At 44.4% G+C, this 144,179-nt stretch overlaps 2 protein-coding genes across 2 annotated transcripts; both read left to right on the top strand.

Annotated features, from left to right (window-relative positions):
* The first annotated feature begins 11,370 nt into the window (after positions 1-11,370).
* LOC116898237 (RING finger protein 223-like) lies at positions 11,371-14,615 on the top strand. The gene is given in 3 exon segments (XM_032899589.1): positions 11,371-11,436; positions 11,884-12,519; positions 12,521-14,615. Coding segments are annotated over 2 exon segments (1,023 nt in total). The 5' UTR covers positions 11,371-11,436; positions 11,884-11,998; the 3' UTR covers positions 13,023-14,615.
* Positions 14,616-32,335: 17,720 nt separating this feature from the next.
* Positions 32,336-127,318, top strand: Pax3 (paired box 3). The gene is given in 10 exon segments (XM_032899588.1): positions 32,336-32,426; positions 33,596-33,831; positions 35,118-35,247; positions 36,404-36,538; positions 97,221-97,426; positions 107,338-107,503; positions 108,298-108,512; positions 126,548-126,725; positions 126,728-126,793; positions 127,284-127,318. Coding segments are annotated over 10 exon segments (1,452 nt in total). The 5' UTR covers positions 32,336-32,341.
* Positions 127,319-144,179: the final 16,861 nt, after the last annotated feature.

Genomic DNA, 144,179 nt, shown 5'->3' with positions numbered 1-144,179 from the left:
GTCAAGAACCACGGCTTTAGAAGCTGTAAGAGGCAAGGGATGGGTGCTGCCCTCAAACCTCCAGGAGGAGTAGAGCCACAGAGTTCAGCTTCAATCGCCCATGGTCCTGGATGAGTGATTGAGTCCTTCATGTTCTGTGTGAATTCCCTGCACAGAGAATGGGACTGTACAGGGATTGCCAAACACTGTTCTGAAGGGTGCTAAATTAGAGTGCAGAAAAGCCATTTCTTATCTGGTGCATAGTTTTTTTCCTTTTTTTTTTTTCCTTTTCTGTTTGTTTAGTTAAGGCAGGTTCTCTCTATGAAGCCCTAGCTGTCCTGGAACTTTCTATATAGAGCAGACTGGCTGTGAATTCAGAGATCCTCCTGCCTCTGCCTCCTGGGTGCTTGGATACAAGGGTGCACCAGCATGCCTGACTTAGAGCAATCTTAAACACAAGACTTTGAGGTGCTTCTCACCCAGTTTTTCATCTGATTCCATATGGTTCCATTTAACGTATGTGTGACACTTGATGACTCTTAGTAACTGCCACCTGACACAGAAACCAGCTACAGAACCAAACAACCTGTTGGTGGCATAAGCTCCAGGATCCAAACACCCCATAGATTTGCATAAGAAACGACAAGATACAGGAATACCAGTCACTGAAGCTCTTCTTTTATGGAGAGCCTTTCAATAATTACCCTGACCAATAACTGAAAGTGTGAAAATAGACCTTCTTATCATCTCTGGGGAGCACCGTAAACTTTTTTTTTTAATTTTCTTTGCCAAACATTACTTAAAAGCCCAGCTTCATAAACTGGAGGTTACATCCCTACCCCATAAATGGGGTTATAAAATTGAGTGTAGGGGTTGGAAAAAATTGGCAATGCTAATAAGGGTTCGGGACAGGCAGAAAGAAAATGCTCAAATCAAGTATGATGAAGCAGAAGAGTCTCATGTTACATCAGAGGCTTTGGCTCAGAACATACGACATGAGCACTTTGAATTGCATATGCTGCCACACGATGCAACACAATAACCAGGGCCGGAAAACTCCTCAACCGGTCCATGGCTGTCCAACATTATGAGTTTCTCTCTACTGTGCATGCTGGGTTTTCTGCTCAAGAGACACATAATGATTTAATTATGGAAAAGAAAGACTTAATATTTTCCTACCACCATTCCTTAATAGGTAAGCATTCAATTCATACATTTTTAGTTTGTTTTCTGTTGAAATTTTTTGTTTTGAAAATTTGCTGCTTGTGTTTCTGATGGGTTTCCTGGGTTTGAGGGGTTTAGTGGGACACACCATTAACCCCAGCACTGGAGAGGCAGAGGCAGGCGGATCTCTGAGCTTGAGGCTAATCTGGTCTACAAAATTAGTTCCAGGACAGCAAGGGATACACACAAAAACCCTGTCTTGAAACTCCTCCTCCCAAAAATCCATTAAATAGGGCCTAGAGAGGATGGCTTAATGTTTAAGAGCATGGGCTGCTCTTGCAGAGGACCCAGCACCCATATGACAACCATCTGTAACTCCACTTCCAGGAGATCCAGTGTTTTCTTTTGGACCTCAACAGGCAAAAGGCACACATATAAGTACACGGACATACACATAGGCAAAACATCCATACATAAATTTATTTTTTATTTAAGAATGTTTAATGTATGGTTTTTCTGGCAAATGTATATGTATATATACACGTGTGTGTGTGTGTATGTGTGTGTGTGTGATGTTTGTGTGTTGCTCTGGTACCCTCGAGAACCAGAAGATGGTGTTAGGGACTGGAGACAGAGATGTCTGTGAGCTACCATGTTGGTGCTGGGAATCGAACCTGGGTCTTTCAGCAAGAGCAAACAAGTGCTCTAAACTGCTGCTGAGCCATCTCTTCAGCCAAAAATATTATAAAAATTTTCAAAAAATTAAATGAGTTTGGGCATTGGATGACATTGGCATTTGGCAGACTTTCCAACAAGTTTTGAAATGGTCCTAAACACACTTTCTTCGATTTTGTATTACGTATTTATGAAAAATGGCATTCTCAGCATTGTGATGCAATCAAGCAGTAATCAATTCTGGAGGAAAAAAAAAAAGGTGGAAGATGCTCTATGCCCTGAAATAGCTAATATTTAACTAAACCTTAATTCTTTATCTAAAACTAAATAAACATCAATATCATTAATATGCAAATTTGCTTTTGACTCTAATAAATGGCAAACCAATACATAGTCCGGATAATTGTTTTAAAATGTAATTCTTTATAATTTATTATCTGTTAATGATTGGTTAGTAATTCTATTTCGTATACCTATATACCCAGCATTGTGTACATTTCTTGGGCAAAATGGTGGGGGAGGTTGTAAGTGGCCCTAGCATAAGAAGCTCCAGTCTGAACAGAGGGACACAAAGCAGTGACCGGTGCTGGGAGGTCCTTATTGAATAAGTGATAAAATTGACCTGTCCTGTCTTTACTAAGAACTTATTGAAACAAAAGGAAAACAATCAATAGGTGAAGAAATGCTCTCAACACTCACATGGACTTAAAGAAAAGGAAAAAACGTTCGCTTTACATAAAACAGTATTTCTTCACATACTTGAATGTGAACAGGTTGAAGGGTTTTTGATAAATTAATTTATTAAAATATAATTAAATGAAAATTAAATTAATAAAATAAGAATTTTTAAATAAATACATATATTCAATTATAATTGTTTTAATAAATAAAAACTCAAAGAGTCAAAGAAAGCCAGGAGAGGTACTGCACACCTTAAATCCCCTCAGGTATCCCTAGAGCCTGGGAGCGGTGAAGCAACTGGCACTCTAACCCCTAATCCCTCCTCTTCGAGACCCACTTCCTCCAGCTAGGCCACACCCACACGGCTATTTCTAAACAGCACTACGAACGGGAGACCAAGAATTGGGGCACACGAGTCCTCAAAGCCCAGCAGAGATTCTGTCCTTTGAAGCAAACACCCTCACCACATAAGGAAGCCTTGCCAGCCTCACCTCAGATGGCTTTCAGAATCCAAGCAACCTCATTCTTCCCCTGCTCCCTCGGCCCTAGGCACCAGCCTCACTGCTTCATCACCCATCATGGGACAGATGGACAGTGGCCCCTTGTCTTATTTTATGTAAAAGGGTAGTGTGGCCTGCCACATGCTAGCCTGATGCCGGGCAATTTCCCTATTCCTCTTTTTACATTGTATTTTGAAACAGAGTCTCAGTTTCAGGCTGGTCTTGAACTTATCCTTCTGCTTCCATCTTCCAAGTAGTTGAGTGTTCTAGTTTGCTTTTTTGTTGCTGGGATGAACCACTCTGACCAAAAACAACTTGGGGGATGAAAGGGTTTACTTGGTTTATACTTCCAGGTCACAATCAGTCATTGAGGGAGTCAGGGCAGGAACTCAAGCAGGAACTGAAGCAGAAACCAGGGAAGAATGCTTCACTAGCTTGCCCAGCCAGCTTTCTTAAAAGCTCCAGACTCCCCTGCCTAGCGGGCTGGGCCCTCACATATCATGTCAAAAATCGGAGTGACAGAAGTACATATGTTAGGGGGGTATGGGGAGGGTTTCAGTGAGAGGAGAGAGTTGGGAGTCAACCCAAGCCAATTTGATGGGGATGGTTATTCAAATGAGCGTCCCTTTTCCCAAGTCACTCTAGGTTGTGTCAAGTTGACAGCAAAAGTACCCAATAAGGCTTGCAACATCAGTACCAGGAGTTTTTAGCTCCTTGGGACAGCATCTCACGTTGTAGCCAAGGCTGATTTCAAACTCATGGAAATCCTCCTGGCTTGGTTTCCTGGGAGCTGAATTTACAGATGTGAGCCACCACACCCAGAGCAGTGGTCCCATGTTTCTATTTCATCATAATTTAGACTGAAAAACATTATTTAAAGGGTTTATTAATCCCCACACTATTGTTCCTGTCTCAACGCCTTGTGTGACTCTCCTAGATCACTCTGCTCTGATGTTGGCCCCTTTGCTGTGTCTAAAACAAGGGGAGAGCACTCCACCTCCGGACCTTTGCATGTGCTGTTCATCACGCTCAGGACCCTCTCCCCTCAGAGTCACACGGGTCTGTCCCTTACTCCTTAAGGACTCGCACACTTTATTAGACGGGATTTCCTGACCCATCGCCTCCTTAAGGCAGATAATTCTGTCACACCTTGCTATATTTTTTTTAAATTTATTTATTCTTTGAAAATTTCATATATATGAAATAGAAACCATGGAAGAATGCTTCTTACTAGCTTGCTCAGCTATCTTTCTTAAAAGGTCCAGACCCACTTTCCTAGGGTCTTAATTAGGTTTTTTTTTTTTTTTTTATTGCTAGGGGAAAACACCATGGCCAAAAAGAAAGTTGTCGAGAAAAGGATTTATTGGATTCATTTATTTGGCTTATACTTCCACATTACTGTTCATTATTGAAGGACTTCAGGACACGAACTCAGACAGTGCTGGAACCTGGAGAAAGGAGCCAACGCAGAAGGCATGGAGGGTGCTGCTTACTGGCTTGCTCAGCCTGCTTTCTTGTAGAACCCAGGACCACCAGCTCAGGGATGGCACCACCCACAATGGCCTGGGCCCTCCTGCGTTGATCACTAACTGAGAAAATGCCCTACAGCTGGAGGATGCCTCAGGGAGGACGGAGGCAGTCCCTCAACTGAGGTTCCTCCCTGTCTGATGGCTCTAGCTGTGTCAGTTGACGAGAACCAACCAACTACAATACACGTGTGTGTGTGTGTGTGTGTGTGTGTGTGTGTGTGTGATATGTGTGTGTGTGTGTGTGTGTGTGTGTGTGTGTGTGTGTGTGTGTGTGTGTGTGTGTGTGTGTGTGTGTGTGTGTGTGTGTGTGATGTGTGTTTTTGTGATTTTTTGTGTTGGTGTGTGTGTGTGATATGTGTGTGTGTGATATGTGTGGGTGTGATATGTGTGTGTGTGTATGTGTGTGTGTGTGTGTGATGTGTGTGTGTGTGATATGTGTGTGTGTGTGTGTATGTGTGTGTGTATGTGTGTGTGATATGTGTGGGTGTGTCTCATTTAGATTTTAAAGGGACCACTGCTCTGGGTGTGAATTCAGCTCCAGGAGACCAAGCCAGAAGGATTTCCATGAGTTCAAAAATCAGACTTGGCTACAAAGTGAGATGCTGTCTCAAGGAGCTAAAAATTCTTGGTTCTGATGCTGCAAGCCTTAATATATATATTAAGCCTTTATATATAATATATAATATATATATATATATATATATATATATATATACAATCTTGATCATATCCACTCCAAACTCTCCTCTCCCACTCCCTCAGACACCTCTGTCCTTCCCTCTCTCGCCTTCATGCTTGATCTGGGTCCCCATCCATTGAGTGTGATTAGCGTTGCCCATTGAATACTGGTGGTCTTACTGTCCTGATCCTGTGCAGATAAGCAGAGCTGCAGTTAGCTCCTGAGTGCCAAGTCCTGTCAAGAGGACAGTATTTCCCGTCCCAGCTCCCTGTCCTTGGGCTCCTGCTTTCTTTCTGCCCCTTCTTCTGTGATGTGTCCTGAGCTGAGCACACAGGGCTGTTGATACAGATGCCCCATTTAAGGCTGAGCACTTAACAGTCTCTTATTCTCCGTACTTGGACCAGCTATGTATGAGCCTCGGCATTAACCTCACCCACTGCACAGAGCGGCTTCTCTGGCCAAGGCTGAGGACAACCCATGGCGCTTCCACTCTCAGCTGTATCCCCAGTTCCCCGTTTGTTTAGTATCTGTCCATTATATGTGCTAGAAGCTCTGACAGGACAAACGTGGAGTCATTGTGGTTCACTGTATTCATGTGTCCCCAACCCTAGCATACTGTCTGGCAGACAACAGACACCATAAATAGTATTTTTATGAATAAACCTAATTATCCTGAAGGAAAGTACATCCGTTAGTATCATAACCATGTACAACAGACACCTGTGCAAATAAATTTCACTGTGGCAATCATTGTGCTCGCTGAGGTACATGGGAGGATTATTTTTTTCTTTCTGAAGACTCTGAACACTGCTCACTGGTAGACAAATTGACAAGCGTGTGCGAGGCCCCAGGCTCATCCCTCAGTACTGCGAAAAGAAGATGCTATTCTTTCCTGAACGTTCTTTAAGGTAGTTGTCTAACTTCTACACATATTTGGAAATTACTATTTTTTTACATCTTATAACAAACCTAGTGATGCCCAAATGTAATAAATTCTAAACAAAATCTGTTGGAAAGTTTTCAGATTTGCCTGCTGGGTTTTCTTTGAAGAAACCCATAAAAACACGAGAAGCTGTGTCTCCATATGATACGTACTCTCTCTCCCACTCTCCCTCTCTCATGTATATGGCTCTCTCTCTCTCTCTCTCTCTCTCTCTCTCTCTCTCTCTCTCTCTCTCTCCCTCTCTCATGTATATGGGTCTCTCTCTCTCTCTCTCTCTCTCTCTCTCTCTCTCTCTCTCTCTCTCTCGTGTTGTGTATGGGTGATTTGCCTGTGCACCGCGCATGCTTGGTACCTATGGAAGCGGGAAGGAGGTATGAGATCCCCTGCAACTGGACGTGTAGCTGCTTGCTAGCTGCCTGATGCGGAGGCTGGAAGCCAAGCCTAGGTCCTCGACAAGAGCAGCAAATGCTCTTAACCAATAAGCTACCTCTCCAGCTTCCATCGGACACTCTTAAGTTCAGTGGTTTGTGTTTGTACAAATTGTTCATATTCTAAAAATGAACTCTATCAAACACTCCATTGTACCCCTCCTATGACTAGACAAATGTCTCCCCAACAGCCCATGTGTAAAAATCCTTTTAGAAGGTGGTGTGACCTTTAGGAATTGGATCTAGTACTCTGGCTAAGTCACGGGAGCAGATCTGTGAGGATGAACACTGACTACCCTGAGATAAAGAGTTCATGAATCACAACATACTCAACACAGGTACAAAAGCAACAAGGCCAGCTGACCCAAACATTCCTATACTGAAACCAAGGCAAATCTTTCTCCTTTATAATTTGATTATCTCGGGGAACTTTGTTACAGTCACGCAAAGCTAACGAACACAATTCCAGCAATGTATATGATGAAAATTAAATTTGCATTTTAGAATAGTTTTAGATTTACAGAAACTCGCAAAGATCCCCGGTGTCCTCAAAATCACCACACCCAGTTTCCTGTGTTATTCATACCTTACTTAATATTACATTAATATTCTCCATTTGTTATAACCCAGGACCCAATACTGATACATCATTACTCACTAAAATCAACACTTTGTTCAAAGTTCCTTAGTTTGTCCACAGTGCCCTTCTTCTGTCTCAGTGTCTCTTCTCGAATATCCACAGCACACTTGGCTATCCTGTTTCCTTGGACTCCTCCATTGAATTCTTGGTTCCTGGAGGCCAAGCGTCCTCACCAGTTCCAATGTCTTCTGAAACAGGACCTCGGTAAATGTTGAATTTAATCGACCCGGTTTCTATTTTAAAATGTCAACTGTTTGATGGAATGATTTAATACTTGGGTCTGAGCAGCACTATCTGCCTGGACATCTATCCCACCAATCTGTGCAGTAAGATTTCACTTGGCCTGAGGTTTATGAAGGGCTTCCTTTATTACAGCCGACAGATCTGTGGTACAAGCTCTCTCCACAGGAAAAGCCTGTCCTGCAGCTGCAACGTCTACCACCTGTGTCTCAGCTTTGATTGTAGAGGAACTAGGTGAAAGCTACCCCATTGCTTTTGGCTGCTCCACCTTGGGCTGGGTCCTGTGGACACTCTGAAGCCTCTCGCACAGGCATCTGTGAGGATCCCTAGATGAGCTACAGGAACCCCCAACATAAACAGGAATGAATGCTGCCAGTGAGTTCTACCAGCGGCTGGGGCCTATTGTTTTATATTACATATCTGACATACTTGAATTCTTACAGTGTGCAATATTATGCAGTAAATAATTTTATCCCAACTTCAGTTTTGAAAACCAAGGCACAGAAGAGGTAGCCTGCACCTATGCAAAGGGTGGGGAACAGACTTAGAATCTGGACCGCCTAAGCTCGTGTTCTGTGACTGTGTATCCCCTAATTGTTGGAAGGAAAGCAAGCCGTCTGATGCTGCAGCTCTTTAGTATAGTTCCTCAAGTTGTAGTGACCCCGACTATAAAACTAGTTCCTTGCTACTTCATAACGGTAATTTTGCTACTAATGTAAATATCTGATATGCAAAACATCTGATATGTGACCTCCCCCCAAAAGGGTTTGGAACCACAGGTTGAGAAAAGCTTCCCTAAATCCTTTGTCAAGACAGAGGCTTATGAAACCAGAATATTTATGACAGGGTCAAGGAAGGGACCATAGACAAGAGATTTTTTTTCTGAGACCATGGCTATTTCCCATTTACTTGGTTCCTCAAGAACTAAATAATCCAGCAAATTACAGAATCTGATATGTTCAAGATACAAACAGGATTCTGGTAAACCCAATTCAAATCCTAGCACGCAGATTGAACTACTTGTTGACAACTTAAGATCCAGTTCAGCACATTTTCCTTCCCAGGAAAGCATGACCACACTTCTGTGTTTACTCTTGCAGACAATATGGCTGGCACTGGGCCTCACGGTTCCTTAGGTCAGGTGCCTGTGGCCTACCTGACACTCTCTAGATGTTACAGACCCTCCTCATTGATCCAAGGAAGTCCTTACACAGCACCTTTATGAATCCTAAGAATGAACATCTGTTCCAAAGATATAAAATAATTGGGGTGATGTGTTCCCATCAAAATGGTATCCAAAGTGGGAGTAGTAGTTTGTGCCTGTGATTCTAATATCCGGGAGGCTGAAACAGGAGGATTGCTGTGCTTGGCACTAGTAAGTTCCAGACCAGCCTGAGTTATAGTTTGGGATACCTGCCCAAAACAAATCAAAAAACAAACTAACAAAAGCACACAACCCTATCCAAACACAGTAAATTCTGTCATTGTTAACCAAAGCCCTGAAATTGTTTACAGAGAGTAAGAGCCAACGTTACACCAGTGTCTCTCAAAGACTGTTCCATACTTTGGGACCTAAATCACCATGAGCTACACAAGAAACATGGTGACAATCTGAAAAATACCTTGGCAATACTGTTTGCTCACACTGGATAGGAGCTGGAAGATCTAGTTCAGAGCTCACGTAGAGCAAATCTGTGGTCTTTGCATAAGTCCCAAGGTCCACAGCCAGGGATGATTTGGTCCTGGTGGTGGAGGGAGATAGTTTTGATTGTCACAACTGGAATGCTTCACTGTTGACTTCTGATGAGTAATGGCCAATGACTTCACACTGGCCACCTACAAAACAGTACCTGCAATTAAAAAAAATTGTATCCAGGGGCTGGAGAGATGGCTCAGTGGTTAAGAGCACTCTGGGTTATTGAACCCAGAGATCCTGAGTTCAATTCCCAGCAACCACATGGTGGCTCAAAACCATCTGTAATGAGGCCTAATGTCCTCTTCTGGTGTGTCTGAAGACAGCTACAGTGTACTTGTATATAATAAATAAATCTTTTAAAAAAAGTAACCAGTTCAAAATGTCAGCAGTGCTGGTGTGAGAAGCCTGATGTAAGGGGAAAATGCACCGCAGGCTCTAACTGCAAAAGCTTATGTGCTTTGCCCAAGCACAGACACAGGTCTTCAGGGATCTTACATGAGGGCTTGTGTAACTTCGGTGTGAAGCTGGCTTTACAGATGTACATTAGCCCGCTTGCTTCTGTACACCTCCCTAAGACAAGCTTTCAAGTTCTGGCCAGCACTGCAAGCATAGCACATACTAACCAGAGCTTGAAGATCCCGGTTTGAGACTCTGTGAGACACACACGCTACAAGGGGACACAGTGAGAAGCAGGAAGACATTTAAAGCTCCAGTTAGCTTTGAGTCAGTCTGCAACCTTTCAAGGCCAGGAAATAATCTTTTTGTCCCATCGACCTGGTCTGTCATTACTGTCCCCATCATAGATATTTAAAAACAATATTGCCCCCAAATAATAATAAGAAAGCTTGAAACTAGAAAGTTAACATTTTGAAACAAGTTTAACTCAAGGCCTTAAATTTTCAAGGCATACCACATAGAATAAAAATATACTTATTTTCAAATGCTCCAGAAATGTTATAGTCCTTTAGAATTCCCCTAGAAACCCAATTTTTGTTTTGTTTTGTTTTGTGTTTGGAAACAGTCTCATGTAGACCAGGTTGGCCCCAAACTCCATATGTAGTTGATGATGCTTTGAATCTCTAATCTCCTGCCTCCACCTCCCAAATGCTTGTTGGAGATGCCATTGGGGTTGTGCCAGCACTCCCCAATTGAGCTGTATTCCCAGCTCTCTCATCCAGCTCTTATTGGCTCTTTCCAGGGTTCTTTCTGTCTTCTACCTTTAATATGCTTCCCAGTCATAGGGGTTTCAGGTTGGTCCCCCGCTCTCCCCCCCCCCAGCTATTTCCCTTGTCACCTTGTGAACTTCGGAGACTCTAGGCAGAAGGTGCAGTGTTCCTACCCTCTGGAAGAAGAGGAGGAGGGGGAGAGGGAGGGGGAGAGAGAGGGAGGAAGTGGGAGGAAGAGGGAGGAAGGAGGAAGAAGGAGGAAAAAGGAGGAAGGAGGAGGAAGGAGGAAAAAGAAGGAAGAATGGAGGAGGAAGAAAATGAAGAAGTGGAGGAGGAGGAGGAAAAGAGAAGAGAAAAAAATCTTACAAAGTCCCGCTTCTTTACCGAGTGGGGAGGTGAGTGGCCATTTTCCTCTTCCTGAGGCCGGGGAGGGGGCACCTGAAGCGGGGTGGGGGGGGGAGGAGAGGTTAAGGATATCTGAATATCACCTCGCAGGCTGTACCCAAGCCCTCCTGTACCTTACTGTATGACCTAATCTTGCTGATTTGTCCCTTTGAACTTCTATTCCATAATTAGGCGAGAGTTGTGTGCTCTCTGCATCCGAATGATAAAAGTTAAAGTGGGGACGCGGAAAAGGGCGGTGGGCGAGGCTAGCAGCTGGGTTTAAACTGGGCTTTTCAGTGTGTGAACTTCCTTGCCAACTACTTTCTCTCCCTTCTGCCTCTGTAACCGCCTGGCTACAGAAACAGCTGCATCTACAGTGGTTGATCATCACCAGGAAAACAGCTGGACTCTGCTCCCAATCTGTCTTCTCTCCTTAAACTCAAGAAGCAACATTGCCAAGGAAGAAGGGAGAATTATCCAGTTCCCAAATTTCCTCCAAATGGTGAAGGGGGGGGGGGAATGCCCTTCTCTGCTTCCACTCTGGGATGAGCCCTGCACCGCCGCCTGGGCCCTGCTAATAAAAGCGCAAAGCGTAAATGGCTTAGGGATTATTGGCTTTCGCCCTTGGACTGAGACATGAGATCACGATTTTCAGTCGGGAAAGGAACCGCCTCTGCCAGGCTGCCGAGGCCGCCGCTTCCCCTCCCTGCGCGGGTCCTGCATTACATCACGGTGAGCTCTTGCTGGTAGGGGGAGAGGAGACTTCTCCTGGGACCTAGCCCCAGACAAGGAAGGATGAATCAGATAAAAAGGAGGGGTGGGAGGAGTGATGTTGAGGAAGTGGAAAAAGGAAAAGGCAGGTCCCAGTAGCACACCATCTTTAGAGGCTGTGTGTAGAAGCAAAACGGAACAGCCTAAAGCAGCTGCACCCCAAATGCGTTCCTGCAACACCTCCAAGCCCACCTGAACCCCAATTTTAAGTCCACATAAACGGATACAGAAAGCTGTGAGGATACTTAGGTAGAGGGGATTAAGGGTGCCTCAGTGAAGGCCCCCTGGACCTGAAAGGACTAAGAGTATCCGCACTGGGGTGGGGTGGGGTAGGGTGGGGTAGGGTGGGGTGGGTGGACCAGAAGGCCGGGCGGGGGCGCAGCAGCCAGCGGTTACCTCCCCTGCCAGGCGACAGCAGTCAGAGGGGGGAGGCAGAAGCGCCTCCTCCCCGCCCTGAGCCGGGGCTGCAGCTCAGGGGGAGGACGGTGCCTCACCTAGCCCCCGATGAGGGGCGTATCATGCCATGGCAGCGCCTGCGAACGACAGCGGTGGCAGCACCCAAAGCAGGAGCAGCAGCCCCGGGAGCCGAGACGGAGTTGGGGGTACTGCGGCTGGAGCTCGCGACGACGGAGACTCGGGAGTCCGGGACGCCACGGCGACCGCCCCCAGCCTCCCACCGCTCGAGGACTACGAGTGCAAAATCTGCTACAACTACTTCGACGCGGACCGGCGCGCCCCCAAGCTGCTGGCATGCCTGCACACCTTCTGCCAGGAGTGCTTGAGCCAGCTGCAGCTCCGCGCCGCCGCCGCTTCCAGCGCCGTCCCTGAGCGCGCGCCGCGCCCGCCACCCTGGCACGGCCCGCCCGGCGCCATCGCGTGCCCGGTATGCCGCCACCGCACGCCGCTGCCGGACAGCCGCGTCCACGGCCTGCCCAACAACACCAAGCTTGCCGAGGCCTTCCCGCTGGCTCTGCGAGCCGCCCACGATCCGCTGCCCCAAGACCGCCTCCCGCCGTTGGCCTCCCGCCGCCCCGCGCCCACCGCCGCCCGCCGCCAGTCCCCGCCCGCAGCCGGCGCAGCCGGCGCCACCACCCGCTGAGGACGCCGCCCCCGGACCTCGGGCCCGCCCGGGTCTCCGCGCCCCGGGCGCCTACGAGAGCTGTCAGAACTGCAAGCGGGCGGCGCTCACCGCCGGCTGCGTGTGCGTAGTCTTCTCGTTCCTCTCCATGGTGGTGCTGCTGTTCACCGGTCTCATCTTCGTCAACCACTACGGCGGCGGTGGCGGCGGCGGCGGGGGTGGGGGACCCCCGAGCAGCGGTTCGTCCCCCGGCCCCGCCCCAGCTACCGGATCGCCCTCGCCTGTGGGACCCATTTGCCTGTCGGTGGCTAGCATCCTGGCACTCTTCTCGGTGGTAGTTACCTGGATCATCTGCTGGCTCAAGTACCGGCCCGATGGGACGGCTGCGGGCTCCGCAGGAAGCGGTGGCAGTGGCTCCAGGGCGCGGGCGGCCGCAACTCTGGGCAGTGCCCGGAGGAGCGATACGTAGCGGGAAGGCACACCCGGGGCATCGTCTACCCTGAGCATCCTCAGGGGACCCGGCTTTGGACTCAGTGAGCTGGGGTTTCTCCCCGCTTCGTCTGTGACCACGAACCAACGAATCACTGCGGAGTCTCAGTTTCCCTCCTCTTCTCTTTTTGTTCCCTATTTCCCTTACCTTGAGCGAGAGGGGGAAACAGAAGAGAGTGGGATGCTGGTGTGTGTGGGATCTCCTTTATGCGACACTCCCACCTTGACCAAAGTATGTGGCTGTCCCTGCCCCATAGCCTGCAGATGTGCAGAAAGCGGATTCCTGGCGCCTAGGACCTGGGCGCTCGTTTAGGGTAGCGCGCGCGCACTTGTCCGCAACAGTTGTGAATGGACTTGAATCTCTTAAAGGAAAAATGAATAAGGTGTAAAAGCAAAGGATCTTCCTGCGTCTCAGAGATCCTGGGAGGACCGACTAATAAACAGTCCGGATCCACGCGCCTAGAGTTGAGCCGCAGGCTAGACCTGGCCCAAGCCCGCGTCTGCGCGGAACTGGGCAGGTGCTCAGCGCGCGTGCGCGTCCCGGGCTGTCTCTGGTCTCCCTGAAGCGCGCACTCGGTGGTGATCGGTTGCTTTCCGCCTGGTGCCTGGAGCCAAGCCCAGAAGTCCCATCTCTTGGAGGCTTGCGGTTGTTTTATTCACAGTGTTACTGGCAGGCAGTCATTTTCATCTTCTGTAACCGGACTCGACTCAGGGAGCTTAAAGAGCCTGACCTCCCTTCTCTCAAAACTGACTGACTGTTGCCCCCACCTGGAAGACACTGAAAGCTATTTATTCAAAGTATAAACTATAAGCTTCCCCCTTTCCCGTGGCACCCGGCTCCCCAAGTTCACTAAAACAATAATTTATTTTTGAATATATAAATCTGGAAGTTTTGCACATTACGATCTTCAGACGTTGTTTTGAGCGGTGTCATTTCTCTCTTACCTCTGATCCAAACACATTTCAAAACAATATGCAGAAAATCAAGGTGTGTTAGTAGTTCAAGATTTTATACTGTGAAACGATAACTTTCAACTATATGAAAACATATAATAGTGCCCAAAGAGAAACTGAAAAATGTCTCTGTCTCTGGTTATCAAGATAATGTACATTTAGCATATTTTGAGTTTAATTGTCCTATGTCATGGAATCACTGGAATGTCCACGCTAAATGGGGAAAAATACATATGGACTCGATTTTGAGACGAAAGGGGTGATTTGTGAGTGTGTACTACACATGGTAGACTTGCCTTTTTAAGAGGAAAACGTGGGTCTAAAATGTATTTTGTGTGAAAACAAATGTCTTATTCCACTTTTTGGAAGTTGGGGAGAGATCATTGGGAAAAATCGGAGATGCCACAGGGGGTGTGCTGTTTTCCCTCGTGTATTATGACACCTGCATGATGCCTCTGTATTAACTGATCTCGAGTGAAGCATTTATATCTATCATATGGGTGGAGTAATTTATTGGCCATTCATTAAGTAGCATGGCTGCAGTTTAGGAACCACAATATGGCGTGTTATATGTCTATGCCGTCTTAATAAAAACAGGAAGTGTTTATAGAAAATAAGACGCACTGGATTTCGGCACATTTTTATTTCATGGTGAAATCGCTCCCAGCTCTTTGCCTAGCCTTTCTTCTCCTGGGGTACATGCTTCAATCCAAGTCCCGACGGCAGATTTTGATTGAGGCTCAGAGGGGAAAAATTGCTCACATGTGACAGTGTAGTTGGTTAAGATGAGCATTTTGTGTATTTCTGAGCTTTTTTCTTTTTTTAAACAATTTTTCGTAGTTTGTATGCGTATGGCTGCGTGTATGTCTGTGTACTGCATGTGTTCCTGGTGCCTGTGAAGGCCAGAAGGAGGCCTTGGACCCCTGGAAGTGGAGTTACAGACCAAGTGTGAGAAAACATGGGGACCACCATGGGGTCACTGGAACTCTAACCTTGGTCCTCCAATGCTCTTAACCATTGACCCTCATTTCTAGCTTTTGAGACCCCCTGAAGACCTCTCCTGAAACACTCCCACCCCCCCACACACACAACTGTTGTAAGATTCTAGGGAGAGAAGAGTTTAGTCCCCTGTAACAGGCACAAAACCCAATCTTGATGTCACACTGCTGTTGGTTTCTGTGACCTGCGTCTTGTCCCCGTTAAGAGTCACATTTCAGAGGTGAGTCGTGACTTATATACCCCGAACATCTCATGCTGCTTTTATTTTTTTTCTATGTTTTATTCACTCTTTCCTCACCTCCTGTGCAGACATTCTGTTTATAATCACTGTGGCTGAAATGCATCCACACTTGTATGTATATGTGGATGTGTGTATATGTGCATGTGTGTATATGTGGATGTATACACATGACATATGCACACTAGTAACAGACCGTGGCTTTGCGGATGTGGCCATTCATACACAAACATGTGTTTGCTATTTCATTTCCTTCCACTGGCAGCCTAGAAGTCTGCGTAGAGTTACTTAGAGACCAGCTGGCTTCTTACTTATAGCTTATTTATGGTCCACAGAAATGAACCAATGATGTAGGCTTTTCATACAGGAGAAGTGCATCTTGGAGTTGCCTCGGTCACAATGAGAGCCACATTTTGCTTCTTTTGTGGGTTGCACACGTAACTCTCTTGTGGAAATTGAATTAGAATTGCTGAAAATCAAATAGATACCATTAGTGGCTCAGTACACAGGGAGATTTTTCACCTTGGCTGACCTTGCTTTGGTTGCTAATTTCTAACTCTCTTACCAGAACCAGAGGGTCAGCAAAATGAGGTGATCGTCTGCCCCTCTTGCATTGAGGTGAGCCCTCTTCCATTTTGCAGATTCAATTTAACCATTCACCCAGAAGCCTTTGCTACTTTTATATTTATACATATCTTTTATCCACCCTTTCCTTACCTCCACAACAGGAATTGGAATTCCTATAGCAAGAATGTATCTCCACTGCGTAAATGGATATGAATGCCGTGTGTGTGTGTGTGTGTGTGTGTGTGTGTGTGTGTGTGTGTGTGTGTGTGTGTGTTTTTCTTTTGTTTTTTGAGATGGGTTTCTTTTGTATAGAAACCATGGCTGTCCCAGGTCTTGCTCGGCATACCAGGCTTGCCTCTAACTCACAGACATGCACCTGCCTCTGTCTCCTGAATACTGAGGGCTGGGTTACCCTGCCCGTATTAGATATGCCTTAAATATCCACACTAGTAACAGAACTTGACTTCCATTATGGAAAGGCCTGGCATAGCAACACCTTAGACAAAGCAGGAGTTTGGAGAGCCATGATTGAAATAACATCATCCCTTTCATTCATTATTTCTTTCATTAATTCATTGTCTAGAGGGCTTCAGGGATGGCAGGAGGTACCTTTTCAAGACAATTCTCCCCTCTGCATCTTAGAGAGGAGACTGAGTCAATCTCGGGTTCAGCTCCATCTTCAGAGTAGGAAAAGTCCAACAAAATTAAATCTAGTCTGTCTTGCACAGCCCTTTGGAAGTTTGAAGAGCTCATGATTCCAGAGTTCGAGGGCTGCAGGTTAGTCTAAATTTCAAATGTAAATGTTTATCCTGCTGCTTGCTTGGCCCCTGAATGCTACCTGATATTAAAGCACATTAGCACCTGCAGCCCATTGATACATTCTAAGGATTGCTTTCTCCTTATTTGGAAAGACCTTGGGAAATCACCTGACTTCTTTCCACCTCAGGCTCTTCCACAGTAAAATTTGAGGAGAAGTTTAGCAGTAACCCACCTCTGCCTCAAGGGGTTGGCAGGAGGATTTGTCCTCCTAGGAGTTACCAGCTAAAGTGCCCTGAATACTGAAGCTTCGTGCAGCTGTGTTGTCTGCTTTCATTCAAGGTTTTAATTTCACCTTGGCAGAGAGTTCTGCTATATCTACTACCTGTCCCCAGATACTGGGCCACTATCTATCCTTCCTGGTGTTTGAAATTGCCCACAGAAGTCTTGTTTATTTGCGGTGTGTGTGAGGGAGGGTAGCATTATTTGTACCTAACTGTACCAGATGTAAAGTCGAGGACAGGAACCTTATTTTGCTGGTCCTCCCACAAAGCACTGGCGAGCTCTCAGCACAAAGTAAGTGGGTCATAAGTTACACAGGTAAGTTGTCAGAAGGAAAACTGGGTTAAATGTTGAACTTCCCGACTCATTCTGCCAATCAAAACTCCCGAGGTCTGAGGGCTATGGAGTAGGTGGGGAGATGGATGGTTTTCTTTACATCTGAAGAATATTTTTAAGGATGGAAAAACTAAGGGCGGAAGATATATCTCTCAGGCCCAGTATGCCTAAAACTCAGCATGGTGGTAGACTGACTTACACTCCTGGAATGCCAGCCCTGGGGAGGTAGAAGCAGGAGGATCCAGAGTTCAAGTCTTCTTCCACTATTTATGTAGCCTGGGCTTCTGTAGACCCTGTCTAAAAACAAAACAAATGCATGAGAAATATAGTTACAAAAAACACTCTGAGTCCTGGGTAAAACACTGAAACCCTTCAGGGAATTTCAAGCTGCGTATTCGTCCACAGAAACGCAGTAAAAAAGATATTTGGATTTTGTTTCTAAGCATATCTGCTTTGTGACATTTAGGGTGTGCTTGCGAGCATGTCCGTACTGTGCTTTCTACATGTAAGGAGTGGTAACTACACCTGACAGAAGGCTTTTCCGTTTCCCATTTCTCCTTGTTTCATTAACCCATCAAGCCTGTTCACTAACCTGCTAATTTTATGGGTCTCAGCAGCTCCGGCATCCAATTAATTCTGTGACCCAACTCTCTCTCTCTCTCTCTCTCTCTCTCTCTCTCTCTCTCTCTCTCTCTCTCTCTCTCCTCTGCAACTTAATTCCTACTTCTTAATATCTGTATTTTACATTTCTGCTTTCACACGAAGATGAGTAAATTCAAATCGTGGGCATACATCCTTTCTTCCTTGGAAGTCATCTTTCATTGTGGATGTCAGAGTGTGGCTTGAAAGACTAGATACTATTCGAGCAGTCACTGTCTCAAAGATGAGTGTTGAAAGCAACTGCAGTTGACCTTAGTTTGAAGTTCCGCGGTTGAATCAAGTGCAGGGGAGATTTTCTGCCCTTCCTTGGGTCTTTTGATTGTCTGTGTAAGATAAGCTCTGCAAGATTAACCCATCACGATCCCTTCCATCAGCTTTGATTCTGAGGTTTCTGTTCTCTTAAACAGATCTAAATTGTGCCAAAAGAGGAGCACTTTTGTTTCCATGATACATTTGCAACCATTCCTGATCATAAGACACTTGGGGAAGTGAGTGTCCATAATCCAATCACCAAGAATATTCCTAGGAGCCTCGGAAGAATGAGCGCATTTCCTTTACAAAAACAGTTGTCTTTGCATGTAAAATTGGATTATCTTTGGTTTAGAAATGCCAATTTCCAGGGGGTCCAGTGTGTGGGGGAGGGGCTGAGATGAGAAGGGGTGGAGAAGTCTTGCTAACCTATAATATTTCAAAACAGATCCCCGCATAGACATGAGAAAGCGTCTAATCTTTGCAGAAAGACAGTATTTCGACAGCTATTTCAGAAAACATGGGTGATGTGGTCCCCTTTGTCTCTGAGTGGTCTCCATCACATATAAATTAATATTTCTATTGTGTGTTCGTTGACCAAACGATTTTTCAATTGAACTTGAGGACTTGAGATGGTGTCGCCTCTGCCCTTACGGAATTAAAACTAGTGAGAATTAGAAACTTTTTTGTCTGAGGGGGGGAAAAACTGGGAGGAGCAACTTCATCAAGGAAAACGATTTGTCTTCAGAGGCCTCTTTCTTACCAAACACACAGAGCAGATTTATCCTGATGGGAGCATTCGCGCAGCTACGGCACCCAGGTCTAGAGATACCTGGCCCGCAAGGACAAGTCTGCGGAAGCTCTGGCCCTCAAAGGCCTCAATTGATTGGCCAGGGCGGGGAGGAGGCCGTGTGGTGGCTTTTCTAAAAGGCGCCCCAGGTGATTTTCTAAGCTGCTAAAATTGGGAGCCCTATATTTCACACCTTAATGAAACGCCACTGTCTCCCTAATCTCACTTTAATGAACTCGACCCTGTCAGGTTTTTTTTTCCCCCTTTAAAGTGGAAATTCCTTGAAGGAACGGGACAGTTCTTGGATTTTGGAAGTGGGCATACTTAACGTTGGAACTCAAAGAAACCTATTTTAACCACTGCTTTAGCTCCCTCACAACGCGCGTGCGCATGTCGGTGTGCCGTGATTATTGTAACTTATTTGCAGTGCCTTCTAAATTGAGGTTTTTCTGTGAACTTTCCCACCCCTGTTAAGGTGTCTGTGATCGCAGCTACTCGGGAAACCGAGACAAAAGTCGGGGACCAGACTGAACCACATAGCCAATATCTAGTCTATAAACAAACAAAGATTTGGGGCGATTTCTGAATAACCAGGAAAGATTTTGCGGCTGGGGACAGGTGCGAATATTGGCTCCAGTTTGGGTGTCAGAGCTAGCTAATGTCTTGAAATAATTACTGGGAGAGCTATTAGGTTTCCTTATAAAGTTCCTCGTGCATATTAATTCCATACCCTTGGAACCAGGTGTAAGTAGATTTGCCCAGACCCAGACCCAGACTCACCTTCAGTGCTATAAAGCGGGTTAGCCTTGATTCCCCCCAATCCCCAGAAAGTTTGAACGCAGTTGTCAGCGGTGACTCCCTCTGGACTTTTGGGAGAACAAATAGAGTTCATCTCGGGGATCCACAGGCTGCTTCTGCTACTATTTGAAAACCTGGGACAACAATGAGGTTGCCTGCAGGGTAGAGGTGGGGGCTTCCCTTTAGAGACAGTGGGGAAGAATTCGGCATCCTGGGAAGGGGTCGTCTCTATCATCCCACCAGCCTTCTAATCAGGACAGAATCCCCGACCTACTAGGAGCACAGCCTCGCATCTGCTGTGCCCTTATTCCTAGCCCAGGTAAATATGTACTCGAAAAGAGGGCACCAAGACAATTCCAAGACTCAAAGGCATTGCCCAGAAACTTTTCCTGGAAAAGAGAGGAGAGGAGATGAGAAGAGAGGAGAGGAGAGGAGAGCGAGGGGGAGGGAGGGAGGGAGGGGGAAAAATATATATATATTGGCCCAGGCTGGTTTTCTTATACTAAGATTACAGCCATATCATGGCCTCCATACCAGGTTTTATACCGAGAGTCGAACCTAAGCCTTCACACCTGCCCAGTAAACAATTTACCAATTAAGTTGCACCCCTGGCCCTGCTGTCCCTGTCACCTAGACCACTGTTTAGCTAAGGTGGTTGGTTTAGCCTCTCCCTGCCTCCGAGGTCGTTGGCCAGGCTTCCGGTCTGCTTAACAAGAGCTCTCCCACAGACTCACCCAGATCCCGGACACCCTTCGAGTAGTCTTGGTTTTCAGCCTCAGGTGTCTTTGGTGATATTTAGGATCTTTAGGGTCTTCAGGATCTTTAGGGTATTATTACTACGAATGGCCTGATAGAATCTTTAACAGTCCTGGGTTCCCACCAGCCATTCCTACAACTTGCTAGAAAGTTCACAGCTATTAGAAGCAGCAGGGGTACTCAAAGCCTGAGTGCGAGTGCGGTGGCTCAGGGAGTCGTTCTAGGGTTCTCCTGCTTGGCTGGAAAGCAGGCTTGTAGAATCGCTGCCACCTGTAGCTGGAAATTAGCCCCTGGTGAATGCCCAGCTTCGGTTTTGTGCCCGCCGCCTGACAACTAATCTTGAAAGAAAGGCATTGTGGTGCACACTGGAAAGCACAGAAGGGAGGATACAGACATGTTCGAGGCTAGGCTTGCCTATGGGTGCACAAGGTAGAGAGAGTGTCTTTACCGAGCTTCCGCTCTGTCACCAGGACACACAGTGGAGTATATGAATGGGAACATTTGGGATCCTCAAAGGTGCCTGAGGGCTGGTTCTCAGGACCATGGTCCCCTCAGCCCCTCAGTCCGGATGTAGCACTTTCCAGAACAGAGATGCAGACGAAGGTGGAGAGGTGGCGGTTAGTTGAAAGGCTGAAGGTGCTCAGTCAATAAGGAACCTTGGGACGCACCAAAATTGCTGCCTTCCAACCCCGTGCCCTTTGCTGCGGGGAGGCCAGAAGAATCCTTTGAAGGATTTCTGAAAATAGACTTGTGCCTAATGTGCTTGCCTACTATCTTTCTTGCTAGAATTCAAAGCCTTGTTGTCTCAAATTGGTCTTGGCTAAAACGGAGTCCCTTAGAAAAGCAGAAACGCTTTTAAAATTAAAAATAAAGAAAAAGTTTTTAGTGGCTTTACACTAGATGTGTTTTCAAAGGTCACCGAAGTGGGGCAAATTTCTGAATTTTTTTTTAATCCAGATGAGCTAGGTAGGTTCCTGCTTTCCTGAACCATCAAATGCAACGTTGGACTGAGAGCAATGATCCTACATTATGGATCCTAGAAGTAGAAAGGCTGAGGCAGGAGGATGATAGATACTAGGCCAGGTTGAGCTACAAAGTGAGTCCCCATCTCCAAAACAAACAAAACCAATAAATGTTTTGAAAATTATTTACAGCCCCAGCAAGGCAAGTTGTGTGACTTTGGAAAGGTTCAATAGCTTCTCTGTGCTCTTTACCCTGGCTTAACTAGTTGTTTTGAGCTGTAAGTGAATTGAGAACACTGCTGGCATAGAGGATGCAATCACTGAGCATATCACTATTATAATTTGAGTAATGTTGTCAGTACAGGTGAGTTCCCCCAACTCTACTGAGATGAGACGGTTAACCTAGCCGAGATAGGGAACCTGGGCAGCTGGACCAGGGAATTCCAGGCTGTCTGAGCTCTTAGGCTGCCAATGCCAGGACTCTGGACATGTCCTTTGAGTCTTAAAGAATATGACAGAGGCTGAGACTGGGTAACAGAGAATGCCAAAGAGGTGACTTATCAGGCTGTGGTATTGGAAGTTGTTTTATTTATTACGACTCGACTTTATTGCTGTTATTGTTGTTGAGACAGGGTTTCACCTAGCCCGGGTTAGCCTCGAACTCAATAGGAAACCTAGGTTAGTTAACCTTGAGGTCCTGATCCTACTGGCTCTGACTCCCCAGTGTTTGTATCACCAGGCTCCAAGGAGAGATATTATTCATATGTCCTTCTCATGCTATTCACATCCACTCATTATTCCCAAGAGACTATTTCATGGTTTAGCATGGCCACATCCAACTTCTATCTTTTGTTGTTGTTGCTGCTGCTGTTGTTGTTGTTGTTGTTGGAGACAGTGTTTCACCGTGTAGCCCTCTTGTCCTGGAACTCTCTGCGTAGGCCAGACTGTCCTGGAATTCAGAGATCTGCCTGTCTCTTCCTCTTGAGTGGTGGGATTAAAGGTATGCATCACCTTGTCACTATTGTCTGGCTTTATTCTCTCTCTGTCTCTCTGTCTCTCTGTCTCTGTCTCTGTCTCTGTCTCTCTCTCTCTCTCTCTCTGTCTCTCTCTCTCTCTCTCTGTCTCTCTCTCTCTGTCTCTCTCTCTCTCTCCTAAACAAAGGAATCTCTCAATCTTGAGAGTGAAGCAAATGGAGTTATCAAGCTAATGCTCAGTGAAAGATTTAAGGACACAGTGATGTGGCTGTCATGTTTTCCTTCTTGGTCCTTTCATCTCAGGGTTCTTGCTGTCCCAAAGCTGTGGATGCCCTGGGCATGCAGGAGTGGCTCCAGGAATCAGTTCTATCTCCAGATACTGCCAGTTGTTCTTCCAGACAGAACAGTCCGTCATTCTGTCCTGCTGAGTCTGAGTCTGAGCCCATTGGGCTCTCCTCTTGCAGTTAGGAATAGCTTTTCAAGTGTGTGTGTGTGTGTGTGTGTGTGTGTGTGTGTGTGTGTGTGTGTGTGTGCAACTTTGAGCCTGAGAAGATTCTGACTTCCCCCTCTCAGTCCAGTCTCACATCCTACCCCTGAAAGTCTCTGGGTGGGGCTCTTGTCTTCCTGGGTCCCCTAATGAAACCTCAGGGTTGGCTCTGCTCTTCTGCATTTTGGATCTTTAAGCTCTGCCCCCTAATGTGATTTTGTTGGATGTTACAGAGATGGCCCTTTCCACAACAAGGTGACATTTCTGTGCCTATTATGACTTCTCCAGCTCTGGGGATATCACGATTACCTTTCTACATGAAACTGCTTCAGTTTTCTGTTCTTCTTGCTGATACATGCCCAGGATAGTGTGACTTTTTTATGGATTGTTTGAGACAGAGTGTACCTCTCTTTGGGTGAGCCATTCAGCCTTTACTCCCTCCTCCTTGATCCCAAATGTTTGTTTTTTGTTTGTTTTTGTTTTAAGATGCTGTAATTCCAAAGCTGTTCTGCTAATAATTTGTCAAGCTCTATGTGCTGTTTTCTCCATCCCCTGTGTCCCCCAGCTCTCCAGGAGTCTTCTCTGCTCATCTCAGAAACCCAGAAGATCCAGGACTGTTTTTTAAGGATGTCCATCTTCTCCGAATTCTCTGCAGAGAATTTCCTGCAGTTTAATGAATGAGACCAACAGGTCCAGGGCAGTGAGGACCTGAACACTGTTTTATTTTCTGTCAGATGAAGACTCCATTTACAGTCAGTGGGGGTCATGATAAGAGATGAAAATTCCCATATTTTGTGACTGCCTCTTGTTCAGGAGGTTACCTGTCAAAAGCAAACAGAGTCCCTCCTTAAGAACTTTCTGAGAAGGTAAAGGAAGGCACAGTAGCCTAAGTGTGACCTGATCAATGAAGTGGCAGGGGGTGGAAGGGATTCCAGGTATGAGCAAACAGAGGAGGGTGGTGCTAGCTTTGGTGACTGTACCCACTCAGTCACAGCCTTCTTCCCTCACAGCCTTTCAGCCAGTGGCTGCTCAAAACAGGCCACAGGGTATGTTTCTCTACAAGACAGAGGGAGCTAAGGCTCTGGGTCAGGGTAGAGCAACTCCTCTTTGAAGAGAGGCTAGACATTTCTACCACCAGGGGAAGCTCCAAAAGGAACATCAGGCCCAAAGTGTGCAAGGAATGTTGTAAGGCCAGCCAAGCAATCCTGGGAACACTGAGAGCTGGACTTCCAAAGCTGCGCTCCATATAGTGCTTATTACTGGGCTGCAAAGCCAGGACAGTCAACTAGGAACAGATGAAGTGTCCCTTGGGATACAGGAAGAAAGATTCTGGGAGGTCATTATTGTGGTTTGGGTCCTGACACCCCCACAGACCCTTTAATTCTTACAGAAGTGGAGAAATTTCAGACTCTACAGTCTAGACTCAAGACACAGGAGGGCATGATTTGTTAGGGTGGTGTTGGAAGGATGGAGTTCAAATGGGGTGGGGGAGGGTGGCCTCAAGTGACCCAGGAAGGTTGGGAAGAGAGATCACACAGACTATTCTTACCAGAATGTTCTTCCATGAGCACTCAGGGTCTCTCTCTGTCTTCTCAAGAACCAAGTGCCAGAGTCTACAGTGATCCCCAACCCCTACCCCCACCCTACCCCACCCCTGCCATATCTTCCACCAGCTTTTCCCTGGCTACCTGGAAACTGAGACCTTTCTCTGCTAAGAACTGGAGTGCCTTGGTCTCAGCACAGGCACCTCACCGAGCGAGCACACTCTGTCCCTAGGAGACCAGAAGTCGTTGAATGAGTATATCTTCTAAAATTCCACTAACCCACTGTTTAGGGCAGATCTCACAGGTGTTATGAAGAGACAGATGGGACTGGGCCTTCGCTTTCTCTTCCCACCAGGAGAGCCTAGAGGTAGTCTGAATCTCCCAGGATCCATCTCTTCCAGGATTCTGGCCTTGGAAAAATCGACTTCTATCAGTTTGTTGTTGTTGTTGCTGCTGCTGGTGGTGGTGGTTCATTCATTTGTTTGTTTTTCCCCACAACAGAAGCTGGGAGACAACTTGGAGATGAAGGAGAGAAGAGAGGACACGGATGGATAGGGGGTTCCCCGAAATAGTTGTGCATTCAAACAAGCGCACAACCAAGTAAGGGACATTCTTGAACGGAGGCTTTTGCCCAGTGGAGTGGGGCGAGGTGGGGTGGGGATGGAGGTCCAGGCGGCAAGAACCTAGGAGCAAAGAAGACCTGGGCACGTAGGAAAGGCCTTTTAGTCGGGTCACCCGAGCTTCGTCCCTTTGGCCTCGGATCGCCTCCGTTGCAGAGATGGGTCAGAAAGAGGAAAGCAGTGGTTACTGGCCGCCTCCTCCAAACGTGCTCTGGGAAAGGATCTGGCGTGAGCGGCACTTTCGCTTTGGGTGTGATTGATGCGAGCCGAGCTCTGAGGGCTGAGTAATTAATAAAGATTACACTCGTTTTGTCGGAACGTCTCTCTTAATTAATGGAGAAGGGGGGAGCCGAGGGTGATTTATTTGCATTGGGAATATTCTCTAGGCAGTACAAGCTCGGTGGTGGAGGAGGCCAATAGCACTCAAGACTAATTGGCGATCAGTGGGTGGAGGATGGAGGGATCGGAGTACCCTCCCTTTCTTCAGAAGAGTGGCTTGCCTGGGGGAGGGGGCACTCACCAGCCCCTTGCAGACCACGCTCAGCCTTTAGAGCTTTCCCTGACCCACCCAGGGAGCACAATCTGGATCCCTACCACTGCCCTGGATCACCCACTCCTGGCTTTTTCCAGGTCTTTAGTGGATGTTCTGGGAGCCAGGACCGAGGTGTACAAGCACGGGCTCCCTGATCCTAAAGCTAAAGTTTACGTAGAAACCCGCCCCTTGCGTGTTAGCCTGTCTGTGTTTCTAGGGACGCCGGTGTAGTAAACTTAGCTAAAATGCCACCCTTGAGTATTACAGTCCGTTTCCACCAGCCCAGGAGAAAAGTGTCCTTTACCTCCTAAAGCCTGGCTGCATAAAAATTCTCTCTGGCTCGAACGTTGACTACTCTTCACTGCCCCACTCCCTGGACAGTGGAATAAGCCAGTACTTCGAGCTCAGCAGAAGGTGGGGGTGACAGCGTGGCCCGGAGAAGCGGGCAGAGCCAGGAAGTAGCTTCAAAGGTTTCGGTAACGACTCCTCGGCCTTTATTTATGTCCCTATTAATACAATATCCATCATATGCAGATATCGATCTTTATCCTTTAAACTGATACGCTGAGAATCAATTAGCCATGCAGATTACATTTCCTACGTATCCCAATGTTAATCTTTCAGACTCAGAGCCGGTGATATATATTTTTGCAGCCAGATAGTATTAGATTTCGTTTGGAAAAGAAAAAAAGAAAGAAGAAAGGCTCTCTGAAGCGCATTCCTCTTGGGGCTACTTGTCTTGACTTCTGACTCTACGCTGGGAGTTGGAATACTCCTCGTGGAACGTTTCCTCCCCACCCCCCTCAGGAGAAGAGGCAAGCCCTTCGACAGTGACTTTAGCGAGTTGCCACCACGAGGACCCAGGACAGCTATCTGCAAGACGACTCTCTGGGGAGGCCTTGCCTGCGGCATCTGCACCGCAGTTGCACGCGCTGAATTCTGGCGCCTCTCTGGCTGCTTCTTCGTTCCATTGTCCAACATGGTCAGTTTTCATCTGTTCAGAGTTACCCTCGTGATTCTCCTGGCCCCAAGCTGACGATTCAAATAATTCCGTTCTCACTCTTGTCCTGAGAAAAATAAATTATATATATATTTTTAAAGGGAGTGGTTATTTTCTTAGGACGGTGGCTGGGGTGCTGGTCGTGAGGCTGTGGAGGAAAAGGCTAGGGATGGAGACATGTTTCAGAGTCTAGGAAGAAACTTAGGACTTAAGTCGTGCCTAGTGATTCCACCACTGCTGGGTGATTCTTGTTTGATTTTCTCAGTCGGTGCGTCCTAACCCCACCACCACCACCTTTCCTGTCTTCCCCTCTTTCTTCCTCTTTCTAGGTATCCAGGCCCCCTTTATTTTCTTCCCTCCCCTTCTTTATCCTATTTTATCCTTCCTCCCCACTTATAAAAAACCTTGGATCCTGAAAACAGCAGTCCCTCCCCGCCCAGCCTAGTCGCCTCAGTCTGGGCGCCGGGAGCATCTCTGGCTGTGAGTCTTTCAGGCAGGTGTTCAGGGCAGCTTCCGGTCATCCCTGTTAGCTCCAGCCTGCTCCCCGCAGGTCTTTGGCCAGATCGAACCCAGCTTGGAAGCTGGGAGCCCTGCCTCTTCCACCTGTTGTGTTTGATTCCTCGGCTCAGTTGACTGCGGCGTCTCCCGCTCCAGTCTTGCTTTTAAAGCCCGAGAGTCACCAGAGCTTGGGCACAGTCTTGGCCCGCGGCCTCCAGCTGCCTCAACTCCCCTGTGACGAGCGCCCAGGTTTGGCGGGGACACCCCGTGCTTGAACTTTGGTTTTTCAGTTTTCTCTCTTCGATCCTATTGATCAACGGACCGACATCCCTCCCGTTGAAATCACCTGGGACACAGTCTCTTGTGAGTTGAAAGGATTAGAGGCAGAGGGGTGGTGTCACCCCACCGCCCTGAAGCCGGCTGGCACCGGAATGAGTCAGAGACAGGTCTGTACTCATCTCAAGGTTAGGCCTAGCCCGCCACCTCCCCGGTGCTTTCTTACTCCACCACCCGGCCAGCCTCTGCTGGGGGAATTTACAGTCGGGTCACCCTGGGACGGGAATTCCTGAGAGGAATTGCATTTGCCTACCTTTTTGTTCCAGTCAACAGTCCTCCTTAGAAAAAGTTGTAGACCCGCTTCTCTGACTCACTCCTCCTAGCCCTGCTTTTGGCCGCTGTCAGCCCCTCCGCCTGCCTCCGCACAAAGGCGGTCCAGCTTGCTGTGGGTACCAGTGGGTCCTCAGGCTAAGGAAAGCCTCCGTCCCCGCCCCCCACTACATATACTCCAGAGCATGACCTACAGGTAGAGAGCAGTCACCAAAATGACTCTTTTAGATATCAAATCCTCCTCCTTAATCTACTCCCACCAACACATACAGAGAATATTAAATTATTATTATTATTATTGTTGTTGTTGTTGTTGTTGTTAATTTGCAAGACGCCCCCGGCTGTAGTAGATCGCCATCATCAGTGTTCACAATAAGTTTTGCAATTGAACTTGGGTAAGACTAGAGAGATTTAGTTTCTGCCTTGCTCCGTTAGTTTTTCAAATTTAAGAATTTTTTCTCGTCCTCGCCTCTTTTTCTTTCCTTTCTCCTTTTCCTCTACCCTTTCTTTCCCACAAACCATATGTTCTTTATTGCGAACCCGCTCACAGTTCCCCAAGGCCCCCTCGCTACAGGGGCATGGCAGGGACAGATCCGCTGTGGCTGGCCCACACATTTCAATGCTGTGCCCAGATCCGCATCTCGCTCCTAAACCCGAGCTCACTCTGCTGGATTTTTTTGATGGGGAGAAGCGGGACGCCAAGGCTTTTGACAAATAACTGCGGAGGTGGGGCGCGAACTGACCGTCGATTTGGTTGTAGAGGCGGGACTCCACCAGTTTACCCCACACATTCACCAGCAGGTTATCTTGCATCTGGTCAGAAAGCTCACGGCCTGGAATTTGGAGTTTTAATTTAATCCTTGGGAGTGATCAGCAGCCTTTTTGTAGGACTGAGGGTTCCTTCGCAGTTGTCCCACTGCCTCCTGCCGCCCGGCGGCGCAATCAAGCAACCTCGATCCCCACCTTAGCTAACCCCGTGTGCCCATTCCATTCTCAGCGACTCTCTCACTAGACCCAGCAGAAAGGATGCAGTAGCCTTAGCAACCACCTTCCTTTCAACTTTACCTCTCAGCACTATTGCATAGATTATAATTCCCGTTCAAGACTTGCATCCTCCGGGAATAAAGGCCTGGAGAACTTCATGCATGGAATCCATTCCCAAGTAAGGCGGAAAAATGTAGAGAACAGTGTTGCCGCACGGGCAGAAACCACCCTGAGTCCTTTGGGATGTAAATTTCCAGACCCACACCCACCTGGGAACTAAGAATTAAGTATAGTCTTCAGCTTCGAATGTCAGTCTAATTTTTGTTACTTGGAACACTTTTAAGAGATGTGTGTGTGTGTGTGTGTGTGTGTGTGTGTGTGTGTGTGTGTGTGTGTGTGTGTGTGTGTAGGGAATACAAGAGTCAACCACAATGCCCCCTTCTTCATCCCCACTTGCTGCAGGGGTTAAATTATACTATTTTTGGTCCTCAAGACTCAAATTTCCTTTTTTTAAAAAAATGTGTAGGTGTCAGGGATGGATGTAAGGAGCGTTTGCAACATTGTTGCAGGGACTTCCCTAGACCCATGTGTGATCTGCTCTGAGCCTGAGCACTGCTGACCAAACCTGGGTTCACCACCCTCCTACACCTACTGCCAGCACTCATTTGTCCAATCAGCGGTTGTACCGCCGCCAGGCTCAGCTCCTGGACTTGGACTTGGGAGCCAAGTGACTTGTAGTCGGGGTGAGTGGTGTGGATGGAGACTCCTACTGTAGGCAGTTGGGATGGGGTGGTTTCAGCTTCCAGACGCATCTGGGGGGAGGGGTGTTAGGGGGAGGCTCAAATCTTTGGGAATGAGGAATTGCCTGACCATGCAGCTTGTGGGGCTTCTTTAAAGTTGGTTTTGCCTGGTTTGGTTTGGCAGGTTGCGTGCTCCTGTTCTCAGCGAATATCACTGCCTTGGCTACCCTATGGAGTTTCCGAAATGGCCCATCTGCTGTATCCACTCAGTGCCCTCACAACCCCTGGGGAGGACTACACGGAGGTGAGTTGTCTTTTATCCTTTGGCTGGGTGTGAACTGGAGAGTGCTGGGTGTTGGGGGTGGGAGAAAAACTCAGTCACAGTCCTTGCCCTCACCCCATCCTCTCTGCATCTGAGTATACATTTTCCTAGCAGGTGGTACTTAGTCCGTGAATGCGCTACTGGACTGGCATCCCTAAGCTGTTCAACAGGCGATAACTCCGTGGAAGTGTTCCAGAGGAGTTTCTGAACCCAGAAAGGTATCTGCAGCCATCCATTATAAACAAATCGCCCTTGCCCAGCAAGATCAGCCTTCTGGAGAGCTGGGGTCATGCCATTGGAGTGTTGGACTAAAAAAATAGAGGAGACTCCGTCCCAGAGATTTCTAACCCTCAGGAGGGGTCCCTTTTCACTGATCGTGCAGCCTGAGTTTAACCACTTGAAATACACCTCGGGTCCCTCATTCTTCCACTGATTAAAGCTGACCAGACAAAGCACTAAATTCGGCTCTGCTCAACTTCGAGAGGGCAAACAACTTGGAAAGGTCTGACTCCCCAGATGCCATGGGTATGGTGCTTTAGAAAACAAGCACCCAGACGTTGAAGGACTTCAGACAGGGGTGGGGGGTTGGAGGGTAGGGGGTAGGAAGTGAGAAAGTTTCCCTGCTTTGACAAATTGAATTATTTTATATAAAACTTGGTTAAACAGCTCTGTGGGCAAACAGCTTCTGGGTTCTCCACTGTGAACTCAAATGCTCCTCCCCAAGTGTGAGTGGGGGGGAGTAGGGTGTCCAGACATTTTCTGGAGTCCCTAGGGGCCTGTCTCGCCCCGCTCCCAGGGTCAATAAGCCCTTTTGACTTCAGGGGGAGCAAAGAGCTACCCAGCTTTCTCTACTGGGAGTGAACTCTTAAAGGGCCAGCTCATGGACTTTGAACAACTACACGCACGCCCCCTCTTGAGTTTGCCTTAATTAGGGGGTGGGCAAGTAGGATTGGGGGTCTGAGTTCACATCAAAACTGTCAAAGGAGATGGGGGGGGAAGGACATAGAAAGAGGGGTGGAGGATTCAGGGGCAGGAAAAATTCAAATATCATAAAAAGAAAAGGGAACTTGAAGCCCAGAAGTCATTGTTTCCTTTATTTCAAAGGGAAAAAACCTGCCTGGTTCTCATCCTTTTGATTGATTAAGGCCCTGAATACCTCTCGGCCCCAGAGTGGCAGTCCCTGAATAGACTTGAGGGAATAAAGAACAGCGCAGAACGCGGGGCTGGCACGGGAGGGGGGGTGTGAAGGAGGAGAGTTCGCTGGCACTTACCAAGTTATAAATAAAAGGCTAGGCACAATGGTACCTTCACTAAGGACAGACAGTCTTTACAACACTCCTGGCGTCATATCCTGCTGGGGACACTTCAGCTCCTAGCCAAGACTTTGCTTCTTTTATTTTTCCAGCAGTTTAGTCTGAATGCCATAATAAATTCCTGAGAACAAACGCTGCACCCGGGCAAAACCTCAACGTATAGTTGCAAGTGCATCGGGGATCAAACTGTATGTGGAGATTTAAAGTCCCCTCTTCTCAGACGGGTTTTTTAAACCAAGAAAAGGAGTTGACTCTCCCATTTCAGTGTGCAACTTGTAGCCCAGGACAGGCCTAACCTCCTCGGTCTGCATCTAAGGCCACACCACCTATCTTTCATTCCCAGCCTAAGAAAGACAAAAGAACCTTCTGGGCACGTCTTGAACTCTTCTTGAGAGATGCCTTTCTGGGAGGCTCACTCGCGTAGTAAGCTCAGGCCCAGGGGCAGACCAGAGAAGGGAAAACTAAACACATCCGGGATTCTCTGTGCCCATTTCCAAGTTGCTACACCTCCGTATTAGTAAGCCCGAAGAGAAATCCGCAGGTGAAAAGCAGAGGCAGACAGGGGGGGAGGGACGGATATAGCAAAGTTTCCAAGGAGAGACGCGGAAAGAGATTAGGACAGACAGAAGGAATAGAAAAACCAAGGAGATCAGACAGAAGCACATTTAGAGTGACAGGGACACAGCGAGCCCTTTTCCGTCTTCACGGCTCTCGCCACCCCGGCTGCCGTTCCTAGTTTCAACCTGTCTACCCTTCTCTCTCGGGAAGCGGCATAGAGCTAGTCCCACTCTGGGTCGGCGGAGGCCTGGGCACCGTCAGGGATGGGAAGAGAAAGTAGCCTCTGTCGCCCAATCAGCGCGTGTCTTCGCCACCCGGGACGGTCTCCTCATCGGCCAATCGCAGCTCAGGGCTCCTGATCTAGCTTTGGGTGAAAGAACTAATAAATGCTCCCTCGTCCGGATCCCTGCACTCGGTGTCAAGACGGGAGGAGACTTGGGACGTACTCCTGCCTCGTCACCACCCTCCCTCCCCCGATCTTCGCGGTGCCTTGAGCACCTTTGCCAGTGGCCCCAGCAGAGGGGCCGGTCTGCTAGACTCGCACCAAACTTGTCCGCCCTGGGCTTGGGATCCTGCACTCAAGGGACTCCTCTGGAGCCAGTGGACTTGGAGCTATTAGCGCCCCCTCCCCGCGCCCCGCCTCCCTCTCCTGCCTTTTTTTGGGGAGGAGCTCTCCGCGATCAGGAGAGTTCCCGAGGGTCACCCGCCGCACTGTGCTCGCTTTTCCGTCTCGCCTTCACCTGGATATAATTTGCGAGCGAAGCTGCCCCCAGGATGACCACGCTGGCCGGCGCTGTGCCCAGGATGATGCGGCCCGGCCCGGGGCAGAATTACCCACGCAGCGGCTTCCCGCTGGAAGGTATGTTAGGGCCTCAGCTCATCCGGATCCTGGGGCCTGGGATTGGCTGCCGCACCCCAATCCTAGTCTCCAGGGCCTCGGGTCGTGCGTTACCCGTAGCCTCTTCCCTTGGTACTTCCCAACCCAAGAAGCAAAAGTGGGGAGAGGGGTTCTCGAGGAGAGCGGGAGAAGCCCCATTTCGCGTTCTGGCTGCAAACGGAGCACTATGCTCACTCCAAAGTCTTGGAGCTTGCCTGGTCTGCTTCGGCCCGCTCCACTTTGCCGGGCTGTTTTGGAGTTGCTGCCGGGAGAAAGGTGGACAAGCTTCGCAGGGCCGGAAGCAAGTTCTCTTTTTGTCCACTTAAAGTTGCTACGAAAAATTTCCGGCTGCGTTCACCTTTGAATAACTCCTGTTAGTTCGTCAAGAATTTTCCTGCTGTGAAAAATTGAGGTGGCCCTTCCTAATTGAAAGTTTTTAGCACTGATTAGTTAAATGCCATTAAACTCAAGTGGCATCTCGAAGTTTCTAAAATGTTTGGCAGTGGCGCTCCGGTTTGCTTGAAGGTGCTGGGAAATTTGGGGGGAGGTCGAGGTCATTGCAAACAGGAACCCGACCAATACTCTTAGGAAAAGCCTGGGGTTCTGGAGGCTTCCGCCTCGATCCAAAGTAAAATGCAAAGTGTAAGAGCGGTTATTTCGGCTGTGGTGTCCACAGCTAGGCTCGCTGCTGGTTTTTAGTTCTGAAGTGTAACAGGTGATACATGCTGTCACCTGTGTCTCCTTTCGGGAGCCTCCCGACCCTTGCTTACTACACTCTGCTCCGGAAACACTAAAGACCTCTCAGGATTTTGAGACAGCCATTGCAAGACATTTTAGACATCAGCCCTATGTCTCCCTCCACTTTGCAGCACCCCCCCCCCCCAAAAAAAGAGAAAAATACAGTTTCTCTGCAGCCTTTATCTCGGCGCCAATCGCTCGATTCCCAAAAAATTATATGCCCCTGCATTGGATAATTATTTAAATAAATATAATCTTAAAGGTCCGGGAGTAGGGGCCCAAAGCCTGGTGGTTTGTATTTAACTGTCACAGGCGAATTGGCCAGAAGGACGCAGAATCAGGTTCTTTCGGCTGCTTTCTGTTCTTCCTAAATGACTTTCCCCTGGGCTCTTTCTTTCGCCTTCTCTTCCCAGTGTCTACACCCCTCGGCCAGGGCCGAGTCAACCAGCTCGGAGGAGTATTTATCAACGGCAGGCCTCTGCCCAACCACATCCGCCACAAGATCGTGGAGATGGCCCACCACGGCATTCGGCCTTGCGTCATCTCTCGCCAGCTTCGCGTGTCCCACGGCTGTGTCTCTAAGATCTTGTGCAGGTACCAGGAGACAGGCTCCATCCGACCTGGCGCCATTGGCGGCAGCAAGCCCAAGGTGAGCCCGGGGACTGGCTTCGTGGACTTAGGGCCTGTGGTCCAGCGGGTGGGGAGTGGACACGTTCTAGAGAGAGCCAGAGACTTTCCACGGGCGGTAGTTTTCAAATCTAAGAAGTGTGTGTGTAGGTGTGTGTAGGACTCAGTTGTTATAGTTGCTGGTAGTTCTTGAACGTTGAAAAAGGCTTTGGACCCCTCACCAAATGATTTCCCCGATTTCCTATTTCCCTGTAGAGTCTTCCCAACTCCCCACTTTCTGCACTACCTTCCTAGTATGAAGTTAAAAATCTCGGTTTAATTCTTGAATAGTTTCTTTCTCAGCTTTGAATCACTCCACCCCCCCCCCCCCCAATGCGGACTCTCCTGCAAATTATTCTCAAGAAGTCAAAAGTCAGGGCTGTGTGTGTGTGTGTGTGTGTGTGTGTGTGTGTGTGTGTAAATAAACCTCCTGAGTCCATTAAACAAATCAGTTTGGTGAGATCCTCGACTTAATTTAGTTTTCTTTTTAAAAAGCAAGAAAGTCCTGCTGGCTAGGGAGCAGGACCAGATCACACAGGGTCTTCTCTTTGGGTCATGCAGGGAAGCCGGTAGGACGGTATGATTTTTTTTCTAGTTGCCAGGGGGGCAAAAATCAAATGGGCTATGGCACACTGAAGACTCCCAAACACGGTCCCTCCCCTTTCCCATTTTCTCTCCTAATCTGAGAATCTTAGGAGACAGTTTTTATTTAAGTGGGTGAAAGAGTCATCCTTTCAAATTATCCATGTTTGTCTAATTAGAAACAGCAGCAACAACAACAACCCAAGAACCTAGATACATGGCCTTTTAAATGTCACCCAAATCCTTCCTTAGCTCAGATCTGATCTCTATGGAACCTACCTAATTCGACTACTTATTATTTATTTATTTATTTATTTTTATATTTTGTTTTTGCTGTTCTTTCAAACATTCTCCTTTTAGTTTCGTTTTTGTGCAGATTCGGTGAGTTTTTCTAGGGACTACAAAGTACAATCCTCCCTCACCTCCAAGCTGTTAGATTTTTTTTCTTTCTTTCTCAGTTTAATCTGGTATCCTGAGAATCTCTGGGCAGGTGGAGGGTGTCCAGTCTGCCCCGAGTGGCATAATTTCTTGTCATCTCCTTTCTAAACGGAATTAAAAGTCCGCTGGCTAACAGAGGGACATTCTCAGAGAATAGAGGAAGGAGCATCAGAAAAGCGATGAGGTTGGGGCACCACGTCTGGCTCGGAATACTGGGTACCAACACACCACCCGTCTCTTCTCTTAAAGCAGGTGACAACGCCTGACGTGGAGAAGAAAATTGAGGAATACAAAAGAGAGAACCCAGGCATGTTTAGCTGGGAAATCAGAGACAAATTACTCAAGGACGCTGTCTGTGATCGGAACACTGTGCCCTCAGGTACTGGGTCCATTAACTTTTCCCGGAGGTGCGGCCTCAGTCTTGTACTCCAACGGACTGTGCCAGCCATAAAGTCGCTCCAATTATCCATCTTGGCTATTGGGAGGCTGTCCTGAAATATTTACAAGCCAGACATTCTTAGTGTTTTATGGAGCACTGGGTGATCTGGTGGTCCCCAGGGTGGCGGCTTGGGAGACAACCTCTGAGGTTTCCCCGCAAATGGATTTCTGCTAAAAAAAAAAAAAAAAAAAAAAAAAAAAAAAGGCTGGGAAGGAAATGCGGGGTGCAGGCCAAACGATTATTAATATTGATGTTCCCTTCTAAAAAGAAACAAATGTTTTTGGTAACTTCCACTGAAGGGAGATCCAAGCGGTAGAGTTGTCTGAGGAGCAAAAGGGGGGAAAATTCGGCCGGGTGCGATTTCCCCAAGAGTTCCAGGGTCTGTCCAGTATCATGGCAGTTTGGGAGAGGTCCAGGGGAAAGAAGGACCAGCGCTGGGCCTGCGCGCGGGAAAAGTTTGTTTTTAATTAAAAGGAAACTCCCTTTTTCCCCCCTCTGTAAGAACGATATATTTCAGAGCATGGATTTGTTTACCAGACTGGAATCTGGAAAAAATAAATCGGGAGAATGCATTTTTCTTTTGATTTTTACAATAGGGAATGATTCTTGCAGTTGAAATTTTAAACCCTTTCTATCCTCAAAACAAGTTGATTTTCAGGCGACACGCTCTCGGTGGTTCTTCTCAGGCCTTTGCGGGGAGCAGGTCTTCAGGTGGGGAGGGGGGACGGTGAAGGGTGAAGCTGGTGGAAGACGTCTCTTTAGAGTGTTCAGAGACGAGTAGCCAACCGATTCTCAGAGAGGGACAGGACACTTCTCGTTCTGAATTGGAGGTGCAAGACCTTCAGGTTTCATCTCCAGTTTAAGTTATTTAAACCCCACGAAAGTGTGAGGGTTTTTAAGACGAAGAGAGAAGCAGTTTAAGACCGAGAGAAAGCAGAAGGTCCCCGGATGCTCACAGATGCAGGACACAGCAGTGAGCCCTGCTCAAGGGTAGGGAGAGGGTTGGATGCCTTAGCTGGGCCTTTGAGGTTTCTTTTGAGTTCATCTTCCCGGTGCCTCTCATTCGAGTGCGCTCCCTTCCTCCTCTTGTCCCCAGTGAGTTCCATCAGTCGCATCCTGAGGAGTAAATTTGGAAAAGGAGAAGAGGAGGAGGCGGATTTAGAAAGGAAAGAAGCCGAGGAAAGCGAGAAAAAGGCTAAACACAGCATCGATGGCATCCTAAGTGAGCGAGGTAAGGGGGCCCAGTGGGCCGCACGCTTCGACGGGCGCTGGATTTTAGACTTGTGGTCTGCGCAACCGCAGACCAGCAGTGGCTCGTCTCAGCGCTCATCTCCGGCTTCAGTCACAGCCACCGCTGTCGGGAAAGACATTCGAGTGAAAGGCCAGAAAGGTACTTGGTATTAAGATTTTCTCCATTCTAATTTTTATTTTAATTTTCTGGCGATCGAATCCAGCGTCTCATACATGCTCGTCTCATACAGAGTACCTCTGAGCCACATGAGTTTTATTCGCCACCATTTTTAGTCCTGAAATGAGTTGCAGGTGGACACTTCTGAGAGGGAAACTAAACTTCTCTGAAAAACATTATATGGGCCGAGAATGGGGTAACGAATGAAATCTGGGAAACTGAAGTAGCTTTTATGCTCTGGGAAAACTGCATGTGGGAAAGAATTAATGGGAATATGGTTCTTTTGGGCAGTGGGAGCATAAAGGTGCCATATTCGTGCTGATTTTAAATGTGTGTGTCGGTGTGGACACAGCTGGCCACTTTTCATTAGTTTTCAAGAGGGATGAGGTTTAACCTGAGTGCGTCTGGCAACCTCCTGTACCCAAGTGGTGGGTTGCATCTTAAAAGGATCTGTGTCCTTGAGTCCCTAGTGATGTCACCCTCTGTTCCCCCCCAGGGGTATAGACCACCCAGTCCTTGTTGGCTGTGATCTGTCAGCACCAAGAGAAAAATCTCCCTCTAGGGGATGGAGAATTATAGGCTGTTTCCCTATTACCTGTTTGGAGAGTCCTCTTCAAACATAAAAGTTTCCAGAAAGAAAGAATCCTTTTTCCACTAGGGCTTTCTGAAACGGAAGAGGAGGAAGAGAGTGTCTTGGTAGATCTAGTACCACAGACTGCCCTGTATCTATTCCTTTCCCTTCACTGTGTAGCCTTGAGACAATTCTAGCCTTCGGGAAAGCTGCTTTACAAACCAATTGGAAAGCGGCATCTTCACCGTCTAGAGGCAGATGTTCCTAACCAAATGCCCAGCTTCTGATAGAGGGAAGCCCAGATGCTCTGGGACATCCATATCATCAGGAAAAGGCATCCCAAATGAAAGAAGGTCAAGCAGGGAGATAGCACAAGTTGTTGCTTCTCTGTCTTTACCCCGGTGGGCAGGGTCGGGCAGTGGGGGGCTTCTGTAAACTCTGTGAAAGCCAGGAGAAATGCTTTCCTGGTCACCTTTGTTTTTATTCCAGCCCCAGCTGCAGTCTAGAGGTGCTGGGTTACAAGAAGTCTGGGGGCTGAGGACCCAGGCTTCTCCCAGGCGGGATGGGCTCCCATAGCAGAGGCTAGAAGAGCCTTAAGTTATGGGAGAGGCCTTGCTGGGATCCATAGCTTGGCTACTTGTTCTTAGAAGTGGCAGCCAGGCAGACCAGCCGCTTGCTCCCAGCAGCAACAACTGAGGCCCAGGAGACAAAACGTCCCAAATGAGCTGGTCAAACATTTGTACAACTTTTCCAGCGTTTACAAAGAAGGCCTTCTCTACACAATCTACACTTGGAGATGAACTTGGGAGACAAAGCCTGGAGAGTCCATTGAAACTCACACTTTAGCTTGGCCCAGACAAAGCTGCAGCTCAGAGCAGCTTGATGTGAACAAAGGAAGGCAACCTTTTTATAATTCAAGGAGAAAAGAAGAGAAAACAGCCCCACAAAGGGCCCAGAATAGACATTATGAGCTTGCAATGAGGGATGAATTATTCAATGAGCCCCAGTAGCTGCCGAGCCAGGAAGTTTTATGGACTCTCTAGCGTGGAAAAAGTGGCCATTTCACCTACAAAATGTTTCTAGTCTTTTGGGTCGTCTAGCTGGGCCGGTTGCCATTCAAGGGCAATTGCTAGCATTTTTAAAATCAGAGTGTTTCCCCCAGAGGGGCTGTGTCCTTGAACACACACACACACACACACACACACACACACACACAGACACACACACACACACGCCCCTCCCTCAGAAGCTGAAGTCTAATTTAATTTGGGGTTGTCAAGGAAGACGCAGCCTGGGTCCCTTTAGTGCCTCCAGCTTCCTTTCCGGATGAACCCTGGAGGGCAAGAGGGGCCCAGGGAAAGGAAGAGAGTAAGATGCAGTTTGAAGTCTAGAAACCTCAAATATTCCCCCTCTGTTGTTTGGGCATCAAAAGTCTCTCCCACTTGTAAAATAGAATGGGGCTTGAGAAAGGGCTCTCTGATTCCTGGCAAAGGGGAGGGAAAAGCTGGCGGAGGAGGGACTTTCGGGTGTCCCACCACTGCCGTGTGCTCTTGCCAGATGGGCCTGGTACCTGCTGCTGAGACTGGCTTTCCTGGACACAAATTTGGCTTGGGGTCTGCTTGGCAGACGCTTGGATGCAGGGAGAAAGGCACCCAGAAAGAGGTCAGAGATACCCTCTTCTTTTCACGATCTTGTCCCTTTTCCTAAACGGTCTTGTCCCCTCTGCCTTTCCCAATTTTCCCTTCCTCTCGTCCAACCCACAAGCAATGAGTGCGTCCTGCTTCGCGCCCCGACGCGACCTAAAGCTATGCACCCCTGCTGGGTCCATCCTTCCTGATCCAACACCCTGGTGAGAAAAGGAGTGCGCGGCCCGGGACCTTCCACCACGGCCCCAGCGCGAGAAGCGCGGACGGAGCAGGCGCAGCCGGACCAGCGAAGTCCGAGCTTAGGCATCCCAGGCTCTGGCAACTCAATGGGCGCCTCTGTTTCTCCCCCGGCGCGGCAGAGCGGGCCCGCGGGCGCCGCCACAATAGCTCGGGCCCCCGCTGCTGCGCCCTGCGCCAAAGCGCCGCGCCGCCCCTCCCCGCGCTCCGGCCGGCCCGCAGCTTAGCTCGCCCGGCTGCAGCCGACTCAATTGCCTCCTTTATGTCCCTCTCACTTTCATCTAGACACAGCCCGCCTCCCCCTTCTTCTCCTCTCTCTCTCCTTTTTTTTCCTACCCTCCCTAGCCTGAGGCTCACATTAGTGAAATTTCTGCAACCTCCCCCATTTTTTTTTCTTATTTTAAAGAAAGCCTTTAACACAAAAGCGGTGACTAATCGATAGAAACTGCTCCTTCATCATCCTCTCCTTCTCCTCCTCCTCCCCAGCCCCCCCACCCCCGCTCCCTCCGCCTCTTCCTCCTCTTCCTCCTCTTCCCAGCCCCCTCCCTTTCTCTCAGCAGGGTGACGCTTTTCCTGTTTGTGAGTTTTGGGCAACATTTTTGCTTTGTGCGGTAATGGAATTACCGGACAGACGGGGACTGTAGATGGACACGCGACGGCAAGACTCTCGCTTAAATATTTAGATGCAACATTACAATTACGGACTTGTTGGCTTGGCTTTGAAGTGGCCGTGCGGGAGCGCAAGGGGAAAGAGGCCAGATTGCCAAATTGATGTTTTGGTTGGGACTGGAGACACACTTTCACGGGACTCTTTCCCCCTTTAGGAAAGAAAAAAAACGTAAATAAGCGTGGGAGGTTTGCAACAATTGTAGGGGTGAAGCAGAGAATTCGGGCACAGGATCACTGGCAGCCCATATTCCCCTCACATTTCTTCAAATTGTGGGTGGGGGGGGAAGGCTCTCTCTCTCTTTTTAAAATTATTTTCAGAAAATGAAAGTGTCAAAAGTTTTTCTCCAGACCGTTTTGTGTGTAAAGTCATGCTCTTTTCTGGAATTAATAACAGATGACGTCAGATTTAAAAATGTATATCTATTAAAATTTTAAAAAAGGTAAAGTTGTTAGACTATTTCATTTTCAGTGCGGAAAGCACTTTCGAATGAAGGGAGTCATGTTGTGAAAGGCAAAGCCACTTGCTTCTTCCAAGTCGGTAGGGAAAGGAATTGTTGGTGTCAGGTTGGTGTGGCTTGGTAGCACGGGATGAACTTTCCCACAGATTGAAATAATGGGGCCTAGGATCACAGACTTGTGGACCCAGATCTCTTATTGCTGGGCACTTCCTGACCATTCTCAAGTCCACTTGTCAGGACCAGGAGTCTGCTCTCAGCATCATATCTGGACCTGGAGTGAAAATTTAAAGTTCTGAAGCCTTTGCAATTACTCTCAGAGAAAGTCCCCATTTTTTTTTTTTTTTTTAAGCATTGGTGATGACAGTACTTGAATTGGGTCACCATATTGCAATAACATACTAGTCTAAACAATGGGGAGGTGTGTGTGTGTGTGTGTGTGTGTGTGTGTATGTATGTATTCTGCCCTTAGCATGTTTTAAAGTTTCTCATTTGACTGGGCTGACTGCTGTATGCTTACTTTTTGGCCTTATTGAACACATGCCGATTTTCTAATTAATGCCTGAAATCACATGTTGATTTTGGAGGTTTGATGTGATTGTTGATAGCACCGGAACAGGAGGTAGGGGCTTCCAGTGTGTAATAATTACTGAAGGGTCATTTAAGAGTCCCCAGGGTTGAGTCATAAAACCCACCCGGGCGGTGAGGCGGAACCAGAAAGTGTGCCTCAGTTCAGGCGAGCGGAGTATACAGAAATCAATCAAGTGACTAGGAGCATTGCACCCAACCCTAGCGGTTTCAAGATCCATGAATATTCCGAGGACAAAACAAAACAAAAAAATCCTTCTTGATCATAGATTAAATGTTCAAGATCTATACTAAATGCATGGCTAGAAAGCTCAGTGACAAGTTTGGCCTATCCTGGGTCCCAGCAAGTTTCAGTTCAGTGCCACCCTACGACAGGTAACTTATTTATGCACCTCAGTAAATGAAGATTAAGGAACTATTAAGAAGAAGAACATGTAACTCTCCAGCCACCAAAGGGCAATTAAGCAGTCAGCTTCGCGTCTTATCTCACTGGCCGCTCCAGAGGAGTTTTACAACTAGGAATTAAAATCTGAAAGGGGTGTTTTCTGTAGCTCTGGCCAAATATTGATTAAGTAGCTGTTTGGTGATACCACTGTCATCCATTAAAAGGCCGGGAGCTCAGCCCCCTCAGTGGCCACCTTCTTTTGTTGGGGCTTCTTACCACACCGATCAAAGCGGGATCATTTCAATTTATCTGTTCTGGAAAATCCTCCTTTTCCTCTGAAATCTCTAAGGAGGAACTGACCACACTCTCCTTGGAGAAATAGGAACTGAAACCAGTTCCATGACGTTGTTTTATAGAGAAGGCTCATGGGGTGTTTTTTCAATTATCCTGTGTGGATTTCATGTTCAGAACTGAGTCTGAGACTGAGATGGTGGTTTTGTTTTTCTTTTTTATATCAAGTTGATTCTCTTTTAGGGAGGGGGAAGGGGAGCTAATATCTTGTTATGGCAAATTCTCTAGATATGAGTTTGTCACTGTAATTGCCATCCTGGCTGGGATAGTCTGTAGGAAAGATACCAGGTTTTTTAGATGTAAAATTAGATGGAGAATAAATTGCACTGTGAGGTATAGAGGCTGTATCCTCCTATGTGCCACATTCGATAAGTTTGTGATTACAGTTGGTTAGACGATTCTCGTGTGTTTTTAAATCCCTGCAATATGGGAGCAGATATGTGTTTGTGTGTGCAATGTATGTTGTTGGCATTTATTGGTCACTAAGAATTAAGTTGGTCCTGGACTTTATAAAGACATACTTCTCCTGCAAGCTTCTCTGCGAGAGGGATCAGAATGTGAGGTAACAGCACAGAACTTAGTGTTGGAAAAAACACCTGAATCCCATCATGACTGCTGTTAATTGTTGATTTTTAGATCAACCATTAGGTTTTGTTTGTTTAAGGATTTAATATGTTTGCCTTGGTTTTTTCCTTTTTTTATGATGGCAAAAAAATTCTTTCAAGGGCTCCTTTGGAAATATACCATTTCTGTGCTTAATTTGCAAATTCCAACAAATTACTCTGAGGTTCTACAATTTATGCCAGAGTCAGGCTTTGGATAGTTCACTGTACATCATGTATGTGCCACCGGATGAGACTTTGAAAACTCCTTTGCAGTGAGCATTTGGATTCTAAATAATGGTTTTATAAGGGTTTATATTTTTTATTATTTGTTTTTTCATTCTTAAGCAAGGTGAATCTTGACATGTACTGGGCAATTGGGCACACTTATAAATGCTTTAAAATATTTTATGTCAGAATCCCCTATGTTAACTCACAATTTATTTATTAATACTTCATCTACCTTTAAGTACACACTAGCAGAACCAATCAATCATTACAATGTAGCATAACCACCTGACATTGATCAAGCTGCAAATTAAAGTCAGCTCAAGTATGTGATGGTCGCCTTTCTTGAGTCAGGTACAGCGTTGTTGTCTCTTATATATGCGTGCGGGTTTTCTTTTTTTAAAATAGACATACAGAGTTAAAGTAACTTTCTCCTCTTGACAGTTAGTGTGCTCAGACATTGCCAGGGAAACCATAGATCCCAGATTCAAGTTGGGCCTGATCTTAGTACCAAGACAGGATTGCCGATCTAAGAACAGATTGGCTGTGTCTGGGGACTATGGTCCTGCTCAGGTTCTCTCTTCCATTTTGTCCTATTTAAAATCCTGCAGCAGGGTTGGTTGGGGATTTAGCTCAGTGGTAGAGCGCTTGCCCAGCAAGCGCAAGGGCCTGGGTTCAGTCCCCAACTCGAGGGGGGGGGAGGGGAAGAAAAGAAAAAAAAAAGAAATTCTAATTCTGAAAGTTCAGTTTAACCACTAGATGACACTTTGAGAATCCAGACACACTAAGCATATTTCTCTAGGCTCTTCTGTACTTCCAAGTGCCTACTTCTAAAACCCTGCAGCAACATTTAAAACCCTATAAACTTTGCTATGTGTCATGTACCCAGAGAGAAAATGAAAGAGAACTTCGACCTTGTTATTCTCTCTGCAGATGACCATCAACATGGGAGGAGGACTGCCCTATGGCTGCCCCATGTCCTCCTGCAGTTGGGGCCCTTCCATATAGTTCCTCATATATGGTGACCCCCCCAAATCATAAATTTATTTTTTGTTGCTACTTCATAACTGTATTTTCGTTACTGTTATGAATCATGATGAATCTGATATGCAGGACATCTGATATGCAACCCCTGTGAAAGGGCCAGTTGAACCCCCAAAGGGGTCGTGACTCACAGGTTGAGAACCACTGTCCTACTTGGGGTGGGTGGGGGGGAAGCACCTTCACCCCACCTCACCCCTCCTCCCCCGCCCCATTTACACCAGTCTTCAGGAAATCAGACATTCTCCTCTGTATTCTGTCACTGCTGCAGTGGGCAGTTTTTGCTGTCAATTGAATATTACCCCTCTAGTAAGCTGCCTTCCATCAGTGTCTGCTGGGCTTAAAAACTGACACAATGAGACATTTCCAGTTCCCATTGTGACACTAGCAGTCGTCACCCACTGTCCAGCTGATTGAGATACATTACAGTGCTTCTCAACCTTCCTAACCTTGAGACCCTTTAATGCAGTTCCTTCCGCTGTGGTGACCCCAAACCATCATTGGCTACTTATAACTGTAATTTTGCTACTGTTGTGAATTGTAATGAAATTACCCGTGTTTTCTGCTCTTCTGAGGCAACCTCTATGAGAGTCCTTTGACCCTGAGAGGGTCTCGACCCACAGGTTGAGAACCAGTGCCTTAGAAAGTTGCCCTTGTCAAAGGGAGACATAAAAATGAAGCTGAGAATAATCACATAGGTTTTATACTTTATACGTTCCTACTTTCGATTTCTGGCTTTCCTTTCTTCCTGATTAAAAAAAAAGGAGCAGATATTTCTGTTAAATGGCCACTTCTCTTTTTTAAAACAGAAATTATATTTCAATCAGGAGCACCTGGGTAAAATTTAGAACTTGATGTGATATACTTGTCTCCCAAAAGGGAAATTGTCGAGAAGGCAAATTAGTTTACATGGCAAATAACAAGAAGTTTACAGCATTTAAAATTCCACTGCAGGACTTTTGGTAAAGCAAAAGAGAAGAACACACACTACACATCGGGCCAAAGCAAGTCAGCCTACGTCATCTGAAATTTTACGTGTTTTTACTGCAGTGACAAACAATCTTTCCTATGGAGGCTAGACTTCATGACAGGAAAAAAAAAAAAAGAACAAAACAAAATAAAACAAAGCTTCTAACTTACTCTATGTTTCTGTCCGTAGACCCCCCCTTCAGTTATCCCCTGGCTAAATTTTCTTATGGGCTTTTAGCCGTCCAGTTTTGTTGCATTTATAATAGCATATTAATACCAGTTCTCAATTCTAGGGGCCAATTCTGCTTGTTCTGGACAGATTCCATTCAGAAATAGCTGATTAAAATGCTTTGCAATGAGTAAGGGAGTCTCTTTAGCACTGACCAGCAAGGAGGAGGAAGTGGGTTACAGCTCCATTTTCAGCACGTAACGAACAATTCATGAGATCTTAATAAGAATTCAGAAAGTAGATTTATGGAAACTTAAATGTAGCTCTTAAAAAATAAAACTAATAAGTATGGCTCTAGAAATAACCGTAGCATTAAATGTGCTTGGTTTTATTCCATTGGATGGACACCACAAGTAAATAAGCTAAGAAAGTCACTTACTTTGTAGTTTGTATTATAGCATGGAATTGTTTACATTTATTTCTGTTTTTCTAGTGAATGTGGATATGGTCACATGTTGCATTTTAGAAGAAAGTCAGCACTTTCATTTTGTAAGGTTTTTTTTATGACTAACGTAGATATATTAAAAAGCCAGCAGTCATATATCCTCTTATTTCTTAGCATGAAGTTCTAGAATAAATGTGGAGTTTGTTTATTTAATTTCTCTGGTGCTGGGGATTGAACCCAGGGATCAACTATTCCAGAATGCATTGTATCACTCACGCCCTCCCCCAAGTCTCAAACATGTATTCTAAAGGTTTATGTTCAAATGTCTCATCATCATTAAGAAAATTGTATCTGAAGGGTGTCTTTGTTTCCCTCAATTATCATAGCTGAGTTTAATGTGAACTGAAGAAAATTAATTGGTGTAATTTATATTATTGTAAAGAAAATGGTAGCCTTCATTTTGTTCTGAAGCCTCCTCTGGACAGTTTCCTGGTTGAATGTCATGGAGCATTGAGTGTTTTTTCCCTGTCTGATTTAGTAGTTTTCTGTATGGTTCTATGCTCTAACAGAACGCATTGCCCAGAGTAGAAGGGGCCCGTGCTTGCCTTACCAATGAGTCTCTGAAACTGAGACCAAGCAGTTCACTATTTAGGTGTGACTTCCTGAACTTCATTTTTGGTGCTCATGAGAGAGGAGGTGCGTCATGCCACTTTCCAAGGGTTCTGTGAGAGCAAGTGAGAAGATGGTCGAGTACAAATTACATCTATCCTAGCAAAGCTCAAAGTCCTGGTAGGGTAGGGGACAAAAACCTCTAAACATGCTGAGAAAGTGACCAGCCCACAGACTAGCAGATGGGCTCTGCCCAAGGGCAGATAAAAGCTTAATTCAAGGCTTAGCAACAATGAAGCCCAAACACACACACACACACACACACACACACACACACACACACACACACACACACACACACACTCACTCCACACACTGCACTTTCCCCATGCCAGCAACTTGAGTCCACAGGTAGCTGTTTAGTAGAAAAACTTCATTGATTTCGTAGGTTTGAAAAATGACAAAATTCTAAAAATTTCACACAATGTCAAAGGATATTTAATTCCTTTTCCGTTCCAGGCTATTGCTGTTCTCTCTCAGATGAATTTGCTGTTTGCAAACTTTTGTTTATCTGTTTGTTTATTTTGCCTGCTCAAAGACAGGCAAACTGCTTTGTGAAAGTTGATCCCAACGTTTTTTTTTTTTTGTTCCTGAAATTCTGCAACCCGTTTAATTGGCGCCGTTCCCCACCGTTTCCCACTACTGCCCCTTTCAGCCGACCCACTCTTAAATGCCCTCGGAGTTCTGCACGTGAGATTACCGGTGCATTCTCAGGGTTTTGTGCCTGATCCTTCTTAAAACTGGAGTTTAGACGTGTTTAGGAAGCTTTCTAAAGTAGCCGTCTTAAGATGAAGGATAAATTATAATGACCTTCGAATTTGATTTCCTTCTATTCAACCCCACACGCACCCAAAAGTGGTGGTGACACTGTGTGTGTGTGTGTGTGTGTGTGTGTGTGTGTGTGTGTGTGTGTTCGCGCGCGCACACATGCGTGTGGGAGTGTGTGTGTGTGTCCTGCTTTACTGGTACGCGCTGTGAATGAAACGAAAGTAGCTTGGTCATGAGGCTCGGGGGACCCAGAGCTCCTGCCCCTGTCTCTGGCTGGAGCCTCATGACTGTGCAGGCCCTGGCCGCATGGAAGGTTGTTTTCTTATCCCCGCATGCACTGCTCTGAACTGTCTCAGAAATAGGTCAACCTGGGGCATGGCCGGTTTACGCAGCTGTTGCGGCTTAGACAGCACAGCAGGCAGTCCCTGCTCCTTGGCTGGCCAGGGCCCCCGTAAACTGATAAAAACTTATTGGAGAGCATGCCACCTTTTTTCTGGATGCCCTCTATCCCCCCTGAAGGCTTTCAGATGCGAGGATACTTCTGGGGTCCGTGAGCCAGCTCTCAGCTCCACGGACAGGCTTCTACTCTTGAGATGAGACCCTGACAAACTCACACTCCCGATGACACAGACTCCCAGTCAATTTATAGTTTCGAACCACTATATTTATTTTTGGGGTGGATAAAACCCTTGCTTTGTACGAATTCTGAAAGCTATAAATGGAAGCAGGGTAACATGTTTTCATTGCCCTGCCTACTAGATATCAATCAATACCTTGTTTTTCTGGAAACTATGAACAGACATGCCATTACCCTCTACCTCCGTCTGTCTCTCGTGTGTGCATATGTTTTTTTTTTTTTTTAACCATTTACAGAAATGGCAATTTTCTGTGTCGACGCAATTCTACCTCTCTACCTCTTTTTTTTTTTTTTTTAACTCTACATAATGTCTCAGAAATCACTCTTCTAGGGGGCTTTCTGAGCCCTGTTTGTATAGCTGCATAGTATTCCATTGTATTGACAGAGATTGATTTATTTACAGTCAGACTGTCTCCAACGTGACAGCCCCAGTTGGCACAGATGTGAGTTTATTTATAAAATAAGGGGATGGCGTTTGTGATTTTGAGAGCTTTGATGGAATTTGGTTGTGCATGGAGAGCAAATGGTGGAGAGGCTGAACATTTGAAAGGCGGGAGTGTGTTTGCCTTGCGGGGGGGACCCTGGGAGAGGCAGACGAGACGTTTTCCCTCTGTCGTAGTCTGTGGATGGGAGTTTTGAAATAACTGCTAACTAATAACTAAATTACTGCTCGTCCCACTAGCAGTGATGTCTCCTAGAAACGTATCCAATCTTCCTTTCTTTCCCTGAACAGGACACCTAAATTTAAGCAATTTTTTCCTACTTATTGGGTCCTTTTAAAATTCTTTTTTGTTTCCTTTATTTAATTTCACTCCTATCTAAAGCAGTCTCCTGGTGTTAAGATTTTTTTTTTTTTTTTGGCTTACATTTCTTTTGTACTAGAGACATTCTGAGCAGTTTATAAAAATTAGAAGCAACTTAATTCTAACCATTAAGCTATAAAAGAGAAATTGTCTTCCAAGGATCTCCAAGCTGGGTTTGAAGTCACAGACTATAGTGCTGTAGCTAACTTTGAGAAGTGCTGACTTGGTGTTTCTTCATTTGGTAATGGCTGACTTTCAATGTTGCACATTTTAAAGGAGTATGTATCCGCTCCCCTCGTACACACAAAAGACTTTTTATATTTTTCCAAATACCTTACCTCTCTCAAATTATTTTGACCTATTTCCCCTTAAATCCAATGCTTGGGAACTCAGTTGCTCAGACTTCCCTAAATTGGGAGTTAGTCTGAGTCAAGCCAAAGAGAACGGTGCCCCAGCTTTGCCAGGAAAGACGAGACACCCCCAAAGCCCAGAGATGGGGGTGATGGCAGTGCATAGTATTGTGAACCAACTATTCAAGCCACCCCGCCTTAGGGACACCATCTAGCAACAGGAAAAAATAAAGGGCCAGGAGAAGAAAAGGCTTCTGAAAATTAAAGTCTTCATTGGCTAAAGCAAAATCTGCAAAAGAAAAGCAAAACTTCTCTCTTGACTACTCCCTGTCCATCCCAAGATGCTCAGCGCACACCGTAGGCACGAGGCAGAAAGGCACGCATTCTGCAAGCTGAGAGAGACACCACTAGCTTCTTGGATCCCCTCTGCTTTCCCTCTGCCTTGCCTGTGAGATCTGAAGTGGGCGGTTAAGCAGTATGAACTGACTTGGTGTTAAGGGCAGTTGCAGAGAACCAAGAAGACTCAAAAGCAGGCTTTTCCCTCTCCCAGCCTGGCTGGTTCTTGATTTGAATTGAATCAGGCCCATCTTCTTTGGCATCTCATTCTACCTGTAAGAGTATCCAGCTCCCTGTGTAGGAGGGAAGGTCTACAGGTGGCTAATCCCCAAAGGAAGATCCTGATGTGTTTCCTTGTGGTTGCAAGGTTCTTCTCAGGAAACTTAGACCATACAGAGTGGATTGTCTCAGGGCCACTGTGTGCAAAGTGATGAACTCTGGATATTTGACCAAGCCTCGAAATGCTTTTATTTGTAGGTAAAGAGAGACAAGAGAGTCAGCTCCTAGGGGACTAGCTTCATAGCCCTGAGCAGATGCCTTTCGGGAGAGTTAATTATTTTTTTTTAAACTCTATTATTATTTTATGTACATGGATGTTTTGCCTGTGTGCATATCTGTGCACTGCATATGTGCCCGATGCCTATGGAAGCCAGAAAAGGGAGCCTGATGGAGTGTAGTTGTGAGCCAACATGTGGGTGCTTGGAACCAAACTCATGTTCCTTGCAAGAACAAGTGCTTTTAACCACTGAGCCATTTCTCAAATGGAGAGACACTCTTGCTTTCAATTTGTTAACTAACTCTCTCTCTCTCTCTCTCTCTCTCTCTCTCTCTCTCTCTCTCTCTCTCTCTCTCTGTGTGTGTGTGGTGTGTGTTGTATCTGTTGCATATATTTGAGTGTTTAGTAAATGCTCCCACATGTGTGTTTTCCATTATGCTTTATCTATTTCCTTGACACAGGTTTTCCCATCAACCAGATACCATTTAGGCTTGTTCACAAGCTCTTGGGGTTCACCTGTTTCTATCCCTCAGGACTGGGGGGTTGTAGGCATGCACATGTAGGCATGTAAGCATTTCTGGCTTTTTAAATAAATGTATGTACTGGGGATTCAAACTCAGGTCCTACATGCTTACAAAGCGAGAACTCTTACCCATTGAGTCATCTCCCCACGCCTATTCTCAGAAATTTGTAAGAATAGAAAAGGACTCATGAGTTCATCTCTGAGGTGGTGAGCTTCACGATTCCCAAGAAGATGAGATCTCAGTGTCTGGAATGTTTAGGGCCTCCTGACATCCTATCAGACTATTTCTAAATGGGAATCCATTCTAGGAAGGAGAACAGATAAAGTGGTAGGATCCTCACAATGCCTGGGGTAGACTAGTAGTCTTCCAAAGCAAAAATAAGACTTGGGAGCTCATCCAGGGTGGATGCCTTCCAGGTGGGGGACTGCTTGGTGCTATGCACACAGGACACATTCACGACATGTGTCTGTGCGCAATACACATTTATTACAAAGCAGTAGAAAAGCAACTTCTATAGTTTCTTACTGGAAGCCAATGTCTGTTTGTGGTCACTGGTCCTGCCAAGCTCTGAATACTTGTGCTTGTCTGGGAGAAGAGGGCAAAAGGATGACTTGAGATAAAGTTCAGGTCAGAAATCCCTAAGAACAAGACTTCAGTGTGCTTGGGTGAGAGGGATTCTCTGGTATTGGGAAAGCTGCTTTAGATAGGGACATGGTCCTAGTGGAAGGTCAGAATAGAAACTCAAACCCCTACCCATTTGCGGCAAGAGTTTCAAGGCTTCCAGCGTGTCCAATGAAGGTTGACTTCTATGTGTCTTCCTCTTGTCTGTGCTGTCTTTTTGGGTTTCCATGAAGACAAATCCAGTGTATACTTACGAGATACCATAAGTGGCCAGTAGTGTAGGGGGATGTAATTCTTGCATGAGTCAGAGGTCAGACTTAATTTGTATTGGGGAGCCAGCATATACCTTGCTCAGATAGAAACCGTTTCATTGTTAAAAATACTACTCAGAACTGAATTTCGTCTGCATCTGTGTTGGCTAACATTCACCATTTTACTCAATGATGATAATTTAGTGTCACTGTTTTAATGACTTCCCTCACCCCAAATGAATCCTTTCTACTTTTTAAAGGTAAAAACCCACATTAAAACCAGGAGGAGAGAGAGTGCCTATCTTTCACACTGACATTTCTGTACATGGAAGATCCTTTTGGAAGAACCTCAGGAAATATAAAATGAACTGTCACTCAGATAGTTTTTGTAGGAAATCGTGGCCCCAAACAGGCTTAGCTTTTTCACAGGTGTGTTTGAGAATTTCCCTGTCCCCTAACCTCCTCCCCTAAGATGTTTGAAAATGATTTCCTTCATCCACTGGCATGTGGTTTGACCTTGGGTAGGTGGAGTGGCCAGTTTCTGGGCTGGTCCCTCTCCTCCCTTCTCTCCTTGCCCTGCTTCCATCTGTCTTCTCCCACAATGCCCTAGCACACCTATCCATTTCCATTCAGCTTGCCCTTGTTCACAGAGAAACTCAACAGCTTCATCTGTCAGAGGCTTCATCACTTTGCAAAGGGATCTTGGGACCGGCCAATTTAATATGGAGGAAAGATGAGATTAAAGGTGTCCACAGAGACAAGCCTCTGGAGGAGGCAAGGAATAGGTTTCCGATGCTCCCCCTCTCAACAGATCCTGTACTGAATGTGTGCAGACAGGATCAGTTCAGCCAAGAGAGCTCTCATTGATGGTGGGGAGACCCCAGAAGGCAGTGTTCCACTGAGTTGTCCAAGAAGTGGGGGAGACAAGTTGACCCCAAAGAATGCTCCACTCTGGTGCTCCCACACCTTCTGTGTCAGGGGGGCCTTGGCTTTGATTTTCTGGTCTCCTTGGCAGTTATTGGGCCAGGAAAAAGCATGCCAGGCCTTCCAGGTTCAGAGCCGTAGATCAGGAATGCACAGTGTGGAACTCATTTTGTCTCCCATCCGAAAGCTTTTCCTAGGCGGCCAAATTGATCTGAGCGCTCTCACTTTCAATGGCTCCAGGACACTTACCAGAGGTCTGAGGAAATGCCCTCTTTCAGAAGGCCTAAGAAAGATGTGAGGGGTATTCTTTCTGGATGCAGCAGCCTAGAAGGGCTCACAGCACCAGAGCCTCTGGGATCTAGAGTCCAGATGTTGACTTATGGGATGCTGGGAATTGAACACAGTACTTCAAGTGCACTAGGCAGGCATTCCTACCAACCAAGCTACACACTTAGGTTCCGGAGACCCTCAGAAGCACGTCACTTTACAGGACACAAGCCACGAGGCTCTGGATTAACAGTGGGGCATTTTTTTGGTCTATTCTTAGTTTATGTACTATTAAATTTATCATAGGCTCCTATTGGGTCTTAGCTTCGGTAGTTTGATTCTGTTGATGGTCTGTGAATATTGGTCAGTGGATGTAAGACTCTAACAACAGATCACCTCTAGTAGGAGGGACGCTTGTCAGAAGTGGGTTTTCTCTCTACTGTTTGTTTTCGAGACAAGGTTAGTTTCCAGTTTGCAGTGTAGCCAAAAATGACCATACAAACCGGAGTCCCCTGTCTGTACCTTCAGAGTGCTAGGGATACAGATGTGCTCTGCCTGGTTTATGGTCGCTGAGAATTGAACCCAGGAATTCGTGCACGCTGAGTAGGCATTCTACTAATTAAGCCACATCCTCAGCCTCCAGAGGTGGATTCTCCACAGAGCTGGTGAGCGTGGGGAGCTACACCTGTGCCAGCCCCTTTGCGGCGGCTCTGACAAGGATCCCAACAATGTCTTAATTCCCCTAGAATGTGATGGGTTTCTTTCTCAAGGCCGGCGCTTCTAAGTCTCAAATGCTATAGCTCCCACAGAGGTGCATCTGCTGTCTTGAGCAGAGGTGGGGTGAGATGGCAAGGACCTGAACATCGAGCGGGAACACAGCTCAGTCACGCTCGAGGACAGATTCATCTCAGTGTCGATGCTCTGGCCCCCTCCGTGTGTGTGTGTGTGTGTGTGTGTGTGTGTGTGTGTGTGTGTGTGTGTGTGTGTGTGACTGTTGAGTTTTCGGCATGGCTCTGTCTATCATGTGCCTTGTGTTGCCAACTCAATGGGCCAAAGCATGAGTCAGGCAGTTTATCCACATGTCTTTCTACCATGTGTCTTTCCTTGGTGCTCACAGAGAACCCCTCAAAGATACCTGAGAGCCACCTTGCACGCAGATGAGGAGTCCTCACTCGCTAGAGAAGAGCCAGCAGGCAGAATCCTTCTGTGTCAGTTCCCTTAGTGGTCAAGGTGGTCAATCCCTGTGTAGATGCTGTGCAAAGATTCGTAGTCTCTGCGAATATTTCTATGGCTAGATTGCTGTGATGGCTCCCTGGCCCTTAGTCTCTTACTCCTTGGAGCATACAAATACAAGACCAAATGAAAGCTGAAGCCTTCAACTCTGGCAGACAGTGGTGGCTGTGGCGATGTCCCACCACCATCAATTCTAGTAGGCCTAGGCAGCTACTTTAGTGGGGTATCCTGGTGTTCAGGACAAGGGTGAAGAGGTCATGACTCAATGTCCCAGGCAAGTGGCTATCCTGTCTTGTCTTGTCTTTGGGTGGGGCCAGGATGGCTTCAGGTACCAGAGGGTGGCAGGTAGGTTCAGAAGCTGCGAAGGCATGACTCTGCATCTTCCTACATGTGGTCAGACAACTCTGCTTTGTCCACACAAGGGATGCGTGCTTCCTTGTTCTTCCTGACAAAACTTGGCCTCTGGAAGAGGCTGGGAAAATCTGAGGTGTTGTTTGAGGCTGTTAAAACTCTGCATTTATATGAAAATGGTATTGCCTTCTGCAGAAAGTTAGTGATTTCTTCCTGTTTCCAGGGACATGGAGGTTTCTGATCTCTGACCAAGTCAGTATTTGAAATGATCTTGAAAGAGAGGAAGAGAGGGATGAAGGAGGAAGGGAGAGGGAAAGTTGGGGAGGGGGTATAGACAAGGGTGCCCATCACTTACCCTGATTCTACACCACTTTAAGGGTACATTAGGTGAGTGAACGAAACTGTAGTCAGAAACAAAACTGGGCAAAGAAATATTTCCTTTTTTCTCTATTTTTCTTTTCTTATTTTTTTTTGTGATACACAGATACACATCCAAAAGCTCTTTGAAAATCTTATTTGCATCAATGAACGCCTTTTATGCAAAACAATTTGGAAAAAAATTTGTAAAGAAGAAATCACTTAAAATTTAAAAACTCTTTCTCTTCTTTTTTTCTTTTTTCTTTTTTTGTGGACTTGCTGTGAGCATTATAGAAACTTGGGAAGAATGTAAGACCTTTTCTTTTTGGACTGAAAACAGCACAAGGCACAATGTCATGGTCTATCAAGAGGAGATTTTATTAAGTTTCTTTTTCCCCTCTACCTTTTTATCGTTTTGTTTTTATGGAAATTTATTTCAACAGTCGACATTTAACATATGGACTTTTAGGCTGTATATTTTGAAAATGGAGAGAAATTTATGTGTTTCAATCCTTCGCTGCAAAGACTGAATGATTAAAAAAAACACACGTTGCATTCTGAAATTTTAATATTTACATGTATAACTTTTTGATGTATCAGATATCTCTGGTTCAAATTTTGTATTCTTTCTTTATCTTAAGTAGGTTTGTAGAAACACATGTAAGCAAATGTCGCTGTATTTACTAATCTTTTGAAATCGAGGCTGAATGTTATAAAATGAGAGACTATTAGGAGAAAATATACCCCTTGTCCAACCAGAATAATAAGCACTACCGTTTACCATATGAGAGAGTTTATTTCTATTTTTCTTACTGATTATCCAGTACTGAGATCAAATATATTGCAATTTTGAGCTCTGAATTGCAAATTAAAAAATTTTTTTTTATTTGATAAGAGTAAAAGGCAGTGCTCGACCTTTAGATTAAAGAAGAAATCTGATCTTAGCCACTGCTAGGCAATGCTCGACTTTTTTTTTTTTCTTAAAGTAACTCCATACGAATCAAAACAATCAAATGAATTGAACTCCCCCCTTTTGATCCATAAGCGAGCCCCCTGCTTTACACGGATACAGAGACTGGCTTCCAACAGGTTGCTGGAAGCCACATTTGTGAGAGTGAGGGCATACATTTGCTTAATACAGTTTGAATAGCGAGATAACCGTATAACTTTTAAAACGGCAGCATTCATAACGCCGTGCCAAGTCTGGGGTGGTGCGCGCGGTACTTGATCTGAGTATTCGATTTCCTTGAGTTATTTTTTTTCCCTCTCATGTTTTCTTAGGGAAGTGCTAGTTGAGATTCGAAGAAGAGTTGTTATTCTGTTTAACTATATAAAAACATTAAAACATTTTAGGGAATGCAAAAATACATATGTTTCAAGTTAGAATATTGAGACATCTTGGATATTTTAATAACATTTCCACTCTAAAGTAGCAAGAGCAGGTCTTTTCTTTCTTTTCCTTTTCTTCTGCCCCCTTCCTTTAGACAGGAGTTATATTCTGATTAAAGTCATCTGAGCACTGGGGGAGAGCACTTAACTAGACCACGGTGGAACGTGCACTATTTTCTTTGCTGTTAAAGGATTTTATTTTTACTTAATAGGGAAGACGCACTATGAAAGTTATTTTTGCAATTAATTATAAATGCAAATATAAATTTTTTACTAGCTAAAGAAGTCAGAAAGTCCTAAAGTTAGATGATATGCTCTTATATATATATATATATATATATATATATATATAAACATTCAGATTAAGTGTTTATATCATTTTGAGTATTAGATACCTAGAGGAAATGGACCTGTAGAGTAGAACCCGGGTGGCTAACACTTATTCTAAACGTTCTCCAAACATCAAGGGCTCTGTATATTTTATCTCCTGAGCCCTTTTGTGAAATAGATTTCTCATATCAGATTTTAAAGGCCCTCTCCACAGGAACCAAATAAATACCAGACTCTGAATTCACTCACGGGGCAAATAAGTCTGGGTTGGGCTTCTGTTAGAATGATAGGCAGTGCTTAGCCAGGGAAGTGAATCGAGGGGCGACTTTTAAAACATCCCGGCATCTACTTTGTAAAACATCCCGGCATCTGCTTTGTTTTGTTGAAGTCGCTTTTTTTTTTTTTTTTTTTTTTTGCTGTAGTCCTAAGAAATATTAAACTACCTAAAGGGGACAATATGTTTCTCGAGAGACCCCCCAAGAGACAAACAAATAAGGAAAGAAAAAGAAACCATCCAGAAGTGTTGGGACCATCCTCCAGCTGCCTTTGCTAGGCTTTCCATTCCTGTAACTACAACCGAATATTCCTTTAAGAGACTTAAAAGCTAGGATGGATCAGGGGATGAATTTTGTCATTCTTCATTCCCCCCCACATTCTTTTGTTCACTTGACACCCAGCTTTTCCTATACCAGCTTCGCAGGCACCTCTGACGTGACCAGTGGACACTTTCAAGGAGGGAAGAGTTTCTCTAACCAGCAGCCAGAGGTTTAATTAAATAGTGTCCATCTCGCCCTACCTCCGTCCAGCAGCTGAAGGAACAGCTATTGGCATTAAGGTCCCGATGAACTTATGTTCTCTGGTGTTAATGGGGCAAGGGACTTCTTGGTGATTAAAGAGGACAGAAAAAGATAAACTCCCCCCTCCCCCGCCAGCACGTCAAAGTCATGTGGTTATTATTATTGTTCGAAATAAAAAAAAAAAAAGGAATCATAGCGTCACGGTTGTGCGCCGTTCGCCTCGTGTGAGAGGATGCGCAGGTTGAAAAAATTATTTTGTTTATTAATTCTGCTTCCACGTCCCGCCAGGCTGGCTCGAGAGAAAGGAAAGAAAGGTGTAACTTTAAGCACACCCTGATTTGTTCTTATTACATAACAAAGGTCTGTTTCTTTATCATGTTATCATTCCGTTAATAAAAATTAGCTACAATAACAGCCTCAACTTTAAAACCCCTCCAAGTCCAGGGGATTTTCTTTCACAATGAACATGAATACTGTTCAGAAATACAAACAGTCAGAGGATAACTTCAGCTCTGAAAGAGAAACCTGGCGAGGGTAATTGAATAAGCCTGGGTCCCCTGACCGTGTCATGGTGAAGGCAGTCAACATGTCATAATTAGGTTTATTGAGGGCCATTCCAACAATCTGCTTCTATTCTTCCTTCCTTATTGTCCACAGCTAGGCAAATAGCCAAGGGACAAAGGAATCAAGTGCTGACAAAACATGAAAGAGGGAAAAGATTTAGCTGCTTCTATCAAAGAAACTGAGAAGGACTTTGTGTAAATAAAGTAAGTGGCTGGCCATCCTGCATTTAGGCAATGCCGTTTTCATTAGAATTAATTCTTGACATATTGGAATAGTTCCAAGGAAGGATTTCTACTTCTGACAAGTTTAATTTGTAAATTAAAAACAGTTGGTTAAACATGAGCCTCCATCAACAAAAGTTAACCAAAGCCATACACGGTAGAGGCCCGAGCAGGTGAAAGACAGAATGGCTTTGAAAACAAAGTCTTCCCCAAAATTATGCAAATTCTTCCTATTTCATAACAAATGTTGTCCATTGAAGCCTACAGCAGGATGCCTGCTCCTGGAGCTTCGGAGAGACTCAAGTTTTCTTCCCCTTTAAGCGTCTTTCCTTGACATAACACTTAATCCCAGCTTGGACAAGCCATCTAGTGCTGGGATGAAAGGGTGGTAAGGTTTGAGGAGGAAGCCTTACATGTAAAAAGGAGCAAGGCTGTTAGTGTACAAATTTCTGTTGTTTGCGATGGAAGTGGGGAGATTGTTTTGAGTGTGCCTTGGAATCCTAACAGGAAGGAACCCCGGGCAATCAGCATGCAGGTCATCTCAACCACTCTCTACTCATCAGATCCCCAGGTCAGTGTTGTCTGCTAGGGTGCGTGCATGTAAGGTGAGTGAGGGACTTTTGGATGAAGACCCAGGGATGTGGAGAGAGCAAAGTCTGTATTACGAGAGGTCCAGCGGGTGCCTGGACAAGGCTAACCCTGAAGTCCAGGAAAGTCTTTTTCTCCAGCAGCTCCTTGTGACGTCCAAACTGTTCCCGATGCATGACTGCAGCTTGCAGGTTGAGCCTCAGGGGGAGTTATTTCCCATGGAGCTTCAGAAGCACTATTTCCAAGCTGCGAATTGGAAGCCGGCCGGAGGAGACACAATCTTCACCAGGAATGATTAGTCCTCTGGAAGAATAAAGTTTACTTAGATATCAAATGCCCTTCGATTTTACTGATGGCCATGTCAGAAATAAATGGATTATTTGGGTAGCTTCCCTGAGCGGGCCATTCGGATTTACAAACTTTAAACTGTATTATTTCGTCTGACATCAAACCATATTGCCCTATTTGTTCTGCCCTTCAAAATTAAAGTGAAACCTTTTAATTTTCTCAACTCAAAGAATCAAAATGATGTTAGATACTGGCTAGGGCACTTTTAAGAAATACAGAGCCCAGGACTGGGGGACGTAGCTCAGCTGGTAAAGCGCTTGCCTAACCCATGTGCATGGGTTTAGTTTCTAGCACTGAATAAATCGGCTTGGTGGTACACAGTGGATATAGCACTTGGGAGTTAATACAGGATGACAGGAGTTCAAGGTCATCCTTACTTACGTAATGAATTTGAGGCCAGTCTGGGCTACATGAGACCACATCTAAAAACAACCACCACAACAACAACAACAACAACAACAACAAACAAAACAAAACACAGAACAAACAAGCACTTAGAAAGATGTAAGTTCTAATCAGTAGAGACCAGAATCACCATTACCAATGGTCAAGTTAGGTATACATGACTGTAGTGTTCTGGGCAAGCACTAAATATGTGGTCCAAATACCTTTCTGTGCAACTCATTACGTTGGATTTGCAGTGTTTTTGACTTTGTGCCACTTGTGGATTTTGGTAGAGAAACCACAGAATACCAGGTTGTTAGCATTTACTTCTGCAAATGAGCTGGAACTCCGACTCTGTGATAGCCGGGCTAAAGACTGATGTCTGACCTACTTCATGCTCTGACTAGCTCTGTGATCAAGGGAAAGTCACTGGCCCTTGTGAGCTGGACTCCCCAAGGGTGGAGATGGCAGTGTTCTCTCCCTTGCCCTTAGATATTGCTGTGATGTGTTCATGACTGCAGACATGTGACAAACTCTGAACAAATAGAGACCTACTATTTACTTGAAATCTGCTGTTTCTTTTGGCCTTTATGAAACAGGATTTGGTCCCTGACTGGTTTCCCTTCACACTTCCTCCAAGTCCAGTTTAACAAGGGTTAAGTAGCTTTTTCCCCCTGGTCCGTTCAAAATACACTGAACTAATTCTGTCTCCTGTACAGATGGGACCTTGTAGCTGGGGCTGGCAGTACCCTATTTCAAAACAGTATACTGGCGTACAGCAGGCAGAACACTGGGATAGGAGAAATAGCTTCTGAGAGTCTAGATTTGGGCAAAAATAGGTCTTTTGATTTGTACATTGTTTTGATGCCTGTTGGCTCCTGTCAAAAGATTGGAAGGCCTAGCAGGGCAGGAAGGAGTTTCTTGGGATAAGTTGGAGACTTAAGCAGATTGGCTGACTCCCTGACATTTATTTGCTGTCCTTTCTCGCTTCATTTTGGCAACTCTGAAGCAGATGGACAAGCTCATGGAAAATAGAACCACTGAGGAAGAAATGCCTTTGATTTCTCCTAAGATAAGGAAGCTCTCTCTCTTTTCTCTCCTTTAGCATAAAAACTGGCAAGGTGGTGTGCCAGAATTTAAAATTGGCAATGTACTTTTGGGGATGGCTTGAAGCATCGAAACAAGGTCCTTCCTTGTGTATCATTGAGAGTCACATAAACTCTTTTGCCAAGGCATCCAGGGAAGGGACAAAGGGCTAGGTCTTGGTCAGTCTCAGTGTTTTGTCTACAAGAGGCCAACCTGGGTGTAGCTGGGTTTACTAGATGCTGGTCCAAGCTATGGCTAAGATGATATTTCCCTGGGACTGTGTTCTTTCCTTAATCACCAATGCCTTTAGAAGGAGAATGAGGGAGAGGAAGGCTGGCTTACTATTTCACTCTGTAATCATGATGATTTGAGCTGAATTTTACCTTACATTGACCTCTGGTGCTGTGGGTTTGTGCGTACCTTTTACAGTGGTAACTGCATTATTACCAGGGGACAAGGATAACAGTGGCCACTAACCACTGATTTCTTTGGAAAAACAGAAAATATGGCCCACATAGATTAGATAGATAGATAGGTAGATATTTAGATAGATAGGTAGATATTTAGATAGATAGATAGATAGATAGATAGGTAGATAGATAGATAGGATAGATAGATAGATAGATGATAGATGGAAATTTTAGTATTTTGTGCTCAAATTAAGTCCTCTGTATAAAAGAATCAAGTGTGAATAATTTAGCCACAATTGCTCATATCAAAAGTTACTATATCTTGGACCTTAGGATATGTGTTATAAAAAATTATATTTCCTCAAGACTTTTAAGGTCATAATATTTCCTTCTGTGTTACTCTCAGCATTCCAGAATGACAATGCTTTCAGGCATGTTTTTTGGAATTTCAATGTTGATATAAGGGATTAAAAATGGTGGATGGATTTGCTAATGAATTGTAGCCTTTCTTTCTTTCTCTTTCTCTTTTTCCCTTTCTTTTTTTTGAATGGATTTGTGAGAGGGGATGTGCCGTTTGGGATTTCGGCTTATTATTTATTTTATGTTGTCTCTGTTTGTAGACTTTTTTTTTAATTTGTTTACTCTTGTTTGTTTGAACTAATCACTACTTAAGGAAAAAAATCCTCTCAGCCTGCCCCTCACCAAGCCTTTAGCCGTGGTGACCATTCAAGCATAAAAATGTGCTTATCTGCAAGTGAATGGCGGTTCTTTGCTTCATTAAAGCCCCTTTCTCTTTTGGCACTCGCATTGTGACCCTTTGATATTAATTCAAAGGCCAATTAAAGAATGCGGCCCATCTTTGAAGTAAGGCATTCAGGGCAAGGGTAGGGACGGACCTGGGCCTCTGATGGACTGCGCATTCAACAGGGCCTTTTCAAGACAGTTTGAAGAGAGTCAAAGAAAATGGGCAGGAGAAGGTCAAAGAGAAAAAAGGGGCTAAAGAAACAGTCTGTATTTGTTCGGAGTATTAGCCAAGCAAACTGCAAATAGCAACAAAATGAAACAGTTAATAGAGCAGCCAGACAGAGCCGTGTCAATCACTTAACTTGAGCAGCCTTAGGCTTCCGAGCCTCCTTCCACTGCGTTACCTAATTATCTTGGGAAAAGCAGTAGCTGGAAGTAATGGTATTGTGTGTCTTTCTGCTTACTGCCCAGAAGAGGTGATAAATGCCCACTACTCTATAATTATGCAACATATATACATAAAGGAGTGGGAGGGGGTGGGAGGGCGCGGAGGCATTGAAGTCCCTAGTCATAGGTCCGAGGATGGCACATTCAAACATTAGGAGGCCGGGGGAGAGCTTAACTCATTTCATCTGGAGCTGACTGAAATGTGCACAGAATCTGCTAGAACAATTCTTAAAGACAAGCATTTGCCCATCCAAAAAAAAAAAAAAAAAAAAAAAAAAAAAAAAAAAAAAAGCAGCCATGTTCCAATCGTAGAATGGACTAGGTGAATACATCCATCCTTTCTGCCACAGTGGCAAAGTGATGTGGAGTGAAGTTGGAGACTCAGTTCTGAGCTTTGCTCGCTGTGTCTGCCTTTGGGGACAGGCAGCCAGAAAGTCCTCCTGGCAAGTGCAGGTTGCATACGTGACCTAGAGATGGGGGCGGGGAGGAAGGAGGGCCGGGGCTCTGACTGAGGTCCGATTGGCTACTATTAGGGTTAGGGTGGATATTTTTGCATTCCAGTTTTATTGGTCATTGGAACAAACAAAAGAATAGCACACACCCAGCACTGCCTTGAAAGTGTGAGCGAGTTTCGAGTTTCGAAAAGGACTTCCAGGCTCCCCCAGGCATCTCTCTCTCTCTCTCTCTCTCTCTCTCTCTCTCTCTCTCTCTCTCTCTCTCTCTCTGTGTGTGTGTGTGTGTGTGTGTGTAAGACAGAGGCAAAACTGGAGTGCCCCTACAAATGTCTGCAGATAAGTCGAGTGCGTTTCTACAGTTGCAAACTGCAGTGTGTTTGCTTCTGTTTTTTTTTACAGAGGCCCCTGCAGCCCCTGCAGCCTTGCAGCCTGGCTGTTAGGGGTTGGTGTTTGATGTCACATTTATGCATGATGGGTTTTGTTTGGAGGGACAGTAATAGAACAGAAGGATCTGTTGTGCAGCCTTCGACAGGCTGGACCAGAATGAAGCTATTAATATAAAAGTCCCTGTCTCTGTTTAAAAAAAAAAAAGTCTGTTACTGAAGTATATATAATCTATCTGATGGTCTGCGTGTTCACCCACCTACCTTTTGCGAGCGTTTGAAACGTTCCTTCTTTTAAAAAGGCAAACTATTTCCAATTTTAGGGTCATTCTGTGTACATGGAGCACAAAATCATGGGAAGAAGTCTATACAACTTTTATACTTCATCTGCTTGGTAGGATTGGCCAATACATGATCTTCTCTCCTCAGTTTAGCACAAACAAGGATCTGTACTAGAAGGTGTGGCCGTTGTAACACAGACCAGACCTGTAGCTGCTAAACCAGCCAGGAATCACCTGTCCTTCCCTACCTTGGAGAGAAACACAGCACAAAGTAGTCTGAGTGCTAAGAAATGCTGAACCATACAAGGGGAAATTCAGCTACAAGACCCAGAATAAGCTGGGAGGTTTCATCACTAGTGGTCATGGAAACCATGTTTTGAAGAATACACTGATTGGTTGGTTGATTGATTGATTGATTGATTGATTGAGATAGTCAGTGTGTAGTCTTGGCTGTCCTGGAACTCACTATTGTAGGTCACAGAGTTCCACCTGCCTCTGTTTCACGAGTGCTGGGACTTTAAAGGCTTGTGCCACCACTGGCCTGTCTATTTTTAAAACAGTAACTTAGAAAATTTCTTTTATTTATGTTTTAAAAACACATAGCTCAATTGGATGGTCTTTTCTTTTACTTCTCCTACCCTTCCTCCTTCCATCCCTCCCTCCCTCCCTCCCTCCGTCCAGTAGTGTGTGTGTGTGTGTGTGTGTGCGTGTGTGTGTGTGTGTGTGTGTGTGTGTGTGTGTGTAAGGGGTTAGAACCAGGGCTGAGTATGCCAGGCAAGCACTCTGTCATTGAGCTATACTTCCAACCCTCCTGTCCTCCTGCACCCCCTTCCTCTCCATTTTAAAGGATAACTGAGGATCATAATATCTGGAAAGCTCCTAAGTGCTCATTACCTCAGGATGATGGAAATACTCATGCACTGTGCATATTGCAATCAGCAAAGTGGGTGGCACGGTGTGGCTTCTGGTATCTCCCTCTGCTCCTCCTGAGTGAATTGCAAACCAACAGTTGTCACCCTTAACTCTCTTGTCTTGCTTTTTTCTTACTCATTTCCCTGCACAAACAAACCCTGTTTGTTGTAAGGAAGGGAATCTAGGAAGAGTACTTGGCTCCTTTCTGTACCCTCTTGTGTCTTAACCTCCTCTCTCAACTGTTGTCTGAAAGGACCAAGGCTCTTCAGGAGAGACCGAGGGCAAGCAGACTCTTGCTATTTGTTCTGTGTGTACTTTGGTGAGTTTGGGAGAAAATGCCTGCATCTGGCTTATAGAGGACACCTATGGTCCCTGCTCATGCGATTTCTACCATGTAAAGGTTCAACGTCGTGTGTTTTCATGGGCTTTAGCAGGGAAAGCCAACTCTCCGGGTCTGTCAGTGGCTCATCAGAGGTACATGGGAAAGTTCTGAATCTGTCTGCCCCTGGGATTTTATGGTTTTAGTTGTTCTTTCAAATCAGAGTGGGAGAGGGTTTTCTCTATCTCCCATCTCCCTTGGGTACATGTTTATTATTAGGTCTGGGGACCATCTAGTGCTAAGTGACAATAGTAATCATGCAGGTTCCTGTTCACAGACAAGGAGACAGAAGATGAGACAGGCTGATGACCACACCTAGTGTAGGACTTAGTGACATGGGATGCAGAAGGCAGATTTGCCTGATTATAGAATTTGTTCCACTCAGTGTCACATGGTACAATTGCTTGGTGGTTTCTGGGAGGACAGTTGGCATTAAGAAAGTCCTTCAGGGCTGGAGGGATGGCTCAGCAGTTAAGAGCAGTGACCGCTCTTCCTTAGGTCCTGAGTTCAATTCCCAGCAACCACATGGAGGCTCACAACCATCTGTAATGGAATCTGACGCCCTCTTCTGGTGTGTCTGAAGACAGCTACAGTGTACTTATATACATAAATAAATAAATATTAAAAAAAAGAAAATCCTTCAAAGGGTCTGTTCAAAGGAGTTTACCCGAAGCCTCTTCAGCTGGTCTATGGAGTGGAGCAATTACCAGTATTTGCCTGAAAAGTTACACAGAAGTCCCTGAGACTGCTCATGGGGAAACTCGATAGGAAAAGGTGTCAGAGGCGTGTAGATTTCTCAGGAAGCTAATAAAGCTTCAACTGGGGTCTCTTGTACACGGGAACCCCTCAGAGTGCTGAGAGTTGGCTCGATGCTGTGGAGTGCTCCAGATGGGAGGAGAGGCTGGTGTGTGTTCCAGGGTGGACGTTCGTGATAGACGCACAACGGCAGCTGAGATAACTTAGTGTGCTTTTTCTCCCACGGTAAACAAATATTCAATTTTCTTTCTTTCTCTTTTAGAAATATGAGAGAGAGGGGAGGGAGGGAGGGAGGGAGGGAGGGAGGGAGGGAGGGGGAGCAAGCAGAAGAGAGAGAATACGAGCATGGATGTGTATGTGTGTGCCGGGTGTATGCTTTGGAGTACATGTGGAGGTCAGAGGACAGCTTCTGGGAATCAGTTCTTCCTTTCCACCATGTGAGTTCTTGGGATTGAATTCTGGTAGTCAGGGTTGGCAGCAAGCACCTTTTTCTGCAGTGCCCTCTTGCGGGCCCCAAATACTTTTGGAACCTGGTTTGCATTTGTAAATTATATTAATTTTAGAGTCCCCCAAATCTTACAGCCTTCTAGACAAATAACTAACTGTTGGACCTCCCATGAGCTGACCACTTTGAGGTTGGACTTGCCTGGTTTATTGAACAAATTCTGAGGACTGACTGGGTTGGTTGGTTGCATGTGTTTTTCTCACGGCCTTAATGGAGAGTTCTAATGGTGTGTTACATTCTGTGGATATTCGGATGAACCAAGTCTTCAGCTCCATTTGGGGGCTATTTGAAGTTCCTTTGCTGAGCGTCGGAACATTTAGCTCTTGAAGGAGAAGCAAAATCTTGCTGGGAGTTTTAGGGGCATGCAGCAGGCTAACTCAGAGCTGCAGAGGCGGCCTAGAACCTGGGGAATCGGGGTTTAGGTTAAAGCAATGGCAATGGAAGTTGCGTCAAGGAGAAACTGGGCCCAGATGCCAGCATCCACTGTGTTAGTAAAGGTGCAGGGGAGCCCAGGGACCCACTGGGAGTACTGAAAGCCTGCTCCATGCCAGTTACTGGAGAGAATGAAGATGAATGAGCTTTGTTTCCCTTCTATGGCCTGTAGCCCTGAGGGAATGGCAGTCACATGAACATCTCATGGCAGCCTCTGTGGTTCAGTACTTTTAGAGCCCGAGGCATCATGGGAGTACAGGGCAACCTCCCCCCAACCCTCCTTGAATGGAAAAGAGATCTCAGACTTCAGTTAGAGAAGAGGATGGTCAGGACTTAATCAACCCAAGACACTCTAAGGAGGAAAGGCATCACAGGCTGAGGGAAGAGCGTGCATAAGGGCACAGAGACGTGGACCCCTGGTCTATGTGGGAAATGCAGAGAACTAGAGACACCCTTGGCTTCAGGTTTCTTAACCTTCACAGGCAAAATAGGCTCCGAAAATACTATTCGGACTATGTACAGAACAGATGCATTCTAATACACACTCATGCTTTATAAAAAGAAACTGGGCCTAGTGCAGGAAACTTTAAACATTTGTAATTGATCAAGTGCTGTTTGAAAAGAAAATAAAACTCATAAGCACACGCAGATACAATTTAATTTATATTTTACGCTGCTCAGGATCGAACCCAGGACTGCTCAAATGTCAGGCACTACCACCAAGCTTCATCCCAGCACCTTTTCAGTTCTTATTGTAGCCCAGGCTAGCCTCTAAGGTAACTTGGGTCACAGGACCACACTACCAGGCTTATTTCTTTTAATCTTTACAAACTGGGACAGGATGTCTCCAACTGTGGGGAGGCTGAACATTTTGGGGGGTGGGCGGTTCCTTGGAATTTTGCAACTTAACTTCCATCCTTGTCTTGCGCTTTGTTCACGATGCTAATCTGGTCACGGGGTCACAAACTTACTAATTTTTTTGTAAAGTAACGTCTTCTCGTGGCTTTAAATTGGACTTTTGAGAAATTGACTTTCTGGATTATGTTGTATCATGGTGGAATTTGTATAACATCAAGCAACGTGAAAGGGAACAACTGAGGCTGCAGGAGTAGCTCAGGTGGGAGAGGGTTTGTCTGGCACTGAGAGCACCCTGGGTTCAGTCTCCAGCTCTGTATAAACTGTGAGTGGTGACGTATTCCTCCAAGCTCAGCACTAAGGAGGAGGTGGAAGCAGGGGGATTATGCATTTTGAGACAAGACTGTGTCTCAAAAATCAAAACAAAACAAAACAAAACACTAAACAATTTCCTGGGGTTTGTACACTCCCTGTGCTGTATACTATGCATTCTACTTGTCTAAAATATTTTTGTTGCTCTAAAATAAAGCTTTGCAGCATTAAATCAGCTGTTTCCCAGCTGCTTATGTCTGTGTTTGGTTCTTATGGATATAGGTACCCTGATGCTCTCACAGAAATAGAACCAGACAGCATGTGATCCTCCTAATCCACTCAGGTGATCTCTCAGGCCTTCCCTCATGCGGGGGCTGTATCAGTCCGTGACTTTTTATGGCTGAGTGCTACTCCATTGGACAGTATTTGTAGATTCTGAACTGTTCGTCCATTCATCTGTCGGTGTGAACATTCAGGCTACATCTACTTTCGGGTTAGTATGAATGTTGTTGCTACGAACATGTGTATATATGTATTTTTTAAAAACTTAATATATAAGAATTGCAGGAGCCACTGTCACCATCAGAACAACCAGAGAACAGTTCCATCACATTGCACCCTCCTTCTGTCCTTACTGCTGGGGAATGGTTTCTCTGTTCTCCAATGGAGTCATTTTGTTGTAAGAGTATGGTATGAGCTAAGTCATAACATATATAACTTCCTGAGACTGACTTCCATTCCTCAGTATAACTGCCTAGAGATCTGTCCATGTCATTACCTCTGTTAACACTCTACCCTTTGCATCACTGGCTAGCATTCTGTGCACTGGGGATGTGCCCCAGCCTGTCTCTTCCTTGACCAGCTAAGGAACATGTGAGTTATCCCCAGTCTGGGGTCAGTCAGGTCACCATGCCCATCTATGTGGAGGTTCTATGTGAATTAACTTCTTAGGAGTCAAAGCCTGGAGTCACATGTTAACTGTTAAAAACTCATGACTGTTTTTAGCTAGTTTGGCATTTCCTTTTACTAGCAACACTCGAGAGAGCTCATAGCGTCAGTACCAATGTCTGCTCTTCTCAATGGTTTCAATGGTAACCAGTTTGACGTGCACATGGTGGTAGGTGGCTATGGTTGTCGTTGATGGTTCCAATGAGTCCCAGTGCAAAGCATCCCTTAAGATGTTCTGCCGTGTTCTGCGTTTTCTCTGGTGAAAACGTCGTTGAATGTCTTTGCTTATTTTGTTTTTGATTTTCTCCCCAAGTCATGGTCTCGTGGTCCCCATGTTCAAATTCACTATAAGCCCAAGCTTGACTTTGAACTCTTGATCCTCTAGTCTCTGCCTCCCAAGTGTTGGGGGCCACTGCCCTACTGTGCCCCGCTCTTTCGTTCATGTAAAAACTGTACTGTTGAGGTCTAGGAATTCTTGTGTTTTCACTACAGGCTCTTCGTTAGATATGGGCCTTGCAAATGTTTTCTCTTAGTCTCTATCCTGTTTTTACATCCTTTGAACGGAAAATGAATTCAAGGGCTGGGAAGATGGCTCAGTGGGTAAAGGTGCTTGCTGCACATGCGCGCTGACCTGGTTTGGTCTTTGAAGCCCATGGAAAGGCAGAAGGATAAACCTCCAGAGGATACAAAGGTATCCCATGACCACCACACAGGTTTTGTGGCACCCCCTCCCCATTATTGTGAACATATAATAATAATCATTAAAATTTAGAAAACGAATTCAACTTTCATTTTGATAAAGTCTAACACGTTGGCTTTTTGACGTGTGGGCTGTGGTTTTATGTGTCTAAGCGTTTTTTTTTTCCTAGCCCTGGCTCTGAAGGACTTTCCTGTACAACACAGATTCCAGGTCTATGACATACAGCTGTTGACTGCTATGTGCCGTAAGGCTGCAGGCAGACTCTGTCTATGTGTTTTTGTGTGTGGCTATCTAATTGTTACAACGCCGTGCGTAGAAAGTCCTTCTCTTGCTTCACGGGTTCATTCTTGCACTTTTGTCCACACCAACCTGTCTTGCTTGCGTGAGTTTGCTTCGAGCTCTGTGTTCTGTGCCATTGGCTCACGTCCATCTGTCTCTGGAAATATGACTCCTCTATGCTTGTTTTTGGTTGAAAAGTGTGTGTGTGTGTGTGTGTGTGTGTGTGTGTGTGTAAATGTCTGTGGAAGCCAGAAAACCTTAAGAATGATATCTACATTATTATTATTATTATTATTATTATTATTATTATTATTATTATTATTATTATTGCTTTGCTTTTTTATAAGTTCTGTAGATGGAACTAAGGTCCTCTTGTTTACGCAGCAAACTTTCCTAACTTAGCCATTTTTCCATCCTTATATTTATCTTTTTCAAAATGGTTTTTAGCTATTCTAGTGCTTTTCCTTTTCCTGTACGTTTTTGAGTTAATTTATTTATGTTTACAAAAGGTCTTTCTGTGCACATTTATTTTAATGAATTAATTTTACCAGGCTGGGGAATCAAACCCGGGGCCTAGCATATGCCATGCAAATGCTTTACTACTGAGCCCCAGCCCACAGTATATTCATTCTTCTTCTTTTTTAAAGCACTTAATTAATTAATCGTTTCGTGCAGAGGAGGGAGCTGGTCATGCTATAGTACACATGTGGAGCTCAGAGGACAACTTGCCAGGGTTGGTTCTCTCCTCTGTAGGACTCTGGGGATCAAGCTCAAGTCATCAGGCAAGCGACCTGCTGAACTGTCTCACGGGCCCCACAGTGTGCTGTTAGAAAGGTGTGCTGTTTTACTTCCAATGAGTTTGGGAATCTTTGAATTTGAATGCTGAGAAAATAAATACAGGTCTGTTATCTAAAAGAAAAAATTAATAAAATTATCTCCTAAATTGGGAATGTCATTCTATTACAAATATTTCCCCCATGTAAGTACTGTCTTTTTGTAAAAATGTTTCACTGTAAATCCCAGAGGCAGGGCAAAGCCGTGATATCTATACTGGAGAGAAACCTCGGATTACCACGCGTGTTTAACCCGCTTTACTCATTTGTCATGCAGTGCTCAAAGTCACTCTCTGAGAACAAGGGAGGCATACACCAAACGTTTAATGTGCATTCATGAAGAACAGGCCAGCTTGCTCATGGCTTTTATATCATTTATTTAATTTATAAACTTTTAAGCACTTGAACCCTCAAAAGCATTTGCAAAGGTGCAGTGTTCCAGGGTTTTAGGCCAGCGTTCTGGCCCAGGACAGAAATGCTAGCATATCAGGAACTCACCGAGAGAACAGGAAGGTTTCATTTCTTTCTGCGTAAGTTAAGGAAGGAATTCAGCTGCTGCAATGCCTCGGAGGAGGAGGAGGAGGACAGCTCGAGAGATGGATGGTCCAGTCAGCCCAGTTCCCTTTCCTCAGTCTGCAGGATCGGGGACGACGCTCTGTGCAAATGACACATGCTCTAGAAAGGATTTTTTCCCTCTGCCCAGTGAATTTGCTAGACTTGACTGGTTATTAAACTTAGCAAGACAAAGTCAGTGTGCAAGTTAAGGAAAGAAGCTTAGACTGTTTTCAAGGATTTAACAAGTTAGTCTCAGATTTGGCAAAGGCCCTTTAAGAAACGTTTGGCCTTTGGAAACAGGATGTCAGTTGCTGAGGACATGTCCTGGCAGCCTGCTGGGTCCCGGCTGGTTCTGGCAAGATAGCGACTTGTTGCTATCATTCTGGGTACTCCTTTAAAACTGTACATTGAGACGAGCATCTAAGCCTAAAGTTGACTTGTTATAAATTTAAGAATTCTGGCCTGAAACTGCTTTACATATCCTGTTTTGTATTAGAAGGGATTCGATGCTAAATATATCTGGCTAAAACCTAAGCTTTTCTTAATTATTTATATGAAATCTAGATGACTCGTGTGTGTGTGTGTGTGTGTGTGTGTGTATGTGTGTGTAATTCAGTATTATTTTGCCAGATATAAAAATTCTATTCCTCAACTTGAAATAAAGGTATATATACATGCAAATGAGAATTGATTTTTGTTTGTTTGTTTGTTTATAGACAGGGTTTCTCTGTGTAGTCATGGCTCTTTTGGAACTTACTTTGTAGACCAGCCTGGCCTCAAACTTAGAAATCTGCCTGCTTCTGCCTCCCTAGTGCTGGGATTAAAAGTGCGCCATCGTGCCTGGCATTTTGGTTTCTTTATTGAATGGCATCTAAAAACATAACTCATACACTTCTGCAAGATGGCACACTTCACAGCCATAAAACTCTTTCTATAAGCCTTTCCTGCATAGCTCTGCCAACGGGATGGGCAAGGACACTGTTCTCCCTACTTTAAACTCAAGAAAGTGAGGACAAGAGATATCCATGACTAGCCTGGGGTTAGGCTGGGGGCTGGCAGGACAGAGTCTCACTCTCTACTGTGAAACAGAGAGTGACTCTCCACAAGGAAAGGGAATGGGCGGCTTCTATCCCCTGCTCTTCCGATGCTAAAGCAAAACTCAGGGAAGATTTTTTTTTTTAACTTTACCTCCACAGTCAATAAAAGGAAACCCGTTTAAACTGTAGACTCGGCGTTCGAAATGGTCCTAAAATGATGATCACTTGCAATTTTTCTTCTTCCCTCACTTTAATTTGGGTGTTCGGGCCGGCTGTTATAAGCGTTTTATTTTAATGTTCGAAACAGCTGTTGGGTGGTATTGCACTGTTCGGTCTTGATGGCTGTTAGGTCACCTCTTGCCTGCAAAGTGCTTATTTACTTTGCTCGAACTCTCAGTTCTTCTTTTTGATCTGGATATAAAGCATGTAGGAACAATGTGATTCCTGACGCCAGTGAAACGTGATTCCAGGAATTAGGAATTTCCACCTCAGGACAACGTATCAGGAAGTGGGGAATGGGCTTATTCAAACAATGACGTTCTGTTACACAAGTTAAGTTCGCTGCTTCCAGGTACTCTGTGTGCTTGTCCCATCATCCTCCGTGTGTGTGTGTGTGTGTGTGTGTGTGTGTGTGTGTATCTGAGCAGTATTAGAAAGGTGATAGCTTCTTAAAGAAGTGAGTTTCAGACCCACAGATTTAGAAAGGTGTGCTCAGTGCCCAGTACAACTCAGATTAAAGAAATTCTTCATGTGCCCCAGATTTTGTCTCCCTGTAGACAGTACAGAAGGCTGAGGAGTTGAGTCCAGAGGGTAACTGCTGGCAGGCTAGCCACAGGAGGAGGGTAGAACACTGAAGCATGTCAGTTTCCTGATTCTGGGGTCAAGCTGTTCTTAGGAGGAACAAGGCTTCTTCAGAAAAAGTGCGACTATCAAACACCAGGGTCAAAGTTTATCTCTAGGTCAATGAAAAGGAGTGTGTATGTATGGAGGGGGTGGGGCGGGATCATTCCAGCTCTGAATATAAGCTCTGTATTGAAATAAATTTGCAGCCAAGTATTCAGGTTAGAAAAACCCAAATTCCCCTATCAGGCTTATTAAATATTATTTAATAATATTCAGATAGAAACACAAATTACCTTATGAGGTTTGTTAAATATTATTTAATAATAAAAACAAAAATGTTCTCATGTATAATAATCTAATAAGAGGCAATAAAAATAAAATTTCACATGCATTATATAATTTAACCCTCACCACAAGGCTGAAGTAAATAGTATTTCTATTTTGCAGATGAAATTATTCAGACTTGGAAGCATGACTACCTCTTCTAGGGTTTCAGTGAGATGCAAAAAAAATATACTGGTATATTGTTCTTTCCAACATGATAGTTCCCTCTTAAAAAAAATTCCCCCAAACCAAAAACTGAGTGGTGTGTTATGAATTAATCCTAACGTGGGTTTTATTTAAACTAGAGCTGTGCTTGACAGTACCCTTGAAAATCAAGTCAGGTTTAGGACAGAAGGGGGGATTTCTAGAATATTCTTTGTCCTTTCAACAGTTCTTCCTGTCCTCTGTGTTCTGTCCCTCATCTGAGGTCCCCCACAGTGGTGGGGTAGGAGAGCTGTGAATGTCAGTGATTGATCAGGGCATTCCCAGGGATCAGGGCAAAGCTCCTGCCTGACTAAGAATGGCCCATTTCCAGAGCCTTAGCAACACGGGTCCCATCCCGGGCGTCTGAGATCTGTGCTGTTTTCAGAACCAGAGGGCCTCCCAAACCGTGGGTTCTTCTTGTTTTTCTTAATGTTGGTGATTATTATTTTACTATCAAGAGACATTGCTTTAGATAACCCTTCTTCACACAGAATGAAAGACAGTTTTGAAGCACTGTCCAGAAAACGGGCACTTCTTCTGTGGGTGCCACTGATAATAAAAGTCTCTGTAATGAATATGATTAAAAACAAAACAAACAAAAAAAAAGCAAAAAGACCAAGAACAGTTATTTTTAAAACACGTTGTGAACTGGCGGGTTCCAAAGTTTTTCAGTCACTGTTGAGGCAAAGTGAAAATAATAATTAAAAAAATAACAATACTTTTCCTCCCAGTTTTTCTTGGACAGGGTCTCTCTGTGTAGCCTTGGCTGTTGTGAAACTCACGCTGTTGAGGCAACAAAATAATAACAACAACAATAATAATAATTTTTCTGGTTTATTTTTTGGACAAGATCTCTCTATACAGCTCTTGCTGTCATGGAACCCACTATGCAGACCAGTCTGACCTTGTATTCACAGAGATCCACCTGCCTCTGCCTCCCAGAGCGGAGATTAAAGGTGTGCCACCACACCCAGCCAAGGAAAACAGTTATTTTAGCACCGTGCCATGTATGAAGCATTCATGTGTGTTAATGATTGGCTCTTCATGTCCGGCTCTGGGAACTTAAAGCAAAGGACAAACAGGCTATTGGTGAGGTGCCTTGTGAATTTCGGTGCCAAGTTTCAAGCGTTTCCTGTGTGCCCAGAATGAGCTGGTCACCTAGCCAAGTGAAGGCAGTTTAAAAGTACACTAAAGCGAGCTGGGGTGGTGATAGCTCCCGGGAAGCAGAGGGCAAGTGGTCTCTGTGAGTTCGAGACCAACCTGGTCTACAGATCTGGTTCCAGGACAGCCAAAGCTACACAGTGAAACCCTGTCTCAAAAATACAAGACAGAATAAACAAATGTATGCAGAAGAGAAATTCATACTCCATTTTACTGTGTTCTCCTACCGTAAAAGAACTCATTGTATGCCGTGCCCTAGAGAATATTTTCCCATTGTATTCTTTGTGTTCACTATCTCAAGTTAGTTTTAGTAAACAAAACTATTTTACAACGGCAGGGTGCATTTGAGAGATCACATGGGCATGACCACATGTGTCCTTTGAGGGGTGGGACTGAGTTTTGGGATAGCCCGAGAAATTTCAAAGCAGGAAGCCATTCTTCAGTGACTGCCTTTTTGCCTCAAAGTCAGGTTAGTGCTCTTAAAACAAGCGGTGTGGGGAGGCGTAGCATTTGGCATAACACATCCATTTTCATCTGAAGGCGTTTTGTTTTTGTTGTTTAGAAAAAGGAAATTAAAAAAAACATTGTTAACTTAAAAATCGCTGTTAAACAGCGCTTAATTTTGTATTCATGAGACAATGAACTTTCAGGCTACCAGTAAAGAAAAGTTAATTCCTCGCAGCAGAGAAATCAAAGAGCCTCCTGGGTTGAAGGACTTGGAGGAGGTTAGGGGGTGTTTGTGCCTGAGGGATTGTCTCTGTGGGAGTGGGGAGGGAGAAAAGATCAGGAAGGGCTGTGCTTGCCCCGTGTAAGCCTGGGGGAGGAAGGAAGGGCTGCAGGGGTCTTCTAGCTCTAGGTTGGAGGCAAAATTGCTCAGCATTAAGGGAGGCTGGATTGGCCAGTGAGCAATCCTCCCGTTCTCCTCCTTCCCTCCCTGCCCCATCCTCCTCACCGCCCCCACCCACCCCCCACCCATCTTTCCTCCCTCTCCCTTCTCCTCCCCTTCCTCTGGAGCTCCCTCCCCCCTCCCTCCTTCCTTCCCTTCCTTCCTCCTTCTTCTCCTCCTCCTCCTCTTCCTTCCTTCCTTCCTCCCTCCCTCCCTCCTTCCTTCCTTCCTTCCTTCCTTCTTCCTCCTCCTCCTCTTCCTTCCTTCCTTCCTCCTTCTTCTCCCCTCCCTCTGGAGCTCCTTCCCTCCCTCCCTCCCTCCTTCCTTCCTTCCTTCCTTCCTTCCTTCCTTCTTCTCCTCCTCCTCTTCCTTCCTTTCTTCCTTCCTCTCCTCCTCTTTCTTCCTTTTTTCTTTCATTTCTCCCTCCCTCCTCTCTCTCTCTCTCTCTCTCTCTCTCTCTCTCTCTCTCTCTCTCGTTTTTTCAAGACAGGGTTTCTCTGTGTAGCCCTGGCTGTCCTGAAACAGGCTGGCCTTGAACTCATAAGCCTTTCTCTGCCTCTGGAGTGTTGGGATTAATGGCATGTACCACCACAGTCCAGTCTAGCAAGCACAAGTCTTCCTCAGTGCATCCTGGTGCCCACTGTAAAGTAGCTTAAGCTGACTGTGGCCAGACTGCTGGAGTCTGACAGATCCAGCCAGGAACTAAGCGCAAGCATTCTTGGCTAGCCTGTGACAGCTAAGGGGACCCCCAGCCCCCAACCCCCAGGCTCCAGTCCTGATCCAGAATTTGGCCCACTATGCAGCTTAATCTAATGTCTAGATAGGACAGTGCCTATCTAGGGATCTAAGAGTTGTACAATACACCCCAATGTATGCACATGTGTGTGAATGAGTGTGCGTGCTTGCATGTAAAATGCTCAGAACATCATCTTGGTAGATTCTAGGTAAGTGCTAGCAGCAGCATATATCTCTGAGGTCCTTGTTTAAAAATACTATTTCTGGGAGTCAGGGAGATCACTCAGTGAGTTAAGGCACTTTCTGCTAAACCCAATGACCCAAGTTCAGTCCCCAGGTTCCACCTGGGGGAAGGACACAACCAACTCCCACAAGCTGCTTTCTAACTTCTACGTATGTGCTGTGTGGACATGTGCTCCCGCTTACTCCAGCGTATACAATAAGTGGCTGGTATATAAATGAACCTGGCCTAAAAGAAAGAGATCACTGGTGATCTCAGATTCACCCTCAAGCAGCGCCGGTGTTCTTTTGTATCATGAGTAAAAATGGCGGAGATGTCAATTCAGGAAAAGGTTCAAGGCGTGTTGGTGTGGGTGACTGTGGGAAAGGGAAGTTTCCAAAGGTCTTCCTGGTCACTCCTGAGATGCTGACTTCAGGCTGCTGGGCTGAAACATGGGACGATGCTGGCTGCTGGAGAAGCGTGTGCAAACACATGCCTCCAAACCAACGTAAAAACAGTTAGGTGAGAAAAGAGTGAAGCAGAAAGCCGCTCAGCCCTCTGAGGCAAATGATATCTACATGATGAGCAAGATGGCATCAGAAGTCCCAGCACTGTCTGGTTTCCCAACTAACAGGTCTGACTGAAAACTTAAAACTGCTCATTAAGAGGGGGAAACTATTTGCAAAGGACATTTCCTGGAAGTGGCTGCTGGAAATAAGAACAAAAATTGATATTGACTAGACTATGGGCTATATAATACTCAGTTCTTTTTTTACATCACTGCCCTGCACAGAGCGGGACGTGAAATGGGAAGGAGGTAAGGAAATTTGGCGAATAGATGAATTTGAATTCAGAGGAAAAAATGCACAGTGGAGTGAACAAAGAGCTCAACCCCTTCCCCGCTCCAGTCTTTTGGGGATGAAAGATGTATACTTTAAGCTGTGTCTGATGTGTGTTGCTGTGTCCTGTTCCCTGGACTCTGTGTATAGCATGAAGAACTTGCTTCCTTGATGTTTTTGGATTGTGTCTCGTCTAGGTTATTCATGTAGGTAGATTCTTGGTTAGCACAAAGTTGCAGATCCTAAACCATACCCTAAACTGTCTAGAGGGTGTGGCGGCAAAGTTAAATTACTAATGTCAGCCCAGGATATATATGCGATATATAAACTTCATAGTTTGCTTTTATTTTATATCTTTGCTACTCTGCATGTTTCAAAGGCTATTTCTAACCCAGGAAAGCAATTTCTCATGATTACCAGTGGGTTATTACTCCCTCAGAGCTGGGGATCTGGGGGCCATGTAGCTTAGGCAACTTGCCCAGCTGAGCGTCTGGGTCGAGAATAGAATCCTGGGAATAGTGTCACAATTCTTCCTGGCTTGCTTGATTCCTCTAGCTTTCTTGTTTACCAAAGACGGGTAAGCTTGCTAGCCTGATGGTGTCTGTTTGGTAAGAAATAATGGAAGTGTACCGTATGGAATATCAGGGGATAGGGTAAGGGAGGGAGGTGACAACTCTAGTTTGGTATTTCTGGGAGGGTGTAGCTCACAATCTATGCCGAAGATCAATGAACTCCAAGACAATTCAAGGGTCTAAAATCAAAGCAAAGAAGCTAGCATGAAGTAGAAGGACACAGCCCCGCAGACCCCATGATGCCTTGAGAGCTATGATGCCTTGATGCCATGATGCCTTATTGAGTTGGCAGGCTCCCGACTTTGATCCTGCTTGAGAACTGACAGTACCAATCTCTGCTATAACTATTTCATGAACTAAGCTTTGTACTTGCTTAATTAAACTGAGTACCACCACAGAGACTTAACCCTTCATGGGAGAAAAAAAAATCTAGTCTGAAATCTGTAGTTTCATCTCTCCTAGAACACAGCGGTAGCAGAGCTGGGCTGGTCTACACTCTGTACCTACTGGAGAGCGTACAGGACTTGAACTGTGCATTAAAGAGGCAGTGTGAGCCCATGCTTGTCTGCTGGGGGATGATGGCTGCGGCGATGGGCTTGAAGGGGGAGTGTAAATGACTCTGGAATTCACAAATATGTACGGAAGTGAGATGTCACGTCCATTTTTACTTCCATTATATGATAACTGTATAACTATATGAGTCTTATGGTTCACACTCCTAAAATGAGGAGTAATCATGCTGACAGCTTGAAGATTATATGAAGGCAAGTCGAAAAGGCACATGGCATGATTCACGGAGCACGGTAAGCATTCAAAATGTTGCCATCCTATAGGCTAAGTCAATGTTTTCCATAAAGGTTTGTAGAGTGAATATTTTTACACTCTCTGGTCTCTGGTGTCTTTGAGCTATATGGCTCTCTACTGTTGTAGCGCATGGCCATGAAAAAATATGTATATGAGCAGGTATGGTTGTCTGTTAGCGAGCTTTCTTGATGGGCACTCAGATTTGATGGATTAGTGTTATTCTTTCTTGACAGTTTAAAATATGTAAGAGCCGTCCATAGTGATATGTTGACAGGCAGTGGGCCATGTTTGGCTGATCTGTGGTATATACTCTAACCTGTTTATCTTGAAAGCGTTATTTGGTTTTCTGGAGGCACATCCATGTTTCAGTAATGGTTGTCAGTGTTCTGTTGGTCTCCTCTGGCTTTATAGTACGGCATCCTCTGAAAGTCCCCAGGAGTTCCTGTGGATACCTACAGCCTTCCTTCTTTCCGCCATACTGGCAAAGGGATACTTCAGAGTGCAGTGGAAGGGGTGGAATATATGGCCGGGATGCAGCATTCTCAGGGTGACCATGCACCTCAGGATTTCTATGGCGAATGCATTTTCTTCAGAAAGTAACACGCCAGAACTGCTAGGATATTTGAGAATGGGTTTTCTGTCAGCTTAGAAATCTGAGGTGTGGGGATACTGAGCTCCTGTTAGTCGGGGCCAAGCTGTGTGGGGTGCCTGACACTCCAGAATCTACAGAACAAGAATAAAGCCACACCTTCAAACGGAAGTCAAGGAGACACAGATGGTCATATTTAATAAGTGTAATTCTATAGCTCTTGTGTCAGAATCAGCCAACCATTTAACCAAGAATAATGTTTTCTCTTGTAACTTCCTAATTGCCCCATCTCCTCTTTGTCAGTTTCTAAGGTATGTCTGGCCTATGTCTGATGATATTTCTACATAGTGACTTCCCAAGTCCCTGTGGTGTAGATATTTCTCAAGCAAGGTGGCTGTGAAGACATTCATAGAATTTTCGTTAGTGTTTACCATAGCCGCTCTAGCACCTAGGGCATCCTGTATGCAGACTCTCTGTCCTACCAGCGAAGAATTCTCCAATCATAATTATTTGAAGTTTATGGGGGCAATAACAGTTCACTTTTATATATAAAAGAATATAGGGCTGGAAAGATAGCTCAGTGGTTAAGAGCAATTTCTTCTCTTCCAGAGGTCCTGAGTTCAATTCCCAGCAACCGTATGGTGGCTCACGACCATCTGTAATGGGACCCAATGTTCTCTTCTTGTGTGTCTGAAGACAGCTACAGTGTACTCACTCACATTAAATAAATAAATCTTTAAGAAAAAAGAGAATATATACTGGCTAACATGTTGAATTTACCCTGTTATTACAGAAGTAACCCATATTCATTACAAAAATGAACAAATGATTCCAGAACGTTTCCACAGGTCATTTCAGCTATATTTTTCTTTTCCTTCTCTCTTCTCTTTTCCTTCAGAGATATTATATCGCTGTGTCACCCACTATGGCACTGAGCTCCTGAGGTCAAACAATCCTGTTGCCACAGCCTGGTTAGTAGATGTGGTTGTAGGTAGATGTCAGATTGCCTGGCTGAGCTATATTTCCAGGAAGGCACAAAGAGCATCAAGAAAGTATGCTGGAAGGAACCAGGCCCATTGGGGGTAATTCTGGGAAAACATCATTATACCTAAGAGTTTCTTCCACTGTTCCTAGTTCCCACATCTTTTCGTAAGGTTACATAAGGCAGTGTGGGTCGCCAGATTTCATTACTTCTATGAACTCCCTATGGCTTACGTGGTATCCATTCTTCATAGGCTAAGGTTGTGGCCACCTCCAAGGTTTCATTTTAGTTGAACAGGGGAGCAATATTCTGTTGGGAAGGCCCTAGGACAGGCATGATCACAACCATGGGTGACCTAGTTGTATTTGTCCTTTGGTGGTGCAGTTCAGGAGAGCATGGCTACCATTCCTGTTGCTTAGGGACATTTTACACGGTGTCCATGGTACAAAGGATTGATTGACTCAGGGAATATCTGGCTTCACCAAAGTTCAAGAGTAGAGGTGGAATTATTGTGAAGAAAATGTCAGGGCTTGAGAGATGGCTCAGTGGGAAAGAAAAGTGGGCTACTCTTCAAGAGGACTCTGGATAGTGTCCCCAGCACCTACCTGTAGCTCACAAGTGCTTGTAACTGCAGTCCCAGGGAATCCAGTGATCTCTTCTGGCCTCTATGGGCACCAGTTACGCACATGGTGCCCAGACATATGTGCAGGCAAAATACCCATTCAGCTAAGTAAATAAACTAGAGGGAAAAAGAAAATGGAAATGTTAGGGACTCTTGTGGGCCAAGGTTTCTTCTGGACTCATGCAAAGGCTTTTTATAAAGCGTCACATTGTGAACTTTTGGACAGTGTGACAAAGGAATCTAGTTTTGTTTTCTTTTAATTGTTTTGCTATTTATTTAGTGACAGGTTTCTACTAGATCATCCAGATGAGATTGAGCCAGATGCCAGTTTTTACCTCCTTGAAAAGGGATCCACAAATTATAAGAGCTTTAACACCCCCTCCAGACAAAACAAAACAAATACAGCACAGCACAATTCAACATGGGTTTTTTTCTGATAGCAGAATGGGACTTTTCAACTTGTCTTGAAATAGAAGAAACGTATCTCTGTTGAAAGATATGTAGGATACTGGAGGTTGGTGCAGAAATCATCCCTAAGAACTAAAACTGGAGTTGAAAAAGAGACAAGGGCCAGTTTCCTCCAGGGAAGGGCTGTCAGGAAAGGCGCTTCTGCTGGTATCTTCCCTTCTTCAAAGAAAGAAACTAGAAGTCTGTGACAAAGACAGGCAACTGTCTTAAGTCAGAAGGTCTTCTTCCCTCTAGGGATTTTTTTGTTTTTTGTTTTTTGTTTTTTTAAAACAGGGTCTCTTAGCCCAGGCTGGCCTCAAACTTGCTAGATAGCCTAGGGTAACCTTGAACCCCTGATCTTTCTGTTTCTGCCTCCCTAATGCTGAGATTATAGGAAGGTACCACCACATTCAGCCCCTGGTGTTTTTATTCTCTGTTCTGTATAAAGGCTCACATACCTACCCCCTCTTTAGTTTAAGGAGAGAACACGGTGGTGAGGGGAAGCATCTTTTGTGACTGTTCTAGAAATATCCTCATGCTTCCCCCTCGCTGGTAGCTACTGAAATGGAGTGTCTGTACCTGTAATTCGGGTTGCTGCTAAATTTAACTAGAGTCCTCTGAAAGATTAGAATGGAGCACTCCCCTTTTCTGATGCCATATGACACCGTCAGCCTGGCCCTCTTCTGGGAATTCTCTGGCACTGTACAGTCAAAACAGCCAGGGAGCTCGGATATGCAAAGCCATTTCTCTTAGAATGACCTCGGATCATTCTAGTAGTTTGCAAAAATTATTCAACTGGCAAACAGGGAGCCAAGCTCCCTCCAAACCCGAGAGCAGGGAGCAGTGCTCCGTGGTTGGTCCCCCTCCCCTCTAGACTTCCTAGTTGCTTTGCTGACCTCTGACTGTTTGACTCTTGAAAATGAAACAAGCACCCCTGGGACACATACCCAACCCCTGTACAAATTCAAGGAAGCGGCCAATCAGAGGAGTGAACCTGGTCGCATCAAGAGTTGACATGTAAGTTTTAGTCACAGTTCAATGAAGAAGGAAAGTTGGCAGACACATGGGAAATTCTAATGTTCCTGGCAGTGCAGGAAAGGGGCCGGGGTGGGGTGGGGAGCATTAGAGGGAGGGAGAGAGGGGAGGGGAGAGAGGGGAGGGGAGAGAGGGAGGAAGGGGAGGAGAGAGAAAGGGCCTTTAATGGCTGGTCAGTTCAGGTAGGACTGTGAAGCTAGGCTTTCGTGGGTTCCTTATGGTATTGTGATAAAGAGAGGCAGAAAGAAAATTATGGGCTAGAGACACAGTGGGACAGGCCAGGAGCCAAGATGTGACCAAGCCTTGGTCTTTTGGACAGTCATACACAGGTTTCTGGAAGTCAGTTTGTTCTGGTCCACCGATAAATTAAAACCGTACCAAAAGTTTTATCTAATGCTCAGTTTTACAGTAATTATTAGTCCCCTATATTTTAAAGCTGATACACTCATATGTTAATTTTTATTTCTTATAAAATTGATTATTAATGATCACTATTTGACCATAGGTAGGGTCTGAATGAAAAAAAAATCTGTGATTGATACAAAGTAATAGAGGGCCCCAAATAATTTCTGGCTGTGTTTTGAGTGAAGGTGGTTTATTTTTGTAACTCTATCATCTAGCTGACTTGCCGAGATTTTGAGCAAGTCTATTTTAAATACACCAAGTATCAGCTTCATTTTAAAAATCCAAACCAAGATGAGAGCTTTTAGAGCTAATGGGAAACAAAACTTTAGGTAATAGAAACAAAAAATAACCTTATTTATAAAGGTTAGTTCTTAAAAAAACGATTGAGACGATGTATATATTCATTCACAAAGACAGTGGGGGGTGGTGCCCCGTGCAATGTACTTGGATTTATTTCCTTAAGGTCTGTGTTGGGGCTTCTTTGGTAGGAGGAGTTACTTGCCACTGCCGATTAAAGAATAGAAGTCAATTCGCCACTCGGTCCAAGGAAAATACTGATTTGACTGTGAGGTGAAGGGGAGACAGCTAGAGATTAGAATCTGAAGGTGGGAGATTCAAGTAGGAGCAAGGGATCTCTTTCAGTTCACCAAGCCTCGATGTTGCGGTTCCATGTATGTTTCGGAAGAGTTCCTGACAATCCCTGAAGTGACTTTGAAAGTTTTAAGGCGAGCAGCCCTCAGGATAAACCAGGGGTATCTTGAGAGAGCAATAGAAAGCAGTTTTAAGCCGTGGTCACTCCCTGGTTTTCCTCTTGCCGTTTAATTATGTTGCTAATTATCGGGGCTGTTTCTTCCCGCACCCCAGTTGGCAGTTCTTCGTCAGCGACTGGGTCCAGGCTTACACACAGCCATTCACACACTCTTCCTGTTCTGACTCCTATTCTGAAGAATAAGGAGGCTGGAGAGCACCCCTCCCACTTAATTGCAACCCTGCTAGAGATGGGGGTGGGGAGGGATGGCCGTAATTAACAGCCGCCTCTGATGAGTCAGGCTTTAAAGCTGTGGCCTGTGTGTTGGGAGGGTCGGGAGAGGTGAGTAAAAATGCTTACTTGGATGGGTTCCGTACCTGCATTACAGAAGCGTCTTTCTCGCTGCCCATATTTATCGTGAGTAGATATCCCATTTGTACGGTAATTGCAGCTGTAGGTGTTGGGGACATAGGAGAGAGGTGTTTCCGCAGTCTCAAAACTCAGGTTAAAATGTCAAACACTAACACCCACTCGGACATGTCTTTGGTTCTTCCTAAAATAAAAAAGATGAATTCTTTTGTTGGTTGCTGGAAGACTTCTGTTTGTTTTATGGCGTGCCCCTTGTCAAGAAAGTTCTAAAAACTTACATGTTATTAATAATGTATGCAAAAGCAAAGAGTAGATAAAAACACAGTGGTTTAGTCTGACCCTATGTTGTGGGGCTCTGTCATCCCTCTACCCAGTCATACATTTATGTGATTTAATCATCTAGTTTAAAACCATTCTAGTTGTTTTACTATCTGCTGTTGTTGCTTCTAATTTTCAGACAACACCTGGATTTTCTTTTATTATGTTTTTTTTTTTAGATAATGTGGAAACAGAATAAATAGTGAAACAGCATAATTTATAATTTTGCTAAGACACTCTGGGAGATGAACAGTGAGACTCAAGTGTAAACTACACCACGCAGTGGCATCTTTGAATTCTGGCTTCTGTCCTGAAATGTCCCTGGGTGACTAGAGTCAAGTCACTGGAGGCTACGGATGGGACCATGTTTGGACAGGACTCATCAAGCTCTCTCACTTCTAATCCTAGTTCTTTGGAAGAGGCAGGCTGTGCTAACCTCAGAAGAGTTGTTCTCAGAAACTGGAGAAAATAAATGGCTGTGGTCAGTCTACTGACGCCAAAACTACGTACTGCCTTATTATTAATTATCATCATTTACTAGAAAGAAAAAGACTCTAATCCTTTACCCTCCTCTCTGCTCCTCTCCCACTTTCTCTCCCCTTTCTCTTTTCCCTCTTCCTTCCTCCATCCCTCTCTCTTTTCTCCCCTCTTTCCCTCTCCCCCTTCCTCCCTTTTTCCTCTTCCGCCCTCCCTCCATCCTTTTCTCCCTCTCTCCCCCCCTCCTTTCTTCCTTCCTCCTTCTGCGCTTTCTTTTTCCCTCTTGCACACATCCACTTCCTTCTTGTTCTACAAGATGTTGTCTAAGAAGACAACACGGATAGAAATGCTCTTGCCAGTGCCACTCACGAAAAGGCCGCTACTTATGAAGTCTTCACCTCACCTTCTGGAGTTGAGCAGCTGACCCCATTCACAGTGGCTGCGGTGACTGATCAGAACGATCAGATAGAAATTGTGCTTCGTTTCAATAGATATAAGATGAAAACTTGTCTCAAACAAAACCAAACCCACTCAAAACCAAAAAGAACAGCGACCTGCCCGAGGTCAAAATCATAATAGAACTACCCCCCAAGCCTAAGGTTCCTCCCCCAAAACACCAAAACAGATATCGCCATAAAAGGACTTGGACCTAGTCTGTTTTAGACTCGTTGCTTTCTTTCCGCTGAGTTTAGGCTTCTCGTCCTGGATACCTGGGTAATGGGACTTACTTCTTTTCCTGTCTTCGTTAATCCGGACCCTGAAGCACAGACGTCCGGCCCAGGCCAGGTGGATTTGGGAAAGCTTGGCTTCCGTTTCCGGTTTGTGAATGGATGAGGTCTGAGATGAGGTGGGCATTGGTAGGCACCCAGATTGGCTGTCGTGGTCAGGTCTTCAGAAGAGGGAACGGCATCAGATGGGACGAGCTTATTCCACACACCTGGGAGCTTGTTCGCACGCTGTCAAAGTTCAGTGTTCATTTGTCTCTCAGTGTCGGGATTTAGGGACCGTCTGTTTTCATGTTGTTTTTCTGCTCCCGCTAAGGGAGAGCGAGGGGACTGTCTGAGGATTCACCACATGGAGAAACAATTGTTTATGTATACTTTTTGTTTGGATTTTTGCAAACTCTCTTGATAGCTAACCTTTGAACCTGGTGTTTTGAAGCCTTATCTTACTGATAAGAAAACTAGTTCAGAGAGCTAAGACGCTACCCCTACCTCAGACCAGAGGAGCTTCACTGTGGATTTAAACCACCCTTGCCCGTGTCCTGAGTAGTGAGTTTGCCATCATAACATGCAGCCTTTCTTGCTCTAAGCTTGACATCACTGTGCCTGTTGCCCGGAGACAAAGACAGGACAGCATTTCAAAGTGGCCATTCCCACTTTGGATAAAGTTCTTCACTTTATCCATTTGGTAGTTTGACTGGTTTGCCTGGGTTTTTACAGAGCCGTTTGGTGGGCTGGTACCGGTCTGAAAGCCCACCTCCCAACTGGAACGGGACACTTTCTGGAGGTGCACTCAGGGACATGGGTCTCTCCTGATGTGTTACCCCTCTTTCCCTCCTTCCCTCCCTCCCTGCCCCTCTGGACTGTTTTCCTCACAGTGCAGACCCAGGCATGACTGTGGATGATGATGTCGATGTTGTTCTAATCCCTCTGACAGTGAAGATTAAGCCGAACTTTCTCTGTTTCCTCCAGGAAGAAAGTTTCCTTTTTCGTTTATGTCTGGTTATTACCTCTTGCTATCTTCCAACAAGCAATAATTGACCCAGATAAGGTTCGGATTTTCAAAAACAAGATCCCCATGCTTACCGTCCTTTCTTCTCTACAGAACCCAAGAGAGAAGGGAAAGCAAAGAGCCAATCTTAAAATGCCATATGGGATGTGTCAGCTACAGTAAGGGCACATTATTTTTGATCTCTATATTAAAGATCTTAGGCTCACAAAATCTAAAGCTCTGTTATTTAATAAACAATGTATCTATCTAGGTTTTTCAGCCTTGAGAGGACCGTTTCATGTCTCTGTTGCCTCGGGGCATGGCTCTGTTCTCTCTTCTGCGTGCTCTTTCTTTGGCCCTAGGAAAGGTAATCCACTTTTTTGAGTTTAGAGTCCATAAATTATTCATATTTACATCCCTGGGAGTAAGGATATCAGCCACATCGTAAACATCCAATAAATGTTTGTTGAGGGATGTGTGATTTGGGGGTGACCCCCTTGGCTCCTCAGAAACACATGGCCTCGGGGCTTCTTAATATTGGTTCTGCACTTTTGTCAAAGATGCGCTGTGCACTTTAGTCCACTCACTCATTCTCTCCTTTGCACAGCTCTCCCCAGGCACACAAAGCTGGAGTAGTATTTAACTTTCTTCTTAAGTCTGTCTTTCTTCTAGTTTCCAAACATCTTGTGTCATGCTAATCCTGGCCAAGCTTACGTGTGGATCAGGCTGTGGGGTTTTGTGTGTCTTTGGGTAGTCTTGTCTTAATAAGGGTTGGCAAAAGCATTCTTTTGTTTTCTACCCCCTGAAAGGTTCTCTGTGTAACTTGTTACCTAGTCTATATATTGAGCCTTCGTTTACTTGTTGGCTTTGAAGCGGTTTATGTACACAACGGCAAAAGTACTTAGTGGAAAATACGGATGGAGGCCAGGCTCTTGCTTACCCTTCGCTTTGTGGAACGCACTGTGTCTCATTTTAAGTTCTCTAAACATAACTTAGGTTTGATTTTCATAGTCAGAGTCCTTTCTCGGTAACTGCCCTGAGCACGGCGTTCACACACACAAACACGCCGTGCTCGCCCTTCACCTTTCCTGTCCACGCTTTCCCAATTGATTTTTAGGGTTGACGACTTTCTGAGTCAAGACCAGAAAAGGAAGAAAAATAACAACCTTGGCCACAATCGTCTCCATAATCCTTCCCGGCTCAAACGATAAGGCGAAGAGGGTCTTCTGTTAGGGTAGCCTTGGTTTTCCCTCTGGACCTCATTGTTTTCTCATCTGTAGCTTGGTGATGACAGACGAAGGTACACACAGAGGATCCGGCTGAGAGTCTGACAGGGTCAGATACCATCTAGCCAGTTTACCCAACTGGGTGAGGAAACAATCCCCCAAAGGGTTTTGAAATCTGTGCTCTGCCTCCAGTTCACCACTTTACAGTGGTCTACGGCTTCTGAGGTAAATCGTCCTACATGGCAAGGAATGAACCCACTTGGACCAGAAAAAAATGTGGTTTCAATTCGACCACGGTAACAAAAACAACCGCTAAATCCCCTTTGAAACTGGTCTTTTGCAATATGGCTCTTTTTTTTTTTTCTCCCCACTATGGGAGAAGAAACAAAAATCTTTTTCTCCAAAGGAATAGAGTACGTTTGGGAATTTGACGCCTCCAGAAGGGATTGTTTGTTTTCTCTCCTATCATCAGTGAAATTAATGGTTTAACAGTACAAAACAAGAACATGTCTACCATCCAGCAGTTTTGAAAAAAGAAGGCAAAAGTGGATTCCAGATGCATTGCAACTGGATGGAGGATGGTCTTGTGTTCTGCGTCAGAGAGTATAGTGGGGTTCATTTGTGACACCTTAGAAATGTATTTATTCGTAAGAGACTAAAAAACGTCTGCTGTCCCGATGATGAGTCCCCCTCATTCCCAAACAAATTCTGTTGGATCCTACGGGTTGTCCCAGTTCAGTCAGCAGTAACTTCATCAAGCTGGGCTGACACAGTGTCCCGACATAACTGTTAATAAGCATTATCATTTTAAGCATGGAACAGTTTAGCTAATGATTTATATCTCACAAACGCAGTGCGCCGGGGCAGCTGTACGAGTCGTCTCCTTAGCAAATCAAGTAATTTCTTTAACAAAATGCTAAGCACAGATGGGCCATAAGCTGTCAGTTAACTATTCTTGTGCCTGCATCTGCCGGCTTTCAATGCACTGTTTTACGCATCTAGCCAGTCACTTAGCCGAGGCTCAGTGAAAAGCTGAACCTACTCTGATTGGCAAATAAAATGTTCATTTGTCTCTTCTTCCTATTGTTTTGTTTTGGTAACACATGTCAGCAGCTCAATTACCCAGTTCATTAACAGCTCCCAAAGGACACGATGGCCAGCCTGTGATAAGAGGGCAATTGTGGCCCATATGGCCAATAATGGCCTCTTTCTTGGCAATTGTAAACAGAAGTCACTTGGCCCTTTGCCTTTCAGAAGTACCGTTTTCCTGTTCCCAGTTAGCGTGCAAATTACCTTTCTTAGCTAGAATGAGCTAGCAGCTCTTTGGGAGGGAGCCCTGGATACCCGTTGTAGCCCCGGCTCTCAATTTTAATTATGACTGACTCTTAAGCTCTTGAGGGGAAAGTTCTTATCGTGGGAGACTATTCTTAGAAAGCTGTTAGCCGATTAATTAGTTAACTAATCAGTCTTCCTAATTGAATAGCAACACATATTCTTGGGGGGGGATTTAGTCTCATTTTCTCTTTGAGGGGCTCTGGTGGCAGTTACCAGGGAGTTTTATAAATGATTATTATTATTTAAAACCATATAGAAGTCATGTGGAGGGAGAAGTGATATTCTGTGGAGAGGTAGTTGGGTTCATGTTGCTCATGGAGTTCTTTACACACAGACCACAACCACCACCACCATCACCACCACCACCATCACTGCATCCTCCAAGACAAAGGATTTAAGAAAGCACTGGACTAATTGAGTCAGTGTCAGTGTCTCCTAAACCAATCAAGATTTTTTTCCTCTCTTTGCTTTGAACCCTTGAAAGGAAGTGCTTAATAGGCAGGAGTTGACCAATTGTCACTTCCTCCAGTAAAGTGTTACCTGAAGAGCATTCCAACCATCAACATTAACTATTAGCAGAGACCGGCAGATGCATGAACGACTAGACACAGATCTTTCTATCCAGCAACGTTGTAACAGAGGAAGCCATTTAAGAAGCCAAGGGACAGGTGGTAGCTGATGGTGGAGATTGCCACCTAGAGAAGGGTGTCTCAGGCGCCGTCCTCAGGACCTGTTAGGACACAGGTGTGCTTGGAGCCTCAGAGCTCAGTCTCGGAGGCACGTGGCTATCCTGCTAGTCTGTTTGCTAACTCTTATCTTAAGTAAACACCCAAGGGCGCACGTTGTGCACTTGAAATCTCTCCTTGTGAGAGGAGGGTGTCCCCCTGGACCCATGTGCATCAGACCATATTCATAACCAATCTGTACTCTCTTCCCAGGGCGCAGGCACTGAGGGAGTTGTTGAGTGTCAGGGTCTATTTGTGTTATTTTGATTAGCCCCAACCTGGCAGGAGCTTATTTCCCTTCTAATGACCTCATGCTGGGAGGCGACAGCTTCGAAGGGAAGTGCCAGGCTCTGAGAGGAAGGGGATCCAGGAACATTTACACAGGCCAAAAGACCGGGGACTGGGCAGGACCTGGGTAGGTAACGGACTGCAGGGTCTTAATCAAATTTAGTGCTCTTGAATATTTCCTTGAGAAAGCCCTGCAAATTGCTCTATTGCTCTCTCTCTCTCTCTCTCTCTCTCTCTCTCTCTCTCTCTCTCTCTCTCTCACACACACACACACACAGGAGTGAAAATTTACTAAGAATCCTTTTAAAAATCACATTTGGGTTAGAAAGAATATATGAAATTAAAAACAAACTAACCATTGCTCGCCACATCAAAACCATTGATTAGATTATTAAACCAGCGTTCTTTGCCTATCAGCTGAGAAATGGGGGGGGGGACTAATTTGGAAGAGGAGGGGAGTTATCAGGAGTGGGAGGGGGTGAATAGGGTAATGGGGCCTGAAAATTTTCAAAATATAATATTATGTATGAAAATATAGTGAAACCAATTATTATGTATAATTCACATAAGCTAAGAAAAACTTTGAAAGGTCGGTCATCTGAATCCCAGTCTAGGATAAGAATTCTGGAAAGAATAATTTATTGCTTGGTGGCTTGTTCAATCATATACTGCTTCTTGTTCTTACTTCCTCCCCCAAGCCCGTTTTCAAATTTTTGATTTGTTCCTTTCAGAAGTACGACTCCTTTATTTTCTTGACATATGTACAGTTTAAAAACATTAAAAACAATGTCCCGGTTTACTTTGTAGCTTGTGAATTAATGTGGAAGAGAAGCTTGCAGGTGCCGACGTCTCTGAACTGGCTTGGATTAACCCCTACTGTGCCTCCATTTCAAACTCCCCCTCCTCCCTTCTCTAGGAAAAAAAAATGAGAAAGAAAGAAAAAAAGAAAAACACCCAACCTCCCCTTTCTCATCCACTCTGGCTTTCTTTGTGTCTCCTGCACCCTGCCAGGCAGGTGTCAGAACCCTGAATGAGGGTAAATGCCCTGTTGATGGATTCCACAGATGGAGCGTGGAAATCGCTAGAATAGGACTCAGCCACAGGCCATTTCTTGGGATCCAACAAAAGCCTCCAAATAAGTCAACAAAAATCTCAAAGATCACAAAGGGAAAATGTCATTTGTCATTTACTCTGGGTCCGCCGAGGGAGTATCAGTCTTGCTTCGTTCCTGACTTTCACCCGAGTAAACACGGGAGAGGTCGTTCACGTCTTTCTCAGTGTAAAGGGGCAGCATCAGACCTGAAAACGGCTTGCTGGTCCACAGAACGGGGATCCTGCAATCTGGCAAGAGGTGTAGCCAGTCTGCTAAAGATTTTCCAGAACATACTGTAGTTACCCTGAGACACACTGTGTGAACTGATTCAGGCAGCCCTTGGAAGTATTCTTATTTTTATCTTGTCCTTTTATCAGTGGACTAAAAAGGGGACAAGATTAGTCCGGACAGATAGAAGCCAAGGGAAAGCCTGCGGGGGTCTGGTCTGGGGTTATCTTAAGGAAATGAAGGATGACTATGAAGTTGGGCCTCCAGAGATGCCCCCACTTTCTTCCTTGTCTGTAAATCCCATTGTATTATATCTAGGGCAAACCTAGAGTTTAAATGGCCGTCATGTTTTGAGTCTTTAATTATTCGAATAAAAGGGCCTGCTGAGAAGGCAGACAGTAGGCCAAATACATGCTTGTGAGTTACTTTGTTTCTTTTTCTTCTTACTTTTTTTTTTTTGCCTGTCTCCCATCTCTGAATTATATTTGTCTAGAAACCAATAATTACAGAATTCCATGTGACTAAATCCTTATAAAATTGAGGCAAGATTTCATGTATAATAGTGTTAACTAGGATGAAATCTTTCCCGAGGCTACAGAAGAGGTCACAAGGGGCTAAGGGACAAAGACACTCTCTAATTCTCTAATTCCGTCTTTAATTAAACTTCATGGCCAGGCCACTGGTGGTGATACTTTTGCCTTCTCTTCCCAGTTCACTTTGTTTCTGAGGGAAGAATTTGTCTTCCAGTGGAGTGTGACAGTTGTCTTACTCCTTTATTCCTTTTAGTGAGGACATTCGTTCGATTTTAGGAGTTCATGTGAAATCAACAGGATAACTGAAAATTCGCCTCTGAAAATGCAAAATTAGCTGGAGGTAGGCAAAGGCACAATGAATTTATCAAAATATCGAGTTAGACACCCACTTACTGAGAAAGGGGGGTATACTTTCCAAAAGGCCTGGCACATTTATGTATGTGTGTATTTAGATTAAATAACTAATGGATGTCCCTGTGTGTTTCAAGTTCTTTATTGTTTCTCTCTTCTTTGAAAGATTATCCAGCTCTTAATAACCTTTTACCAAACGCATTGCAATAATAGTAATAGTAATAATAATAATGATGATGATGATAATGATAATAATAATGATGATAATACAGTAATAACTACTCTGCAGAGAAGACTTTAATAAAGAGATAAATGAGTAATCACTTCAGCTGTTTGTGGCCAACGCTGGGTTCCAAGCTGCCTCTGGAGTTAGGACCAGGAAATGGTTTGTGACGCCACTTAAGGAGACTGGAAGTTCAAGCTGTTTTCATTTCATATCGATCCAATATCTTGGCAAAATAGGTCCACTTCTTAAGAATTCTATTGTTTTTTAAAAATACCTAGACCTTGAACTTTTAAAGAACCCAGTGAAGCTTCCGGGACCTGAATTCCATCAGGAAAGTCTTGTGTTTGGTGTGGAGTGTTAGTGAAGGTGTACCACTTCTGTCAATCTTTATTTGTTTCAGGTGGTGTTTGAAAACTTGAGGGGAATAGTAACAAAAGTGACCGTCAGCTAAATGATTGGCATCTGAATTCCTATTTTGATTCATTTCTGCCATGTTTCTTCAAAAAGATAGTTTGTGTGTGTGTGTCTGTATGTGTGTGTGTGTGTGTGTGTATGTGTGTATGTGTCTATGTGTGTGTATATATTTGTGCATGTGTGTGCATGTGTCTGAATATATGTATGTGTTTATGTGTATATGTGTATATTTATATATGTGCTGTATGTATATACATATATATTTGTGTATGTGTGTATGCATTTGTATACGTGTGTATGTGTGTATGTATGTGATGTGTATGTGTGTACATATACATTTGTTCATGTTTGTGTATATATTTGTATATTATATATGTGTGTGTGTGTCTGTATTTGTGTCTATGTGTATATGTGTGTATATGTGTGTTTATACCTATGGTGTGTGTGTGTGTGTGTGTGCGTGCTATTTAGAGTACACCAAGTGACAAGAGTGAAGTCTGTCTTCTGAAGTCACACAGATCTGGGACAAATCTTTAGCTGTGGGTCTGGAGAGATGGCTCAGTGGTTAAGAGCACTGACTGCTCTTCCAGAGGTCCTGAGTTCAAGTCCCAGCAACCACATGGTGGCTCACAACCATCCGTAATGGGATCTGATGCCCTCTTCTGGTGTGTCTGAGGACAGCTACAATGTACTTATATATAATAAGTAAATCTTTAAAAAACCCAAAAAACAAAAAAACAAACTTTAGCTGCCTGAGCTGAATAACCCCGGGGTTCTCCGTTTCCTTTGCTTCGCTCAAGGTGCTAAGTCTTTGGTTTGCCAAGAGAAAGGGTGGGAGAGAAATCTTCTGTCGTCTTAAAAAGTTTGATGCATGGCCCCTTGAGAAATGGCACTAAAGTGATGTGGAAGTCAGAGGCTGGACTGTGGAGGGGTATTGGGGGCAGAGTCAAAAGAAACAAAACAAAAAAGCATTCACAGTGAAGTGACATTCAGGGTTGAGGTTTAGAAGAATCTGTGAATCGTGTTACAGTTCAAAGCGATAACAGTGGCACCTTAGGTCATGCATACAATGCGATGCATACGGATGTGTATTATTTTAATGAGAGCTATTCTGAAATTTGAACTTTGAAAGCAATCTCTCTAATGAGCCACAGAATGCATTTTGCATGTGAAGGCATCAGTGAGATCATATAGAACTAGTTTATAGAGCTTAGTAATTTATTGCTGTGACGTTTCCCTATCTAGGTCCCAAGTCACAGCATCAGGCGTTCTATGGAGAAAGAGGAAGAAGAGGAGGAGGAGAAGGAGGATGAGGAGGAAGAAGAGGATGAGGAGGGAGAGAAGGAGGAAAGAGAGGAGGAGGAAGAGGAGGATGAGGTGGGGAGAAGGAGGAGAGAGGAGGAGGAGGGAGAGGAGGAGGAAGAGGAGGATGAGGTGGAGGAGGAGGAGGAGGAGGAGGAGGAGGAGGAGGAGGAGGAGAAAACCTTTTATTTCTTTAAATCAAGCTGCCTTTTTTCTTGCTTTGCCTTGCTTTCTTTTCTATATTGTGTGTCGGATCTACCTACTATCGAGTTTGTTCTTCTACCCTGACAACGCAGAATGTGGCTAAGAGACGAACTACAAGAAAAGAGTCTCTATGTGCTATAAAATTGGGACTTCAAACTGAGATTTGCTCCTAGTAAAAACTGAATGATGCAAATACACTTGCTTGTTGTGAATTAGTTTGGCTCTGTACAAATGTTAAGTTTTACTTCTAGTCAGTAACAGAAGAAATGGTAGTATTTCCGTCTTAGAAAGAGCTAGATTTTCCTAGCTGGTCAATTAACCTTGGATTGCTGACTTTACATATTTTAAAGCCCACATCCTTTTGGGGTTTAGAAATGGGGAGAAGTTACAATTAGCCTGTAAAAATGTGGCTTTGTATTGCCAAAAATGATCAGTTGGTTCAAATAATTTTCCAGTCGAGAAATCAAGGAAATGATTTCCTCTCTGTCTCTGAAACGCTGATGTCTAGCCCTTTCTCCTTCAGCTTAGAAGCAAAAGTAGTGATTTGTTAGCTAGTTAGAGAATTTTATTTGTGGTAGAAAAGTCTGTCCTGTTGAGTTAAGAAGTTCTGGGTTTCTTTCATTGTTAACTTGAGGTAGTTCTTCAACACACACACACACACACACACACACACACACACACATGCACACGCACACACACATGCACACACACACAATCTTTTTTTGTAAAAAATTAATAATCGTTCTCAAAACACACAGATCTGTACAAATGCTTAGAAACCCTTGAAAATAATTTTTAAGAATTCATAGACCCGAAAACCTCTAAATAGATATTGGGAGGCTAGCAGAGAGCAGAGTCTCTGTCTTACAGAAGTAGATAAGCAGAGAAATCAGAGTCAGAGGGAAACTGAAAATTTGCCACGTACTTCTATTCATTCAACTTGCAATTATTAAGCACCTACTGAGCACCAGGTCCCCAGCATGAGCAAGTCAGGCAGAGGGCTTTGAACTCACAGAATTTATTTTCTGGGGATATTGATTGTTAGGTAAAACATGGTGGTCTTGACCCTCAGGATTAATTCTTGGTGGTGCTTACACATCCAAGCAATCTTTTTCTTCAGAAAGCAGAGATGATTTTGATTAATTGACCTGACAGTGCATGGCACATCATATTTACTTGGGAGGATTTAATAACCCCAGAGAGTTCCAAGGAAACATGAAAATTCCCACATACCTTTATCCTAATGGGAGCAGAGTAACAGAATGTAGACGAGAAGATTTAGGGTTCTCACAGACAGGGGAAGCTCCTGGAAAGACTTTTAACTCTGTTGAGCCTTTCACCTACCTCCACTGTGAAAGAGAAATCAGGACAACAGAAATCTGGAATGGGGAAGGAAAACAGTCTGTGGAAATGAATTGCCTTCTTGGGGAAACAGGCAATTTGTCTCTCTAGGAGTGTCATGCTTACAGTTTAAACATACATATGAGAAAGTGCAGGTTGTGGGTAAAATGTGGCAGGAAGCATTTTATATGCTTGGGGATTCTGAGAGGAAAAACCGGTAATGCGGAATATTGCTTGAATTTGTCCTTAAAGCCATCCAACGCCTGTCTCCTTATCTCCTGAGCTTGAGATGATTTTATATTAAATTAGGGCAAGAGTGAGTGAAAAAGCAAGCGTATGATACAACGCACACCAAATGTATCGTATAGGAAGATTTTACTTTTATAGGCAGTGCATTTGCTCCCAGCTGTATCTTCTTTAGTTAATGGCTAATTTGCTGTTTCTTCCTTTCAAAGTCCGTAGGTGTGCATTAAATGTAGAAGTATTAAAATATTAGAAAAATGTAAAGTCACGCCCGGGGACTCATTTCACCTTTTGGGAAGCTTATAACTCGTCCTACAATACAGCGAAGTTTGAGTCTCTGTAGGACAGAATGAGATTTGGTTCTAAGAACTAGAAATACTGGATCCAGAGAGGGGGCTCCAAGGCCTGACAACCTGAATTTGATCTTCCACATGGTGGAAGGAGAAAACTCAGTCCCGGAAGTCGTCCTCCGACCTCCACGTGAGTGCTGTTACTCCAGCGCCCCCATTCCTCACCCTCAGATATGTAAATAATAAAACTTAAAAAAAAAGAACTTAGATCCATCACTTGGCACGGTAACATCCACTGGTGATCCCGGCGGTCAGGAGACTGAGGCTGAGGCCGGAAGATTAAAGGTTTGACACCAGCTTTGACTGCGCTAGCTTTGGCTAGGCAAGTGGGACCCTGCCTCAAAAGGGCAAGGAGTTAAAAATATAGACCTCATTGTGTTTTCCAAGGACTTGTCTGATCCTACCAGACTGCGTTGTAAATAACTTACTTTGATGTTTACAAAAAATTATTTATTTGTAGTGTGTGTGTGTGTGTGTGTGTGTGTGTGTGTGTGTGTGTGTGCGTTTGAATGCTTATGTGTCAGGTGCATACCTGGAAGTCAGAGGACAACTGTACAACTGTGTAAAGTCTCCTTTCATGTTGATTCCTGGGGATCAGACTCAGTTTGTCAGGCTTACGTAGCAAGTGCCTTTAACCACTGGACCATCTTGACACCCCTGCCTTGATGTTGACTTGAGGACTCTGTAGCCTTCATCCTGGTGTATCCATTTGCCACGGTACATCTCAATCCCTTCTCTAGCAGGCCGACCACTGCCCCCAGTTGTTTGGGGAGGTTTTAGGGTGCATTTGAATGTGCTCAGGTGCAAAGCTGCTGTGGCTCCTGCTCGTGTCTGAGACTCTGTCCCTGATAGCTGTGGACAGCTACCCCCCCCCACCCCTGTAGTGCCCTGGGCTTGAATGTCTTCTAATCACAGAAACCTCTCCTTATAGGTCAACAGGTCCTCTGTTGTGGGAATGAATTTGCAGTACAGGCACTAACACTTTCTTAGTATATACAAGGGCAACTGTGTACTACCTCTCTCCCCATCAAATGGTGGCCTAGAAATGGCACCAAAGCTTTTCAAGCTCTTCTTATAGATTCTTCCTTTAAAAATTCAGAACTGGCTTGGGGGTGGTGGTGGTGGCGGCAGTGGTGGTATAGGTGGTGGTACTGGTGTAGGTAGAGGCAGTGGTGGTGATCCAAGCATTTAGTTCCAGAACTTGGGAGGCAGAGGTAGGTAGAGTTCAAGGCTAGCCTGGCCTACAGAGTGAATTCCAGAACAGCCAGGGCTACATAGAGAAACCCTGTCTCAAAATTCTTAAAAAAAAAAAAAAAAAGACCAAAACAAACCCCTGCCACTTGATCCCTACCCCCCCCAAAGAAGTGGGTTGTTCATGCCATTTCTATCTCATTCTCTGCCCCCACTTCCTATTCTAGTCACTTGCATACTAAATTATAAAGCTCACCCCCGACATTAATATAGAAAAATACAGGCTGCTTTGGGAGAAGCCACGGTAGGGGCAGCTTCAGGGTCTTTGGTCCTGTGCAGTCATGCAGCGTAGGGGTCTAAGCACTGATTAAGGCTCTCTTGAAATTTGTGATAACTTCTGAACAAGGGGCCTCCGTTCCCTTTTTGCCCTGGGCTCCTGCAGTCAGGCAGCTAATCCAGACTTCTCCTCTGCCTCAGCAGAGACCCAGACTTTGAACTTCACTTTGGGGATGGCTCACCAGACAGTGTCTCCTGTTTGGATTAGTTCTTGAGATTACCATTAATAAGACAGAAATTCTCCTTAAAGCATTTCCCGGTTTCTAGTGATGTGGTACTGATTTTTTTTTAAATAGTGTTGGAATTTATAATACATGGGAATCCTTAAAAGTTTGCTATCCTCCATTATTTTTAGGTACTAAGTCAATTTTAAAATATTTTAAATCGCAATTACTTAAAAGATAGTATCTTTTTAAGATTAAGACTTAAAGTTAGCATACAAAAGTACTTGGTGTCCTTACGGCATTTTCATACATATCTGTCATTATACTTATCACTCACTTGTTCACCTCTGTCACTAGTAGGAATTCATCAGAGAACGAGTTAAAAGCCGGGTAGGGCATGGTGGCACACACCTGAATCCCAGCACTTGGGAGAATCAGGCAGAGGGATTTTGAGGCCAAGACCAGCCTGGGTTACTTAGGGAGATGTGTTTCATTTCTTACATGGATGATTGCTAAGCGCAGGCCTGTGAAAACGGACTAGGACCCGTCGTTTCCCAAGGCTCAGAATAACGGATACTCAGAGTAAATACTTCAAGGGGGATTTGCTGCAGGGAGACAGACTAGGAGAAGATATCAAGAACCATTTTATAGCCCGATAGTGTGATATAAGAGGGTTGGTGTCCGTGAGAAGACAGCAAGCACTTCAGGCTTCCGGTCACCGTGGCTGGGAAGACTTGCTATTGGATTCAACTTTACCCTTTTTTTCCCCTTTCCCTCTTGTGCTTTTAGCCTCCGCACCTCAGTCAGATGAAGGCTCGGACATTGACTCAGAACCTGATTTACCGCTGAAGAGGAAGCAGCGCAGGAGTAGAACCACCTTCACCGCAGAGCAGCTGGAGGAATTGGAGCGCGCTTTCGAGAGAACCCACTACCCAGACATTTACACCAGGGAGGAGCTGGCCCAGAGGGCGAAGCTTACCGAGGCCCGAGTGCAGGTACTGATGCCCAGACTTCAGGGACTTTTTCGTTGTTTGGTCTTACAAAGTAGCTCCGGCCGGTATGAATTCATGGGCCTCCTAAGTGCTGGCCTTACAACACAGCCAAGAAGTGTTCGAGGCCAAGAAAACCACAATAGCAACAGTGCTTAGTGTAAACGAGGATCTGTAGGCTTTGGTTGCTGTTGGAGGCTATGTTTTTAGCACACAGAAGTTCATTCTTTTCCTGTGCACTCAACATTAGGATCCTGATAGCTTACCAGAAACTACATGGCTATTGAGGGTGGTTCCCAGGTAATAGCAAACATATTTTGAGTGGTTATTTTTGCTCGAGGCTCAATTTTAAGTCTTGTATTTCACACAAATTAACTCATGAATCATCACCAAAGCCCTTGGTTGACATAGTTCCCATCCCCAGTCTGTGGATGAGGAAATAGAAGCTTCAGCTAGTTAAATAACTACCTAAGCTAACACTACTTGCTGCCTGCTGCTATAGAAACCACGGCTCCCAAGTGTTTCACCCGTGGCCTTACCATTAGGAAAGTGTGCGAAAATTCACGCACTCTCTTCTTTTACAGATTGGATAGTTTGGAAGCAATTGCATTATTTTAAGATTGTTGCGATGCCCGATTTTGGTTGTCAAGGTGACACATGTAGGAAGAGGAATGTGTCTGGCTGAGGAACTGCTTCCGTCAGATTGGTCTATGAGCATACCCGTGGGGGCATTTTCTCGATTGCTCGTTGATGTAGGAGAGTCGAGCCACTGTGTGTGGTGCCATTCCTAGTCCTATCTCCTCTCAGTGGTCTGAGCTGAGCATGAGTCAGAGGAACCACAAGTAAGCAGTGAGCCTCCACGGTCTCTGATTAGCTCACGCCTCCAGGTTCATGCCGTGGCTTTCTTGAATGGAGGGTAGAGGATGAGCTTCCTTCTCAAGTTGCTTTTGGTTGAGCTTATCACAGCAACAGAAAGAAAACTAGGACGATCTTGCTTAATTAATTTTTTTTATTTTTTTACATGAATTAATTTCTTTGTGTCTGTAACTGGAGGTCAGAGGACAAGTCGTAGGAACTAGTTTATCCTTCCTCCAAATGGGTTCTAGGGATCAAACTCGGAGCATTAAGCTTAATTTCGAATACCTTTAACCGGCCGAGCCATTTCTCCAACCCCAAATTATCTTTTGACCTCTCTGGGAGGGCTTCTAGAAAAAGCTATTTAAGTTGCCGTGCCTAACTTGAGTGGACAATAATGCTTTCATAGTCAGCAGTGAGCTTTCCCTTCGGTTTTTGGGTATATTACACAAGTCTAAGGGATTTCCAGAATTCTTGGTCATTCTATAATTTTAGCTTTTCTATCAGGAAATACCAGGTGATAGACCCAGTATTTCATAGTCAAAGTTAGGCTTTTTGGCAGTGAGCTACTCAGTGGTTGACATGGTCCCTAGACTTATCAACACTTTCCTATGCCCACTGCATTACTCTTTCTATTGAAGCAGTGTCTTCAAGAGTCTCCCTAGACTGCAGAGTCTAGGGAGAGGAATTGCTTTATTCAGTCTCCCATGTGGTCTAAGTCGCATCAGAACAGTCAAGGGGTGAAGAGATGGGCTAGTAGTTCTCTTCGGAAGCTGCAGTCTAAGAAGGGCAACGAAGTCAGCATACAAATGATCACAAACAAACAAAGCAGACATGTTAAGTGACGATAAAAATCATCAAAAATGCATCACTTGAGTGGAGGAAAGGAAAAGATGAAGTCTTGGAGAAAAAGAAAAGTAGGTCAAATGGCCTACATTGGATAGGGACGGGGACACATATTCATCCAAGGGCACAGCAAAGGGACAAAGTTGGAAGTGCCTGAGCTACATATGAGATGACAACTCCATCTTCCATCCAGGCATTCTGGGAGGTCAGGGACTAGTGCCCTCTGGTTGGAGTATGAACAGAGGAAGGTTTGGTGCAGAGCTGGGCTCAGGACACCCATTAAGGCTCGCCTATCAGGGTATCAGGCTCACGGGGGGCTGTGGCAAGAAGTAGATGACAGGATCGACAAGGATGGGGTGATGGCGGAAGTATTCTGAGGTGGAAAGTAAGTAGTGATTGTGTAAGTTGGAGGTGGGTTAGAAGGGTGATGGGAATAGTCATGGGTACGATAGGATTCCTGAGACTGACAGTTGAACATTGGATGTATTGAATTGGGGGAGATTGTTTGGTGGTTCAGTGGTTAAAGCACTTGTTGAGCATGCACGAGGTCCACAGCTAGGATCCCCAGGACTTATGCAGATGCTATTGGGCAAGGCAGCATTCTATAACTTCAGCTTCAGAGAGAGGAGATAGGACATCACCTGAGAAAGTTGGCTAGCACCAAACTGGCTGCATTGACCAGCTCTGGGTTCAGTTAAGAGTCCCTCTACCTCAGTGGATAAATAGTGGAAGAGGTAGAGGATGATTCCCAACATCGAGCTTGAACTTTGATATGTACATGAACATGATGCATGAACTTATCCATGTGAACACTAAACACACACAAAAGAGAGGAAGGAAGGAAGGAAGGAAGGAAAGAAGGAAGGAAGGAAGGAAAGAAGGAAGGAAGGAAGGAAGGAAGAAAGAAAGACTGGGACAAAGTGCTCCTCTCTTTTTTTGTTTTTGTTTTTGTTTTTTTTTTTTTTTTGTTGTTGTTTTTGTTTTTCGGAGCTGGGGACCGAACCCAGGGCCTTGCGCTTGCTAGGCAAGTTCTCTACCACTGAGCTAAATCCCCACCCCCCAAAATCCTCCCCTCTTCCACACGACAAAAACCATCTTCTTTAGCCATGGACCAGGATGCATTTACTTAGTATCCTAGTGAGATGAATTAGTTCTCCTATGTTGTAATACTATAACCATGGGTATAACATACATCAAAAAAGCCATATCACATCGATTTTGCTTCTGATAGAGTCCTGTGATTGCCCAGTTTGAGTGTGCGATGAGGCTCAGTGATTTCCCATGGACTGTCCTCTCGATTTCAAGACTTAGCTCTTGTACGTTATGGCTGGGCAAGCATACTGGTGGGTTCTAAAGACCGATCCATAGCCAGCTTTGAATGCAGCGTGAATAGAAGCTAAACTTCACAATGATGAGACAAAGAAGAATGAAAATCTGAAGTGTGTTCATCCCTGCTCTATCTCAAACCCACGAAGCTTGTATAGTCCTCAAATTCTCATCTGGCTCGGTGAAGGCCAGAGCATAATAATAATAGCCTATTAACTTTCAGAGGACACGGGATCAAACCAATAAAGACTGGTTCATATTTTTCTATGTGGTGGCCTCCCCTCCAAAGCAGGGCCCTCATTAATGTAACAGCTGTCTTAATGTGGCTTTAACCCGGTGACTCTTTACATTCCTTATGGCTTCTTTAGTTCCCTTGAGACGCATCATGTCTTGCACCAGACTATGATCTACGGCCTAACAAATTCCCTAGAACAACCAGCATATGGATCTTTGACTTAACCCAGCAGGAAAAAGAAGGGAGCAGTTAATCACTGATTAAAATGCCAGCAGAAAATGCTGGAGCGTTCAGGAAGGTCTGGGAAAGCAGTAGCTAAATCAATTCACTTTGAATGATAGCCAGAAAGTGTGAGTTACTTTAATTTGGGGCACCTGGGAAAACCAAACCTCAAACCCTCAAACCCCAAACCATGTCCACATTCCACGTTCTACCCTCTTGAGGAAAAATATTTCCAGTGTCTTCTGAATAGAGATGAAACTAAAGCTATAATAACTCGGGCCTTTGTCAGTGTTTCAGAGCAATTCATTTGGACAAGTCGTGTCTTTTCACTGCCCGATCTAAGCACACAACACCCTAGGGTCCTCTATTGTGCGACAAAGGCTCTGCCTAGAAATAATGTCAGAAGAAGAGGAAGAAAAGAAGGAAAAAATCAGAAACAAGGACAAAGACAGATTGTTAGTTGACTTCTTTGGATAGCTGTTCATGAGCAAAATAATGGCAACATGAAAGTTTAAACTAGACAGTTTCCTGCGGACAAGTATGGCATGCAAGGGGCTTAGTAAGCATTTCTTCTCAGGATGAACTAGGCCAGTTTCTTTCTGTGAAGAAGAGAGAAGACATGAAGGACAGCCACCTGTGGAAACAGCATTTGACCAGGAGGTAGAAGGAGCGGCTTTTGGTCCTAGTTTGCCAAGAACATTTTGTTGAGTTTGCACTTGAGTTTCGTTTTTTTAAGTAGAGGATGAATTATATCAGGTGATCCCAGTATGGGTTCAAGGGCCACCAGGGTAAATATGGATGGATTTCCAGAGAGCTGGGTAACATGAGATTATTTCGTGTGTGTGTGTGTGTGTGTGTGTGTGTGTGTGTGTGTGTGTGTGTGTGGTCTGTCTGTTTACATAAGTCTTGACTAGGGACAGTGTCTCTGGATTTTATAATTTCAAATATCATCTTTCCCTTATCCTTAAACTGAAAGCTACTCGGAGGGGCTGGAGAGACAGATCAGTGATTATGAGCACTTGGTGCCCTTGCAGAGGACCCTGGTTCAATTCCCAACACTTACACAGCATCTCATGACTATTTGTAACTTCAGTCTTAGGTGATCAATGACCTCTTCTGGCTTCCTTGGGCATGGACATACATATACAGGCATGGATATACATGAAGACAAAATACTTAAAGACTAAAATAAAATAAAATAAAATAAGAAAAAGAGGGAAACTCTATTGGGCAGCATGATTTCTCAGGATCCTCTGCACTACAAGTTTGAGATTCTCAAGAAAGTCCAAAGGAGTTCTAAAGTCACCCAACTTTCCTCTATAGTTTAGAAGGTGGGATAGGTAGAAAAAACCCTGAACTCTATAACGGAAGCAAATTATAGTCACCTGCCTCTCTCCACAGGACACTGCTCTTGATGTGTTAAGATAGGGATGTCTGGGCTTACATGTGTCCATGGACCTGTGGCAGTCCTCCTCTGCCTGCTCTCCCTCCACGTAGATGCTGGGTAGCAGCAATGGGCTGGGGAGAGCAGAGCATTGGAAGAGAAAGGAGATGGGAGTGAGTGATAGGGTCTGGGAAACCAGCGATGTGTCCTGAAGTTACCGACTTGACGCGTACTCTTCTTGGCCTGGTAGCATACACATCACAGAAGCTCGTGTTTAATGGAGCATTTTACAGTCCTGTGGAATTCTCTTTTAAGGGATCGAGCATGATGTTTTCCTTCCCATTTTTCAAATTGCATTTGCAATAGCTCATCTGAAGTGATGGAGGTTAGACTGCCTTTGAGGACAAATCCAAAATGGGAACAAGTAATTTATTGAAGGGTAAAATTAGGCTCACACCATGGGACAATTAGCACTAATCCATGAAACTTGGAAGCAAATTTGACCTAAGCCACCATTCAAGTCAAACTGGCTCCCAATTATTTGAGGTGTTCTGTGGGCACTTCCCTGTTTGCTAGTTGGCACAAAAGGCCTTGGCTGCTGACCACAGAGCGAAAAACACTTGGATTTCTCAGAAGTGTTCGTGTGAGATTTTAATAGTGATTCATTTATTGAAAGCTTGTAGCTCCTTAACATTCTTTCAAGTGCTTTACCACATTGCTCTCTTAAACGATTACAACTGTGTGTTGAAGTGGGTTGTGTATTTCTCACTTAGCAATGAGAGAACAGAACTCTACCGGCACTAAGCAAAACATTAAAGGTCAGAGTGGGGGCAAGCGGGGAGCTGGGGTTTGACTTCCGACTGGTCTGCATCATGCCTCTCTGACTGAAAAGCATCCCTGCATTTTTCACTGTGAAAATCCTCTCCACCCCAACTTATAGGGTTGAGTCTGAACAAGTTAGATACCTAATCACGAAGGGAAATTTTATGAAAATTGTACTCTTGGTTTTAAATGCATTATTTTTTCCTCTCATAGTTATCATGATGCTTTTGAATGATTTGAATTTTGCCTCACATAACCATTGGATCTTATAATGTGGAAGTCCACAAGAAGATAATTTTTTTTAAAGAGGTGTAACTCAACTTATTGATAGACTCAATGGCAAAACAAAACAAAACAAAAAAAAAAAAACCAAAAAACAAAAAAAGACTTTGGACAGGTCAAAATGAGCCAGGCTGCTATTCACCAATTGGAATAAAAACTTGATTTGGGGTTATATTTAACATATTTGAGATCACACAGATAATTGCAGGCAATTAACTGTGTATGACAGTAAGCTATCAGTCAGCCAACGTGTGCCTCCTGCTCTCACTTGCTTAGCATGTCAGCAGCAATGGGAAGCCAGAAGAGGGGATGTAGGGAGAATAAAATTACATTGACTTATAGGCCAAAGAATTACACTTAACAGCTATGTAGCTGACTTAGTAAACCTTGGTCTCTGCCTTACTGCCAAAGGCACGCTTAGAACATCAAAGACCAGTTTGTTTCTGTTGCTATGGTTACTCTTCAAAATAGGAAGGAATTTCTTTAAAAACATTTTTTAATGTGTGTGAGCATTTTGCTTTCATTTATGTCTGTGCACCACATGGGTGCCTAGCTCATGGGGAGCCTGGAAAAAAGGTTTGGATTCTCTATGACTGGAGTTACAGACAGTTGTAAGTTATCATGTGAGTGCTCAGAATCAAACCTGGGTCCTCTGGAGGAGCAGCAGTGTTTTCAACTGTTGGACCATCTGTTCAGCCTCCAATAAAGAGACATTAATAATTGTAACCAGGTCATAAATTCTCTCTTTCTGTTGGGGATGGAATCATTCCATATTGTACACTTTTACACGATACAGTAGATTTTGTGTTGATTGCCTATTAAGAATTGATGAGTCTATGCTGAGTTATAGAATCTTTTTCAATTAGGTACAGGGTGATGGCAGAATTCCAGTATCCCATCTTGGTCAATACATGTCTTTACAGTCAAGGTCATTTTAAGGACAGTTTTTCTTTTTTCAACTGGAAACTGAAAATGTTTACTGAGTTTCAAAACACAAGGCGCAGGCTGAACGCTGTCTTCATCATCAGTATGTTTTTCCTTTAGTGATATGTCTGGTAGGCATGGTGGTTCTAGAAATACTGAGGTTGGCATTGGCTGGATCATTAAAAATCTCTGGTTAAATAGCCAGAGACAAGCAGATTGGGCCTTCCTGGGCCTGGTTCTCTCCAAAACAGAGCTCTGGATAGAGGGAGCTTCAGTTTAAATAGCAGGGTTCTTTCCTTTGGGAACTCTAAGCTTCTTGTTGGAAGTTTGGTTTTTTTGTGTGTGTGTGTGTTTTTTAGTTGTAATGCTTGAGTTTGAACCCGAGGCCTCTTACATGGTAGGCAAATTCTTTACCATTGAGCTATACTACCTAGCTCCTTCCAGTCAGGTTTTTTTTTTTTCATAATACTTTAATTGATTATTTGGGAATTTCATATCATGAACTCCGATCACATTGACTTCCCAGTCCTCCCAAGTATGGTCCCCCCATCCTTGTGACCCTCTCCAAAAAAGGAGAAAAAGGTTTTTTTAAATTGTAGCTATAACAGGTACTATATCATTAACATTTAAAAATAAACCCCTCATGGGTTATGCTATGTCTCCAGTACTTATTAGAATCGGTTTGGGAAAAGAAAATAAGCATGATCTTTGAATTCGTAGCCACCTAGTTTGTTTGGATTCTGCCTTCTGAAGGTACTTGTGGAAAGTGGTGATCTTTCTCCATTATTATTTGAGCAAAGCCAACGTCTACTTCTCAGCCTAGGGCTATGGCATTGGTAGAGTGCATTTTAAAGAACTGATATGCTGAGCTTTGAAGGGAAGTCACTGGAATTCAAGACAGTGACTACATTAATGACGTCACCTCGAGACATCTAGCAGTTCACTTCTTCCAGGATAGCACAGAAACCTGGAACTCTGCTGCATGTTGTAGATTTTGAATGAGTGAGGGAACAGCCTTTCTTGAATCAGAAGGTCTATTAATCTTTGTAGCTTTATCATGTAAAGTTTGACTAAAGTGGGTGGTAGGGTAAGGACTTTTAGGCATGAATTTTCACCCCTAGACTCTTCTTCCACTAACGCAGATTGTGCCAAGCTCTTCCTTGGTTTTCTTCCCATGTTGCCCCTGGGAGTCATAATAGCTTAGTCTTGTAGGGAGAAAACACAACCAATGCAGGCTTGAAATGGAGTGGTCCTGGTCCCATGACTCCAGGTGGGAATTTGTTAAGTCAAGTGAAGCTTCAATATAGGAAAATACTGGATTACCTTCTTTCCCCCTTGGAAACATAATGACTATTAAAAGTTAATATTTGGGAATGACGGATAAAGGCACTTGCCACGAAGCCTGATGACCTCAGTTCAACCCCTGGAACCCGCATGGTCAAAGGCTAGAATGGCCTCTTGCAAGTTACTTCCCATATGTATTCTAGGCAAGGACTTTCTCTGTTGCATTCTTAGTCAAGCTGTCAAGTCTTTCTGCACTCTACTGTGACCTCTACCTAGAAAGATACTCTTTGTGACATTCATGGCCAACTTTGAAATGAGCAGAAACTTTGTGCCCACTTTAAAGTTTTTCTGACTCCTTGACTTTCTAACACAGAGTTTCTGTGTTTGGTGAGCCATTCTTTTGGACTCTGTGGAGGAGGCTGCCTGATTCCCAAACTCCTCTCTCATTCCCTCCTAACCCTTCAGCTTCAAATGCTGTTTTCTCCCATGTTAAATCCAGTGAACCTTTGCATAAAAATATTAATACTTTTAATTGATAGGAATCCTCTCCTGTGGTAAATATTATGTACACACTCTGAAAATTTTACTACAAGTTTTGTTTTATATTTTAATTATTCAGGTTTAAATCATAATTGGACAGGATCTCAAGGTGTATTAAAGACCTACATAGTATCATTCGACATGTTAGCCCTTCAGTTATGTTTCTGATTGGCATCTTTTTTTCTTTTCTTTTGACACAAGAAAGACCTGGTTTTGAATTACTGGTAGAAAAGTTATTTTCCAACTGATTTTTCTGAACATAGATAGGGTGATTAGTATGGTGTTCAGCACAGAGCATAACAGTATATAGCACAGGTACCAAAAGAAACAATAAACCAGTTTCACGGCAAAGACCTTCCCTTTTGTTTGAAGCACTTCATTAGCATCTGTTCTAATTGAGGTCACATTCGAAAGAGATAGGCAAACGGCGCTGCTTGTAAGAACTTTTGTTCAATTCATATAACTATATAGGACAGGGTTTTTCAACCTGTGGGTTGTGACCCCATGGTGGGGGGTTGAATGGCCATTTCACAGGGAGGTCACCTAAGACCACCAGAAAACACAGATATTTACATTATGATTCATGACAGTAGTGAAATTACAGTTACGAAGTAGCAGTGAACCTAGGTTTATGGTTGAGGGTGACCATAACATGAGGAACTGTATTAAAGGGTGGCAACTTTAGGAAGGTTGAGAACCACTGGTCTAGAACCTGTACTTACCCTGATTATAGACCTACAGAAATAGACTGATGATAGGCATATATAGCCCAAGGCTTGGTGTATATAATTGGCCAGGTCAACTTTAGGGCATGTGCTGTATGTGTGAATGTTGGTGTGTGGGGTTGTCCTAGTGTCTCATGGATGTCCTGGAAGGCTGTGCTATGAGGGTAAAGAACACTCATAACAGCAGTAAAGGACACTTCCTGTTTGGAACCCTGCTCAATTGTCCCTGTCAACTGTCATCCGCAGCTTTGCTAGAGCTGATGAAAATCCACATAGGGTCCATCTAGCCCCTTTCCTGACCCCCTGACATCTAACTCCCCTTTCACCCCAACATAATACAGAAGACAGAGGGCCCTTGCCTGTATTTCCTCTGTCAGTAAGGGGCCTTTCATCTGTTTTACCATGAAACATTCATTAAGAATGTACTATTATTTCATCAGTGAAATTCTCAAATTTTAAATTAAATCCATAGGTCTGGTTTAGCAACCGCCGTGCAAGATGGAGGAAGCAAGCTGGAGCCAATCAACTGATGGCTTTCAACCATCTCATTCCGGGGGGATTCCCTCCCACCGCCATGCCGACCCTGCCAACATACCAGCTGTCGGAGACCTCTTACCAGCCCACGTCTATCCCACAAGGTATCTAGGAAGAGAAAAGAGGGGAATGAAAGTGTAACTCCCACTTGCTTTCCATTGGCTGTTTGGCACAGTGAATTTTGTCTGTGATGCTGACTGACACTGATACTGTTGATGTGCCAATCATATGACATCAGCCTTTCCTACACATACCTGCCGAGGCTCAGAAATAGTTTTGTGCCACACTTGAAGTGATGTAACATCATTTCATTGTTTTAAAACCAATGCGACTCTCCCAAAGAAACATGGGATTTTTCCTCCCCTGGTGGCAATCAGCTGAGGTTCTAGAACTGTAACTGTAATAGTAATTTAGGGAAGGTAAGCTTTGGTAAAGACATCATTCGTTAGAACAAGAGGGAAATGCGATAATGTTTAAATTGTAAGGTTATTATCTCGGGGTTGTGAAAGGCAGTGTTTTCAACCCTTGAAACTCTGATGTTCTGTTCATGTTAGTGCTGCAAGTGTACATTTGATGAGAAATTTGGTACCTATAGTGATTACACCGTGTTCACTACCCAAACTGGCTTGTTAGTATAGGCCAATGGCCTATCTGTATTCATATTTGAGGTAAGTGTGCCATTGGCGTTGATTATATATAGTTATGTGCTTGTGGCAATGCAAAGACAGATGCACCTGTATTTGTTGTGTGGTTTTACATATGCACGATTGGGAATGCAGTCGCAAGTTCACGTAGTATCTGACCGATGGGTGAGCATTAACGAGAACTTTCCCAAGGAACTTGCTCTGCTGGTCTACCTACCGGAGACCATCATGGTTGCTTTTCCTCCTCGTTCCAGCCGTATCAGATCCCAGTAGCACTGTTCACAGACCTCAGCCGCTTCCTCCGAGCACTGTCCACCAAAGCACCATTCCTTCGAATGCAGACAGCAGCTCTGCCTACTGCCTTCCCAGCACCAGGCATGGATTTTCAAGCTACACCGACAGCTTCGTGCCTCCGTCGGGGCCCTCCAACCCCATGAACCCCGCCATTGGCAATGGCCTTTCACCTCAGGTCAGTCCCGTGTTCCTAGACAGACGATTTGCCGTTACCAGAACCAGTCAATTCCCCCAGGCCGCCGTATAATGAATTGCCAAATGTAAACCATAATGTATTCCTTATACAAGCCACATGATTTCAGTTCCTAAGCTTCCTTTCTCTCTCCCCTTTCTACTGGAGGCATCAAAAGTTGTAGCTGAGACTTGAAATTCAAGTGACTTCTAACGCAATCATGGAGACTTGTGTTTACACTCAGTTGTCAAGGCATTTGTCTTGTGTCTTTCCTGTCCCTAGCTCCCTAGCTTGGAGCTTTGGCTGAAAGCCTCACAAACCTGCTGGGGTTTCTTTTCTTTTGGGTTTTGTTTGTTTGTCTGTTTCAAGTGGTGTTTGGTCATCTGGCAGAATTTTGAGTAAAAAAATCCTCATTGTTGGAGAGGAAGTAGGAAAGTTGTATATAGAGAGAAGCGAGAAGGGGAGGGGGAGAGGGAAAGGAAGAAGGAGGAAGGGAAGGGAGAGAGAGACGGAGGGGAGGGAGGAAGAGAGAGGGAGAGAGAGAGAGGAGGAGAGGAGGAGAGAGAGAGAGAGAGAGAGAGAGAGAGAGAGAGAGAGAGAGAGAGAGACCCAGAAGAGGACTACAATGAATTTGTTATAAGAACACAAATTAAGAGAATTGCTAGTCTTTGGGACTATATAAATATTTGGACACTGTAATTGTTTTTCTAATTTGCATTGAACTATGAGTTTTTCGTGGGGGATTGCATTGATAAATTACCCTGATAATTGCACGTCAGAGGAATGGTTAAACTTCCTACATGTGGCATCTGTCTGAACTTGACATTATTAGCAGTTGTTTAAATACGGAGAGCTTGATTTTATTAGAGAGCAGTTGGCCCAGGTGGCAAGGAGAGCCACCCAGTAAATTTGGAGAAATGTCACCAAGGCATTGCAATCTATAATTGCAATCGTGGATCTCTTTGGGGCCGAGAGTGAGAGTTTTAACAGCTTTATCTTTCCTCTACTTCTTTTTTTTTTTTCCTCTCGGTGGTTAGAAAAACAGAGAGAAGCTCAGGATGACACAAATGAAAACCGAAAAGACAATTATAGTCAATTACACACTAATCACAGACGATCACCGCTGCCTAAGCACCGAGAGGGTGTTCTAATAGGCAGAAAATGAGATTTTAATGGCACAAAGGGTGGCCAAAATAACGACTCGTATATCTTTGCCTTCCCCGGGTTCCTCAACTTGTGGTGTGCATCTTCCGAGCAGAGCTCTCGGGCTCTGTGCAATGGTGATAACTCTGAGCAGCTGAGAAGTTCAAAGCCACAGGAGTTGAAAAGACTCGATGGCAAAGGCAATGAAATAAACATTTCCGCCTCAAGGCAAAAGTTCATAAATCCTTTTTTGTAACAGTAAATGTAATTAAGTTTTATAGATTCCTATAGCACATCCTGGGCTTAGGGAAAGAAAAAAAAAGCAAGAGGTGGCTTTAAACCTCAGCAGGGAAATAACAACGGGAAAACAATGGAAGGACTTTTTAGCTCCTTTGATTTCCGAGTGCTGGCATTTGGGGATGTGATTTTACATGACAATGACAGGCTTCCTCTCAAACAGCCAGCTTTTTAACGCTCAGAGTTTCATCTAGAAACTTCTTCCAGAGTTTACAAGCAGCATGGGAAAGGCTCTGCAAGTTTTAACATCAGTCACGCGGAGGAGGCCAGAGAGCAGCCTTTTCTTTTTCTTTTTTAAATTTATTTTTATGTGCCTTGGTCATTTTCCTGTCAGCGTGAGGATGGCAGATTCTCAGGAACTCAAGTGACAGCAGTTGTGAGCCGCCATGTAGGTGCTGGGAATTGAACTCAGGTCCTCTGGAAAAGCAGCCGGTGCCCAGGCATCTTTCCAGCGCTATAGAGAAGGGCTTTTTAATGGATTAATTTGTTTGAAAGTTTTCCTGAGAGGAAACTGTGACAGGAGCTGCTTCTGTGAGCGGCAGGATTCCATCAGAATGTCTTAGAACTTTATTTTCTTCAGTTGTAATGAAAACAGCATGACCTTGAACTCTGTACAACCCGAACTAACTAACTAACTAACTAACTAACTAACTAACTAACTAACTAACTAACTAACTAACTAACTCTGGTTAGTTTCTTGCATGCAACGGTCAGGGGATATGTCTGTAGAAGTATTACCCAAGCAGACACATTAGAAATTGATCTTCTGGCCACTAACATTCACCTTCAAAGAAGCTGTCAATGACTTCAGAGTTGGTGGCCGGGTGGGGTCATTTCATATCTAGCACTGAAAAAAAGTCCCATAGACAACTTCCCCCTGTGTTTATTTCATCTTGCATACCACATCAGTTCCATACTTATATTCATGAGTAACTAGTGAATTTTGTGTTTCTCCTGTAGACCACCAGTAGGGTTCCATGCTATCTTATTTCTTTCAGCGTTTCCAGTGAATCAGAAAAAGAGAATAGTGTCCTTAGGCAAACTTGAGGACAAGATAGGGAGTGAGTGACTTTGTATCATCCAAACATGTACGAAAAATAACCGAGGAGAAAATTGGCTTTAGAACTCAGATTTCTACAGCTCTTTGGATTGGCTGTTTCAAAAGAGGCCACAATGCCTCTATTGAGGTAAAAGACGTTAGAGTGATCTTGGTTGTCTGGCTTCATTAGAAAACAGCATAAAGAAAGTTATGATGAACCCAAGTCTAATGATTTGGTTCACCTAAGTGAAAAGACAGTCAAAGTAGAGTGGTGGTCCTGCTCTACGGAGACTCCATTATCGACCCATGGATTGGATCCTGTGATTCTGAGAACAGCACTGGTGTGACTGTCACTTCTCTATTCTCCACTTGCCTTTCTGCATCCTCCAGCCCTGTCTTGTCACCTAGTGAACAGGCAAATTCAATGGCAGGACTGGAGATTAGTCCCCCATTAGTATAAGGGGGTTGAAATTAGAATCTAGGATTTTTGGTTGCTGGTTTAGAATTTAGTCTATTATTGAGTGGGAAGGAAACACACTTCAAAACAAAGCAGAGACAAAATTTTATTCAAATTTGAAAAACACTGGTAGAGACTAGTTTTCTAAGTTGGCCTCTTTTTTTTTTTTATAAAGTCAATGCTAGGGGTTCAATTTAGTTTTGGGTTTTAGATTTATTCATTTTATTTTATGTATATCAGTGTTTTGTCTGTATGATGTATGTGTACCACATACCCTGGTGTCCACAGAGGTCAGAAGAGGGTGTTGGATCCCCTGGAACTGGAATAGCAGACATTTGTGAGTTACCATGTGGATGTTGGAAATGGAACTCAGTTTCTCTGCGAGAGCAGTCGGTGCTCATAACTGCTGAGCTCTTTCTCTAGCCCCTGCATTTAGGTTTTAAGTTTAGGTTAATTTAGAATTGTTTTTGATAAGCCAGACTGGTTTTCACTCATCTTTTAATTTCTAGCAGTAATAAAAACATTTCGTGCTTACTGTGTTGCCAAGGACCAGCCTCAGCCTGGAGAGGGGTTCTGAGAGAAGGGGTATGTGGAAGGGGTGAAATAAACAATTCGAAGTCGAATCATGGGTCTAAGCTGACCTATGTTCTGCTGGAGATATCTTTCCAGATTGCTCTCTCTCCCTCTCCTCTTCCCCCTCTCTTCCCCCTCCCCCTCTTTCTTTCTCTGTTGTATGTGTTCTGATCAAGACAGCTTTTGATTGCTCTCTGTGTTCTGCTCTTTCAGACAACTTTCTCTTGATATTCTAAAAACTCTCTGGACAGCTCATTTCTTGCAGATCAAAACCCAGTTTTTTTTTTTTTTGTTTTGTTGTTGTTTTTTTATATATTAATCATTATCCAAGTTTCCCTTTGATTATCCCATGAATCAGCATCCCTTGACCCCAGCCCCTTAGAGAGAGACATCAAGCACAAGCACAGACAATAAGATAGCTGGGTGGGACACCACTCTGATATTACTATTCTGACCATACCCGGACCTAAATTAGCTCTGTCCCAGGCTGACCTTGACTCAAATCCATCTGCCTCTGTAAGCATAAATAAAAAACCTAGCTGGGTAGGACCTTGCCTTGAGATCACCACTCCCTAAATCTCTTCATCTCCTTCTTTAGTATTTTTCTGACAAGCTGTCTCACTGTTGTTCCTTTAGATCTGTGGAGCTCAATATGCAATTCATACTGCATCCTTGTAGTTTGCACTGTTTTCAGCATTCTTTCCCACAGCCTTAAGAGCTGTCCTGAAGGTCACAGCATTCTACCATTTTACTGAGACATTGACATACCCTTGCCTCCTGGACTTAGGCTGTCTCTGATGATCATGGAGTCATTAACCTTGGCAGAGAGGGAAGAATGGGAAAATGTATACATTATATTACAAACAGGCCTTTTACCCACAGCAACCATCAACATTCCTGGAGGACCACATCCTGCTAGCTCTGTTCCTGGGGCAGGAATCTATGTCATACTGTCACTTACATGGCCAAGCCAGACTCAGCACTGTATAGAATTTTTTCCAGGACAACCACTGGTGATATTTTCATACATTGACTCTGGGTTCTTTTTACATCTTAAGCCTTTCTTTTTTTTTCCGGAGCTGGGGACCGAACCCAGGGCCTTGTGCTTGCTAGGCAAGTGCTCTACCACTGAGCTAAATCCCCAACCCCCATCTTAAGCCTTTCTAAAAATCGAGATAGATGGCAGCATACAGATTTTTCATCTGATTTTTTTTTAAATTATTGTGACCAATTCATTGTAGCTATGTTTGGTTGAGTCTTTTTGACATATTTAAAATATTTGTGTATTCTATTTTATATTTTCTCCGGTATCACCAGTGTTGGTACATTGTTGACTATTCAAACTAGCAGGGAGTAGTAGAATGTATGAATGGGAAGCAATGTGCAAAGGCATTTTCTTTGTTTATTTCTTTGCTTTATATTTTTCTTGACACAGGATCTCACTCTATACCAGGTGGGTCTAAGACTTCTCACAGTCTTTTTACCCCAATGCTGGAAGTTATAGGTGTGGGCCATCATGATCAGTTGACATCTAGTTGTTTAATAAGGAATTAATAGACACATCATTTGCCAAATGGTACCCACCCTCCCTCTATCTGCCTTCTCCTAGTTATTCTTCTGTAAACACAAGCCAACACTTCTGTTACTAGTCTCTGCCAAGGGAAGCATCATGTTGTAAGAGGTTTTCAATGGGCATGGCCACTGCCCTTGACCGCTTCTCTTGTGAGCGTGGCCAAATGGTTTCACAAATGGAGGGCTGGCCTCCCATTTGCTAGCAAAGACTCATCTGTCAGGAGACTTGAGGCAAGATTCTCAGAGACAGACAGGGGCAGGGCAGGTTAAAATCTCAATCTTTTTTTTACCTTCTGAATAGTTGTCCAACATATTTAACCTTTCTAGGAGACAGGGCTCAGAATGAGGCTCCAGTACCCATCCCCCCACCCCAGAAGACCACCCAACTCACCCTCCTAAGGTCTTTTCCTGGTAGCAGTAACTTTCGCTTGAAAGGTTATATTCCCTTGCTGCCATGACAGTACAGAACTCACAGGTTATTGATTTCCCTTTCTATATATACTGTATTCAAAACCTCCCTACATATGTGAGAGAGACAGAGGACACTGGCTTGGAAATTGGATTGCAGAGAAATATTACCACACGCTCAAGACATGAGGCTCATTAACATGTGGCCCATGTTCTTTTAATTAGCTTTTCTTTGAATGAAATACTACCTTCAGTGCTTCCCCACCCCCAAAGCACACATAACCGACTCTCCCAACATGGGCAATTAGACTAACAAACTTTTATAATTTCATGCCCCACGTCCACCTACTTCTATAAACTTTGTAGGATTTGTCAACAGCTTCCAACAAGCTCTTGAATGAAACACACTATCGGTTGGTTACAGGGGGTCTAGGGAAATTCTCTATTGTTCTGTCATCTATGAAAACGGGCCAACTTGGCAGCATTTAGGGTTCGTCAACAATTGCAAATGATTCTTCAAATGTTTTGGGTTTGGTAAAACAGAAAACACATTTTTGCCAAGTACTTTTTCTCCATAATTTTTCAAACTGTGCATTTTAGGGAACATTTGATCCATATGGTTTTGATTCATTTACTCTCATATCATTGGGGTTTTTTTTTCCTATGGAGCCATTTGATATGCAAGAGGCTTTCTTACACTCAGTTTAAAGCCCTCTCCTTCATAGAAGGAGGAAGTCCCGTTTGCAACCTCAGAGGCCATAAATTCTGAGACCTGCTCCAGCGACACTTAAAACTACATTTGGTATAAATCTGGGTCATTATGAGCACACATTATGTTTAGAGCAGATGGGCAGACTTTCTTTCTGTCTTATGAGTGAAGCCAATGACAAAATAAGAAAATAGGCTTAAATTACAAAAAGAAAAAAGTTTTGTTTTAGAGAACATTTAACTGTTATTAACAGACCCCTGAGGTCAGAGCTTCGCACAGAGGCCGCCTTTCAAATTTTGTCCAGGTCTTGGGTAAGATGTAATCGAATAACCCATACACCTGTCCTGTTTCATGGCTAATCTCCTGAGGGGGGGGAAATTCTCATAAAGATTTGTGTGCCAGCTTGAAAGTCTGCTCAGGACTCAACACCTCCGGAAGAAAGAGTTGGTCTGTGGATCTCATCAGATTTGTTGACCATCCATCTAAGTCCGGTTGAACTGTTACACACTTGTGGCGTCGCTATCCCAGGCCTGACACACAACCAGAAAGAGTGACTGAATCTCTACACGAACGAGGTGGTGACTGAGGGCCCGAGACGCCAGCATCCACTTCTGTTCTTATTCACATTTCACAAAGGAAAGCCTTTACCTCAAATTCCCATCCAGTTGCTTTTACAAGAATAATGTTAAAATTGAGGTTATTGGTGTGTAATGTATGTAAATTGCATATTCGGTGTCAGCCATGCTTATTAGGCAGTTCCTCCATTTCATGCATATATGTATTAAGACTATCATGGTCCATTTCAAATTAGATTTCAATCGCTCAATACAGTTTCTTTTGACAAACATTTGTTAATGCTGAAACTGATTAGGGAGAAGCGGCTAAGCGTTAATATGTGTACATTAAAGTCAGGACTGCTTTTGATTCTGCTCGTATTTTCCTTTGACCACAGAGTTCAGCAGAAGCTCACACTCTTTAGTGGCAGAGGCAGGAGGATGGTGGTTTGACCATTAAGATATAAAGAAGAACTTGCCACCGATGAGCCTATTACATGGATGGACTTTGGCTGTTAAAGATAAGCTACTAAAACTAGTCACAAGGGGTGCTTTTCTGATTCATCTGTTTTAGCGAAAATCTTTGCTATCAGAAAATTTCTGCCTCTCCTTCCTTTTGTGCTGTTTCTCTGGGGAAACACAGTAAGGTTTCCTCTATTGGTACAGTCAGTCGGCTCTCGTTTCAAGAGAACTGCTTCTTTCTGGACGTTTTGGATACACGTTCAGAAGCTGTTTGAAGCTCGTATTATTGATAAGACATTTGCATTGCGCACTTGACACGCAGATTGCTGATCGGAACCTGTGCCCTCAACTTACCTTTTATTGCTCTGAAGAACCAGCCAAGCAGGTGGTCTGCCACACCAACCCTGTTCCCGAAGGAGCCCCTCGCTTCCTCCACACTTTCCAGGGACTCATCTGTGGAAGGGAGAGGAGGTGATTTTGATTAAAGAGATTTGTTGGGTGTCAAACAAAGCTGGGATGGAGACACGTTCCGTTCGAAAGCGGCTGCCCTCCAAAGCCTCTGTACCTTTCTGGTTCTTTTCTAAAGTGGCCCATGAGCTCATTCCCAGGGCTTGAGAAACCCCACATGTTTACAATGACTTCAGACTGTTTACGATCATAAATGAACACGTTTCAGCTATACCAGAAGAGCTCTGGGGCATTTGTGTATTTCCAGCCATTCTCATTCTGCTGGGGGCTGGGGGGGTTCTGCTCCCTGGTGAATATTACTGCTGTTAATTCCTCTGTTGAATCCGTGCAGGCTGTCACTGACTAACCTGGTGCCTTGGATTCTGCTCTACAGGTGGAGGCTCCTATCCTTAAAAACATGACGAGCATCTGGTTTATAGTGACTCTAGGTGTGACCTTTTGACTTAAATGTGGACAGTCGTGAGTGACAACAGGCTGGCCAGAATCTCCTTTTTATAGACGGAGGGGACACATCCAGTGGCAGCATCAGAAATCACACTCCCTAAGAGAGCCACGGGCAAACCTTTTCTGCTGAATTTGTTTTTGTGTCTGTCTACTGAGTTGATATAAATAGCAATTCTGTCAGCTCTGTCTGTCCTTCTGTGCGTTAAACAGATTAGACAGTGGCCCATGATCTTTTTTTTTTTTTTTTTTTTTTTAGGCTCATTTGAATTCCTCTAGCCACTGAAGAGGAAAAGAAAAATTGAGTGTGATCGCTTAGTTTATAACTGAGCTACTAGAACAAGAAGTTTGTCTTTGTAGTCAGACGAGCCATGTTGGGCTCTCTCGCAAGGCCTATGGTCTGAATCAACCCTTTATATGTGGTTGGAATGCGATGCAAAGCTTTTAATTTATTACTGCATTTGCAAAATGGCAATATCTAGAGAAATCTGAATACTTGCATATTTATTCAATTACGGGCTGAATGTATGCTTTGTGTCACAAACACAGAAGACTTGATTCAGTCATTAGTTGTATACTGTTTTTTGTTTTTGTTTTTTTTTTCCCCCCTCCCCTAAAGAATCTGTCTGGGTTTCATCAAAGGTGTATGTTTTTCGGTGTATAGGGCGATATTTAAAAATGGCTCTGGGCATTCAGCTTGAGGTTGGTAAACTGGAATTTCTGAGACTAGTGATTGTGATGTCCCAATGGCCAGTGCAAGGGAAAGGAAGCTGGGAGGCCTGTTGAGGGGGCGCCATTGGAAAATCACGTTTTTCTTTCTGAGGTACTCTGTGGTCCTTCAACCCATGTAGACACTGCGTAGTGTTCAGATCAGCACAACTGCTTTCCCACCACTCTGACTGACATAGTGGGAACATCCAGCTTTCAAATATTCAGTTATTTGTTGGTAAACATAATTAGAATATTCCGTTACTTTTTTTTTTTTTTAACATCAACTTCAACCTGTGGACCCATAATCCATCTGTCCCTCTGCCCACCCTCCCACACCTTTCTGAAAATGCTATACTCTGGTTTTACTGTTGTTGTTTCTTCTATTCACTTTGCAGATGCATTTTTTTGAGTTTTCCCATGTAAGTGAGGACATGAGGAGTTGGGCTTATTTCCCTTAACGTATGAGACTGTGAGGTTTGAGTGTGGATGGATGGACAAACGGACGGCTCAGTTGGTAAAGTGCTCACTGTACAAGCATTTGCACCTGGGTTCTTATGCCCAGCGCCCATGTTAGAAACTGGACACTAGGGCGCATATCTGCAGTTCCAGTGCTGAAGAAATGGAGGCTGAAGGATCGCTGGGGTTTTAGGCTATCCTGATAATTGAGTGGACTCTGTGAGCTTGAGGTGTTTAAGATGGGAAGTGATTGAGGAAGTCACTCAAAATCAACGTCCACTCTCTAACACACGGGACTACCCGTGTACTCACAGACATGTGCATTCGTATACAGTGTGCTTTGTGGAACCACAAGGTAGTGCTTTAGGCTGAAGGGAAAGTTCTTTGCTGTTGTTTTGAGGCACTGTGCGGCCGATCCACAGTGCTGAACTAGCAGGAGCGTCTTTTAAAAGAAACAACAATCCTTTTTCTCACACAAAATACTCACGTGTCACTGAAGCAACTTGCTCTTAAAAGGTTCTAGTTAACCTATTATAATCTGTTCTGAGGTTCATACATGCCCCCCCCCCATGGAGCTGATCCCCACCTGTGTTCCTCTGTGGGAAAACCCCTGCTCAGGCTTAACCCGTCCGTCTCTCAATCTCGGGCAGGATTTCTTGTTTTAGCCTCTGTGGATGTCACCCGACTATATTTATAACGTGTTGAATGCCAAGCCATCAACATTTAAAGGAACATTTCCCAGGACGTAATGAACGATTGATATCACAGGTGGAGACCCAACTCATGGCCCCATTTATCTTTAAAACGGTTTTGCTCTTGCACAGGTGAATGTGTGTTTTTAATTAATGTCAGATGCCCCCCCCCCCGCATTCTCTGGTCTCCATATAAGAACTTGGGGGTGGCTGAGAGGATGACTAACTTTAAAGGAAAGGCTACAAACGGGCTCCTAATGGTTAGGCAGGGCAGAAAAGGGGGCAAATGAAAGAAGATCCTTGCTAGTCACTTGGCTGCAGTCTGCGTGCAATTCTCTGATCTAAACAGATCCCCGAGATCAAAACCACTAGGTTTCAAGCCATCCTCCATCTTGTCTGAGCTCTGGGTGGAGGGAAGAGTTTTAGGGAGAAGGGAGTGCACGCTCGGTCTCTTCCTTCCTTTTCCTGGAGGAGGTGGAGTTGAACTTGTTGCAGGCAGGCGACGTGGGTTTCTAAGTTGTTGGAAGCTATTTATGGGTCTTAGGTTGAGCTGTGCGCAAAGTTCGGTGAAATGAAGTTTGCATGGGGAGATGCTTATCAGGGTGGAACTGCTCTGCAGTTCTTTAAATGCAGGTTTAGTTCATAGGAAATTAGAGAGAAAATCCAGGCTGCCATCTCATCAAAGCCCCAGAGGATGCCGAGCACAGAGATTTTTCTTTCTATAGTTAGAATTTGAAGTCCCAAAGGGTCAATTAGCATTTAGCAAACATATCCGAAAGCCGTCTCGGACCAAAGCTGATCTATGTTTGATCTTCCACAGTCGTGTTCTCAGACTGGTTGCTTAAGTGGTCGTGGGTTTGAGAGCACACTCTTTAGAGGGCTACTGCGATTGTGAGAAAGTCCCCGAAATGAGAAGAGTTAACAGCAGGTAATGCTATTCCTCGTGGAAAGAGTTGAGGACTCTGCTAAGTGATGAATGAGGGTGTCTGACCCACATCTGTTTTGCATTAGAATGGAACATTGCCCTGACATCCCCTGGAACATTTGTCAAGATTCCCCGGACAGAGCTTCTGTAAATTACATGCTGCGAATGTGTCAGGGTCAGATAAGAGGATATCATTAACTTCCCAAGTTTACTCAGGGCTCTGTCAGTCCATCGGAATACGCTATGGGCCAACAATTTTTCCTTGGGCTATTTTCTTATATTTTTCATTCACAGAAGGAAAAAAAATGTGTGCCTTATCCCCCAATATTGAAGTGTTCCTTTCTCATAAATCATATTAATTATAGACATGGTCCTAAAGCATATTAAATGCAGGCATGCGTAAATGAATTAAAACATATGAGAGGTTTATTATGTCCAGGGTGGGTCCAACATAGTCTAGTATCTATTGTGTTTAACAAGCGAACTGATTTTTTGTCTAGGTGGACTGAACCTTTTCTAATAGAATTCATATTTTTTGATGATAGGTAGAAATGGCGCGACTGTTCATCATTGGCTAGAAGTAAAACTAGATACACACATACCCATGCATGTATATGTACCCCTTGGGAGCCATTTCTAGGCCTCAATTTCTATTTCATTCATTAGTCCTTAAAGGAATTTGCTTGGCTGAGAATATAGCTCAGTAGCCGAGTGCTTGCCTAGCATGTATGAGGCTCAAGGCTTAGATCCCATCCCTTTAAAAAACAAAAGGAGAATAGCAATGAAAACACCATCCAGTGCATGGCTGTCAACTTATCCTATAGCCTAGTGAGGAACAGGTACTGGGAGGAATTCAGAAACCGGATGTGATTTCTGCGATTGGTCTCTAGACAGAAGTAGACGTTAGTCGGGACACTTCCCACTGTGGTACTTTGCAAATAAAACTTGGAAGCTTGCGTGGCACACACGGGTGCAAAGGCACCCATTGTCTTTTTCATCCCTCATTAAACACTGCTACTTGTGCATAACACGTGAGCTGAGGATTAAAAAAAAAAGCACATCCTTAGCTAAGCAGGTTCCATGCTTCTCTATGTAGTTAGGTAGCCATCCTCCTGCCCCTTTGCCTAGCTCTCGAGTTGGGTGAGAGGTCACCATGCAGACCCCAAGAGAAACGTCTGCCTTTAGGCAACATCCCTCTTTCTTGCAGCTTTCAAACGGACAGGACCCAAATCTAATTATTTAGATGCTAATCAATTGCAGAATAATTCCTAAGGCATTTGAATCTGAAGATGTTTTCTGAGCCGCATGCATCGTTTAAAATTGAGGTTTTGCAGCCTCAAAAGTACACTTGCTAAGATTTAACCGTTAGTGGACCCCAGGGATACCTGTGTTGACAAAAGGCATTCAACTTTTTTTTTTCCTACTTTGGAGATAAATCACATCTTAAAAACTGTGTAGTCAGTAGAGTTTGGGAGGGAAGGGTAAAAGGATCAACAACCGAACAAGTGTGTCTATCATATACAAGTAACTCACTGAAGCCTTTTGTTTAAAATTAACTAAATGTGTTTTGTTAAATTCTAAGTCAGAAAAACGTCTGATTACTTGAGAGCAAGAATAAAGACAGGAGCATGAATTCCTCCCAAGGCTAGAAGAAGCGCTTCTGAACACCCCCTAATTTGCTTTGTCATTTTAGATCTCTGATAAGTTCTGAGCATTTTTGAGGGAGGGACGGCAGCAAAGCCATAATGTCTGTGCCAAGACAAATATTTTCCAGACACATTGTTTTAAATGTAAATCTTAATTTGGCCCATAGGGTTTTTTTTTTAATCTTTTATATTTAATCTTACAATAGGGAAATTAATTCAAGAGAAATGCGGCATGGAGCAGTTGTAAAGAGTTGCTCTCTCCTGAACCATGTAATCTCCCAATCAAGATGTAAACAACTTACTCAGAATCCTGAAATTTGAGCATGAGCTGCAAGCGATCTGCAGAGAAAAAGTCGCTAATAAAATGGGCGATGGGAGAGCGGGAGGAAGGAAGAAGTGTGGGTCCAGAACGGCAAGGTTTGGGATTTGTTTTTAAAGGTCACCCGTGAAACAGGCTAGAGGTAGTGCCTGGGCCACACTTCGGGGGTCATTCAGAACTCTGCTTAATAGAGTGTCTTAATTCAGACACCTCGATTAGGCGTGTTATATAACTGGATGCAAAAACCAAGAGTCATAGAAAGTGGGGACACTCAGAGAGTAGATCAAGGTGCTTGCCACCCAAGGAGGCTGAGGACCTGACTTCCATTGCCAGAACGGGCATGGTGGAAGGAGAGGACCAACTCAAGCAGGCTGTCCTCTGACTTCCATAGTCATATTGAGGCACACTCTCCTCATCCCCCAACACACACACACACACACACACACACACACACACTCACACATAAACACACACTCACACACATAAACACACACACACACACCACACACACCACACACACACTCACACACAGACACACACACACACACACAGGTATACACACACACATACACAGGCACACACATACAATCACACACACACACACACACACACACACACACACGCACACACACACACACACACACACACACACACACACACTCACACAAACACACACACACACACACACACACTCATACACACACACACACACACACATTCTTGCATGCACATGTGCACAGACACAAATGCATTTGCACATACTGTCAAACCGTCAAAGTGAGCCCTCATCTTTCCCCCATAGGATGAAACCTTGCTTTAAGGAAGCCTCTCTTCCTCCTAGTTAATCTCCATCACTTACCTGTCATTTCCTAGAAATGTGGTCGGCATTTGGGAGGCAGGATGGAGCAGCTTTGAAATTGTTTTCTTCAAAACTATTTTTGAAAGCAAAGCAATTGTGCGCCCCCCTATACTCAATTAAAAATTAAAAAGCCAGCCTTGTAGTAGACATAGATTATTAATGGTACCAGGGAGGGGTGTGGGGATTTACTTTACAACAAATGACGACTTTATTATAGGCTTCGAACAACCAATTGCTATAGGAAAAATAAGCCTAGAGGACACACTGGAGATGTTCTTAGACAGACGAGGGCCGTGTGGCATTCCATGACCGTATTGGGGGAGGGCTAAGAAACGTATTTACTAACTTCTCGTGCAGAAAAAGAAGTTTCCGTAGTTTTCCTTGAAGCACATGAAGCATAAAATAGCTTTTAAAGAAACAGACATAGAAGTGTAACGGGACCCTTCCGTAGAGATTTGAGGTTTTGAATTCTGTCAAGGAAAATTGGTGCCATTTCTATTGATATGTTCACCTCTTCCCACAGATTTCTATTTTAATTTCTAAATGACAGGTTATTAAAATGGTGGCTGCCTCGAGGTTTCACAGTATGAATTACTGAGAAAAATAATGATGATTATTTACTAGTTTTTTCCCCTCTTCCTTCTCCAGTCGCCTCCTCTTTGTTCTTCTCTTTTGAGACTAGGTTTCTCTGGGTCTCTCAGGCAAGCCATAATTCTGCAGTCTTTGTGCCTCGGTCTCCTGAGAGCTGGGATTTTAAGCCCTTGGTATCTCCACCCCCAGCTTTCAGTCCTTAAGTTGTAAGGACCTCAGTGAAAGTAAGCATTTGTATCACAGTGACACTCTGTGGGGCTTCCTCAGGCAGCGAAAGCGACCAAGGGCAAGTTGTTTCAAGTTCTTTTTATTCCTTCCCTGGGCTGTGGTGCTAAGGGCTTTCCTAAGCCAGAAGCAGTTATCTCTTTGTTTGTTTAAGACAAGATCTCTTTATGTAGCTTTGGCCAGTATATTGAGCAGCCCTGTTGGTTTGAACTCAGAGATCCTCCTGCCTCTGCCCCCAGAGAACTGGGATTAAAGGTGCGTGCCACTCCATCCTGCAAATGCTTTAGCGTCTTCAAGGCAGTCTCTCCATTTTCCTAGAAAACAGCGATGTTTTCTCTATCTTCCAATAGCTAACCCAAGTTCTTAAGGTGAAGTTTTGTTCTAATTCTTTTCTTAACACAAATGCTGCAAAAAGGTGCTGAACCAGCAGGGCCATGGACTGTTGTGTTGTTGTTGTTTTCCTCGGGGGAAGCCTCTGGGCAGCCATAGTGGTGCACACCTTTAACCCTAGCACACGGGAGGTAGAGGCAGGCAGACCTCAGTGAGTTCAAGACCAGCCTGGTGTACATAGTGAGTTCCAGGACAGCCAGGGTTATATAGAGAGATTCTATCCCAACACACAAACCAACGGCCCTCCACCCCCACCCCAACAAACAAATACCATTTTGTTTCCTTCCCCTTGGAAAAAAAATATTATCTTTTCCTTCAAAGTTATGCAACTAGAAATGTGTGGCAGGGGATTTTTAAAAGTTTGTCACGAGAATGTAAATGTTTAGCTCATGGGAGGTATGTATGTATGTTTTGAATAAATTCTGTCTGTACCTATATATTCCATCTCTCTCTTAAAGTCACATACAGTGAACTGAGTTTAAAAAAAATATACCTTCCTGAAAGACACCATTCATTTAAAATTGAATTCCCTTTTACCCGATATTTACCCGATACCACTGGATATTTTCTTTTCAGGACTGATAGAGTCGAAATGGCCTTTCCTAAGTGCTTATTTAACACAGTTTATTACAGCATACATCCCCCTTCAAATGAAGAAAATAACTTGTAAACACTTTTATAAGCACTATAAACTTATAAAACAACTTATAAACTTATAAACACGGGCATATCCTACTGGAAGCCTTCTGTTGGAGCAGTGGTTCTCAACTTGTGGGTCACGACTCCTCTGGGGGGGTCAAATGACTCTTTCACAGGGACATCATATTAGATGTCCTGCACATCAGATATTCACATTACAGTTCATAACAATAACAAAATTACAGTTATGGAGTAGAAACAAAATAATTTTATGGTTGAGGGTCAGCCCACCATGAGGAACTGTATTAAAGGGTCCCAGTGGCAGAAGGTTGAGAATCCTGTTCTGGTGCCTGTCTTCCTATAGCCGTGAGGCTGTGGATTTGCATTTCGTTTTGTTAAAGTCATTTGCTTGGAACCCCACATAAAACTATGCTTGACTTTTCCACACAGTTTGCCACATAGTGCCAACAGATTTAGATTCCTGGGATAGTTTTCAGAATCTGAATTTACTGCGTGTGAAGTTCTGCTTTTACCTGCCTTCCTATCAGTGATCGGAAGAGAAGATGGGGCAGGGGTGGGGGGTGGGGGAGTGACCTTTTGGATGGAGAAAGGCAGCATGCGTCTCTCTGGGATGCTTATCTTGTGGTCCCACTGAAGATGGATCAGTTTAAAACTTTGAGATTTTGTTTACTTCTAAGGTTACACAAACTTTCCCCAAAGGAGGTTATGGGATCTTGTTTTTCCACTCTGAGTCAAAGAGCTTCATGGGGATGTAGGAGCAACTTCAAACCCCACCGTGAGAGAGTCCTTAGGTCTAGGAGTATTTCGCCTGAACTGCCAGTGTATAAATGCAGCTTTGTGCATAGCACAGTGGACTGTGGTCTGCTTTCTTTTTTTTTTTTTTTCAAATTGCAGGACCATGATGGGCTGTTGTGCAGCTCAGGGTACCCCACTTGAATACCTTTTCAGTAGGACTGTTTGCTTTTTTCTGAGGAGGTTTCCCTACAAGCTCATAGATGGCTTCTGCAGTTGCCTTTTGAGAGAAGCCAGTTTCTTGTGTCGATCTTTTCTAGTTTTGAATGAATTACCCAATGATATCCATGATGAAAGGATTGGGAGGGCCATTGAATATGAGTTTAGGAAAAGCTTCGTTCAAGGAGCCGATCTGAGAGCTTTTGTTCTACGATTACCGTTTGCTAAGGTGTCATATCCTCTGGGGTCATTTTTGACCTTGAAAAAACCCTCACATATGTCCATCCCTTTTGGCACTTCTTATAAGCAAGATGGGTGTCGAAGAGGAAAGGAGGGTAATGGAAGCACGTGATTGGAGGATCTTTTGGTTTGCTTCGGCTTTTTGACATTGTTGGGGGGGGGATGTCTCACGTTATAGCCCAGGTTAGCCTGCAGCTCAGGGCAATCCTTTTACCTCAACCTTCTGAAGGCTTGGATTGTAGACCTTAGCGAGCATGCCTGCCTGCTTGGAGAATCTTTCACCGTTCGTTTGGCGGCTTCCAAGCAGTGCTAGGTTGGGAAGGCAGCAGGTGTCACCTCTCTCAGGTCTCACAGACCAACGGGGGTTGGGGGAGTAAAGTCATAGAGTAGGCCTAATGAGGGGAGCACAAGGGGGCACGGGGAGAAGGATCTCTAGTTGCTCAGTGAGGGACCAAAGAGAAGCTGCTTTAAGAGAGAACTTGGTGAAAAGAGACACGGAGGTCTTAGGATACTTGCTCGAAAACTTGACTTAAATTTATTTTTTAATTTTTTCAGGGCTGGGAGGAGTCAAACACATACCTGAGTACATACACCCACATATACATATGCATATATAAACACACACAAATATATATGTATATACATACATGTACAAACCCACATATGTACATGTATACACACAAATATGCAAATGACTTTTAATTGTATGGCTGGGGACGTAGCTGTGTGTAACTTGCTCAGCATCTACAATCCTTGAGTCTAACGCCCAGAAACACACACACACCACACACGCACACACACACACACACACACACACACACACACACACACAGAGGCATGCACACACGTGCACATCACTCGGGTATCCAGATGAGCTATATTAGATGGTTTTCTCTCTAGGTTGACATAACATCTCCCTCTCTCTGTCGCTTCTTTGCTTTTCTTTTGAAATTCCAGGCTGATGCTATCACAGAAGACATGGTGTAATCTCTCCTTCTCTGTCTTCCTCCTCCTCTCCTTCCTTCTTTTCCTTCTCCCTCTCCTTCCTTTTGCTGAAACTGCCTTCAGATGTTATCATGGGGTGAGGTCATGTGGCTGCCACTTTGAATCGGGGTCAAATCCCTCAGAAAAAGGTCCTCAACAGCTTTCTAAAGACATAAAAGTTGGCCTTTCAAGATCTTAAGCTGGTATGGGGCTGCCATCTGTTTCTACCCCCACTTTAACTTCTTCCACTCTGCCCCTCATTGCAGGTAATGGGACTTCTGACCAACCACGGTGGGGTACCGCACCAGCCTCAGACCGACTATGCTCTCTCCCCTCTCACTGGGGGCCTGGAACCCACGACCACGGTGTCAGCCAGCTGCAGTCAGAGACTGGAACACATGAAGAATGTGGACAGTCTGCCCACATCTCAGCCCTATTGTCCCCCACCTATAGCACCACAGGCTACAGTATGGACCCTGTCACGGGCTACCAGTATGGGCAGTATGGACAAAGTAAGCCTTGGACGTTCTAGGGGGTAGTTCCTCCTGGAAGGGAGAGAGATCGCCTCTTGTTTGAGAACGGGGAACTGGAGGCATGGTTAAGCCCTTCATCCCGGTATCAGTTTTGTGGCAAAGCCAGCTGATTGCTACAGCACTGGCTCCCTTGTGTAATTATTTGCTTAACTGATGTCAATAACATCTTGCAGTTATTAATTGCTGGGACGGAAAACCGGATTGTCAGTAGGTAAAACATGGAGGTTGGCCAAAATGAAATAACCTCTGGCATTAGAAACACATGTTCTTAATGAGGTCAGCGCCAGGATCATTTGGGGATAAGCCCAGGACACAGAGTTGTGTCAAACTTGTCTCAGGAATAAAAATATTAGTCTCGATCCTTTGATACCGTGGTATTAAATATGACATTGTCAGCCTGTAGCTGATCTTGCCCCTAACTGTGAATTGTCCCAGCATGACCTAAAAACCTGCGTGTGTTTCCTTACAGGTGCCTTTCATTATCTCAAGCCAGATATTGCATAAGTGAACTGTCCACATGGAGCCCTGTTTCCGGCCTCCACAGACTAGACATGAAGAATCTTCTCAGAAACAAAACATAACAAAACAATAATAATAAAAAAACAAAAGAATAAATTTAAAAAAATCAGCTTTTGGGGGAGGTGGAGACGAAAGAAAGCGATTGATTTTCTTTCTCCAGTAGTTGCTTTCAGACTCTTTGAACAAAAAACAGGGGAGGCAAGGAAGACCCAGAGCTATAAAATGCACCATTTTAAGACAGTGACGTAACCTGGCTACATATCAGAAATGTCCCCAACTCTTTGTTGCTGATCAAGAAGCTAAAACATTCCATTTGTGTGTGTGTGTGTGTGTGTGTGTGTGTGTGTGTGTGTGAGAGAGAGAGAGAGAGAGAGAGAGAGAGAGAGAGAGAGAGAGAGAGAGTTTCATGGGCTGGTTTGAATAAGCATAATGTTCCCATATATTGTAATTGAATTCTTGAAAGTTAACAGGTTTGATGTCTAAGGCTGACCAAGTTTGTGACATTCACACTGCTTACGTAATGAATTGGAAGTGGAGGAATCCTTGACTTTGACACACTGGAAACTGATCTGAAAACCAACACCACCATTTTACAGGATGCTAGACTAGACTCGAAGGATCTCCCCAATAAATAATTGTCATACCTTCATTCGTAACCTAGTTGCCAACCGATGTCCCTGGCATGTCTTGTAAAAAGATGTGGGATAGTGAGAAGAAGTGTGTTATCTGCTGTGGGGATAGATGGATGTCATCCACTTCCCAAGTCACATTGATTTGGAAGCCAGCCTGGGTGGGGGGAAGGGCATGACCGAGAGGAAGTGACACCCATCACATAATCTGCTTCTCAGCGTGCAATACTGTGTACCTCACAGATGCTTTGGCCATGGCCAAGGCGATAGAAATGAAATCAGAACTATATTTTTGCAGGTGTTTTTATTTTTGCAGCCCATAACCCATCGTTGTAGAACGCAGTGATGTTTGCGCGTTACTAAACAACCCACATCCTGCTTGCTCTCTTTGCTCAGAGACCCTGTCTGAGAATGAAGCTTTCTACAGCAGTGACGTTTACATTCTCGTCTCTTTTCTACGAAAGGCAGGGCTTGAGCAGAAATGTCCACGTGGCTCTCGTGTACTTTTAAATTATACAGTGATACCCAATATTAAAGGATGGTAGGGAACAGAGGTTTACATGCATTTATGCGGTGACACTTAGGATGTCAATAAATCTGTGTTTTGAAATGTTAAGAGGAAGATGAAGGTGGGCGGTGCTGTTATTTATTTCTTTCTATTCTTGGAACCATGAATGAGGTAGGCACAAATACATTCCCTTTAGATGTAAGAACAATGAGGTAGTGTGTTAGCAGGACTAGACATAGAACTGAGTTATTTTATACGTTGGACAAGGGTGATGGAACAGGAGACATAGTATCTTTGTGTTGCAGCCTCAACCAACAATGATGTGTTGTAAAAATGTCTTTCATGTAAAAAGTGCAGTAAATATTTACTATTTATAATGAATAAACAGTTAATGAAAACGTGCCTAACGCTTCTTTTTTGGTGGGGGTGGTGGGGCTGAGGATGGAATGGGGAATGAATGAGAAAGGTGACTAAGCAGGGGCAATCCTCCTGCTGGTCCCTGGCACATGGACCTGTGACATGGACAGGAGTTACATATAAACACAAGATGCTGGCTTAAACCCACTCTGCAGGACTGAGTTTACAACATCAGGGATGTGGAATCTAGGAGCGCACCCTCCTACTCTGTCTCCCAACTTTGGTTCTCCAACTGTCTACCATCTTTGGTTCTCTTGGAGATGTCAATTCCTTTCAACCTCATTTATAAATGTGTTCCCCAGTACACCAGGATCTAACGTCATCTCCCAAATTCCTCCACGTTGAAAATTAATTTTAAAGACTTTTGTTTTAGCAACTTATTTCAGCCTTGGAAGGAAATAGCACTGCCTATTTCTGTCGTAGTTTTCCTTTCTTTCTCTTCTCCCCCCACTCCTTCCCACACTTATCCATGAGAGCCTAGATATGTGAGGTGTAACACTAGACACTGGTGCTGTGACTCTACAACGTGAAGAGGCAGAGGGCTGAAGGTGCCGTTTCAATCCATTTGGACAATTACTTATTGCGAGCAATCACTATAACTACTAAACTCTCGTATTCACTTATTCCCTCAATGTCTCATGTGATGTCATTTTAACTCTGTGACAGCTGTCTGTGGCCAGAAACTGCTATATTGGGTAGCATTGATGTAGAACATTCTAGAACTTTGTGGTAGGGAGTTCTGTTGGTCAGCTTATCTAAAACATGTAGGATTTTAACTATCCTAAAGAAATACAGTAGGTAAAAGTTTCTAAATTATAAAAATGCCTATCCTCCTTTCAGCTTCCACTTGTTCTTTTGATCCAAACATGTTGTTCTTTTTCTGATAATTATCTTTAAAAAAAAATGTAGTCATAGGAAAGGAAGATGATTGTCACCAAACGCTTGATTTTTGTCAGTTCTCACAGGAATCCTGTGAGGTGGGTGTCTTTTGCCCTACTTTACAGCCTAGTGGACCCAGGGCCAGAGTTGTCAAGTTAGGCTGTGCTAACACCACATGTAGGTAGGAGCAACGGAAGCAGAGGTTCCACCAAACATCAGAGAAGAGGCCACATAATTTACTGCTCCAAAAGCTGCTTCAAATACCCATTGCATTGTGTCAACCTAGTCTCGTGCCAAGCCCAAGTTGAAAACAGACATTTAAAAAAGTAATTCATTCTCGGTGCATGAGAGACATGCTGCCAGGACTCGGATTTCACAACAGAAGCTGGCCTTCCCAGGGCCCTCTCTTGCCTGCCTCCTGACCCCAGGACCTGCCATGTGTGGCCCAGCTCTCTTTCTGATATATGTCTTTATGCCCTTCTCTTATTTCTGATGTCTTCGAAGCTGTTGCTTTGCTGGCAGTTCTCATGTTCAAAGTCTCCATAGATCTTTCTTGCTCTGATTTTTCTTTTCGTCTAATCAATCTCCAAGAAAATGAATGCCTGACTTCTCCCCTGGGCTGGAGTCCCAACTCTCATCTTTTGGGACAGGCCACAGTGAGGACTCTGAACCCTTGACATTTAACTAAGCTTGACCCTGTTTATACGTGATTGTATCACCATTCCCATGCATTTGAAAGGCTGAAAGTAAAACTTACAATCAGAATTAAAGATTGTCAGATTGTGGCCATCCTATGGTCAGCTTATTGAGTCATTCTTACGCAGTTTCACTAGGAGTAGGCATCATATTTCACAAATATTTTACTCCTGTAACTCAATCTGGAGGTGTATTCACACACACACACACACACACACACACACACACACACACACGAATATTCAAGCACAGATGAAAGGTATGCTTAAATGGACAAGGCTCCTGGCCCATGGTTGTGAATTTAGAAATGGAAGAGAGGATGGGTGAATGCAATGATCTGAGTAGACAAGGGATAGATGAATCTGTTCTCACACTGTATCAATTAGAGTTAAATTAGCACATAGGACCAGAGCCAGAGTCTCTATAGAGGCAAATTTACTCTAGGGACAAAGATTGGGTCTTAGTTATTGGGAGTGAACCTTTTTTTGGTGTTCAACAACTCACTGTTAAACAGAGCCAATATCAAACAAGAAAAAAGGCACCAGTGTCAAGAAACGGGGCATATGACAGACCCTAGGTAGAGACAAGCACTGACAGACCCGAAGATTAGCTTTGGGATAAGATGTATGAAGGAGATGGGAGAGAGTGTTTGTCTGGGGCTTCTCACTAGAACAGCTGTGATCTACGCCACACTTACCTTCTCCACAGAGCCTTCTCAGTGTCGCTGAGCTCATCCCAGGAGCTTAGCCCCACGTCTCTCCCACAATAGGCGCCCCGAACCCACCTGTGGAATAAATGAATGAAGAACGAATCAAGAGCAACTCTTTTCTAGAGCTCTAGACAAGGGGACATCTGATTCATACATGACCGAAGGCTGAGGTTGGATTGATACAAAGACCAAGGGAAACAGTTGGAGAAAGGGGGCCTAAAAAACCAGTGTGTCCCCTATTATAGTGTTTCTGATGGGTACTGGGGATCCTATAGGAAATTTGTTGAGTTTAACACACACACACACACACACACACACACACACACACACACACACACAGAGAGAGAGAGAGAGAGAGAGAGAGAGAGAGAGAGAGAGAGAGAGAGAGAGATCCATCTTTGACCACGATGAAGCCTTGAAGCCTCATCCGCATATCGCCAAGGAAGTTGACCTTGTCACATTTGAGAAATGACTTCCCCATTGAGTCCTCATTTCTCCTCTTAAGTCAGAGAGCAGGATGTGGGGATTCAGATGGTCCAGTGATAGCACCTGAGATGTGAGGTTCCATTGGATGGTCAAGGGAGCTGTTTTCACACCATGGCCTCTTCAGCAAGAGGCGTTCAAAGCTTATCCATTGGACTCCAATCCTGCTTGGCTTCTTCCCCAAGAAGTGCGGGGCCATATTTTCCAGGTTCTTGTGACCCTGTGGCATTCTGGAGAGCCTTGAGCACATATTGTCCTGTTCATCTGGCTTCCCCACTCCATGTAGCCCAGACTCATACCATACCTGAGCCTCAGAAAAGATCCTGCCCATGATGGATCTTTTTATTATTTGAGTGCTGCGGGACACAAGTCTGAGATTTCTGTCTTACATTTATGAATTCATTGCACATTTACTGAGCTCCTAGTTGATGCTGGGAGGTAGGGCTTCAGTACCATCGAGACAGTTCCCGCTGTCAGAAGACTGCAGATAGAATGAGCCAGGTCAGTAAGGAGGGTTCAGATAAGAACTAATGTGTAAGCAATGACTTATGTAGGACCTACCTACGGAAAGGCTAAAGCTCCAGTAAACACTGGAATGCTTTTCAGAGAAACCATTCTGGAGGCTGGATATCCGAGTACGTGAATCAGAAACGACTTGGGCAGATGCAGTGGCAAAGGGTAGGGTCTGTTTTTCTGTCAGGTTGGCTTCTGCATTTCCAGACAGCAGAAGCCAGAGAAATCAGACTGGGGCTGAGCCTTCCACATTGAAGAGCAAGGAAGAGTTTACAGCCAGACTGCTATGAAAATCCACAGAGGTGTGGACTCCAAAGATCTCAGATGAGGTGAAGTGGGGGTGCCCCTTTGCTAAAGAATTTATCTAACACTTTGATCTTGAGGGCAGACAATAAAACATAGGAAGGAACATATATGTGCGGTGATGGTCACCTTCTTCAGCTGACCCCATAAGCTATGGGAAATGTAATACTGGCCCACTGTGGGGCAGCTGCCCTTACATTGATGAAGGGCTCTGCTGGAGGGTTCCAAGCTGCACCATGCTGTGTCCTTTGCTTCCAACAATGAAATGTCCTTCCTCACCTCTGCTTAATGTTCTGGGCTGACCAGTGAAAGCCATTCTTAAGCCAACTACCCAGTTGTGAAGACTTGCCTGTCAATCTTTATATTTAACCTTGCTGACTCAAGGGAAAGTTTGTCTATTTTCTTTCTATGTTTTTTTTTTTTGAGGGCCAAGTTGACCTTCTTCTTTGGGACAAGTTGCACATGCCCTCACTGCCTATATACGATAACAGTCTCTAGGTTGTAAGAGCTCAGAGTTATACATGTAGATGACAAAAAGCAGTTTTGGATGTCAAAGGCTTTCTTTCTTCCTCAGGTGTTTTATAGTTCAGATTATATTAACTTTGAAGATTCCGATCCCCTCCTTATGGGCTCAGAAGTGTAGACTGCTCTTGGGGCCTAATCCATTTCTAGAAACACAGGTGGGAGCTGAGTCCCCCTGCAGAAGTATTTGAGCCTGGAAGATATGGCTTTAATCAGAGTCCCATAAAAACAAAACCCACAGATTTAGGCAAAAAGCTTGAGTTGGGCATCTCAATAAGAGAAGAGAGATTATTTGTACATTTGAAGGGGCACAGGATAAAGGGTTGTACCTACCTGGCCACAATAGGATCATGATTGTACTTAGGAAGGATGAACAAGGGAGGGAAAGGGGGAGGGAGGAAAAAGGGTGGGGGAGTCATCTCTAATGGGGGCATGCGGACATCTCGAGGAAACCTCAAGAAGAGAAATCCAGGGGCTGAGGAGAGGGCAGTTAAGGGTCCTGGCTACTCTTCCGGAGGTCCTGGTTCCAATTCCCAGCACCCACATGGCAGGGGCTCACAACTGTAGTCCTATGAGATCTGATGCTCTCTTCTTGTGGGCAGACCTACATGCAGACAAAACAAAATATACACAAAAGAAATAAAACTTTAAAAGATGCTCACACATTAAAAAGAAGAGGAGGAAGAAATCTAGGGGAAAGAATTCCCAGTCCCGCCTTCCTGCCTTCCTGCCTTCCTTTGCTGGGGTCCTTATTGTCTGAATCTGGTTAGAACTTGGAGGAATCAAACATTCCAACTGACAGCCATATCCTAAACGGAGAGCAGGAAAGGGAAGGGGAAGGGAAGGGAAGAAGGGAAGGGAAGGGAAAGGAAAAGAGAAGGAAGGGAAAAGGGAAGGGAAAAGGGAAGAGAAGGGGAAGGGAAAAGGAAAGGGAAGGGAAGAAGGGAAGGGAAGGGGAAGGGGAAGGGAAGGGTCTGGTTTTTGGACAGAAGTCTGCTCTGCAATCTGAGTGTTTGTCCCTCTCTCTCCAAATCCTTTCATTTTCAGTTTTATTTTGGCAGTTGTCAAATCTCCCAACTTACTTCTTCAATGGAATAAAATCGTTGCCATTTCCACTTGGCTAGTGTGCAGTACATGTGTAGTTCTTTAAAAACTATTATTCATTTGTTCTTTTAATTGGCATACAAAATATTAGGTTTAGGTTTCATGCGGGATTTTCAAACACAATCTGCTTTTGGATGTCCCCTCTCCCCATCTCCCTGACCTCTCACCCCCTTCTGCCATGTGGCCTTTGTTCCACATTCATATTCATAGTACATTTTTTTTATTACTATTCCCTCTTCCTCAATAACTCTCTGCCCTCTCATGGTCCCATTTCTATTTCCATGACCTATACAAACATACTCACATCCACAAACATATATAAACATTAAAAGACAGGGTATGCCTATGCGAGAGAACACCAGACATACACAGAATGCCTTCAGCGTAGTAGATGTATTTGTTTTTGGTTGCGATCCATCTAAACACCAAGTTCTCTAACTGTGCCCTAGTCTTTCAGGCTTTCTGATATACTGATATAAATGGTCTCTTAAAATTGAAACAGTACAAAAGGCATTTATTTAGGACTTTGGTTATTTACTACATCTGTTTTAGGTTCCAGATGTTGGAGAGGGAAAAAAATAGATCGTAATTCTTATATTTAAGCAGCTCTGATCTATGGATGAATTTATAATATAATTTGTAAAAGAATTTGATGAAAGCTAAATTTTAGTTTTCTTTTGTACTAACAACGAAGAAAGGACTCACTTAAAAAAAAGCTATGTGGGTTCGGTCCCCAGCTCCGAAAAAATGAACAAAAAAAAAGCTATGGTGAGACACGACTATATAGAAAATATGAAACCTTCTTAGTAAAATCAGGTTTGTAAAAATCACAAAAGCAATCACTAATAAATGAAGTTACATAGCAATTATATTTCAGAGCACTCTGTCTCTGTTCATAAGGACTTACAGACATTTCTATTTACCAAATCATCAGTGATTGGTAGCTTAAATTACTTCATATTTGATAATAATAAGACCTCTATCTTTAGAAAAGCTCCGTCAATTTGGTTTTATTCCAACTATAAGAAAATAATGACCACACATAGCATTGCAGTTCTAACCTTGAATCCAGGAAGAGGAAGAACGAAGCAGGACCTGCTGTGTGTGGGGGGCCTGCCTGACCTACTAGAATCCCACACCTGGCGTGTCTACACAGTGAAACCTTATCTCAGAGATGCCAAAACTAAACCTAGAGCTGAAAATTAGAGGCGATCCTCTTATTGCAGAGAAAGCGTAGCTGTTACTCTATGGTGTTAGGATCACTCTACCTTTACTTCTTCCTTTCGTTCTTTAGCAAAGAATGCTTAGGGGTTTTCAGGGCTGTGTGTGTGTATTGTATCTGAGTGTATGTGTATGTGTGCATATCTGCACATGCATGCTTGTGTTATGCATGTGTACCTGCACATGTGTGCAGAAGCCAGAGGTCGATGACTTCCTCAGTAACTCTTCACTTTATTCTTTGAGACATGGGCTCTCCCTGAATCTGGAGCCAAGTGCTTGGTTGGACTGAGTGGCCAGTGAGGCCCAGGGATCTACTTGTCTCTGCCTCCCCAGTGCTAGGATCACAGACACGTGGCGCCTCACTTAGCGTTTAGTGGGTGCCAGGGAGCTGAACTTGGGTCTTTGAGCTTACCTGGTGACTACTTACACACACTGACACATCTCCCCAGCTCACATGTCAAATGTCTTCTTTTTTTTTAGTGAAAAAACTTAGAAAGAAGCAGAAGTGCTACTTTTGCCAGCTCTTGCATCACGGTCTCATTTCTGTATGTGCCCACCATAATTCCTAATACTTTTTGGTGACTCTCATGATTTAGCCTAAATTACTAGACTTTTATGTGTTCTGTTTCTTCTATTTGCGCAAAACTGCTCTGTTCACAATTTCCCAAACAGGAAACAGTAATTTCTTTCTTTCTTTCTTTTTTTTTTTTTGAGTTTTTTTTCCTTCTTTATTAACTTGAATATTTCTTATTTACATTTCGATTGTTATTCCCCTTCCCGGTTTCCGGTCCGGCCAACATCCCCCTAACCCCCCCCCCCCCCCCTCTCTTTTGCTGTTCCCCCCCCCAACCCCCCCCCTACCCCCCCCCCCAACAATCACGTTCACTGGGGGTTCAGTCTTGGCAGGACCCAGGGCTTCCCCTTCCACTGGTGCTCTTACTAGACTATTCATTGCTACCTATGAGGTCAGAGTCCAGGGTCAGTCCATGTATAGTCTTTAGGTAGTGGCTTAGTCCCTGAAAGCTCTGGTTGCTTGGCATTGTTGTTCATATGGGGTCTCGAGCCCCTTCAAGCTCTTCCAGTCCTTTCTCTGATTCCTTCAACGGGGGTCCCGTTCTCAGTTCAGTGGTTTGCTGCTGGCATTCACCTCTGTATTTGCTGTATTCTGGCTGTGTCTCTCAGGAGAGATCTACATCCGGCTCCTGTCAGCCTGCACTTCTTTGCTTCATCCATCTTGTCTAATTGGGTGGCTGTATATGTATGGGCCACATGTGGGGCAGGCTCTGAATGGGTGTTCCTTCTGCCTCCGTTTTAAACTTTGCCTCTCTATTCCCTCCCAAGGGTATTCTTGTTCCCCTTTTAAAGAAGGAGTGAAGCATTCACATTTTGGTCATCCGTCTTGAGTTTCATGTGTTCTGTGCATCTAGGGTAATTCAAGCATTTAGGCTAATAGCCACTTATCAATGAGTGCATACCATGTGTGTTTTTCTGTGAACAATAATTTCTTAGCCCTCAAACCACACACACACACACACACACACACACACACACACACACACATATCCCACACTGATTTATGTGTATAAATGTGTGTTTTGCTTAGGTTCCCATCTCACCCATTTTTTTCTTTTGCTTGTCCTTTACTCTTACATTTATGCTAGAAATGAACGGTACCCTGAGGCCTGACAATGTCTCCATGGGTATTTTTGTGTTGGTAGATGCCTTCTCAAACCATGCTTTAGTAACACTATCTCTTGAGCAAGCCTAAGCATGTGCTTACTGCTGGCCTAACTCCACCCACCTTGCTTATGCTTATAAGAGAAACTAGATTTCTGAGTTCTGTGAGGGATTATGTTACTGCTCTAACAGAACACCGAGTCAGTTTTTAGGGTAGGTTCTGCTAGCTGGGATTGCTCTATCTTAATATTACCTACAGCCCCACCTTAGCTGTAGAAGAGGATTTGGGGATGTGGGTGGCGATGGAGGTTAGCCTCGATGATGGTAGAAAGGGATGTCCAAGCTGCACTGGAGTCACTGATAAATTAATGAGTTTTCCATTTGACACAGAACAAGTTCACACACCAATTCCACATCTGTGACTAGGACGGCGTCTTCTCGGAGTTTCTATATGATTTGATTTCTAATTAAATGTGAGTCTTGAGAGTCCATGATACGGTGGTTCAAGTGGGAGCTGTTCCTTTGCTTCAACAAGTGGGAGGCAGAATGATGAGCACACAAGTAAGTTAATATTTAAACAGCATCTGGAGAGATTCCCAAGCCTGACCTGGAGCACACGGTCCCAGATACGGAAGCAGGTTGTATTGTGGTAGGTAAGATGTCATGGAGCGTTTCCTGTGCTTTGTGAACCAACTTGGGGTGAGATTGAACTGTTGGAGCCCATGAATGGGGCTGGCCTGAAGATCTTCAAAGCTGCAGGATCTCCATGACACAGAGCAAGAGCAGGATAACATGGAGGAGTTCAGGTGAAGATCCGGTATCAACAGCATAGAAGAAATCAGAGGCCTTAAACCAGACTGGCTCATTGCAATAAATGTTTGCAAGTAAAAATCTCTGGATAAAGGGTGCACTGGGGGACACAGCCACTCAGTGATGCTCTAGTGGATCGGTATAATAGATAGATGGGGTAAACACACCTTAACTAAGGAGTGATACCTGGCTCAAGAGAGTTGTTTGGCTGTCATGTGACTGGAGAAACAAAGCAAGTTTTTACTGACTACTGTAAGATAGCAGCGACTTCCACATGTTCCTGTGCAGAAGGGGATGGCATCATGCATGAATGGCTGCAGTTTGAACTGTGTCATTCAGAAAGATAGGCACCGATTCCTGATTCCTGCAACAGTGACCTTATCAGATGTGATGGTCTGTATATGCTTGGCCCAGGGAGTGGTGGGATTAGAAGGTGTGGCCTTGTTGGAGTAGGTGTGTCACTGTGGGTGTGGGTTCTAAGACCCTCATCCTAGCTGCCCAGAAGTCAGTATTCTGTTAGCAGCCTTCAGATGAAGAGGGAGAACTCTCAGCTCCTCCTGCACCAGGCCTGCCTAGACGCTGCCACGCTCTCACCTTGATGATAATGAACTGAACCTCTGAACCTGTAAGCCAGCCCCAACTGAATGTTGTCCTTTACAAGAGTTGCCTTGGTCATGGTGTCTGTTCACAGCAGTAAAACCCTAACTAAGACACTGGGGAAAGAATCTTTCTAAATGTCACTAAGATGTTTTGGCACCAGACTTGGGTTTCTGCCTTCTGAAGTTGGCATGGATAAAGATGGCTACAAAAACGAGGAAGGAGAAGGAAGGATCCCAGAAAACACAGTGATCTCCTAGACAGAGGGCATGATATGCATGGTGGCTGGATTTTAGACACAGTTTTGTTTGTTTGAGATACTGAACTTAGGACCTTGTTTCTGGTCTATTTGAGGCTGGCCAGGCTGGAGGCCAGAGTCTGGAGCTTGCATTTGATTTTATATGAGATGGAAAATTGACCAAGCCTTCCAAGTAGAGGGGAGACATCTGTCTTCCATCCTTCATGGACGATAGCACTGGAAGGAGGCAGGATTGGAAACGCCAGGTAGTTGGCACTAGGAAAGTTGACCTGCATGTGTTGCCTGTAGAACCAGCCAGATGCAGGGTTAGATTCTGATTTGTCTGTGGCTAATTGACATATTCCGTTAGCCAGTAATGTCTCTGAGTGGCCACTTACAATTCAAGTAGAAACTGAGAGAGTAATCTCATCCCCAAGGATGGAAAGGTTAATTGGGTTCATTTGCTGTGTTTTAAAAGAGTTCTAGGACCTGTAGGGAGATTCCAACATGTGTTAATTTTCTTTCTTTACTCACTGGGTAGAGACAAAAGGCAGAATACCATGCTTCTTAATGAGGAAGAGCATAAGGCATAGAGGCCAATGTGCTGGTGACGGTAAGAGAGAAAAGGCCTCTTGTTGTTCACTCAAGAATTTGCAAAAATTGATATTCTGGTTTTCTTCCCTTCACTACAATATATTTTAAAAACTATTTATTTTCACCGTGTGTGTGTGTGTGTGTTCTGTCTGTCTGACTATGTATATACACGCATCATATACATCCAAGAGCCCACAGAGGCCATAAGTTGCAATATCTGGCGTTACCTACTTGTTAGGCATGTTGAAAGAAGAATGAGGTCCTATTTCTGAAATGTTTTATAAGGGGAATTTAAATATTGGGATCCTCCTTTAAACTGGTCAGCCATTCAAAGTCTCAAACCCTTTGTCCTAATAGGATGGGGGGTGGGGGGAAGCCATATTTACCAAGAGAATTATGCAGCTTAAGGAGTGTTGTCTTGGAGTAAAATGACCTGGGGGAAAGTGTTGACTGTGGCAGATCCATATCCATTTGCACAGGAACTGGTTTCTTCTTGTACTGATACATAGTTCAAAGTGGGTTTCCAAAGACCTGCAGGCATTGAAGGAGTTAGCTGGAATTGGCACAGCATCGTGTAAAACTCCACTGTCCCAATGGCTGATATCATCCCACCGGAAATCAACATCTGGACAGCACTATGTCTCAGTCTTTGGATTTGTATATGGTCCAGTTTCTCAGTCTGTGTCACAAAACAGGAAAGTCGTTCAGAAAAGGCACAGCCCACTTGACCTTTGCCGAATGATTTAATCAAGTTAGAGCTTCGTGCCGAAATATGAAAGGGCAATTGCCGATAAAAACAGACGCGTAGCTGGCCTCTCTCAGATCCTTGTCCTTTGCCCGTGTTCCCGAAGACGTATTAACTCTTTAATGTTTTCCTAATGGGTGGCATTTGGCCCTGGGGCCATCTTGACAGCTCTGGAGTTGGCCTCCGTTAGGACCGAGACTCTAGATTTCCCAGTTTTCACTTTTCACTCCCTTTCAGCACTCATCCTGATATCTCTGTCTGTATAATTAGGCAGACATGTTTTCAATTGCTTTTATGCGTGTACACATTTCACTCCTTTTACTGCTGCCTTGATGGATGTTTTATGGATAGCTTTTCAATTGGGGGGGCCTCCTCTCCTTACAGAGGTGCCAACTTTTGCTTCTGCATCCACTTAGGTCTCTATCGTTTCCATCTGCAGGTGTAACTGAATCTGAGCCTTCGCTTTCTGGAGGAAGCCTGGGCCTCTTGGGTTTGCTAGCTGAGCCCTCGATTATCCCACCATTCTACTCACCGTTGCTTAGTCTTTTATGGTGCTGTTCTGACTTAAAACGAAATATAGGCCTTCTTGCAGAAATCTGGAGACTACAGGAAAGTTTAAAGAAACTTCCTGGTGGATTTAGAGCTACCAGGAAAGTTGCAACCGTCTGCTCAGGGATTTCTTCCCAGAGGGCCCTCTGGCCCTCTAGGTCCATCATGCATCTGGCTCCTGTCAGTGAAACCATGAGGCTTAGATTGACAGGAACACTGCATCCTTATTTGTTACCTTCTTACTAATTTATTTGCTTATGTGAGAGTATGCTCTCATTTGATACATTTTAAAGGGTTTTTTCAGTGTGTGCGCTCGTCTGTCTGAATCTCTGTCTATCTATCTATCTATCTATCTATCTATCTATCTATCTATCTATCTATCTATCTATCTATCATCTATCTATCATCTATCTGTGTACAAGAGTCCAAGAGCCCACAGAGGTTAGAAGAGAATATCAGATTACCCAGAACTGGAGTTATTATAGGAGATTATTAGCTGCCTTATGGGTACTGAGCCATGAACCTGGGTCTTCTACAAGAAAAGTAAGTGCTCTTAGCCGCTGAATTCTGTCCAGCTTCTTGTCTGTCATATTCAACGGTCCTTCCTCTATGTGTATAATGGCAAAGGATATATTAGGTGCTCAGTTAATACTTATTTAATGAATAAATCGATTCATTAATTTAAATCACATTAATGTTTAGGAGTGAGACTAAGTTTTATGTTTTATTTCTCTTTATTCATCCTTTTTTTTTATGTCCCATCAGCCAAGATGTCTGGGTGATCCTGTCACAATAGACGGCCCAGCAGCATAGCAGCGTCAGAGGATCCTTTGCCACAGTCTCTGCGTGTGTGGTGCTTCCAGGACAGTTTAGCCCATCACAGTGACGCAGAGCCCTGGCTGTTGAAGGTTCCTGTTAATATCTCTGTTCCAGTGTGGCTGGCGTAGGAGAGGGGATGTAGTAAGTTGGGTACTTGTTCTCCCAACTTCCGCCCAGACATGGTACCCAGCATTTCTGCTTACTTTTTACAGACCAAAGCAAGCCACACAGGCAACCCAGGGGAAATGCATTTCCAGCACACGGCAAGGAGAACGTGGAATGACAGGAACTGTAGCACTGGTGACTACTACACAGGTGAGAAGCACATTTGGGAGAATACGAAAAGCAATTTTATTTTATAGCATTGACCTCCCATTTTATCTGCCCACACGGAGCCTTAAATGAGGCTCTGCTCAACATGCTCTGTTCATATTCAAACAGACGAAGTGTGTATGTAGCTCTACACTTGTATGTACCCCCCCATCCCCCACCCCCGTTTGCTACTCAAATAGAATACTGAGCAAACACTAGTCTATCAGGTTTGGGTTGCTGGATTGTTTTGTTTCTGCGTAGTACACATGGAAGAACCTTCTGTATTGTATTCTATAGTCTTTCCACACTAGTGTTTATCTACAAGATGTGCTATAATCCTCATGACCATCTGATTTCTGAGAGAGAAGCAGGGCTCTGGCCATCTCTTTCTTTGATGAACAAGACAGACAGGGCACTTCGATGAAGCCTTCGTGGCATCGTGTAACGAGAACCAGCTTGCCTTGGCTTCAGAAAGATCCGCTTTGTAATCCAAATTCCCACTGATTAGCTGAATAGGCAACTCATTAAACCTTAGGAGCTTTGGTTTTTCTCAGTGATAAAATGAAGCTATTAATTCATCCCTCCCAGGGTTGCCGGGAAAATTGACCGGGAGTATTTTGCTTTGCTTACAGCCTAATGGGCTGTTTGATACATTTGCTGTGTATCAAGGGATTGAATCTAGGGCTTGTCTCATGAAGCTTGTTATGATAGGAGACAATACTTAGCCAGTCCTCAAATGTAGCGGAAGCATGTCTTCTTGTCTTTTCTGCATTTCGTTTTTAATCGTGTGTATTCGCGTGTCTCTGCACATGGGCGTGTACATGTGACTGCAGTGCATTTAGAGTTCAAAAGAAGCCTCTGATCCCCTGCAGCTCGGAGTGACAGGTGGTTGAGGCTGCCTGATGGGGCTGCTGAGAACGGAACTCAGGCCCTCTGCAGGGGCGGCGTGCGCTTTAACCACTGAGCCACCGCTCTCGCTTCCTTCGCCATCTTTTCTGTTTTCACTTAACCTACATTTTATAGAAGAAAAAGTTGTGCTTTATTAGTTTCATGATCTTAAATGAATAATGCATAAAAATATGAGTAGAGAGGTATGGATATAGAAGTACAAAATTATTCCACCTTGGGGTCCCTTGGGTGTACACACACCACACACACACACACACACACACACACACACACACTATAGAAGTGGGTGTAAATCTGTAGGAGTGGTATTCGTTTATTACTTAAGGTTTAATGGTATCATTTCTGCTTCCTAATCCCTAACAGGAAATTACCCACTGGAAAGTCAAATGAGAGGCACATGACAAATATGAAGTATTATTTGCCTGTGCCTGTATTCATCTCGTTTTTGCTGTCATTGGCACCTACACTATGATAATTAGTTTTAGCTTTTTATCTCTATGGATTTTGCTAGGCGCATGCATAGGATTCCCTTCCATGTTTTGTTTCTTTTCCCTGTTCTATATTTCATTCTATCCTATCCCATCCCACTAATTTTTCATTAAAAGAATTTCAGTCACGATCCTTGTTAATTTTATGACCCATTGACGGGGCCAAGACTCTCTTGGTTCGAAGAGCGTTGCCCTAAAGTTTTTCTTTTTGATCCGATCTCTACTCGGTGGCCATGAAGATTGTGGCGTTGCCCACATTTGTGTATCTACTAGAATGATATGCTTGGCTTCCTTTTATACCTCATCAACCAGAACAAACCGCACAGCCTCTGTTCCATGGGCCCTGGACTCTCCAGGCTGGAGCCAATGAAGAAGTTTAAACTTCATGCATCTCAAACGGAAGCATCGTTTCCTCTCTTTGTGACAATTTGTTTCTCAGTGGATTATTCCCCGTCTGAGCAAACGTTACCACCACGTGTTCAGTCGAGCAGGCACAGGAAACTTCCACCATATTCTCCATAGAATATTCTCCACACTTTGCATTCCAATGTGTGTCTCGAGTCTAATAACCTCTTATCACTTCTGGTGCCGACATTCTGCTTGAGCCAGAACCCAGTCTTTCTTAGATTTTTCCTTAGTGTTTCCTGAAAGAAATTGGCCTCTAATCCCATGCCCCGCCCCCTGCCCAGTCTGCCACTTCACACACAGCAGCCAGACGAGCCCTTTTAAATGTATTGTAAGTCGTGGTTTTAGTTGATTTGTATGACTGTCTCATCCAAACTGTCGTTTGTGATCTGCATGTGTACATTGAGTGGTGGACACATGCACACCTAAGTACACCCTGGTCCGTTTGTGACAGTTTTCTTCCTCTAAGTTTCGGTATCTGCAAAATGCTATTTGGTTTCAATTGACCTCCAGCCTCCCTGTCTTTTATTCCAATCTTCTGTAACCACACAGGCTTCTTCACTATTTCTTAGTACTCTAAGCACTTTCATCTACCTCAGGGTCTACGCATGCTTTGTGTCATGGAGACTTGAACATGGGCCTCATACATGGTAGGCATGTGCCCTACCCCTGAGCCATCTTCCTAGGCCTGAGCCTTTACACTCCTTCCATGGTTGTCC

The sequence above is a fragment of the Rattus rattus genome, chromosome 4 (assembly GCF_011064425.1).
Source record: "Rattus rattus isolate New Zealand chromosome 4, Rrattus_CSIRO_v1, whole genome shotgun sequence".
Classification (NCBI taxonomy): Eukaryota; Metazoa; Chordata; class Mammalia; order Rodentia; family Muridae; genus Rattus; species Rattus rattus.
This window is presented reverse-complemented; position numbering and strand designations above follow the sequence as displayed.